Source organism: Canis lupus, chromosome X, assembly GCF_011100685.1.
Source record: "Canis lupus familiaris isolate Mischka breed German Shepherd chromosome X, alternate assembly UU_Cfam_GSD_1.0, whole genome shotgun sequence".
NCBI classification, from domain to species: Eukaryota; Metazoa; Chordata; class Mammalia; order Carnivora; family Canidae; genus Canis; species Canis lupus.
In genome coordinates this window covers 37,452,312-37,596,490 of record NC_049260.1, presented here as the reverse complement: position 1 = coordinate 37,596,490, position 144,179 = coordinate 37,452,312, and the positions used below count along the sequence as shown (strand labels likewise).

The 144,179-nt window shown below is 38.5% G+C and overlaps 1 pseudogene; it reads right to left on the bottom strand.

Moving 5' to 3' along the window:
- Positions 1-58,265: 58,265 nt before the first annotated feature.
- Positions 58,266-120,613, bottom strand: LOC111094935 (annotated as a pseudogene).
- Positions 120,614-144,179: the final 23,566 nt, after the last annotated feature.

Sequence of the window (144,179 nt, the reverse complement as noted above, 5' to 3'; positions counted from 1 at the left end):
AACAATCTTGAGAAAGAATGAAGCTAGAGGAGGGATCACACTTCCTGATTTCAATATATACTACATAGCTTGAGTAATCAAAATAATATGTCATTGGAATAGAAACAGGCACAGAGATAAATAGAGCAGAATAGTGCCATGCATATATTGTTTATTAATTTTTGACAAAGGAGCTAAGAATATACAGTGGAGAAAGTATAGTCTCTTTAACAAATGATATTAGGAAAACTGAACAGCTATATACAAAAGAACAAAACTGGGCCTCTATCTTACACTATACACAGAAATCAACTTAAAGTGAATTAAAGACCTGAATGTAAGACTCAAAACCATAAACCTTCTAGAGGAAAATGGAGGGAATAAGCTCCTTGATACTGGTCTTGTCGATGACTTTTTTCTTTGATGTTGCACTAAAAGCAAAGATAACAAGAGCAAAAAATAAATAAACGGGACTATATCAAGGTTAAAAGCTTCTGCACAGCAAAGGAAACCAACAATCAACAAAATGAAAAGGCAATGAATGGAATGGGACAAAATATATGTAAACCACATATCTGAAAAAGTGTTAATATCCAAAATACACACGGAACCCCTACAACTCAATAGCAAAAGAACCCCACAAATAACCCAATGAAAAAATAGGCAAAGGATATAAATAGATATTTTTCCAAAGAAGACATACAAATGGCCATCAGGTAAAGGAGCTCAACATCACTAATCATCAGGGAAATGCAAATCAAAATCACGGTAAGTTATCACTTCACACTTGTTAGAATGTCTATTATCAAAAAAATAAGAGATAACAAGTGTTTGCAAGGATGTGGAAAAAAGGGACCCTTGTACACTGTTGGTGGGAATATAAATTGGTGCAGCCACTCTGGAAAACAGTGTGGAGGATCCTCAAGAAATTAAAAATAGCACTACCAAAGGATCCAGCAATCCCACTTCTGGGTATATATCCCAAAGAAATAAATCATTATCATAAAGAAATACCTGTATTCATGTGTTCATAATAGCATTATTCACAATAGCCAAAGTAGTCAATATTCACAATAGGCAAAGCAGCCAAATTCACAATAGCCAATAGTAGCCTTATTCACAATAGCCATTGTGTGGAAGCAACTCAGTGATGGATGAATGGACAAAGACAATGTGCTATATACACAATGGAGTATTATTTAGCCTTAAAAAAAAAGGAAATCCTGTCATTTGCAATGACATTGTTGAACCTGGAGGGCATTATGCTAAGTGAAATAAGCCAGATAGAAAAAGATAAACATTGCATGATAACAGTTATATGTGGAATCTTAAAAAAAAAAAAAAAACAAAGTAAAATTCATAGAACAGAATAGAATGGTGTTTGTCAGGTAAAATTGCCAAGGGAGAGTGAGTAAAATATGTTGAGGTTGATAAAAAGGTATAAACTTTCAATTATAAGATGAATATAGTCTGAAGATCTGGTATATACCATGGTGGCTATAGTTAATAATATTGTACTTTATAATTGAAATTTGCCAAGGTAGTAGAACTTGAGGATTCTCACCCCAAAAAGTGGGGGAATTTATAAGGTGATAGATGTCTTAAGTAATTTGATGGTGGGGGTCCTTTCACAATGTATACACGTATCAGATCTTCGCATTATACATATTATTTTTTCAACACATTGTACATTTTAAATATTACAACTTTGTGAGTTATAGTTCAATAAATTAAAAAAAATGAAATTGCAAAAAAAATAAACTGTTTTATGTTTCTCTAAGGGATTTTAGACCCTTCACTAAACATTACAAATATTTGTGTGAGTTTAAAACACTGGTCATATGCTAACTTGCCAGATGAAGACATTTGCTATATCAATGGATCATAGATTCTTCAACTATAAAACTCATGGTTTTGTTCATTCATTCAATCAATATTTATTGAGTACCTTCTTTATGCCTATCATTCTTCTAAGCAATAGAGGCACATTATAGTTATTATAAAAGATACGTTTTCTTTTTTTAAAAAGATTTTTTTAATTTATTCATGAGATATACAGAGATAGAGGCAGAGACATAGGCAGAAGGAGAAGAAGCAGGCTCCCTGCGGGGACCCCGATGCGGGACTTGATCCCAGGACCCCAGGATCACGACCTGATCCGAAGGCAGATGCTCAGCCACTGAACCACCCATGTGCCCCAAAAGATAACCTTCCTAATATACTGTGATCTTCTTCTTATATTCATTCATGTCACCTATGTAATTAAAAGACAAGCTATCCTGTGAAAGTTTTTGTCAGAATGCATGAGCCGTCCCTAACTGTAGGAAGGACGCTTGAAGGTAAAGATTGGGAAAAGCTTCAAAACTGATTCTTGAAGTGAGTCAAGGCCATATTTGCTAGATTTAGAAGAGAGAAAAGGTGAAGGTATTTTATTCCTGATGTGTGACTATGACTCTGTGCCGCATGTGTGTTGAGGCAGGAAGGGTAAATTGTGGGTACCCAGGCACCATTTTGGTAGATTGCCACATGGTGAACTCAATCAAGAAAATGATCAGATGGAAGGCAATTGAGACAGAATGAACCAGGGAAGGCATCCAGAAGCCGAAGTCCAGCTGAGAAGGAGAAATGGTCCTCCAATAACAATTGCACCACCCAGTTCTCAAAGACTCCCGAGTTTGCCAAGATTGGGAGTTAAAGTTCTCCACAGATATCCTTCCTTCAGGTTGTCAGGACTCCGTTGCTTTTGTCCATCCTTAAAGTCGTAGATTATCTGTGAGTTGCACTGCCAGTTAATATAAAGTCAGGAAACACAAAAGACTCACTTTGCCTGAGGAGCTAAGAAATAAACAGATTTTGTTTTGTGTTTTAGAGCAAAATAAAATGGTTTAAACTCAGTCGTTTGAAGTCATTTTGTGTTTAAAGGGAATGAGAGATGAATGTGGGAGGAGAAAATGACTCTCCCGGTCCCAGAGAAATCTTATAGGAAAACAATGTTCTGTAGGCATCCAGCTGATATGGGGAATTGCTGTGAAGCCTAGTAAAACACTGGGCCTCTCCTAGCTCAAGATCAGCCCCATTTCTGCAACCATGAAGAGATGATAGTGTCCATTCAGATACTTTCAAGAGTATCTGATATTTTAAATTTAGGTTTCCAGTGTCACACTGATTATTATTTATCATCAACTTAACCTCAGTTCTCATGAGGGAAAGCTACAAAACTGCGTAGGTATGGGGTGGGGTGGGACCTGAACATTTGCATTTCTAACTTGTTCATAGGTTACTGGTCCAGCTCACCACTTGGTGAGCCTGGAGGCTCGCTCACATGGACAAAACAGGCCTCTTCTTTTAATTAAATGACCCAGTACCTATAGCTGCGACTTAGTCTGCTCAGGCTGTCGTAACAGAACACCATATACTGGGTGGTTTAAACAACAGAAGTTTTTCTTAAAGTTTTGAAGGCTGGTAGTTCAAGGTCAGGGTGCCAACACGGTCAATTTCTAGTGAAAGTGCACTTTCTGGCTGGTGGACAGGCATGATGTCTCTGTGTGTTGACCTCTTTGTCCACTCACAAGGGAGAATTTGCAAGCTCTCTGATGTCTCTTCTTCTTTTTTTTTTTTTCTGGTGTCTCTTCTTATAAGGATACTAGTTCTATTTTGAGGGCCCTGCTCTTATGGCTCCATCTAACCCAAATTACCTTCCAAAGATCCCAGCTTCAAATACCATGACTTTGGTGGGGGAGCATAGGGCTTCAACATATGAATCGAGGGGGGCACAATTCATTTCATAGTAGGATTACTTGATTCTTGTCAACTTTACCTGCAGATAAATTGACAGGGGTGTGGGACTTTGTGGCTGTTGTCTTGGTCTTTTTTTTTCTTTTAACTTGTACTTTTAAGTGATCTCTACCTCAGCATGGGGCTCAAACTCACAACCAGAAATCAAGAATTGCATGCTCCACTAACTGAGCCAGCCAGAAACCCTTGCCTTGGTCTTTATTTTAAAAAAATGGAGATTTCTAGAAGCTACTTATGCTTAGGGCTTAGTGTCAGGAACCACCTTAGTTTTCATTCTCTCACATCTGAACTCAGTTACAGTTACCAACTTGTTCCCAACCTTATTTTCAGGCTCTATTATCCTAATGAGTCAGAAGGAAAAAAGTGACCTGCTACATCCAGAACTGATTTGACATTCACAGTTAGACCTTAATATTATTTAGAAACTGGTCTGACGCTGAGCTGTTTTGTTCTTTTCTTGGACACAATCTTACAGAATACCAACCATGGACAAGATTACTCTGATAGCATGATAAGATGAAAGAAAACGAGGTCATTTTATAATTTTATCTAAACACAGAGAGAATCAGAGTTACTGTGCCTCCCACAAAACACCTAATCATAGTATTGTCCCCACTTTCTTTCAGAATCCAATTTAAAGTGAACCCTTGCTGGGGCACCTGGGTAGCTCAGTCGGTTATTCATCTGGCTCTTGATCTTGGCTCAGGTCTTGATCTCAGGGTCATGAGTTCAAGCCCCATGTTGGGCTTCACACAAGGTGTGGCACCTACTTAAAAAAAGAAAAGTGAACCTTGGTTCTTCAGTCCCTCCCTCCAATAACTCAACCCAAATTGTATAAGTTCTTTTTATCATCATCTTACTGAGATATCTTATGGTTCCCCAAGATCTGTGTTCTCTTTCACAACAAGGATCCAACTTGTTCAACTATAGATGTGTTCCTGTTGTGTGTTTGTCTGAAGGTCATTAACTTGAGGGTACACTTGACTCTTGAACAACATGGGTTTGAACTGGACAGGTCCACTTATATGCAGAATTTTTTAACGGTACTGTGCATGTATTTTCTCTTTGTTATGATTTTCTTAATAATATTTGCTTTTCTCTTGCTTACTTTATTGTAAGAATACAGTATGTAATACATATAATGTACAAAATATATTAATTAACTATGTTATTGGGAAGACTTCCTGTCAACAGTAGGCTAGTATTACTAGTATTACTAGTTAAGTTTTGGGCGTGTCAAATATTATACAGGGATTTTCTTTTTTTAAAAATATTTTTTAAGGGGTGCCTGGGTGGCTCAGTTGGTTAAGTGTCTGACTTCAGCTCAGGTCATGATCTCAGGATCCTGGGATGCAGCCCCACATAGGGCTCTCCCCCTACAGAGAGTTTGCTTCTCCCCTGCCACCTCATGTGCTCACATGCATGCTCTGTCTCTCAAATAAATAAATAATTTTTTTTAGGTTTATATATATATTTTTAGTAATCTCTACACCTAACATTGGGGCTCGAACTCATAACCCCAAGATCAAGAATCAAATGCTTTCCCGACTGAGCCAGACAGGTGCCCCCTATATAGGAATTTTCTTCTTTTTTTGTATATTTTTTTATTGGAGTTTGATTTGCCAATACATAGTATAACACCCAGTGTATATAGGGATTTTCAAGTGTATGTGGGATCATCCCTCCTAACCCATCCCATTGTTCAAGGGTCAGCTGTATTTCTGGTCTCAGAAAGCAGGATAGAAGTCTTACCTCCAGTTGACAGCAGTTTATGTACTAAGAAGTGTTATTTTTCCAATCCTCTTCTGCAGATCCTCTCTCTACTGGCTGGATCACTGCTGGTGTGTTCAGGTTCTAAGCCCTGGCTCCATCTATACATCCTAATCTCTATTTCATGCACCATGCTGGCCCTGTGCTATCTTCTGCCAACACAGTAGAGTTCCTTGCCTGATACACATGCCCCAGAGCTGGTACTCAATAGGTAGGAACCTGGTCTAGTTCCTTGAAGTCTAGGCAATGTAGGTGCCCCATTGGGCTATTCACCATAGTTAAGAGTTAAACTAAAAAAATAAAAATAAAAAAAAATAAAAAAAAAAAAGAGTTAAACTATTTTACTCACCAAAAGACTGCCTTTACCCCCATTCTATTCTCTGTGACACGTGCTGGAGTCACATCAAAAGACACAGAAATGTATTTGTTCAATTAGTCAAGCAAATTTGAATTAGGTGCCCAGGGTGGGTAGAGCACTGTGTAAGGTTTATTTAGAGCCCCAGCCGAAAAGATGAAACAATTTTTCTCTCTAAGAAGCTGTCTATTGGGAAAAATACACACAATCACATCAGGAAGCAAAATGAAATGCTATAATATAGGAAAAAGAAAAGTGCAGATAATTCCAGTATAATTTTAAGGAGAATTGGTCCAAATATTTCCTTATTTCATTGGAATTTTATACTCCCAAATAAATGTAAAATTATATTTAGTTCTGCTTGTTTCTCTGTTGCAATAAACAGAATATTATGGAAATGTGGGGTAAAATTGATTTTCATAATGTGTAAGAAGCTTCAAAATATGAGTGTGTGACTTCTCAGGATCTCCAATTTTATCTTAATAAATACTGTAACCTAGTGATTCTCTGAGACATACTGACTTCTCAATATTTTTCTTAATGTCTTAGAGTAGGACTGTAAAAGAACTTTGAATAAAAAAATTAAAACCCAAAATTAAGGTAACAACAGTTGGTTTCCAGATTTTATTTTTGCAAGCTAGGGTAGTGTGATATCATGATAAGAGAAGATTCTGGAGGTATATTATCTGGATTTGAATTCAGACTCCACTCTTTACTAGCAGTATGACCTTTAGAAATGATTTAGTTTACCTCTGCCTCATCTATAAATTAGGGATGATAATAAAACCTACTTCATAAGATTGGTGTAAAGATTAAATGAGCTAATTATATAATGTATTTAGACCACTGATTGACACCTAGAAAGCACTGTATACATTTGACTATAACTATTATTAAAACTTTTAAATAATAGTACACGGTGGTTATCACCCACATTCTGTTACAGATAAAAGGAGGTTTAACACACATAAAATGAGATCTAACAATAAAGATGGGATCATTACACTTCCCTTTTAACTTAATTTTTCAATTCTCTGGGTCCTGATGAATGCCTTATCATGGACCAGCATTCAGGCACTTGAGAGACATTGACCTGTAAAAATAATGAAGTGTAAAAATAATGGAAAAATAAAAAGTCTAAATATTATATTTCTTTTTTAAATTTTTGTATATTTTTATTGGAGTTCTATTTGCCAACATATAGCATAATACCCAGTGCTCATCCCATCAAGTGCCCCCCTCAGTGCCCGTCACCCAGTCACCCCATCTCCCCGCCTACCTCCCTTTCCACTACCCCTTGTTTGTTTCCCAGAGTTAGGAGTCTCATGTTCTGTCACCCTCACTGATATTTCCCACTCATTAAATATTATATTTCAAAGGGGAAAACACAGAGAGATTGTCAAGCTCCTTATGAGTAGTAAAACCAAAAATAGAAACCATACTTCCTAGTTACCAGGCCAGTGCTGTTGGTATTAACTCTCTGTATTACCAATGCAGTACAAGTTGTGATCATCATTAGTTCAGTTACCAAAGACTTCTAGTTGTCCTGGGCATACTGTTGAAGCAAATTTCCCTGACCCTTTCAAGTTAGGTGGAGACATAAGATTTGCTCTGACCAATGAAATGTGAGCAGAAGGAATGTGTGTCGCTTCTGTGTAGAAGCTTTAAGAGCCAGTGCATGACTATACTCTGGTTTTGCCTCAGCAAGTGTGCAGGCATAGAGCTGGAGTCTCTCTCAGCCTGGATTACTGAGAACACCGATCAGAGTCCTCTGCTGACCTACAATGAACACTCAATGTGAATAAGAGCCTTTGTTGTTTTAAGCCATTGAGATTTGAGAGCTGTTTGTTACTGGGGCATAGCATAGCTACTCCTCTTTGATATATATGTGGTTGTTTATAGCTGCATATATGCCCTCTCCCCTGTGACACACACACACACACACACACACACACACACACACACCAGAAGGAAGTTGACTTTCACCTGAAATGCTATATACTCCAAATGAAATAGCATTATCTATGTGGCACATCCTTCCTTCACGTTTCTATTCCCCTTGCATAACAACATTACAGGCAGCTCTAATTCTTCAAGCACAGAATTTACTTGCAAGTGACGATCGTCTTGGAATAATTCCCAATATATTAACTACTAACAAATGTATTCTTTGTATATGGATAGCTCCCTTGGTGCTCCCAAAGCTCAGGAGAGAGGAAAATGCAAAGATAGTGTGCTGAAGAACAGCCTCTTCTTCCACTTAGAAACTGATCTTGGAAAAGCCAGGCTCTGTATAACTTGCTAGAGTTAAACTAGAGGTAGATGTTCTGGCCTTGATGATGCTGAGATTGAAGTCATATGGTCACTGCATCCACATCACACTCATCTGCACACAGTGCTGCTCATTCACATTTACAGTGAGAGGTTATACACATATAGACAGAGGATTCTATGTTTTCTCCAGCAGAACCTCAGTTCCCCATCCCTTAATTGTATTCTGAATAATTTTATTCTATTTATTTTGAGTTGGTCAGGGAAGTGAGTGGAGATCCTTATTGCTTCTGTGAGTATCATATATTATAGTGGTTTTCAACCCTCATTGTACATTGGAATCACCTTGTAAGTTTTAAAACTATAGATGCATAGGCCCCACCCTCAGATTGTCTGGTTTAATTGGTCTGATGTGTGTGAGGGACCTGAAAATTTTGTTAAATCCCTTTAGAGATTTTATGTATAGATGGCTTCGAGAAGATTGTGTGGGTTTCCCCAGAGACAGACCAATGGAGATGTGCATGCTGACAGTTTGTTGGGGAATACTCTGGAGCTCAGCATTAGTTAGACAATTAAGAAGCAGATTTGCCAATGGCAAGATATCATTTTTTTTATGGCTGAGCAATATTCCTATAGAATTATTGAATTACTATATTATATACCTGAAACTACCATAGTACTGTATGTCAGTTATACTGGAAGTTAATTAATTAGCCAATGAATTAATTACTTACTTAAAGAATCATATTTGACAGGGGAAGAGGTTGAACCATGATACAGTCACAACAAAGGCCTCAACTGATGCCACAGGAAGCTCCAGAGCTGGGACAGCACTTTAGAGTTGTCCTGAATGGAGCAACAGGGCTGCACTTCACTTGTTTTGCAATAACTAGTCATCGGATTTGGTTATTCCTCTGAAAATGGGGCATGATGTTGGGCAATGAACAAGACAGACAAGGTCTGTGCCATCCTGGATATTACTCCATATTTGGGGAAGTCAGAAATAAGTGTATAAATATAGAACAATATAACTAATGAGAAGGACCAGTGCTATTAATGAAAAAAATTTAAAGGATGGTTGTGACTGAGAGAGGCAGCATGATGTCATGGTCAAGAACATGGACTCTGCAGACTGGTTTAAGTCCAGTCCTGGCACCACCTTTGCTTGCTAAAACCAGAGACAAAGCCTTTGTGACTCATCTTATAGTTTCCTCATCTATAAAATCATAATCACAGTAACTAATTTACGAAGTTGTTATAAAGAGTAAATTAGGTAACTTGGGTTGTTTTTTTGTTTGTTTGTTTTTGGTGATTTGAGAGTGCTTGGCACATAGTTCTAAGAAAGCGTTAGCAGTTAGGATTATTGTTATAGGGCAGAAAGCAGGGTGGTCAGGGAAGACCTTGTTGAGAAGGTGACATCAATCACCTCATTATTCAAACTGAATGATGAGATAGAGACCACTCTGACAATGTCACAGAAAGTCATGATAACAGACAAATAGAAAAGTAAGTAAGAGGCCCTGAGAGGGGAAAGATGTTTGCTTGTTACAGAAACAGAAATAAGACCAGTGTGTTCAGAGTGTGTGAGAGAGGGACGTTTGAAGGCTGAAAGGTAGGTGTGACATAATAAGATATCTGTATTTGGCTTTTGTCCTCAGTTTCTGAACAGAGTTCAACAACCTTAGAATTTCCTGAGGTGTAATTCACACATCTTTTGTTAGTCCCCAAATATCCTTTCAGCCATACTTGAGTTTACACTAATGAGGTTACCCTTGGTGGGCCTCTAGAGAGCTTCAGAATGGGCCTGGTTGCCATGTGATTAGCGTGTCTCAACTTTCAGGCACACCCCTGGACCTCTGAGGAGGGGAGAGGGACTGGGGATGGAGTTAGTTACCAAAGTGCAATGATTTAATCAATCATGCCTATGAAATGAAGGCTCCATAAAACCCCTAAGTGATAGAGTTTGGAGAGCTTCAGAGTTGGTGAACACATCCATGTGCTGGGAGGATAGTGCATCCCAACTCCATGGGAACAGATGTTCCTGTGCTCAGAACACTTCTGGATCTCACCCTATGTACTTCTTCCTCTAGATGTTGAAGCATATCCTTGATAATAATTCACTTGTGTCCTTTAAAATAAACTGGTGATGTTTTTTAAAGATTTAATGATTTGTTTTAGGAAGAGAGAGAGAGCACAGCGGGGAGGGACAGAGGGAGAGAGACTCTTAGGCAGACTCCACACTGAGTGCAGAGCCCGACACAAGGCTCAATCTCATGACCCTGAGATCACGATCTGAGCCAAAACCGAGAGTTGGATACTTAACTGACTGCAACCTCAGGCACCCCAATAAGCTGGTGATATATTTTTTTTAAGAATTTCTTTTTTTTTGTCTTTTTTATTTATTTATTTATTTATGATACAGAGAGAGAGAGAGAGAGGCAGAGACATAGGCAGAGGGAGAAGCAGCCTCCATGCACCGGGAGCCCGACGTGGGATTTGATCCTGGGTCTCCAGGATCTCGCCCTGGGCCAAAGGCAGGCACTAAACCGCTGCGCCACCCAGGGATCCCAAGCTGGTGATATTAAACAAAGCATCTTCCTGAGTCCTGTGAGTCATTCTAGCAAATGATCAAACCTGCAGGGGATTGTAGCAACCCTGTCTTTAGAGCCAAGTCAGATAGAACTGTGTTTATCCTGGGAACACAATACTGGTGACTGGCCACAAAAGTGAGGGTTGGCTTGTGGAGCTGTGCCCTTAAAACTATGGAGTGTGACACTAATTCTAGGTAGTTAGCATCAGAATTGAATTGAAGTGAAGGATACACAGTTTGTGTGTCCAATCTCCACAATTGGAGAACTGGTTGTTGATGTGGAAAACCTCCACACATTTGGTGTCAGAAGTGTGAGGAAAAACAGCTCAGTAAGCATTGACCAGATCAGACTGGGCAGCAATAAAGATTTATTATTCATTTTTGTGACTATATCACCACCAATCCCCTGTCCCTTTTGGAAAGGGCCTGTTGTGGATGCTGGGATGTACTGCCTAAATGCCCTCTTCAGGACTGAAGTACGTATTCTCCCAGCAGTTGGGAGTACAACTAGCAGAGAATTCTCAGCTGTCAGCCCTCTTCCCCAGACTTGTCATTGGTATAAGCTAGATGCCTCATCCAATATTATACCTTCCTTCTGGGGAAAGCCAGCATCCATTGGCTGGTTGGTTTCAGGGTATAAAAAGCCCAGCCTCTTGCCCCAATTGGGGACAACTTGATAGGGCCATTTCAGCTTCAAAGTTCCCCATTAATTTGTCTCAGGCCCTTCTTGTCGCTTTATCACAGCCTAACGTTGCCTGTTGTCCAATCTTGCTTCCTTCTTATCTTTTACAGGTGGTGAATCCCAAGATTAGTCTAATAAAGTTATGGATGCTTATCTTCATCTCAGAGCCACCTTTTTTGAAACCCCCACTTTCAATACCATGTCTTACACATCTTCTTACATTCAGTGCTGTGCACAAATCCCAGAGCATCAACAAATATTTGTTATGTTAATAGATGCACAATGGCAAAGGGTAGCAGTGAATATCAGGGTGGGTTGGAGGTGGGCTGAGTGATGCAAAGAAGGAGATAATGGAAAGTCACAGAAAGGAAGCCCAGGGTCTCCTGGGTGGCTCAGTCGGTTGAGTGTCTGCCTTCGGCTCAGATTGTGATCTCGAGGTCCTGGGATTGAGCCTCTCATGGGGGTTCCTGCTTAATGAGGAGACTGCTTCTCCTTCTCACTATCCCTCCGTGCTCTTTCTCTCTAAAATAAATAAATAAAATCTTTAAGAAAGATTAAAAAAATAAAAAGGAGGCACAAACCCAAAAGAGGGAACAAACCTTCAAGGCTCCTTTCTGAGAAGTTCAACACAGGATGTTAGCATTTAGTTGAGCTACCAGTGCAGCAGAGAGCTTTGATGGATGAATACTAACTTGCGTGACCACCAAAATCTCATTTACTTTTGCGGGCTCTTTCAACTGCCTTACCCTAAGCCAACAGGCAGAATGTGGTTATTTTATTGGTTATGTGATCTTTTCCTCCTCAGTCTAACAAACCCCAAATCCTGAGATATGTAAGTAAGTTGGCCACCAGAGAAGTGGTAGTGAATTTCAACAAGCTTGAGGAGCACATGGTAATGCAGAGTTCTTCCTAGTGTGTGTCAAGTGCTAGAGAGGGGACGCCAAGTGACCACAAAAGCAATATCCATTCACCAAGGTGGTCAGTCAACTTACAGGCTTATCTGGTGAGACAGATGAGTCAGACAGACATGAAAGTGCTCTGGTCCCCATGCTTTGGCTAAAAGTGGAATGTGTGGGGGGGTGCTCTCTCACAGATACTGTCACTAGTGACAGCTCAAAGGGTAGCACCAGGCTGCTCACCACACTCTTGTGCCAGCTCTGGGTGACCTAAGAAAACAACATGCTATCATTACTATCATTAACTGTGACAGTCACAGTGGACCAAGCCAGATAATACCTGGGATTATACATATTTCCTGGAGTGAGATTCCACACAACTGAAGACTAGTTGGATGGGGGTGACCCTTAGTAAAACTTAAAAAAAAAAAACTGATGACTAGTTCTCTATTCACTCACCCTGGGGGCCTTCCCAGCCCTTCCACATTTCCTGCCCCTCAGGAATTGCTTTCAAGTACTTCTACTCTCTATTGTGATTTCCTGCTCTGGAAGTGGCGTGTATATGTGTGTGTGTGTGTGTTCACATACATGTGTGTTTATGTGTATTCAAATGTAATTACATAGTGGGGAGCCTGGCTGTCACATTTGGTGGAGCATGCGACTATTGATCTCAGGGTTCTAAGTTCGAACCCCATATTGGGTGGAGAGATTACTTAAAAATAAAATCTTCAATAATATATAACTACATAAAATGCATTAATCTTAAATGTACAGCTTAATGAAATTTTACATGTGTATACACCTCCTCATATTTAGAGAACATTAACAGCTTCCCAGAGAGCTCTCTTGTGTCCTTTCCCAGCTACTATCCTGCAAAGGTGACCACCATTTTGACTTCAATTATTGTTGATTATCTTGTCTGTTTTTGAAGTTTTTGTAAGTGGAATTATATAGCATGTGCTCTTTTATGACTAACTTCTTTTGTTTAATAATTTGACTGTGAGATCTGTGTATGACTTGTGGCCGAGCTTTTCCATTGTTGTGAATAGTTATTGTATGTGTGTATATATCAATTTATTGCTCAGTTCTATTTGATTGATATTTGGGTTTTCTCATGTTTATGTTTACCTGTTACAAATAACCCTGCATTGAACATTCCTGAACATGTGTTTGGTGAACATAAGCACTCATTTCTCTTAGGTATATACTCAGTTATAGAATTGTTCACGTAAAAGTTATAGGATGTTTTTAGCTTTACTAGAAACTACCAAACAGTTTCAAACTGGTTGTATGATTTTGCACTCCCATTATGTATGAGATTTCTCGTCTCCATTCTCACAAAACTCAGTATTGCCAGTCCTTTTAAGTCTGAACATTTTAGTGGGGGCATCTGGGCAGTATTTTATGATCTAGACTTCTACCTCCCTTTGCAAGTTCAAATTTACTCATCCCATTTTTTAATTATACAGAACAAACCAATGGTTACCAGAGGGGAGGTCAGTGGGGGGGATGGGTGAAATAGATGATGGAGACTAAGGAGCATCCTTATCATGATAAGCATGGGTGTTATATGGAAGTGTTGAATTGCTATGTTGTATACCTGAAACTAATATTACACTGTATGTTAACTAACTGGAATTTAAATAAAAACTTAAACAACAACGACAAAACAAATATAATAAATTAGTAAAGAAGCAAGCAAGAAAGAAATAATAAGTGGTAATAAGTGTAATAAGTGGTGGTCAATGGATATCATTCAAACCTGATAAAATAAATAGTAGAAGCCTATGTAAAGCAAAATGGGGCTAACAGCAATATCAAAGGAAATAGTGTAATGAAAACCAGTGGAACGAAAAAAATACAAATTCATTAAATATTAAAAGAATTTTAAACATAATAAAAACAGACCACATAAAGAAACATGGTAAATATAGGATCATACCACAGGAAAAATAAAATTAGAGTTGAGATCATATCTATTAGTCATATCAATATACGTAAATGAGCTTAAACCACCTTTTATTTTTTTAAATTTATTTTTATTTAAAAACAATTTTTTTAAGATTTTATTTACTTATTCATCACACACACACACACACACACACACACACACACGGAGGCAGAGGCAGAGACACAGGCAGAGGGAGAAGCAGGCTCCATGCAAGGAGCCTGACGTGGGACTCGATCCCAGGTCTCCAGGATCACACCCTGGGCTGCAGGCGGCGCTAAACCGCTACGCCACCGGGGCTGCCCTAAAAAATTTTTTTTAATTGGAGTTCAATTTGCCAACATATAGCATAACACCCAGTGCTCATCCCGCCAAGTGCCCCCCTCAGTGCCCATCACCCGGTCTCCCCACCCCCCTGCCCACCTCCTCTTCCACTACCCCTTGTTCATTTCCCAGAATTAGGTATCTCTCTTGTTTTGTCACCCTGATATTTTCACTCATTTTCTCTCCTTTCCCTTTAACTAATTTTTTATATTCCCCAAATGAACGAGACCATATCATTTTATCCTTTTCCGATTGACTTACTTTACTCAGCATAATACCCTCCAGGTCCATCCACGTCGACGCAAATGGTAGGTATTTGTCGTTTCTAATGGCTGAGGAATATTCCATTTAAACCACCTTTTAAAAGAAAAGAATTTTCCACTTGATTTTCAAAAATTATTTTGCTTGTGCTACATACACACATGTAATAAAACAAAGTGATTCACAAAGATTGAAACAGGAACAAGTATAGCAAAAATATACAAACAAACCAGTAAAAGAGGTGTTTCAATCCTCATACCAAAGTATGCAAGGGGAAATAGAAATACAATAATAATAGATAAATTTAACATACCAATCACACCCCAAGATGAATCACAGGGGCCAAAAAAAATCGATAAAGATGTGGAAGATCCTGAAAACATCATCAAGTTAGGTCATGTGGACTTACTTCAGATTTTTCACTCAAATGTTAGAGAATATGTCTTTTTCCACCACACATGAAAATTCATAAAAATAAATATAAGTTATGTCACAAAAATCCCTCAATATGTTTCATATGGTAGAAAGAATATCACAAAATTTCCACAGTGCAATAAGAAAATCAGATAACAAATAGGCCCTTTCACTTGAGAGTTTTAAAACTCTATGAATCACCCTATTGTAAAATAAGAAATATAAATCAAACCTGTAGAATTTCTTAAATGTAATAATAATGAAAACATATATTAGAATATGTGGGAAACAAAGTAGTGATCAGTTCAAAGAATACATTGCCTTAAATCTGAGCAATAAAAATAAAAGAATGCATATAAATGAACTCAAATCTGTAATAGTAACAGCATCATAATTCAGAAGAAATCAGACTGAACGAATCAATAGAGGTAACAAGAGGTATGAATGAAACAAAAACCAGAAAAACAGCAGGAATAATAAATCCAAATGCGGCCCTGCAAAAGTCAACAAAATAGACAAACCACTAACCTAATTAAGAACAAAGGGGAAAATTCACAAATATGCAAAATAAAAATTGACAGAGGAAGTAAACATTGAGGTAGAAGGATTTTTTTTAACCATGAGGCTGCTTTCTCTGCTGCTGCCAAAGCCTAGATGCTTCACCTTGAACAGCTACTATGTATGAGACTTGACTAAAGTAGCTACTGCTCTCAGCGCCCAAGTCACTTCTCACCTGGAGCTCAACTCTCCTGCTACTGTGTCGCTTGACATCTAGGTGCTTCTGCTAGGACTCTACCCTGGGAAGTGGATTAAGCATGGAAGCTGCTCACTACCAAATCAAAGTTTAGAACTAGTATATCTAAGTTGCATGGCTGTGCTCGAGCTGAAAGAACTTGTGAAGGTGAGTTGCCTGGGTTCTGTCTTGGAGAGATAAGATTCGAATTCTCCAGACATTTCAAAGGTGTCTAAAAAGTTCTGTGCAACCATGTAAAATATTAACTTTAAATGTTGTACTTCATGCCTGCCTCATGAGGAATTACAAAATCATTTGTATTCATAAATAATTAGAAACGATCTAAATACCCATCATTGGAGAGATGTTTAATTAAATTATGAAAAATTCTTACTTTGGTATGCTATGTAAAAATAAAAAGATTGAGAAAGTTCTGTGTGTGTCGTTAAGGAATGGTATCTAGTAAGACTTTATGTTAACAAGTTCTAGATACAGAAATATATGCACCTATATGTTTGTGAACCTTAATAGCATACTTCTATTCATGTTCATAAACATATACAAATATATGCATATGATTCTATATAAACACATAGAAAAAGGACTAAACAGATATATATCCAGCTGTTAAGTTTAATTACTTTTAGGTGGGAGAGACTGTTGAGTGTTAGAGGCACAATAAATGGAATATCATTTTAATTCCCTTGACTCTCAGTGTACACATTTATTATCATAAGACTATATTTGTGTTTGGCTAGTGAATTTGTAAAACGTTCAATTCGTGGGGAGGAAAAAGATTTAGAATATAAATAAGTAGCCCATATGATTTACAAATTTGACTCCAAGGTTCCTTTTTTTTTAAAGATTTTATTCATTTATGTGAGAGAGAGAGAGAGTGAGAGAGAGCCCGTGTGAGAATACAAGCTGGGGGTCGGGGAGCAGCAGAGGGAGAGGGAGAAGCAGACTCCATGCTGAGCAGGGAGCCCAGTGTGGGGCTTGATCCCAGGACCTGGAGATCATAGCCTGAGCCATAGGTAGACACTTAACTGACTGAGCCACCCAGGTGCTCAGACTCCAAGGTTCTTTTTTTTTTTTTAATTTTTTTTTTTTTTTAATGATAGTCACAGAGAGAGAGAGAGAGAGAGAGAGAGAGGCAGAGACAGAAGCAGGCTCCATGCACCGGGAGCCCGACGTGGGATTCGATCCCGGGTCTCCAGGATCGCGCCCTGGGCCAAAGGCAGGCGCCAAACCGCTGCGCCACCCAGGGATCCCGACTCCAAGGTTCTTAATGGCCAAAGTAAAAATGGCAGTGTGCTCAGTTACAGCAGTTCCCTTGTTCACAGAGGAGGAGAAATTTCAGCTACCCTGGCACATCAACATTTTACCTGGTATGAAAGTATTGTGGTATAATATGAGATAAATATTTGGTCTTTGTCCCTCTTTCCTGGCACAGGGCTTCTAAAACCTTTGAGATCTTCTGAGTGATCAGAGTGTCTTGTTTATGCTAATGAAGTGGTTTAGGGCCCCTAGACTGCTTCAGGGGCCTGGTCACCAGAAAGACCAAGCCATGGTTAGAGGGTTAGAACTTTCAGCCTCTCTTCCCTCCTCCAGGAGATTGGGTTCAATCACCAATGGCCAATGATTTAATCAATCATGCCTACCTAATAAAACTCTCATAAAAACCCTAAATGACAGGGTCTGGGGCATTCCCAGGTTGGTGAACACATTGATGTGCCCTGAAGGTAGTTCATCCCTCCAGGGAGAGCATGGAAGCTCTGCACCCCTTCTACCACAGTATCTTGTCCTATCCTCTGGCCATTCTGTATTGTATCCTTTATAATAAGCTGGTATTGGTAAGTAAAGTACATTCCTGAGTTTTGAGTCATTCTAGCATATTACTGAATCTGAATTTGGCTATCAAATTTATAGCCAGCCAGTCAGAAGTATGGGTGACCATTTGGGACTAGACATTGGTGACCAAAGTAGGGACTGAGCCCTTTACCTATATGGGGTCTGTGCTAACTCTGGAGAGTTGCTGTCGCAACTGGGTTGAATTGTCGAATATCCAGTTAGTTTTGGAGAATCAGAGAAATGGTAGTGGAAAAGACACCACGTATTTGATGTCAAGAGGAAACAAACTTTTAATTATGGACAAGTTTTTCATACATGTTTCTAAGTAGGAGTATTGAGCAATGTACATGACAATTTTCTGCAGATCACTTCTGTCTTAGATGCAGTAGAGGAAAAGGTCCAGCTTGAGAGAGCAATGATGCAAGCATCACAGTTCCTCCACTTAGTACCTTCCTCTTGCTAAATAGCATCAGTGGCTATCCGGGAAAGGAGAAACAGAGGAAGGACAGTCACAGGCATACTGTCAACTTGGATCGAGTTCTCACCACAGGTACTGACATAAATGGAACTTCATTGGTAAGGATAAAACACTGGTCAGATCATCTCCAGCAACTTCTTACAACATTGATGCTTTATTACTAAGACCAGGGCTCATTTAGCAACCACCAGCTTCTTTATGGTCAGGTTTAATGATTAAAATCATACCTCCTCTCATTGCTTTTACAAAGCCCTCTCCAGATGGAGTTCATGCCCCTGAGACAAACTCAGCCAATGAAGGATAGGACCTGTGAAAAAAAATGCTCCATCCTCTTCCCACTCCCCAACCCCATCCTTGGGAGGTCTGTTCCCCATGGGTTTTCAGAGATTCCCAGCAAGATTAAGGTGCAGTTGCCCGAGGTGGTAACCTGCTTAAGATCACACACTTTCTTGGCTTTCCTCTCTTCTTTTGTTACTTCCTCAGTACTCAGATAAAGTATGTGTACTCACATCCTCATCTCGGAGTCTGCCTTTAGAGGGGGTCAAAGTTAGACAAAGCATATTTAGGACATAGGCTGGTTTCCGCCTTCTTATTTGAAATAAAATAAGATAAAAGAACTTATGCCAAGTTCGTAGGCAGAAACCAGGAGCCCTCTAAGAGTTGAGAGATTTCTTTAAAAAGATTTCTTTAAAAGCTTATAAATCAATATTCGGTGCTGTAAAGAATACACAAAAATCACATTCCTAGGAACCACTGTTAGAGCCTGACCATGAAAGATTAGTTTTCCCTGTTAACATTTCTCAAATCCAAGTTAAAGATTGAATCCTTTGGAGATCTTTTTATTGAATGAATAAAGAGTCTGTCTCCATCATTTCCTTCAATCAATCTTTCTTCTGGAAGATGTGATAATCTTAAAAAAGCAAAAAGCAAAGCAGAGTGATTTATTTAAACATGCCTACCAGGTGATCACTGCCTTAGTTGTCTTTTCAGACATGGTAGCAGCTCAGAGGGTTTTCTGTGCTCTAAGCCTGAAATCAGTTCTGGAGAATAAAGAGAAATTTGCTTTCCCGGGTTATGAGATCTTGAGTACTATGTGCGTACAAGGCCACTCTTCTAAATTTGAGAAACTTCTGAGAAAAATATTTTCTGTTATTATAAAATCTGTGCTTACTGAGGTAAGGGAAGTTCAGAGAAGCAAATCAAATGAAAACTAATGTCCAATATTTGCACATGTTTTGTAGTAAATGTGATAAAATTATGAAAGCTATCTGCCCCTTCTTCTGTGAATCTCCAATATACAGAGCTGATATTGGGTGGGTTTTTTTTTTTTAAGATTGATTTTATTTATTTATTTATTTATTTATTTATTTATTTATTTATTTATGAGAGAGAGAGAGAGGGAGGGAGGGAGAGGGGGAGAGAGAGAGAGAGCGCACGCACAAACTGGGAGGAGGAGCAAAGGGAGAGGGACAAACAGACTCCTTGCTGAGCATGGAGCGTGATGCAGGGCTCAATGTGGGGCTCCATGTCACAACCCTGAGATCATGACCTGAGCCCAAACCAAGAGTCAGATCCTTAACTGACTGAGCCATCCAGATGCCCCTGATACTTCTAAATGAGGAACTTATCTCCAACGGTCAGAAACACTTCATTTCACATAGGGCTATAAGGATTTAAATGATGACTGATTTGTTTTCATCTCTTAAATTGCTTTACATTTTGACAATGTCTTTCATATCGAATGCTTTCCAATATGCCCTATTCAATGCACAAGTTAGGTGTTGCTGTTTATGGACCAGAGTATCTGTTTTGAAGTAAATGCCAAGTTTGATCAAGATCTATTGCAATTGGTTTCTCATAGCCATTTTCTAGTTCTTTCTGGGAAGTTAAGATTGCATTCAGAAATCATGCAAACCATATTTCAAAGACCCTTATCATTTCCTGGTGCTGGCCCTCCCCTAAAACCAACCAGTATCCTGAAGCTACTATGATCTTGGGGTAATCAAAGCATATAAAAATGCTTTCTTCTATCAGAATCTTCAATGCGTTAAAGACTGGAAATTTGGATATTGGTATTAGATTTGGATCTGATAATGGTTCACTGTCTTATTAGAGATATAATTTCTTATTTGCTCTGTATCTCTTGTCACAGCCATAAAAGGGGGATAAAATGTATTTCCCTCTTCAGTTATATAAAGTCATCCTTATCAGCCATCAAAAGCATTTATTAAGTATTGATTTATGAATGGAGCCATGCTTGGCAGGCACAGGCAGATCATAACTTTCTCCGGAATATGGTTAATTTCCTTCAATGCACCACCATGATAGATGGAATATATTTATGACACACAGGTAATTGAATAATAAACGTGTGAATGAATAAGCATAATGTTCAGGTGTTTGCATTATGTAGAAGTAAAGAGTTACTGAATTTATATGGGAACTAGTGAGTGGAGAGTCGAGGTATATTTTATGTTGAGCACGATAATGGGAAACTTGTTTACTCAAGCAATTAATCCTTGAGGGCTTTATTGAGTATTGGGGGTTTTAAAAATAGTGATGACAGGCGGAACTGGTATGATGAGATAAAATGGCACTGCAAGTGACCGTGAACCCCCGCGACTTCCTGAGCTCAATAAAGCGTTCCTTAGGGTCCAATGTGTGGCAGGTAAACACAGAATAAGGCAAACTATTCCAGAGATTCTCTTATTTCAAGGTTGAAATGGTGAGTGAAATAAGGCAATTGGAGAAGACTGAGAAGAAAGAGAATCTTTAATTCTGATGTGGTTTTCAACAAATGTTCTGCTCTTGGTAATACTCCTAAATCCTTGACTATTCCTGCTGTGCAGATTTATTTCAAAATGAATATATAACATCAAACCTCCTATAACAAGCAAATGGCTTGGAAATAAGGAGGAAACAATGACACTAGTGTTTTAATTAAATTAACCTAAATTGTAGGTAAAAAAAAAAAAAGATCTCATTTTGTTTATGGATTCAAACTCTTTAGGAAAAAGCTGTTTTTTTTTTCAGCTGCCTTAAAATACGACTTTAAGTCACTACTTGTGACAATAAGATTTTTCTAATAGTAAAGCTTCTCTAGTTACAAACCTTCTGTGAAATTCAACGGGCATAAAATTTCATTTAAGGAAGGCAAACTGCTTATGTGAGAGGAAAACTAAGGAGCAGTGAATGGAAGTGTACAATTTTCAGATAAGAAGAAAAAGTCATGAGAAATGGGACTTGTGCTGTGTGAAAAGAGAATCATATGATTTTGTTTGCATATCTTGTGTAAAGAAAGGTACCAGAAGTTTGAAAAGGAAATGGAAACCTCATCTCTAATTTCCCTGTTCTCAAACAGTCTGGGCAGACAGAAGAGACTTGAGATCAAGACACAGTATATACCTAACAAGTCACTGAATCTTAAATCTTTTAATAACTACCTTGAGCCATCTAAAGAATTAAGATTGCTGGAGAAGTCTATGGATTATCAAAAGTTTCCTATAGATTCCTTTTTGCTCCCCACTATCCTTTTGGCATACATTGGTCATGGATTCATGTATCCACCACCCCATCAGGGTAGGGTATAGAACAGTTCTATTATCCCCCCCAAAAAATGACCTCATGTTGCCTTTTTATAGTCATACCCTTCTGTCCTTCCCAAATTCTGGCATCCACTGATTTTTTTTTTGTCTTTCCAGAATGTCTTACAATTGAAATCATGCAGTAGTAAGCTTTACAGACTTGCTTCGTTCGCTTAACATAATGCCTTTGAGATTCATTAATGTTGTTCCATTTATCAAGACTTTGTTTCTTTGCATTGGTGAATAGTATTCCATCGAATGGTGTACGCGTTTGTTTAAACCATTCACCATTCGAAGAACACATGGGCTGTTTACAGTTTGGAGCAATTACAAATAGAGCTGTCACATACATTCATATACTGGTTTTGGCATAAAGGTAAGTTTTCATTTCTCTAGGGTAAATATGAAGGAGTAAGAGAGGTGAGTTGCATAATAAGTATGTGTTTAACTTTATAAGAAACTGCTAAACCATTTTCCAGAGTGACTGTACAATTATGTATTCCTAGTAGCAACGTACGAGGGTTCTAGTTGCTCCACACCTTCGCCAGCACCGATACTATTGCCAGCAACTGATACCCGTAGTTTTTAAGCCATTGTAATAGGTATGTAATGGTATCTCCTCATGGATTTAGTTGACATTTCCCTAATGGTTAAAGATGTTAAGTATCTTTACATGCATTTGCCATCCTTATTCCTTCTTTGGTGAAGTGTATGTTCCAGTAGTTGGCAAAAATTTTTTGGAATTTTTATTGAAATAATTGTAAATTCACATGCAGTTGTAACAAATAATGTGGAAAGATACTTTTCTCCTTTTGTGTTCCTCTAAAATTTTTTATAGTTTAACATTTAAGTCCATTGTCCATTTGATGCAATGATTTACTTAAAAGGGAAAGGTTCATTTTTTGTTTGTGGAGGGCAAATTTTTTTTGTAAATTTATTTTTTATGGTGTTCAATTTGCCAACATATAGAATAACACCCAGTGCTCATCCCATCAAGTGCCCCCTAAAGTGCCCGTCACCCAGTCACCCCCACCCCCTGCCCACCTCCCCTTCCCCCACCCCTAGTTCGTTTCCCAGAGTTAGGAGTCTCTCATGTTCTGTCTCCCTTTCTGATATTTCCCACTCATTTTTTCTCCTTTCTCCTTTATTCCCTGACACTATTTTTTATATTCCCCAAATGAATGAGACCATATAATGTTTGTCCTTCTCCAATTGCCTTATTTCACTCAGCATAATATGTGGAAGGCAAATTGCTCCCATTTCATTTCATTTCTTTTTTTCCTATTTATTTATTTATTTATTTATTTATTTATGAAAGAGAGAGAGAATACACTTGTGCATAGTACAAGTGTGTGTGTGAGTGGGGAGAGGGCCTGACTAGGGGCCTGATCCCATGACCCATGAGATTATGACCTGAGCTGAAACCAAGAGTCAGATGCTTAACCAACTGAGCCAGCCAAGCACCCTTATTTACTTACTTTTAATTTTTTAAAGTAAACTCTAGGCCCAATGTGGGGCTACAACTCATGCCCCCAAATTAAGAGTTGCATACTCTTCTGACTTATCCAGCCAGGTGCCCCAGTCCCACATTTCTTGAAAAGGCTGCTCTTCCTTTGTTGAACTGCATCTGTACCTTTGTCAAAAATTTCTTGATTATACTTGTGTAGGAGCTTTTATCTGCGTTCTCTATTATGATCCATTAATGTAGGTAGCTATCTCTCCAACACCACAGACTATCTTGCTTACTGGGGCCATATAGTAAGCCTTAATATTAGCTAGAGTGAATCTTCCCAGTTTATTCTTTTTTATCAGGATTATTTCAACTATTCTAGGGAGTGTGCTTTTCCCTATGAATTTTAGAATAAACTTAGAATAAGATTGTCTCTGTCTAAAAAAAAAAAACCTTGCATGAATTTTGATAGGAATTTTCTTAACCCAGTATATCAATTAATAGAGAATTAACATTTTTACTCTTTTGAGTATTCAAATTCATGAACATGGTATATGTCTCCATGCATTAAGTCTTCTTTGATTACTTTCATTGGTATTTAAAAATTTTCAACATATACATCCTATTTTCTTTATTTATTCATGAGAGTCACAGAGAGAGAGGCAGGAACATAGGCAGAGGGAGAAGCAGGCTCCCTGCAGGGACCCTGTTTTGGGACTTGATCCCAGGACCCTGGGATCATGACCTGAGCCAAAGGCAGACACTCAACCACTGAGCCACCCAGGTGTCCTTCTTTTCATTGCTTTTTAACAATTCTAGTATTATGGTGTTTTAAAGTTTGGTTTCTGCATGTTCTTCTTAGTATATAGATATGTAATTTGTTTTTGTGTGTTCATCTTATATCCTTTGACTCTAAAGAACTCACTGATGAGTTGTAGGATTTTTAAAGATTTCTTTTTTTCTTCTTTTCTGATCTGCATGCTTTTTATTTTTTTATCTTGCCTTATTGAATTGACTAAAACTTCCATCATTATGTTGAATAATATCAGTAAGGCAGACATCCTTATTTTGTTTCTGATCACATGAGGAAAACATTCATTTTTTCATCATTAAGTATAATGTTAGCCATAGAATTTTTGCAGATGCTGTTTATCAAGTTTCCTTAAGGAAGTTGTTCTGTTTCTGTTTTACTGTGAATTTTATAATGAATAGATGTTGAAATTCATCAAATGCTTTTTTCTGCATTAGTTGATAAGTAAGATCATGTGCTTTCTCTTCTTTAGCCTGTTAATATGGTTGAGTACAATGCTGTTTTATTAAAAAATATTGAACCAAACTTGCATCAGTGGAATTATCTCCAGTTAGTCATGGTGCATCATTCTTTCTGTATATTGTTACATTTTAATTTGTAATATTTTGTTGAGGATTTTTGAATCAAAGCTCATGAGAGATATTGATCTATAGTTTTATTTTTTTGGTACATTCTTTGTCTAGCTCTGGTATCAAAGTCCTAATAGTTTCATAAAATGAATTGGAAAGTGTTCCCATCTCTTATGTTTTCTGCAAGAGATTGTGTAAAATTGGTGGTAAATCTTTTAAACATTAGGGAGAATTTTGCAGTGAAACCATATAGATGTAGATATTTTGAGAGTTTCAAAATTAAAAATTCAATTTCCTTTAATAGTTATAGGGCAATTCAATATTTTACTTATGTATTATTTATTTATTTGTTTATTTAGAGAGAGAGAGAGAGAGAACACACATGAACAGGGGTAAGAGCAGAGGGAGAGGGAGAGAATCCCAAGCAGACTCTATGCTAAGTGCTGAGCCCGACACAGAGCTTGATCTCAGGACCCTGAGATCATGACCTGAGTGAAATCAAGAATCAGATGCTTAGGGCAGCCCGGGTGGCTCAAAGGTTTAGCACCACCTTTAGCCCAGGGCCTGATCCTGGGGACCTGGGATCGAGTCCCACTTCAGGCTCCCTGCATGAAGCCTGCTTCCCCCTCTGCCTGTGTCTCTGCCTCTCTCTCTTTCTCTCTCTCTCATTAATAAATAAATAAATACATTTTTTAAAAAGAATCAGATGCTTAGCCACCTGAGGTGCCTCAAGTTATAGGACAATTCAAATTAAGTGTTTAATATTCAATGAGCTCATGTAGTTTGCATTTTTTAAAAGAATTGATTCATTTCATTTAAATTGTCAAATATATATGTGTAGAGCTATTTCAAGTATGTCATTTTTATCATTTTGATGTCTGCAGGGTCTGTAATGATAATCATTCTTTCGTTCCTAATTTGGTTATTTATGTCTTTTCTATTTTTCCTTTGCCAGGTCTTTCTAGAGGTTTGTCAATTATATTGATCTTTTCAAAGTACCAGCTCTGTGTTTCCTTAATTTTTCTTTATTATTATTCTGTTTCCAATTTCATTGATTTTTGCTTTAATCTTTCTTATTTCCTTCCATCACATTTGTGGGTTTATTTTTCTCTACATTTTTTAGGTAAGGACTTGGATTATTGATTGGAGACTTATCCTCTTTTCTAATGTACATATTTAGTGTTGTAAATTTATGTCCTATCACTGCTTTTGCTATGTCCCACAAATTTTGATATGTTGCATTTTCGTTTTTATTCAGTGCAAAGTATTTTTCAAAAAATTTCTTTGAGACTTACCTTTGAGCAAGGAGTTATTTTGGGATGTAGTTTTTAGTTTTTAAGTATTTGGAATTTTTCTGTTATCTTTTTTATTGATTTATAGTTTGATTTTGTGGTCAGAGAATATACCATATGATTTCAATATTTTTAAATTTGTTCAGTTGGTCTATCTTGTTTTATGTGCCACTGGCTCTTGAAAAGAATGTAGATTCTGCTATTGTTGGGTGGAATGTTCAGTGTTAATTAGATCTCTTAGATGATGGTGCTTTTGAGTTTTTCTATATGCTTGCTGATTTTCTAATTGTTCTAACAGTTGTTGAGAGAAGGATGTTGATAACTCCAACTTTAATTTTGCTTGTGCCTATTATTCCTTTCAGTTCCATTAAGTTTTTTCCTTATATACTTTGCTACTGTGTTGTTTGATGCGTACATATTTTATTTTATCTTCTTAGTGAATTGAATTCTTATGATTACATAATGACACTTACTGTTTCTGGTAGTTATCTTTGCTCTGAAGTTTATTTTATCTGAAATTAATGTAGCCACTCTGCTTTCTTTTGATTTATGTTCATGATATATTGATCTGTTTATATCATATTTGAAGAGTTTTTTATGGAGAGCATATATAGGTGGGCCACAGTTTTAATCTATTCTGATAATCTTTGTCTTTATTATTTTTAGATTATTTACATCTAATGCAATTATTGAGATATTAAGGTTCAAGTCAGCTGTTTTATTTTTTTCCTGCTTATTCTCTCTGTTTTAATTCTACTTTCTTTTTCTTATCTTCTTGTGGATTACTTGAACCTATTTTTGGGTTGGTTTTTTTTTAGAGATAGAGAGAAAGAGAAAGAGAAAGAGTAAGTAGGAGCTGGGGGAAGGGGCAGAGGGACAGGGAGAGATTGAGAATCTCAAGCGGGCTCCACATCCAGAATGGAGTCCAATGTGGGGTTCCATCTCATGACCCTGAGGTCATGACCTGAGCGGAAATCAAGAGTTAGACTTTTAAGCAACTGAGCCACCCAGGTGCCCCTACTTGAACTTATTTTATAATCCATTTTGATTTTTTACAGTGATTTTGAATGTATCTTTTTGCACAGCATTTGTAATTGTTGGTCTAAGTATCATTATAAACACATAACTTATCAGTCTACTGATGTTGACATTTTACTGGTTTAAGTGAAGTGTTTGAAGTGTAGAAAACTTGCCCCCCTTTAATAGGATTATCTTAAACATTTCTTATATAGATATTTAGAGCCATAACAGGCATTGTTATAATTTTACTTGAGCCTCAAGAGAACTAAAGTCAGTGCATTTACCTATATTTTCTGATCCTGTGTTCTTTCTTCTTTTTGGTGACCCAAAATTCCTTCTTTAATCATTTCTTTTCTCTTTAGCCATTTTTTTTCAGGGTAGGTCTGCTAGTGACAAATACTCTTAGTTTTCCTTTGTCTGTGAATGATGTTATTTCCCTTTTATTCCTGAAGGATATTTTCACTGGATAGAGGATTGTAGCTTTACACTTTTCTTTTAGCACTGGAGAAATGTAGTACAATGTTCTTCTGGCCTCCATGTGCTTTGATGAGACATCCTTTGTCATTTGAATCCCACTATTGGGTAGTTGTTTCTCTATCACTGATTTCAAGATTGCTTATTTGTCTTTGGTTTTCAGAAGTTTGACTTGTGCCTTTATGTGGCTTTCTTTGTGGTTCTTTCAGTGTCTTGAATCTCTAGGTTTATGCCTTTTGCCAAGTTTGGGAAGTCTTCAGCAATTATTTCATCAAGAATTTTTTTCAGCCCCACCTTATGTCTCCTCACTTTCTGAGACTTCGATGACATAAATGTCATACCTTTTTTCCCTCTGAGAGTCTTTTCCTTCTTTTAAGTCTGCTTTCTTTCTGTTGTTCAGATTGTATAACTTCTGTTGTTCTATCTTCAAATTCAGTAGTTCTTCTCTACTTGCCTTCCATTCTGCTCTTGATCCCATCCATTGAGTTTTTGTATGTATAACTCCTGAAGTTTATATCTGGTTCTTTTTTATAGCTTCCATTTCTTTGCTGTGGTTTTCAATTCCTTTGCTGAGGCTTTATATTTTTTTTATGTGTGTTCATGAATGTGTTTTGAGTGTGTTTATAATTTCTTACTCAAGCAATTTTCTGATGGCTGTTTTAAAATCTTTGATAATTCTAACACATCTATCATTTTTGCAGGGAATGGTATCAATTATATATATTTTTTCATTCAGTTTGAGGTCTTCCTAGCTCTTGGTATATGTGATTTTTTTTTTATATTGTAACCTGGACACTTTGTATATCATATGAGACTCTGTGTTGTATATAAACCTTTTGTTTTAGCGAGATTCCTCTGACACTTCAGTGTGGAAGGGAGAGTACTGTCTCATTACTGCTGGTTGCAGGCAGAAGACTAGTTTCTTTACTCAGCCTTGCTTGACACTGAAGTGGAGGGAACTCATTATTGCTGAGCAAGGGTGGGAGTTTCAACTTCCCATTAGGCCTCCTTTGATATTTCCCTGGCTGTGATTGGTAGGAGTGCCTCATGAGTACTCCTAACATGATCTCCAGTGACTCCATGGGGTAGGCCACTTTGTTACCACTGGGCAGTACTATAAATCTCAATTCTCTACTTAGGCCCTTCGGTATCATTTCAGTGATGATGAGTGGTTCTTTATTACTACCAGGTGGTGGGAGGAAGTCCAGGCTCCCCACATGGTTTCTATCGACTCCATGACTTGGGGTGTGGGTGGGGTGGCACTTGTTTTGCTTGATGTGGATAAAAGTACCAGCTTCTTTCTTGACCTTCTCTGATACCACACTTGCATGGAGTTTGGAATGCCTCAGAACCTGGTGAAGTTGGAAGTCTAGGCTCCTTACTTAGCCATTGCTGGCATGGGCAGAGATCAGGCCACAATTTTTTCCCAGTGATGTTTGACTGTATTAGAAAGGTAATTTTCTAAAAGTTTTATCTCTTGCTAGGTTGCCTCTTACCTAACTCCTAAGCTAGAGAGCATGCTTTTTTGTTTTCTCTTTTAACTGTGCCCATTGGCATTTCCTAGTTGCTGGCTTTTCTAGCACCCAGTCTGAGATATATGAGGCACAAAGAAAATCCAGGGAACTTATCACTATGTCTCTCTTTGGGTCCTAAGGTTTTTAACTGATCTGCATTTTTCTCTCCACCTTTCAGAATCTCATGTTTGTTATAGACATAATATTCAGGGACTTAGTTGTACTTTGTGGGTAGAAAAAAGCATGTGTACTCCATATTCCCACATGTAGGTCTAGCTTTGAACTCTCTGTTCTATTACATTGCTCTATGTGTCTGTATGCCAACACTACACTTTCTTAATTACTAGAACTATGTAATAAGCCTTAAAATCAGGTGATGTAATTCATCTCAGTTTCTTCTTCTTTTTCTAAATTGTCATTCTAGTTTTTTTGCCCTTCCATATGGATTTTAGGACTAGCGTCTGTATCTATAGAAATATTCTAGGATCTTGATTGAAATTGCATTGAATTAGTAGGACAATTTGGGGACAATTGGTCTTTACTATGTTGAATCTTCTAACCCATGAACATAGACTTTTATTCGTTTTTTATTTGCTTTTTTGCTTTTTAAAAATTTTTTTATTTAAATTCAATTTGCCAACATATAGTATAACACCCCGTGCTGATCCCATCAAGTGAAAGATTCATTCTTTTTATTTAGGTCTCCTTGCATTTCTTTCATTGACATTTTGTAATTTTCAGTTTAGAGATGGTGTACTTTTTAGATTTATATCTAATTATTTCATGCTTTGCAACTATTATAAATTGTACTGTTGAAAAATTTTCGTTTTCAATGGTGCATTGTCACTATATGTAAATGTGATTGATTTTTGTGTGTTAACCTTGTATCTTGCAATCTGATAAACTCAATTTACTAGTTCTAGTGGGATATTTTTATAGATTCTTAGGATTATATAGGTAGACAATAATGTTCCTTGTGAGTAAGGACAATCTTATTTCTCCCTTCCCAATTTGCGGGCTTTTGTTATCTTCTTACCTTTGTACAGTGGCTAAGAACTCAGGTATGATTTTGAATAGTAACAGTTAGAGGGCAGTCATTGCCTTGTCTTGATCTTAAGTGGAAGTACTTTCATGATTAAGTGTAGTATTAGCCAAATGTTTTTTCATATACCCTTAATCACATTGTAAAATTTCCCTGTTACTAGCTTGCTGAGGATTTTTGCCATGAATGGGGTTTATACTTTTCCTCAGTCCCCTTCTGTATCAGTTGATATGATTGTGTCTTTCAACTTTCAACCGTACATATAGTGGATTGCATTGATTTCTTTTTGAATATTGGAACTAGCCCTGCATTTTCATGATGAATTCCACTTGATCATGGTATATTATTCTTTTTATGTATTGCTTGACTCAGTTTGCTAATTTTCTGAGGGTTTTTACGTCTGCAGTCATGAGCAACATTGGATTATAGTTCTCTGTTTTATACTGTCTTTACCTGGTTTTGCTTTAGAGTAATGCACGTATCATAAAATTTACGAAATGTTTCCTCTTCTATTTTCTGGAATAGATTTTGTAGAATTCTTGTTACTTTTTTAAAAAAGATTTTATTTATTTATTCATGAGAGACACACACAGAGAAAGAAAGAGGTAGAGACATAGGCAGAGGGAAAAGCAGGCCCCACGCAGGGAGCCCGATGTGGGACCCAATTCTGGGACTCCAGGATCACGCCCTGGGTCGAAGGCAGGTGCTAAACCACTGAGCCACCCAGGGATCCCTCTTGTTACTTTTTTTTTTAAATTATATCTTTATTTGAGAGAAAGAGATCACACAGGAACAGGGGTGTGGGGAGTGGAGGGACAGAAAGAAAAGGAAAGGGAGAAGCAGATTCCATGCCATGCTGAGTAGAGAGCCCGACCTGGGGCTCAATCCCAGGATCCCAGGATCCCATGATCTCAGGATCCCAGGATTCCAGAATTCCAGGATCCCAGGATCATGATCTGAGCCGAAAGCAAATGCTTAATTGACTAAGCCACCCAGGTGCCCCATACTTTTTTATTTTAGTGTTTGGTAGAATTCAGCAATGAAACCACATAGACCTGGAATATTCATTTTTGGAAGATTTTACCTAAGGATTAAATCTCTTTAATAGTTACACAATTCCAGATATATATTTAATCTTGAGTGTGAGTTTTAGTAGTCTGTGGTTTTCAAGAAATTGATCCATTTAATCTAAATTGTCAAATTTATATGAATAGTTGATTAAAGTATCCCCTATTATCCTTTTAAGATCTCTGTTATCTTTAGCTATGTTCCCTCTTTCATTCTTAATATTGGCCATTTGTGCTTTCTGTCTTTTTTCTTTTAAGTTTTAGTAGAAGTTTATCAATTTTAAAAAATATTTTCAAGAGCTAACTCTGTGGTCCATTGTTTTGTTCTTTTTTTCTGTTTCAATTTCTTCAACTTCTTCTCTTTATTATTTCCTTCCTTCTTCTTGCTTTCCATTTATTTTGCTTTTTTCACTAGTTTCTTGAAATAAGAACTTAGATTATTGATTTCAGGTTTTACTTAATTTCTAACATAAGCACATATTGCTATAAAACTTATAAGATATGCTCTAACTGCATTCCACCAGTTTTGATATGCTGTATTTTTATGCAGTTAAAAATATTGTTTAAGACTTCCTCTTTGACCTCTGGATTACTTAGAAGTTTTTTTGTTTAATTTTTAGGTGTTTAAAGATTTTACTGTTATCTTTTTCTTATTGATTTCTACCCTAATTCCATTATACTCTTTGAAGATGTCAATTCTTTTAAGCTTGTTAAGGTTTGTTTTAGGACCCAGGATCTGGTCTATCTTGGAGAGTTATTCGTCTGTATTTTTTCCCACATGAATTATTAAAGAAAAGGAGATAGTTAAGAATATGTGAGAAAGTAACCAAGTCATTCTCTAGACATACAATAATAAAATTTATTTTAAAACATTTTCCAGTGGTAATGATATTTATTTGGCTACTTCAAAGAGCTTATGCTTAGAAACCAAATAATAGAACATTTCTAGTTAAATGATAGAGGCAAGATATGAGCCCCAGATGTGTTTTTTCTATAGAACATGCCAGCAGCCTATGCTTCCAACCAGGACCTCTGACCATAGCATATGACTATCACCTGGGTACAAATACTGTTTAAAGCCATAAAGTGGATACTGAATGTGATTGTAAACATCACTATTTTATCCTCTTCAAATATCCTTTTCTGAAAGAAACTTAATTTTACGTAATATATTTTTGTTGTACTATTAAAGAGGATACTTAAAACTTTTTTTGGGCTCCAATATGTTTCACAAAACTGTATGTTTGTCAGAGTAATTATTGTTATTATGTTATTTTTGACAATTACACCAAAAAACTATAAAACAATTTTTAGTAAACAGTAAGAAATTAGTAAATAATTGTTAGTAAACAATTTTTATCAAATTGCAGCAAAACATTGTTTAATGACCTTCATCTAAGTACAGTTAAGCAGGCTTCCTGATCATTTTAGGAGCTAACGGACTTCATTGCCATTTTGGCATTGAATGGTCACTCACAGCAACCAAGCTATCTTGGTTTCTATGTTTTGAAAACACACGTAGGTTTCTAATTATGTCACAGTTGATTCCTGTCCAGAAGGCTGTTATGTCTACCTCCCTATATATGTGTCTTGTTATTTTGACTATCAGAAATGAATTCTTTCGGGATGCCTGGGTGGCTCAGTGGCTGAGCGTCTGCCTTTGGCTTAGGTTGTGATCCTGGGGTCCTGGGATCGAGTGCTGCATTGGGTTCCCCACAGAGAGCTTTTTCTCCCTCTGCCTATGTCTCTGCCTCTCTTTCTCTCTCTCTCTCTCTCTCGAATAAATAAATAAAATCTCAAGAAAAAAGAGAAACGAATTCTTTCATGACAGAAGGCAGCATCAGCCACAGCCTCTCCTGAAGACAATTACTGTCAAGAGGAAGAGGAATACAAAGAAAAGGATACTGTAGAGGCTTTGAGAAGCAGCCTGATTTTCAATATGTGCTTCTTATAGTTTCAACTGTGTCTCCTCCAAATTCATATATTGAAGCCCTAACCCCTAGTACTTCAGAATGTGACCTCACTTGGAAATAGAATCTTTACAGAGCTAACTGAATAAAGCAATATCATTAATGTGGGCCAATCCAGTATGACTGGTGTCCTTATGAAAAGAAGAAATTTGGACAGAGACAGACCCACAGAGAAGGAAGATGATGTGAAGACACATCATAGATGTGAGGACAGCCATCTACAAGCCAAGAGAGAGGCTTAGAACAAATTCTCCCTCACAACCCCTTAGAATGAATCAACCCTGCCAACACCTTGATTTTGGACTTTTAGCTTTCAGATCTCTGAGACAATAAATTTCTGTTATATAAGCCACCAGACTTGTGGTACTTTGTTTCAGCATCCCTAGCAAACTAATACAGAGCCAGAAAGAACAAAAGCCACAGCACAAGGTTTCCAGCCAAATACCATTATGGGAACGTAGTTCAGCACATTTTGTTTTCTTGTGGTCACTTGAAGAAAAAAAAAAACAGATAGAAGCTGCTGGAAAGATTTCTCTATAATTTTTCCCTTTCAAAGTTGGATGAGACTGTAAGCTGAAATACTACTTACCCTTATGTAGTAGTATGCCCTCCAGGTTTTTCCAGTGGCAACTGAGAGTCCTTTTGATACATAGCTCCCAGATCTTTTTCTTATTCTGACTTCTTCTACCTATTCAATAAATTAGTTCAATTTCAAAGGATTTCTCAACCTGGAGACCCTCAACCCAAAGAAAGGCAGTAAGCTTAAGCAACTTTTGTGAGACGTGATATGTGTCCCTCAACAAACTTTACATCACACAGAAATACTTGTTGCCCTAAAGAATAGAAGTAGAAAGAAGAAGCCTATGTACTTAGGATCTGTATTTAGCTTATCTCTCTGTGTGAGGATAGAGTTAACTTGCACCTGGACTGAGATAGCTCTATGCTCATCTCTAGGGATGCCTGGAAGTCCAGTACTGTCCCTTGGCTGAGAGAAAGATGAAACGTGCTAAATAATGATTTATAATATGCTCTTTAAAGCTCAAAATTCCCTCAGAGGTACCCTTTACTGACATCTACATTGGCTAGGGATCTACAGGTTGGTGGTTTGCACCTGATTTCACAGTCTACACAATCTGGTTTTAGTTGTGACCAGTGGAGTATTAAAGACTTCTCAGTAAACTTGTGTCTTGGTCTCCTTGAAGCCAAGGAACCTTGAACCATATCCTAGTGGTACATAATCTGAGTGTACAGCACATCCTCAGCAACTTAAAAAGGACTCTTAGAGGGACTCCTGGACATATCAAATCTTCTGCTACTGTATTTACTTTTATTAAAGCTTTTTGTGTGAAGTGCTGTAAGTCCTTTCAGGTTCTTTTGAGCTTGTGTGATTATTATACCGACAAACCCTAGATTCAAGGCTGAGACCTTGAGCCCTAATTAAAATTCACCTTAAAACATAGAGCAAGCACTAGTTCTAGAAACCATAAATTGAAAGGAAAATGGAAAAGCAGTAGGGACCCCAATCTTTGTTGGGCTTTAAGGCAGACTGAACGCCTGGATAAGAGGCCATAAAGATGCCTGTGGCATGCTGGATCTTGGTTCTAAGTGTAAATAGAGGAAAATTGGGAAGTAGCATAGGCATAGAATAGATACTCCTGGGCCATCAGATCCCAGATTCCCTACCCCTGTCAAGAGTACAGCTCTGTTTGAAGGGTGGGGGTAATTGAGACTGCAGGTGAAATTAAAATGGGTCTTGACAGTTTTTTCTGCTGGTTCACATGACTTCTTCTAGAGACTCTCTCTAAGGCCAAAAGCATTACAGAATATAAGTGAGTAAAAGCTACAACATAATGGAAATAAGACAATGAAATCAAGGTCATCTGCCAAAGGCACTCTTTTTTTTAAATTATTTATTTATTTATTTATTTATTTATTTATTTATTTATTTATGATAGTCACATACAGAGAAAGAGAGAGAGACAGAGACATAGGCAGAGGGAGAAGCAGGCTCCATGCACCGGGAGCCCGACGTGAGATTCGATCCCGGGTCTCCAGGATCGCGCCCTGGACCAAAGGCAGGCGCCAAACCACTGAGCCACCCAGGGATCCCATGCCAAAGGCATTCTAAATATTAAATCCACTGCTTTCCATAAACTATTTGTTTTGAATGTTGTATTATATTAGTGAAAGACAGTTTTATATTGTGGGCACTATAGAGGCTCTAAATGGGTTGTCTCTTGTAAAGCCTATGTGAATAAAGGAGTTATGAAATACAAGAGAACAGCGGAGACATTTACACACAGAAAATGCCTTGTAACCTTAATCAGGATAAAGAAAAGAATAAGCAGTAAGAGAATGTCTAACATTAGAGAAATGGTTTAATTACAGCATATCAAATGATGGAATATTATGCAGGCATTAAAATGATCATTAAAATTATGTAGAAACATAAAAAATGTTTGACATAATGTTATATAAAATCAGAAAAATACAAAATGACATATAAAAATATGAGAGCATATAATTACATATGCAAGTTGAAGGAAAAATATTAAAACATTGAATTATCATAATTTGGAGTCAGTCATTTGTTTTTCATTAAAACAGTGTTATATATAGAATTTGTATGTGTATGTACATATATGTATATCTTCTATATGGATATATTTATATATAAACATAAGACATTTAGTGGTGAGAATACTAGTTTGGATTTTTTTTGAGATGCTTTATCATTTAGAGCAGCATTTTCCAATAGAACTTACTGCAATGATAAAAATGTTCTATAAATTTTTGCTGCCCAGTATAGTAGACACTAGCCATGTGTATTTATCCTGAACTTGAAATGTGGCTAGTGTGACTGAGCAATAAAAAAGGTTTCTTCAACTTTAACTAGTTAAAATTTAAATTCAACTTATATTCACTAAGTAAAATTTAAATGAGAAAAAATGTAAATTCAAGTAGCCACCTATGACTAGTGGTTACCATATTCTCTAAAGAAACTAGAAGGTAGACAAAATTTAGTAGTGGGTTCATTAGTCTGTGTTTTTTCCCATTGTCATTCATATTTTTTCCTATAATCAATTGGAACCTTTAAACATACTCTGTCATTTACTTCTCCCTTTGGAACAAGAGATCATGCAAAAGGTGCACTCTGCTGAACTGTAAAGAGTAAAAGAACTCCACTTACTCTCCACTTCAGTGGAGTTTTAGTACATCAATTTTGGTACATCAGAAAATCTTTACTGTCAGTCATCACAAATATACCAGAGACCCACACTTACCCAAATAGCTGCCCCTTTCTGGTACAAAAACATGAGGCTATAAATGTTTCCTAGCTTACCCTGGCCTGGAAGGTACATGAACAAAGTGCTCCTGCACAGTCGATAACCACGTTAATATGAATGGGGGAGAAAAGAGCATTGGTTCTCCTATTTGAGAAAGTGTGGCAGCTCCATGTAACTTTTTTTTTTTATCTTTGGAATCCTGTTCTTAGGATTCAGCAATACCCACCTGACGCAGGTAGGTCTCATCTTGATTTCTGCATTACCATACTGCCTCCTTCTTTGACATATTTACATGCACCCTCTAAATCTCATCTCTCCACTCATCCCAAACCTACAGCCTGGAATGCCATTTTCTTCTCCTAAGGAACTATTGAGTTGGATCTTGATGGATGGGAGAATTTGAATTAGAGAGGAGTAAGAAAAACTGACTTGAACCTGGTGTGATGTAATTCCAAGACTCTTTTAGAAAAGTTATGATTATTACTAATAATATGATAATATACTTGGGGACTGCTTTTTTTTTTTTTTTTTTTAGAAAACTGCCTTTATTCTATTAGTAGTTGGAAAAATTAACTGGTACAGGAAAAAAGTTTAGTCAGCTGGAGAGAAGAAATTGAGTGCCACCCAAGAGAACTGGTGGCTCCTCTGGTAGGGAACCTGGATACAGTGAGGAAAAAGAGCACTGTGAACTAGAGCCAGACCCTGCAGTCCAGGTGAGAGGTTATGCCACCTTTTGAAGTGTCTGAGTGTCTCAGGCATGAAACCAAATTCTTATTTATTTAGCCCTGCTCTGGGGAAGGGTACTGGGATATGTGGGGCTAAAAACAGGTGAAACGGCCATCTTTTATCAGAGAAACTGACAAAACGGGAATTTTTTTTTATTTATTTTTATTTTTATTTTTATTTTTTGGCTAGGGAAATTATTTACTATCGGTTATTAGCAGAGTTTTGGATCACTGAATGAACTTTTCTTATGAATGATAGCAGATGGGCAGCCCAGGTGGCTCAGCGGTTTAGTGCCGCCTTCAGTCCAGGGCCTGATCCTGGAACCCCGGGATCGAGTCCCACGTTGGGCTCCCTGCATGGAGCCTGCTTCTCCCTCTGCCTGTGTCTCTGCCCCATCTCTTTCTCTGTCTCTCATGAATAAATAAATAAAATCTTTTAAAAAAACTGAATGGTAGCAGATGACTGAGAAACAAGAGCTTTATGATAAAAAAAAAAAAGCCATTCTTCCATTACCTGTGTAGGTGGGGGACAGGACAGCTGAGTAACAGGGCCCTGAGAAGAACAGAAACCTCTTTTCCTCTTTCCTCTGAAATATCGTGTAGCAGTCTAAATATCTTTAAATATTCTTTTTCATCGTGTATCTAGTCTAACAATGATTTCCTAATCAGTTTTTTTCTGTGTCTCTACCAAGAGTAAAATCTTTTACATGGGGATGCCTGGGTGGCCCAGTGGTTGAGCGTCTGCCTTCAGCTCAGGGCGTGATCCTGGGGTCCTGGATCCCACATCGGGCTCCCTATTGGGAGCCGGCTTCTCCCTCTGCCTGTGTCTCTGCCTCTCTCTGTGTGTCTCTCATGAATGAATAAAAATCTTAAAAAATATATATTTTACATGGCAGGTTTAGAGGCCTAGTCTCTTCAATGAAACTTAAATAAAACTTTAATGTAATAAATTTGCCATATTTGTTTTTCTTAAGAATTTGGAGGTCCTACCAAGACGGCTCAACTCATGAGAACCTACGATAATGAAGAAGAAAACAGCCCTGAAACAAGGAATAGCACACTAAGAATGACATTGAAAACTTGGAGAGGGAGTTTGGAGCCAAAGTATTGGATGTCCCCATGATTTGGGCAATTACAGTGAATGGGACCATCTTCTCTCCTCCTATAAGTTCCCGGAAGTTACTTGATGTCAGAAGGACGTCAGAGGACTGAAGAAAAGGTGAGTTGAGTTTGATGTTCTACTCTTTTGGTCAGTGTATGATATTATGCTACTAAGGGATGACTGAAGCCCCTAGCAAAGACAGGGTGTGAAAGCACTCATTTATTAAGTTGGTTGCAGGAAGTTATTCTGTTTCCAGTGAAACACTGAAGTCAAGGACTTTGTGACTTATTTTCATTTTTCTTTTACCTAAAATTGTATAATTGGCCTGGCTATTTTTTGCATTATGGTATATGTCTTTAGATAGTCATTTGTAATTCTTTGTGTTTGTAAACAGAAAGATTTTAGATATAGAGCTGCCTATTTGTGTAAAATACTTTTGAAGTTATAGGTAATTGGTTGTAGGACTTGGTCATTTGTATGCACCATGAGATCATCTAGTCCAAACAGAGAGATCCATCTTGAGAAGAAGGAACAGAAATTCTTTTCAACTAATATAAAAAATATAGTAATATAAAAAGTATAGTAACATACTGTGATGTTAAAGAAAACGATAGTTTCTTGTGTGGGGCATAGTGACTTCAGGGACTAGCTGGAACTATCTTTATAGATATAAATAGTATTATCAAATGCAAACTATTTACTTACCTACTTACTGTTGCAAGTTAAGTTCTCCTGGAAGTAGATCCAGAGGTAGGGTTTAGCAGGCAGGTATGAAGAGATCAACACCTCTGAAAGGGAGGGGGATAAAACACATATGCACACATGGAGAAGTCCAAACTGTAATGCAGGCCCTATAGATGCCTTGGACAACCCTACGAGGGCACTTTGGAGTTAAAATAGTCCTTGAGAATTGTTTCCAGTTGTGTCAGGATGGCCACACATTCAGTGTCCACATGGATCATGATAGTGGTTAACTTCGTGACTGAGATATCACTGACAAATGAAGGCTTCCTGTTTACATCACCCCCAGAAGCTGGGGCATGTCTCTTAATGAGAGGGAATCCCGGTGGAGCATAAAGGGGTCCACCTCCTCAGTCATGTAGTTTTGTGAAACTAAATAGCCTAATCTAGAGGGAAATTAACAAGCTTGTTAAAGTTATCATATTTAGTGGAACACATATTTAAATAGTCTAGGGACTTAGCTTATGTATATTTAGAATAAATGGTCTCAAGTACTTATACACTAAAAAGGAAAAATAAAAAAGGGAAAATGTGCTCAAAAGGGAACAATTAAGTTTTACAGAATGGCTGACCTTTAGATTACTAAGATAAACAGGAATGGACGTTGTTATCAATGCCAATTTTAAGAAAATGTTCTAAATGAAGACTTTCAAGCAAAATTAGAATAGTTTAAATATTATGTAACAAATACATGAGATAATTATGAATGTTTATGACTTGATTATCATAAATCATATACAAGTTGAACTATTTTGTTATATTTGTTTAAAAAGATAGTTATAGCATCCTAAATTTTATAGAGAACATAAACAAAAATAACTGCAACTAACATCATACTTAATGATGAGACACTTAAATTTTTCCCACTAAGATCATGTACAAGGCAAGAATATTCCTTCTCATTACTAATCATAGAGAAGTTCTAACTAATGCAATAAGGCAAGAAAAGGAAATACAAAGTATACAGATTGGAGGAAGTAAAACTGTCTTTGTATATGATATGAATGTCTCTGTAGAAAATCCAAAGGAATTCACAAACAAAACCTCTGGAATTAATAAATGATTTTAGCAGGAGACAAAAGTCCATCACTTTCCTATATACCCACAGAAAAAAAAAGTGGAATATGAAATTAGAAACACAATATCATTTACATTGGTACCCCCAAATGAAATACTTAGGTATAAATCTAAAAATATATGCACAAGATCTATATGAGGAAGACTATAAAACTGTGGTGAATGAAATCAAAGAACTAAATAAATAGGCATTCCATATTTATGGATAGGAAGACTCAATATTTTCAAGGTCAGTTCTTCCCAATTTGACGTATAGATTCAGTTCCTAGATATAGAGCTGCCTGTTTGTGTAAAATACATTTGAAAAATTATAGGTAATTGGTCATTTGTATGCACCATGAGAACATCTCATCCAAATAGAGGGATCCATCTTGAGATGAAGAAGGAACAGAAATTCTTTTCAGCTAATATCACAAGAATACACTGCCTTTTTTTCTAAAGATTTTATTTATTTATTCATGAGAGGGAGAGAGAGAGAGAGAGAGAGAGAGAGAGAGAGAGAGAGAGAGGCAGAGACACAGGCAGAGGGAGAAGCAGGCTCCATGCAGGGAGTCTGATGTGGGACTCGATTCCGGGTCTCCAGGATCACACCCTGATCTGAAGGCGGCGCTAAACCGCTGAGCCACTGGGGCTGCCCAAGAATACACTGTCTTATTCTGTGATATTCAAGAAAAATATAACTTATTATGTTGGGCATAGTGACTTCAGGGACTGGTTGGAATAGACTAAGAGCTAGAACTGTCTCTATACATACAAATAGTATTATCAAACGCAACCTATTTACTTATGTACTTACTGTTGCAATTTGGGTTCTCCTGGAATTAAGATCAAAGTCTCAGCAAGTTATTTTGTGGTTCTTGACAAACTGATTCTACAGTTTATATAAAGAGGCAAAAGACCCAAAATAGCCAATATAATATTGAAGAACAAGATTGGAGAACTGACACTACCTCATTTCAAGACTTCCTATATGGGGCTACAGGAATCAAGACATTGTGGTATTGGTGAACAACAAACAGATCAATGGAACAGAACAGAGAGCTCATAAATAGACTTACATAAATATGGTCAACTGACCTTTGACAAAGAAGCAAAGATAATACAATAAAGATAGTTTTTCTATAATTAGTGTTATAACAACTGGAAATCCACATGCAAGAAAATGAAATTAGACACATACCTTGCACAAAATTAGCTCAAAATGGATTACAGACCCAAATGTAAAACACAAAACTATAAAGCTCATAGACGATAACATAGGAAAAATTCTAGGTGACCATGGGTATGACAGTGACTTTTTAGATACAATACCAACGCACAGTCCATGAGAGAAAGAACTGATATGCTATACTTTTATTAAGATTAAAATCTTCTGCTCTTTTAAAGACAATGTCAAGAGAATGAGAAGACAAGCCAGAGGCTGGGAGAAAATATTTGCAAAAGACACATCTGATAAAGGACTGTTAACCAAAACAACATTAATCACTGGGGAAATGCAGATCAAAACCACAATGATATATCACCTCAGATCCATTAGAATGGCTTTATTGAAAAGAAAAAAGCAAGAAATAACAAGTGTTGGCAAGGATGTGGAGAAAAGGAAACCCTTTTCACTGTTGATGGGAATGTAATTTGGTTCCACCACTATGGAAAATAGTATGAGTGTTCTTAAAAAAAAATAAAAAATAGAACTACCTTGTGATTCAGCAATTCCACTCTGGAAATTTACCTGAAGGAAATACAGACATTAATTTGAAAAGATACATGCACTCCCATGTTCATTGCAACATTATTGTATAATAGCCAAGACATGGAAATAGCCTAAGTGTTCATCAGTGGATGAATGGAGAAAGAAGATATGGGACACACACACACACACACACACACACACACACAGGAGTACTGTTCAGCCATGAAAATGAATGAGATCCTGCCATTTTCAAGAGCATGAATAGACCTTGAGAGCATTATGCTAAGTGAATTAAGTCAGACAGAGAAAGGCAAAAACTGTATGATCTGTTATATGTGGAATCTTAACAATAAAAATGACAAAACATGCTCACAGAAGAGATTGGTGGTTGCAAGAGGCAGGGGTAGAGGATAAGAGAAGGTGGTAAACTTATTTTTAAAATTTAAATAAATTGAATAAAAATTTAATTATACACACACAGAGAATTGTTAAAACTGAACAGCAAAAAAACAAACCATGTCATTGAAACATGAGCCAAGTATCTTCACAGACACCTCATCAGAGATACGTAGATGACAAATAAGTATATGAAAATATGCTCCCCATCATATGCCACCAGGGAAATGCAAGTTAAAACAACAATGAGATACCACTACACACCTATTAGAAAGGCCAAATCCAGAACCCTGAGAACACCAAATGCCAGTGAAGCAATAGGAATTCTCATTTATTGCTGATTGGGAAGGCAAAACAGTATAGACACTTTGGAAGACAGCTTGGAGATATCTTACAAAACTAAACATGCTCTAACTATAGATCCTATGGTTGTGCTCCTTGCTATTTATTCAAAGGGATCAAAAACTTATGTCTACACAAAACCTGTACATGGATGTTTATAGCAGCTTTATTCATAATTGTCAAAACTTAGAAGCAACCAAGATGCCCTTCAGTAAGTGAAGGGATAAGCTGGGATCCATCTAGGCAATGGAATTTTTCTAGACATGGAATCTTATTCGGCACTAGAAAGAAATGAGCTATCAAGCCATTTAAGACATGGAGGTTACATAAATGCATATAACTAAGTCAAAGAAGGTGATCTTCAAAGTCTACATATTGTATGACTCCAACTCTATGGCATTCTGGGATAGACAAAACTATGGACAGAATAAAAGGATCAGTGCTTGCCAGAGGTTGCTGAGGGGAAAAATAGGCAAAACACGGAGGACTTTTAGGTCAGTGGAAATACTTTTTGTGATGCCATAAAATGATGGATATATATCATATGTTTGTCCAAACCCATAGAATGTACAACACCAAGATTGAACTAATATGTAAATTATTGACCTTGTGGATTATGATGTAGCAATTTAGGTTCACTGGTTGTAATAAATGTACTACTTTGGTGAGGAGTGTTGACGATGGGGCATTCTATACATTTGTGGGGGCCGGGAAGAATCAGTATTTTCCTCTCCATGTTGCTGTGAACCTTAAAGTGCTCTACAAGGAACAAATCCTAATTTAAAAAATTAATTAGTAAAAGATATATGTGTTCTTTCTGTATAAAGTATATGCAATATGTGATTTTATTTTCATATAAAATAATCAAAGTACTTGGGACTCTCTTATACTTGTCGTATAGGTGACGAAAGTGATCATTACCGACACAAAAATTTTAGGAACAAGTAAATCTAAACATAGATGCTCAACTAAATTGAATTATAATAACTGATATCCTTCTGATTTATTTTTATTCTTGTGAATGCCAGCCAATATTTTAACATATGTAAACCTTAGTCCACTTATACTATGTAAAATTTCATTGTTATAATTTTCTGAGATGTTACTTTTTTTTCAGATTTTATCTATTTATTCACAAGAGACACACACAGAGAGAAAGGCAGAGACACAGGAAGGGGGAGAAGCAGGCCCCATGCAGGGAGCCTGACGTGGGACTCAATCTCGGGTTCCCAGGATCAGCCCTGGGCTGAAGGCAGCGCTAAAACGCTGAGCCACCCGGCTTCCCCGAGAAGTTATTTTTTTAATATCAACTGTGAATGCATTGTTCATTAATTTACAGCTTATTCAGAATCTTGCAATCATAATTTAAGATATTCTATAAACTATTGACGTGATTAATTACTAATCTTAGGTTACTTGGAAATTTTTTAAAGAAATCAAAGTAAATTAAAGCAAAGGTAATTGATCACTTATAATAGCTTTAATTTATGTATCCTCAACTATATGTAAACATCCTTGTCAATGTAGAAAAAGTACTTATTTTTATAATGGGTAAAAGCTAAATCTTAAATTTTCAAATAATATAATCTTTCATTTTTTGGTATGCTTGTATAAATTTTTATTTTGTTTACTTTTTTATTAAGAAATTTTATGTTTAAGTGAGAGGAAATACTGGTAGCTCAGAAGACAAAATAAAATGAGTATTTTTAGTCATTAGAGTATTGTCTGCTCTGGGGCACCTGGGTGGCTCATTGGTTGAGCACCTGCCTTTAGGTCAGGCCGTGATCTAGGGTCCTGGGATTGAGTCCCACGTCGGGCTCCCCACAGGCAGCCTGCTTCTCCCTCTGCTTGTGTCTCTGCCTCTCTCTCTGGGTCTCTCATGAATAAATAAATAAGCTCTTAAAAAAAAGAGTATTGTTTGCTCTGAATATGAGGCAATAAATACTTATCTGTTTTCAGTATATTCTATCTACTTTGGTGGCAGATGATTTTTGCCTCATACAATCTGACTGTGCATTCTCAAAAAAGTCTGTTAATTTTTATGCTAGTTTATGCTTTTGGGAATTCCATCACTATAGACAACTGTAAGACACTGTCATAAAAAACTGCTTTTCTAATGTTTATTATAGAATGATTCTATTATAGTTGTTATATGGTATTGCTACTCTCTGGCCCTTTTTTGTCCTCAAATAATTACATTTGCATCTGAAAACTCATATAATGGTGCTTTCCTCTGAGCTCAGGCCTCAAAAGCAGAGTAATACAAATGAAAAGGTTTTATTGGCGCCCCAACCATATTCACTGCTCCCAAGACAGCTGCTAGATAGCACCAAAGGATTTTTCCTCATCTTATAACTGATAAATTGGCACTCTTGAGCAAGAAGAAATGTTAGAAATAATTAGCTTTGCTTGGTATGCTCATTATCTTCTTAATTGGCTCAACAGAATGGTAAGGTTGTTCTTTACTAGGGTGAAAAATCTGAAGAAAACTGTCAAATCAAAGAAGAAACTCAATCTTTCCTAGGTTAATTTTGTGCAGGACACGTGCTATAATACAAAGATATTTGTAATACTGGTTACTCTTTATAATATGTGTAGATTTCCACTTATATTCCTATGCAAGGGGTGACACATGATCAATAGACTGACTTCTCAAAAACATTTATGCCCAGATATAAAAACCTCTTATCAGGTGTTAGTGACTGTGATATACATTTCATAGGAGAGATTCTAAGGTACTTTAGCTTCAGCGATTCCTCTGCTCATCAGTACTTTGTAATACTCAATTAGAGTGGTATGAAATGTTATAGGGAGGTTTACATGCTTCAGAACTATATCTCAATAAGGTACTACATTCTTCGCTCAGAGTTCCTGGAATAAAGTGATAATCTTCTCAATCAGAAACTTCTGCTCTCACTTCCCATTTACTTAATGCCAGAGCCATAAGTTACAGATTGGCAAATAGTTTGGAAGGAAATGTCAAAAATAACATAAGAGATTTGGTAAAAACAACCTTTAGCAGAGGGGTGGCTGGCTGGTTCGGTCAGTAGAGCATCCAACTCTTGATCTCAGGAATGTGAGTTCAAGCCCCACATAGGGTATGGAGCCTCTAAAACAAAACAAAACAAAACAAAACAAAACAAAAAAACAAAACAAAACAAAACCAAAACAAACAGAACCCTCCAGCCTTTAGCAAGACTCTGGGCTGCTTTAATGTAACTGGGTTTGAGGGAATGAGCTCATGGATATATGCTTATGTTACTACTGTTGTCCAACACTGGACTTGTTAGACTAGCTGGACTAGTTCAACACTAGTCCACAACCCTATAGGTGAAGTCTCCTCAACCTATAGGGAACTCAGGAAGCATAATTTCCAGATTAGTTTTTTTCTAGAAGGAGATGACTTTATGAAACCAGACTGTTGAATAATATCATTGGAACAAGATTTAATTATGTAGAATATAGTAAAACCTTTGACAAAAATCCGATAGTGATTATTTTCTTGGAACATTGTGGTATTGTTTTTAATAATCTACTTTTCTTAGGTATGTAATGAAACTATTTTCTTCCTTTTTTCCCTCTATCTCTAAATTTTAATTTCACAGGCTTTCATTGTTCAAACTGTAGGTTAGTCTGTAGTTTAATACTCATGATTAAATGCTTACTGAACCTGCCTGAAAATATTTTTAATCATATAGTGATTGACATACTGTTTAAACTGAAACCTGAAAAACCTGAAAAAAATAGGAAAATAGGAAGTTATTCTTTTAGCCAAATTGGAGTAACAGGGACCAGATTCATCCTCTTGTCAGAAATAACCAAAACATGGACGAAATATAATGAAACAATAGTTACCAGCCTATGAAAAATAATCCCAACATCACAAGTGGGATCAGAAAAGGCTAAATTGGGAGCCAGTACTCTCATTTCCACAGGGTACTAATGAGGTTCCCCAGTCCTTCCTTCCTCTACACATGACATGAGTGGAAACTGCATAGTAAACCTAGATTTCTACATCCACCTAGTGGTAACAAAGCATCCCAACCCCTTGCTCTTGGGATAATGTTAGAGGAGACCTAGTGGAGAACCAGAACTTTCACAACAATTCACTGGTAATGAGTCCACCACATGTTGTGGTGTCATTGGAGGCCATGTGAAAAGCCTGTGTCTCTATCTCCACCTGGAAGTAACTAGACATCTCCTACCCCTCCCAAGGGCATGGTGCCAGAGGAGGCCTAGTGGAGAGTCATGACTTTTACCACCACTTAGTGCTCCCGGCCCCGGGCAGGCCTTCCTGTGCCAGCTACTGTATTGGACCCGTTAGGATCTCTCGTAAAAGCTCTTGGGGGGATTCGGGACAAAGTAAAACTAAAAGTCTGGCTTTCCTGGGTAAAGTTAATTCGGGGAAGCAATCGTGCAGAAATTAGGAGCCCGAACTTTGAAGCCTACAGATTGAGCCTTTTCTTGAGCGAGCCTATTGTCCCCACCCATAAAATGCCGAACAGTGCACGCTAAGTGGGCCCGACTGGGCGCTCAACGTGGCCTGTAACGGGAGCTCCTCCTTGGGTGGTTGGCTATTGTGTAAATTTGCCCCAATGAACAACTCTAACCTCGGCTGAACAGGTGGCTTCATCTTTTACTTCTCTGGGCCTTGTAAAAAAAAAAAAAAAAAAGAGACCTAGTGGAGAACCAGAACTTTCACAACAACTCACTGGTAATGAGTCCACCACCTCTTGTGGTGTCAGTGAAGACCATGTTGTGAACGTCCCGTTAGTAGCCATAGTGATATCAGAGAAGGCAAAATGGGAAGCCTGAATTCCTACTCCTGCCTAACAGTATAAAGAGCCTCCTCCCCAGGTATGACCAGAGGTTGAGAAGAGAACCTGGCAGTAACAAGATGGCACTTTTCTCACTCTCATCAGTAGTGTAACAAGACGCATGATAAAACACAAGATTTTAGGGGCACTGGGTGGTCCAGTTGGTTAAGCAGCCAACTCTTGATTTTGCCTCAGGTAATGGTCTCAGGGTCCTGGGATTGAGCTCCCATGTCGGGCTCCATGCCTAGTGGGAAATCTCCTTGAGGATTTTCTCTTTTTCTCTCCCTCTGCCCTTTCCCCTGCTCATGCTCTCTCACTCTCTAAAATAAATAAATAAATCTTTTAAAACAATCACACAAGATTTTTAAAAAGATCCAGGATCTTATAATCTGCAAATATCCAGGCTTCAACTGAAAATCACTTGCCATACCAAGAACCAAGATACCAAACTGAGCAAGAAAGATAATCAACATATACTGACATTGAGATAACATAGATGTTAGAATTATCTGACAAGAATATTTAAGTGGCCATCATAAAAGTATTTTAATGAGCAATCACAGACTTAAATGAAAAAAATAGAAGACCTTAGCAAAAAAACCCAAGAAGTCTTCACAAAGAAATAGAAGATATAAATAGGAACCCAAGAGAAATTTTGGAACTAAACTATACAGTAACCAAAATAGAAAACTCAATGGATGCATTCACCAGCAGAATGAAGAGGACATAGGAAAGAATCAGCAAACTTCAAGATAAAACAAGAGAAATTATAGAATCTGAAGAACAGAGAGAAAGTTGAATAAAAAATATAAAGAGATCATAAGGGACAGAAAGATATAGAATATGATCTAACATCTAGATATATAGTAAATGATCTAACATTCATGTCTCTGGAATCCTAAAATGAAAGGAGAAATAGAGTGAGTTTGCAAAGGTATTCAAAGAAATAATGGCTGATGATTCCCTAATGCAAAAGATGTAAACATATGGATTCAAGAAGCTGAATGAAACCCCGAGAAATCTGCATAAAGACACATAATAGTCAAACTTATGAAAACGGAGACAAAGAAAAACATCTTGGAATCTGTAAGAGAGAAACAATACCTTCCCAATTCAAAGGAAAGCAGGGTTTTCATGATATCATGGAGGCCAGGAGGAAGTGGCATGATGCTTTTCCAGTGTTGAAAGAAAAGAATTGTTAACCCAGAATCCTGAGTCTATTGAAAATATCCTTCCAAATGAAAAGGAAATCAAGACATTCTCAGATGAAGTAAAACTAAGAAAATTTGTTGTCAGCAGACCTACCCCAAAAGAATGGATAAAGAAATTTTTCTAAACAGAAAGGAAATGATAAGAGAAAGAATCTTGGAACATTATCAAGGAAAAAAGAAGTCAGAAAGAGCAAAAATATGAGTAAATAACACACCACTTGAATACATATATTGTGATATCTACAGCAACCACTAAGTAAGGTATACAAAGAGATACACTAAAAAGTATTGTAGATAAATCAAAATGAAATTAAAAAAATAGTCAAGTAACCCACACAAAGCCCAGAAAAAGGAAAGAGAGAGAGAAAGAGAGAGAGAAGAGAGAGAGAGAACAAACAAAAATTAAAATTAAATGTCAAATTTGGGGATCCCTGGGTGGCGCAGTGGTTTGGCGCCTGCCTTTGGCCCGGGATCGAATCCCACGTCAGGCTCCCGGTGCATGGAGCTTGCTCCTCCCTCTGCCTATGTCTCTGCCTCTCTCTCTCTCTCTCTCTCTCTCTCTCTCTGACTATCATAAATAAATAAAAATTTAAAAAAAAATTAAATGTCAAATTTAAGCCTTAATATATCCATAATTACATTAAATGTTAAGGTCTAAATACACCAATTAAAAGACATTGGCAGATTGAATGACAAAATATGACTCCTCCCAGAATGAATTAAATCAAAAGATAGTTGGAAAGGGGAAAGACACCAGTTGGGGCAAATAGAAATGAAGTAACAAGATCATAGATTTAAACCTACACATCATTAATGACATTAAATGTAAATAGTTTAAATATCCTGATTAAAAGGAAGAGATTGCCAGATTGGATAAAAATACAAGACCCAAGTATATGCTGTCTATTAGTAAGTTTAAAGTAAAAGGATAGAAAGAAAATTAATGGCAATACCAATCAAAAGAAAGCCAATGAGCCTTTATTAATATCAGATAAAGCAGATTTCACAGCAAATAATATTAGCAGTAATAGAGATGTCATTTTATAATGACAAAGGAGTTGATTTTTTTTAAGATTTTATTTATTGAGAGTGACAGAGAGCACACAAGTGTGAGGGAGGGGCACAGGAAGAGAGAGAGAAGCAGACTCCTTGCTGAGCAGAGAGCCCGATGCTGGATTTGATCTCAGGACCCTGAGATCATGACCTGAGCCAAAGGCAGACACTTAACCAACTGAGCTATCCAGGCACCGCTAAAGGTCAATTCTTCATAAAGGCATAATGATCCTAAATAATTAGGCTAAATAAAAGAATTTAACGCCAAAGGCTACATGCATGATTCCATTTATGACCTTCTGGAAAAGACAAAACTATAGGAAAACAAAACAGATCAGTATTTGCCAGGGTTTGAGAGTTTTAGAGGAGGGGGTTGACCATAAAGTTACTGATTAATAATTTCCATAGAATAGCTGTTGAGGAAAGGGCTCATCATTAACAGAAAGGTAGAGAAATATTTTCAGGTAATGTCACTGTTCTCCATGGTACCATACTGGCAGATAGATCTCTGTGCATTTGCCAAAACATGTAGAAGTCCACACCACAAGGTGTGATTTTTCATGTATGCAATTAAAACACACACACACACACACACACACACACACAAGATGCCGTGGAATCCCAGTTTGAAATGCAGACCATGACAAAGGAAAATAACCGTACTTCCAAGAATGACATTATCACACTGATGGGAGTGGAGAAGAAAGGAGGTGATGTAAAAGCTTTGGAAATAACATGTTGACTGTAAGGACAAAGACTAAAAGAACTCTATACAAACCCTGCTCTAACTGATAATTTTTTTTATCTCAGAGGTATAGGTTAGCAATTCTGAAACTTTGTGAATACCACGATTGAACACATAATTGTGTTATAGAATAGGGATCAGCTTACTAGGGCCCATGGGCCAAATCTAGCTCATTTTTGAATGGCCCACAAAGTACTTCTTTTTCAGTTTGAAAGGGCTAAAAAAAAATCAAAGGAAAAATAGTACTTCATGATACATGAGGGGGCACCTGGCTGGCTCAGCCAATAGAATATGTAACTCTTTTTAAAAATATATTTTATTTATTTATTCATGAGAGACACAGAGAGAGAGGCAAAGACATAGCCAGAGGGAGAAGCAGTCTCTCCGTGGGGAGCCCAATGTGGGACTCAATCCCAGGACCCCGGGATCACGACCTGAGTCGAAGGCAGACATTCAACCACTGAGCCACCCAGGTGTCCCAGAATATGTAACTCTTAATCTTGGGTCGTGAGTTCTAGCCCCATGCTGGGCCTAGAGATTACTTTTAAAAATTATATGAAATTCAAAGCTGGGGGATCCCTGGGTGACTCAGTGGTTTAAGCACCTGCCTTAGGCCCAGGGTGTGATCCTACCTGGAGTCCTGGGATTGAGTCCCACATCGGGCTCCCTGTATGGAGACAGCTTCTCCCTCTGCCTGTGTCTCTGCCTCTCTCTCTCTGTGTCTCTCATGAATAAATAAATAAAATCTTTTTTAAAAAAAGAAATTCAAAGCTGAAGAGATATGACAGAGGAAGTGTGGCCCACAAATCCTAACATATTTACTATCTGGCCCCTTATAGTAAACATTTATTGACCCTTGTAGTAGATAATGAGGTCCAGGTTTCTCAGTGTTGGAAAAAGAAGTTATATAAATCAGTAAAGGGGGAAGACTAGAATAAACCTTGTGGTGCTAGATTAGAGTCAAGAGTCATTGCTATGAACTCTGTTTACTCTAATAAACATATAAATAGAATGGTAGATATGTGTGTATGCATGGGTTAGTACATCTACATATATTTTCCTAGCTCTCTGCCCATTGTTTTAAGTGATCCTAGCTCTCATTCCTACTATTTATACTAAATGTAAAATACATTAGACTAAGCTAAACAATTCAATTATCAAACTAAGCTCAAAAATACTTTTAGACTTTTTTTAAAAGCAGATCTTTTTTTAATGATTTGTTTATTTATTTGAGAGAGAGAGCTTGGGCATGAGCAGGAGGAGGGGCAGAAATAAAGGAAGAGGGAGAGAGAGAATCCACAGAGTGCAGAGCCCGCCGAGGCTGGACCTCACCATCCTGAGATCATGACTTGAGCTGAAATTCAAGAGCTTAACCAACTTAGCCATCCAGGTACCCCTCAAAAGCAGATCTTTAAAGATTGTTCATGGGAAAAGCAGAATCTGAAAAAGAAAAATTGAACTAAGCCTACTCTAAGAATGAATATTTTTACATAATATATTTCAAAAATCTGGAACATCATTACTACCTCTAATAAAGTGCTTGGGCAATTTTCCAATAGACCTAAATGAAATTCATACCTGCTTCAACATTCCTTACCCTTCCAAATCAGTCCATTGGTCAATATGGTAAAGATATTAACCAGAGGGAGGTTCTGTATTATTTATGTGCTTATTCTTTTGTTGTATCCTATTGATCTTTAATTCTAGAGATTACCTAGTTCCTCCTTACTCCCCTACAAATATCCTTAAGTAGAGATAAATCTTTGAATTTGTTTTCTTAGAATCTTTCAGAAAGAAACATGTGGAACTTTTATGCATGCTTATAAACTACATATTTTTCCAAACAATGGAGATATGGGAAAAAGATAGTCAAGGAAGAGAAAATATGTGCAATAGAATGAAAAACCTAATATATCAACATGACCATATATCTGTCATCTCTCCACTTCTCCCATGAACTCACTCCCAAGCAGAAATTTTTTTCTCTTCTCTAAACCTCTCTACTTTGATTTTTTTCATGTACAGAAATCCCTCCCATGCGTATGTGAGCCCCCTGGAAGACAAATTAATTCTTGGACATATCTGCAGGGAAGGAAAATGCTGTTCATTTGCTGAATGAATGCATTTTGCATAAATAGTGGAGATAGTATATATCTGTGTGGCTCATCACAGAAGGAACATTAAAACATTTCCTATGATTATGCTCTCCTTTTTAATATATGCTTTTCACGTATGTTTACCTATTCAGTGGGAGGTAGGGACCTGGAACTCTGCTTTCAGAGGCCAGATCTCCTTGCAGGAGTTCCTTGGCTAATCAGAATTTCAAAGAACACCTACAAAGTTTCTACTCTTTTCTCTGTTCTCCTGAGGTGTTTTAACTGCTTATAGTCTTCCTCTACCCATCCCCTCACCAATACTTAGATTATATCAGAAGTCAGTAGAGTTTTTTTTTACACAGATTATTTTGTTTGGGGGGGTTACTTCTACAGAAAAAGAGAAAAAGAAAAATCTTAATGGTATCCAGTAGAGGTAACAGCAAATGCACAACGGATTTCTTTACCAATTTTATTAATTTACTCATTGAATAAATATCTGTTGATTTCTACTCTGTGGTAGCTGCTATGTGGAATCAAGTAACAAAATAGACCTAGTCTCTGCCCTTGAAAGATTTATGACCTGTAGGGAGGAATAAGTTTTCCTCAAGCCTCTTAGGGTCCCTGGCTGTGTCTGAAAATTAAACTGACAAAGATTAAAAGGAGAATATCATACATGTTTACTTAATAGAACTTTTACGTGACAGGCAAACCTTCCATAAGGTAATGAAGACTCAAAGAAACAGACCTGTGTATTTTTTTGCTGGTTTGATGAAAAGTAGACAGTCATGGAGTACTGTGAGAGATTAAAGCATATGCAGTAATCATATCAAGAATTAGCAGGATATTTAGCAAGGTTGGTTTATTAGGATTTTTCTTGGCATCCCTTTGTCTTCAGTAATAAAGATGTTTCTTTCCTCTGGGTATGGGGAGGGCATCTCTCATGTGAAGATTTTCTGACCTGTTTCAGGGAAGAAATATGCTGGAGGTTCATATTGAGCTTCCTGCTTCTGCTGCTTTCTCGAACTCAGCTTAAAATATTCAGTCTGCCCAGGTGCTGTATTCTGAAGTAGCATATTGTGAACCTCATCATCCAATTCCACAATCTTAAATTGAAAAGTACATATAATACTAATATGAAATATTTCATTTCAACACATTTTATCAGCATGAATATAGTCAAGAGAATTCTCTTTCTTTGGGCCAAATGTATAAATATATTACTGTCATTAATAAACACATCATTAAGCCAAATACCTCACCACTTTTCCATCCTCCCAAATATTAGAAAGAGGTGAAAAAGCCTCAAAATTATACTTTATCTAGAAATGTTGTCAAAAGTAATCATTGTAATAAAACTCAGCATTCCCAAGCCAAACCATCCTTAGTATAAATAGGTGATCAAATAATAGAGCAGGTCAGGAATTCAGATTCACTCTGTCATTAAAAACAAAAATCTAAATAAAGTTAAAAGTCTTTAAGGAATCTTTTTTAAAGATTTTATTTATTCATGATAGAGAGAGAGAGAGGGAATGAGAGAGAGGCAGAGACACAGGCAGAGGGAGAAGCAGGCTCCATGCAGGGAGTCTGACGCGGGACTCGATCCCGGGACTCCAGGACCACGCCTTGGGCCAAAAGCAGGCGCTAAACCGGTGAGCCACCCAGAGATCCCCAAAAGTCTTTATTTTTTTTTTTTAAGATTTTATTTATTTATTTATGATAGTCACAGAGAGAGAGAGAGAGGCAGAGACACAGGCAGAGGGAGAAGCAGGCTCCATGCACCGGGAGCCCGACGTGGGACTCGATCCCGGGTCTCCAGGATCGCGCCCTGGGCCAAAGGCAGGCGCCAAACCGCTGCGCCACCCAGGGATCCCCCCAAAAGTCTTTAAAAGTAAGAAAGAACTGGCATGTAGGAAATTGTGAAGCCAAATCTAAGTGAAAAAAAAATCAGAGGGATAGGAGAGCACTGAAGTTCCTGATGCTTTGAGGTCATTATATATTTTTGTAGGGCTTGAGGAAAGAAAATCCCAGGATCTGCCCAAGTGTAAAAGCATGGTAAGAGACCTCTGTTCCTTAAATTAGTAACCTCACAAGCTATACCATCACATGTAATAAAGGCTAAATGAGAAGTATATTTGTCCCAGCCCCTTGACTTTGGAGTACTGGCACTAAGTAAAGAAGTACATAAAACATTTCTCAAAAGTTGTAAGCACAAGTCAGACCTTTGATGGTGTACAACCTACATCATCTGGTTGGTCAAAAAAGCTTCAAGCTAAGAATTTAGATAAACATGATTGAGGATGGATAATGTCATCAACTATTAAGCCAAAGTAGATGCAAATCCTTTTTTTATGAATCATATTCATGTTAGACATCAAAGAGTTCATGTAAACAATTTTTCAAAAAGTAGGCAGCTTGTAGTAAGTACAGAGATAGATAATAGCCAAGCACACAAAGAAACAAATTATAATGACTAAGTATCAGTAAAAAAAAAATAGACCACAGAAATTTATGCTTCCTGTGAAGCATGACTTCAGATATTGAAATCATCAAAAAACAAATTTAAAAAACACTATATAGAAGATGTTTAATAAAAGACAACCTTGAAATGATTTGCAAGGTATGGAAACCTATACAAAATGGACAAGTGTATTTAATGAAAATATAATAATTGAATGTTAAATCTAAGTGGATGATTCATTAACTAATTTAACACAGGTGAACATAGAATTAGTGAAATGGTAGAGAAGTCAAAGGACACATTTCAGAACGAAGTGCAAGGACAAAAGAAACAGACTAAAAGAGCTCCCTCTTTTAGTGATTAGAGATTAGTGACATTAAAGGATTAAGGATTCAAAGAGTAGAGAGATAATGAGTTAGGCAGAGTTTATATTCGAAGAGATATTACTCTTAATTTCCAGAATAATTTAAGTTCAATAATCCACAGAATAAAAAAGACCAGCAAATTCCAAATAAAATACATAAAAAGAAATACATTGTGTATCTGTAAAATACCAAAATGACTAAAAACTTGAAAAAAATACAGGTCCAGCTGCCTTTAATGGGGAGTTGTAACAAATAGTTAACAAAGCAATAATTTTCATCTTAGACAAATTCTTCCCAATCAAATGAGGGAACATACCTTAATATAACCTTGATATTGAGGGATGGTAAAATAGGCCACCCCAAAATATTCCTCTTGGCATAAGGATTACTTTGAGCTGATTATTTTGGGAAACAGCAGACTCAGGAGTTCTGAAAACAGAGTAGAATTTACTCTTTTGTAAAGGACACTTAAATGTACAAAGGAAATCTCCACATGTAAGGGTATCTTCCTCTGTACCAGGAAGAGAAAGATGACTAAATCACAAGAAGCAGATATTTCTTTTGTCCTTAAGTGAAGATGATATTTAAGTCTGAGTTCTAAGGCATCTCTGAAAGTTACTCATTTTTTCCTGGGTCTCTTCCTTGTATACGTGAGGCAGACATGTTAATAAACTTCTGTTTGTTTTTGTCTTGCTTATCTTTCATTACAAGGTTTCCAGTTGAGAAGTTAGAATGGTAGAGGGAAAATTATTTTTTCATCCCCTACAATATTCAAAGCCATTCAAAAACAGTATGAGAAAAGATAATTAAAGGTAAATCTCATTCATGATTATAGATGCAAATTTGCTAGACAAGATACTAGACCCAATGCAGCAATGTTTTAAAAGGATGATTAGCAGTATCCCAGTAGTGCAAGGATGGTAAAATATTAGAAAATCAATTTATGGGGCACCTGGGTGATTCAATTGGCTAAGCATCTGCCTTTGGCCCTAAGATCAAGCCCCACATTGGGCTTCCTGCTTAGCGGACAGCCTGCTTCTCTCTCTCTCCCTCTGTCCCTCTCGCACTGGTGTATGTTCTCTTTCTCTCTCTCTGTCTCTCTCGCTTTCACCCCTCTCTCAAATAAATAAATAAAATCTAAAAAAAAAAAAGAAAATCGGGATCCCTGGGTGGCGCAGCGGTTTAGGGCCTGTCTTTGGCCCAGGGCGCGATCCTGGAGACCCGGGATCGAATCCCACGTCGGGCTCCCGGTGCATGGAGCCTGCTTCTCCCTCTGCCTGTGTCTCTGCCTCTCTCTCTCTCTCTCTTTCTCTGTGTGTGTGACTATCATAAATAATTAAAAAAAAACATTAAAAAAAAAGAAAATCAATTTATATAATCTACCACATGAACAGATAGATTAAAAGAGTCACACTCATTTAAATATATTTACATAAATTCTGTTGTATCCAGAAAATACACTCAGAAATGAAAATGAAGGAAAAACAGCTGTATCCAACTATCATAAACATAATGTTCAGCTAAAGAAGACAGTCACAAGGGGCAGTCTGGGTGGCTCAGCGGTTTAGCGCCACCTTAAGCCCGGGGTGTGATCCTGGCGACCGGGGATCAGGTGCTGAGTCGGGCTCTCTGCATGGAGCCTGCTCCTCCCTCTGCCTGTGTCTCTGCCTCTCTCTCTGTGTCTCTCATGAATAAATAAATAAAATCTTTAAAAAAAAAAAGACAGTCACAAAAATTCTAATGACATGGGTTTATTCAGAAACACTTTCAAAACCAAGACAAAAGAAACTATATTACATCTGAATCTATACTTAAGTTAAAAAACTATAAAGAAAAATAAGGAAATCATCATCACAAATGTCAGGACTATAGTTACTGCTAGAGGAAAGGGAAAAGAATATGAAGAGGGGCCACAGTGGGTTTGGTAGGTGCTGGCATAGTTGTATTACTTTTAACAGTATAATGAGAGTGGTTGGGCAGCCCGGGTGGCTCAGCGGTTGAGAGACGTCTTCAGCCCAGAGCGTGATCCTGGAGTCACGGGATCGAGTCCCACGTTGGGCTTCCTGCATGGAGCCTGCTTCTTCCTCTGCCTGTGTCTCTGCCTCTCTCTGTGTTATGAATAAATAAATAAAATCTTTAAAAAAATGATAGAGTGGTAAAATGATAGATCTCAGGGGTCCTGTTATTTATACACAGGTGCTTAATAAATAATTTTTTAATCTCTGGATTTGTTTTTTAGGAATCATCCTTTACTTAAATTTTACTGTGTATAAATTATGCTAGATATTTTATAAACATCATCTTATAATTCTTCTGAATACTTCATTTTGCTCCTAAGAGTTTTTTCACTGTAAATGAGTTGAATGAAATCAGAATCAGAGACATTATAGGAATCCTTAAAGCTTTAATGCAATACTGTAACTAAACCCATGAACTGTGTTTTGTTTTCATGTGATAAAGAGCAAAGAAGGATCTTCACAAGGTTCCTAGAAATATTTCTACTCAGCCAAATTGTTTCAAAATATCGAGAAGCCCTATCAATGATATAATCCTGATTCAGGTTTTGTAAACTACTATAATGGGCAAAGTGAAATAACCAAGCTCCGCCTGGGAGAGCATGTGACTCTTGATCTTGGAGTCGTGAGTTCAAGCCTCACTCTGGGTGTAGAGCTTACTTGAAAAGAAGTAGGGGATGCCTGGGTGGTGCAGTCAGTTAAATGTCCCATTCTCGATTTTGGCTCAGGTTGTGAGATTGAGCCCTAAATGGGGCTCTGCACTCAGTGCGGAGTTTGCTTAAGATTTTTCCTCTCCTTCTGCCCCTCCCCACCACACATACTCTCTCTCTCTCAAATAAATAAATAAATAAATAAATAAATAAATAAATATTTGAAAAGAGGGGGAGAATGTCCAAATAAGAATCAACCATAGATGAGTTATCTGTGATGGCAAAAGATATTTCTTATGCTTTCAAGTTTTCCTTTTCCTCTCCAGAATACCAGAGGAAAACACAGATGACTCCATTACTTTTTCTTGCCTTGCCACTTGTCTTTGCCTTTTCCTTTTGAATCCTTGATATCATCTTTATCCTTCTTAGGCTTTTTGGTTTTGGGGTTTTTTTTTTCTAGATTTTATTTATTTATTCATGAGAAACACACAGAGAGAGAGGCAGAGACATGGGCAGAGGGAGAAGCTGGCTCCCTGCAGGGAGCCTGATGTGGGACTTGATCCCAGGATCCCAGGATCCCAGGATCATGACCTGAGCTAAAAGCAGATGCTCAATCCCTGAGCCAGGTGCCCCCCTTTCAGGCATTTTGAAACCATCAATTTCATCCCATACCACAGCACTTCGCTGCCAGGCCTGGAACTTTATAATGCTGTGTAACTCCAAGTTATCCCGTTTGACTTCTTTCTGGTCTTCTCATATTCTATATGATCTTTAATCGTGGTCTACTCATATTCTCCTAGCATCATTGCAAGCTCTTGAAGGTATGTTAAGTCAAAGGCCTTTGCAGCTTTGAGAGCATCTGGTTCATTCTGTTTCATATCTGTGTCCGGATCGAATTTCTCCTTCCAAAACCCTCGCTTCTCTGCCAGTTTCTGCAGCTCCTGTCTAAGGAACATTTCGGTCTCCATATGAATCCGGTTCTCGTCTCTGGTTTTCTTTTCTCTTTTTTTTAGGTTTTATTTATTTATTTGACAGCACAAGCGAGGGGGAAGGGCAGGCAGAGGAAGAGGAGGAAGCAGGCGTCCCACTGAGCAGGGAGCCTGATGTGGGGCTTGATCCCAGGACCCTGAGATCATGACCTGAGCTGAAGGCAGATGGCTTAACCGACTGAGCCACCCAGGCATCCCTTGTCATGGTTTTCAACCTTACTTTCTCAGTCTCATTCCTGCAAGAGTTCCTCTGTGTTCTTACCTTTTTTCTGGGTCTGGGAAATTTACAACTCAGTATTTCTTTTCATGTAGCACTTTTCCGTGCTGGTTTTGGCCTTTATCTCTTGCACCTGGTCCTTCAGGTGAGCAATACATTCATTCTGACTCTGTACTTCAACTTGCCTCTTTTTTTTTTAAAGATCTTATTTATTTAATCATGAGAGTCCCAGAAAGAGGCAGAGACATAGGCAGAGGGAGAAGCAGGCTCCCTGTTGGGTACCTGATGCGGGACTTGATCCCAAGATCCCAGAACCATGACTTGAGCTAAAGACAGATGTTCAACCACTGAGCCACCCAGGTGCCTGCCCTCCCCCACCCCTTTTTGACATTGAGTAGCTGTTTTTGAAGAGATTTTATCTGTTCCTTTTTCTTTTCATTTTCCTCCAATTCTAGAGGTTAGCGATTCCAAGATCAAGGCACCAGCTGATTCAGTGTCCAGTGAGGTCATCTTCCTGGTTCACTGTTTTCATTTTGCATCCTCGCATAGTGAAAGGCTAGTCTCTGTGCATGGCTTTTATATACCCTTAATTCCATCTCCCATCACTTTTCTTCCAAAGAGTTAAATTAAGTGATCACTTCTTCCTTTACTGCTTATTCCCAAGGTGGTATCTTGGGGTAATGCCTACCAATGGGCCTGCTGTTTCTCCTGCTACTGCTGTGCCCACAGAGTTTGTGCAGAGGTGGCCATGTCCAGCCCTCATTTCCAGTATCACTGAGCCCTGCTCTAATGGTGCCTTCTGAGGTCACACTGCCTTGGATTGAGATTTGGAGAAAATTTTCTGAACATGATGTATTTGACCTCCCAAGATGAATGAGATAGCTTTAGATAATCAGATTCTACATTAAAACAGAAGAAAAGAGCATCTAGGATACATGGAAGAAATGAGCCAGTAATGCCATGCCATTTGCCATTACCAGCAAAGGTACCGAAACTGACATGGCTGATGTCTTATCATACAAATGGCCTTAGACATTAACTTTTCATTCATTCATTTATTAGAGCCTCCTCCTGTTGGGGCTTAGGCATGAAGTTGTTGGATATGGACTGGAGAAATGAGTGACAACTAAAGGGACTCATTCTTTTTTTGTTTTGTTTTCCAAAATTTCTCTTCTCCCTCAGATACTGGCTACTGTCTTTGACCAAACTGCCCTTATGATTCTTCTTGCGTATGGAATGTCCTTCCCAAAGGCAAATCAACCTCTCACATAAGTAGATATCTCTAACTGCCTCCTCAGGATTTCAGAGAGACCCAAACATGTAGAAATTCTCCAAAGAAAGAAGTTGAGGACAAAGTCTGGGCTCACGTTGCCAAGTTATAGCAGTTTTACCTGGACACTGCAATGATTAGTTACAGTATTTGTAGCCCTTCTGGCTTATTCTTCCCAATATAGCAGGCCATGGGAAGATTGCTGTGGAAAAGGAATCTTATTTCTTCTTCAGATTTTGTCAGGAATGAGTCAATATATAGTGATCATGGCAGGAAGACATGTATAATTATGGTATTTTTAATTGGCTTTCCTGAATACATAGTGAAAGCTTAATAAATAGACTTAAAATTTCTCCTGATGTTTAAAATATTATATTGTCTAAAATAATGATTTCAGCAACTGCAGTTTTATAGTCTTGTGAAAGATATGGTTTTGCCTTCAATGAAGCCTATGTCACAAGCCAATCAGATTTCAAATTGAAGAAGGCAACAAGAAGTGTTGGCAAGGAGCAGAGAAAGGGGAACTCTCTTATACTGTTGGTGGGAATGTAAACTGGTGCAATCACTCTAGGAAAACAGTATGGAGGTTCCCCCAAAAGTTAAAAATAGGACTGCCCTATGATCCAGGAATCACACTATTTAGATATTTAACCAAAGGATAAAAAAATACTGATCTGAAGGGATATATGTACCCTGATGTTTATAGCAGCATTATTAACAATAGCCAAAATATGGAAAGAACCCAGATGTCCCAATGGGTCCCCATCAAAAAGAATGAAATCTTCCCATTTGCAGCAACATAAATGGACCCAGAGAATATTATGCTAAGTAAAATAAGTCAGTCAGAGAAAGATAAATACCATATGATTTCAGTCATATGTGAACTTAAGAAACAAAACAGATGAACATGGAGGAAAAAAGAGAGGCAAATGAGGAAAGAGGCTCTTAACTATAGAGAACAAACTGAGGGTGAACAAACTGGACAGGAGATGAGTAGGAAGTGGGGTTCAGTTAGATAAGTGATGGAGATCAAGGAGAGCACTTGAGATGAGCACTGGCTGTTGTTTGTAATTGACAAGCCACTAAATTCTACACTTGAAACTAATATTACTCTGTATGTTAACCAACTGGAATTTATTTTTATTTTTTAAAGGTTTTTTTATTTATTCACAAGAGACACAGAGAGAGAGGCAAAGACACAGGCAGAGGGAGAAGCAGGCTCAATGCAGGGAGTCCGATGTAGGACTCGATCCCTGGACCCCGGGATCACGCCTTGGGCCGAAGGCAGATGCTCAACCACTGAGCCACTCAGGCGTCCCAACCAACTGGAATTTATTTTTTTTTTTACTTTTTATTTTTATTTTTTAAAGATTTTATTTATTTATTCATGAGAGACACAGAGACATAGGCAGAGGGAGAAGCAGGCTCCCTGCCAGGAGCCCAATGGGGGACTCATGGAGCACCAAAGGCAGATGCTCAACCACTGAGCCACCTAGGTGTCCCCATCTTATTCTAAATTCATTAATGTCATATAGTCATTGAAAGACAGTGGCATTACTCAAACAAGTCAGGCTAGTCCATGAATGGACCCAACTGGAATTTAAATAAAAATTTGGAGAAAGGAAAAAAAAGAGAAGGCAAAAGTATGAGTCTATGTTAGATCGATATTGTGACATTAGTGGGGACTGAAGACATTGACATCCAAGCTGACATACTGTGACCCTGGAATCTAGGTTTAGCATGGAGGTTATAATACAGAAGGCCAAAGTGGGCCTTCTAATTTTGGGGAGAAGCTGAACCAAAAATTGTACTTTCTATCCTAATGAGATCATTATAAATGAGATTATCAAGTATACTAATGATCTCTTTCTTTTAACTTTTGCTTTTTTAGCTTTATTGAGGCATAACTGATATATAATACATGCACATATATTTAATGTATACATTTTGGTGAGTTTGGATATAAGCATACACCTGTGAGACCATCACCACAATCAAGATTCTAAACATACCCATCACCTTCAATTTTTTTTTTGTTGTCGTGTGTGTATGTGTGTGTTTTCCTTTTTTTTATATGTGTTTTCCTTTTGCAATTTCTAAGCACTATTCTTCAAGTCCTGTGTGTTTTACTTTCAGCAGCGCACACCTGGTGCTGTCTTTGGAGGCTTGCCTTTGGGGCTACTGGGTCTGCTCTGTCACAACATCATAAAGTTGGAATTGCCAGGGAGTTCACATGCCTTCTCCTAGCCCACAACCCATTTTTGTCTGTTTGGACTGCTGTAACAAAATACCAAAACACCACAGACTGGGTGGCTAATAAACAACAGGAATTTATTTATCACAGTTCTGGAGGCTGGAAGTCTGAGACCAGCATGATCAAATGATGGCCTTGTAGACTTCTTGTGTTTTTACACGGTAGAAGGGGCGAAGGAGCTCTGTGGGGTCGCTTTTGTTGGGGCACTAATCCCATTCATGAGGGCTCTACCTTTATAATCTAGTCACCATTCAAAGACTCCCCCCTACACACACACACAACGTCCTGAAACCACCACCTTGGAGATTAGGTTTTCGACATGTAAAAGTCTGAGGGACACAAACATTGAGACCAGAGCACTGGGTGACCATTATCCAATGACCGATGGGTGCAGAAGTAAGAACTCCCAGCTATTACACTAGAAACAGCACAACATCTGAGGTGTAACTTCCTCAGGATCGCGTAGAGGTGAAGATCTGGCCTAAGACATGTTTGCTTGCTTTCTTTTTCCTCCCCTTTGGCCAGGCTTCCCTAGAAACCCATCCATCATTAAAACACTTGTATCAGAATCTTTACTGCAGGGTGTGGTTTTGGGTAATCCATGGTGATAGCCAACAGTTAGCCAGTTTATTAGAAAATGCTCTGCATCACTTGCCTTCAGGGAAATACAAATCAAAACCACAATGAGATACCACCTCACACCAGTGAGAATGGGGAACATTAACAAGTCAGGAAACCACAAGTGTTGGAGAGGATGCGGAGAAAGGGGAACCCTCTTGCACTGTTGGTGGGAATGTGAACTGGTACAGCCACTCTGGAAAACTGTGTGGAGTTCCTCAGAGTTAAATGTAGACCTGCCCTATGACCCAGCAATTGCACTGCTGGGGATTTACCCCAAAGATACGGATGCAATGAAACGCTGGGACACCTGCACCCCGATGTTTATAGCAGCAATGTCCACAATAGCCAACCTGTGGAAGGAGCCTCGGTGTCCATCGAAAGATGAATGGATAAAGAAGATGTGGTTTATGTATTTAATGGAATATTCCTCAGCCATTAGAAAAAACAAATACCCACCATTTGCTTCAACGTGGATGGAGGGTATTATGCTGAGTGAAGTAAGTCAATCAGAGAAGGACAAACATTGTATGTTCTCATTCATTTGGGGAATATAAATAATAGTGAAAGGGAATGTAAGGGAAGGGAGAAGAAATGTGTGGGAAATATCAGAAAGGGAGACAGAACATAAAGACTCCTAACTCTGGGAAACGAACTAGGGGTGGTGGAAGGGGAGGAGGGAGGGGGTGAATGGGTGTCAGGCACTGAGGGGGGCACTTGACGGGATGAGCACTGGGTGTTATTCTGTATGTTCGTAAATTGAACACCAATAAAAAATAAATTTATTAAAAAATAGCCAGTTTATTAGAAAGCTACTACTTCCACTCAAGAAGAAACTTCAAGGAGCCAGGTTCCTTTTTTTGAAATTCCTCTGCTCTAAAAGAGAAAATAAATGTTATTCAAAAAGAAAAGTTGGATGGATGTTGAAATAAACAAATTATATTTCATTTCATCGCACATATGTTCAGAGTTACTGAAAATCACATTTCATAACTTGATTAGTAGAGGAAGTAGAAGAGAAATGGGACTCAGTGCCTGTCCATTAATAGACACATGTATACTAGTAACTGCTTGAAAACCATCAGCTTTGAATCAGATTCGAATTGGCTACTGCTGAAATGGTGGGAATGAGATTCAATGTCTGAGCCAGTGTGCAAAATGTTCTGCTTCTAGTTTGATTCATAAGGAAAAAAACAAAAACAAAAACCCTTTTCTTAACTTTATTTCTTTTCTCCTCTCTTTTAGAGTTGGCTTAAAATCCAAAGTACTATGCTGCTGCTAAATAAATTCGTAGATTTTACTGGTATCATTTCTGTTTATTATGTTTCAAGCTCTGTGAAACAACATTTGACATAAATTGACTTCATGTTTCAATGCACAGCAGGATTTGTTGTTCATTCCGAATTAATGTTATTCTGGAGCGTGCATTGTTGCCATTGAGAAGCCAAATCAAGGAATCAAAATGGCAACACTAATCAACTTGGAGGATTTTTCAAATCTCATGTTTTGGGATCCCTATAAATTTGGAACATCTTCTGAATTTGAAAAAGTAACCAAACTCCTCCATCAGTTTTTGTTGGATACTTAGGACTGTACAAAGGACAGGGAAGTTCCATCCTGAGAAAATCTCTTGCCAGTGGCTATTTTGGGAGTGTTTCTCCATCCATGGGCTCAAGAGCGCTCCCCTTTGCTATGGGAACTGTTTCCTCTTAATCACAATATTGATGTTTATACTCTGTTAGTCTACCCCCTACATAGCACTGAAGGACCTGTGTTCTCCAATCAAGATCTGTGCTTAGAATAGGAGCGTAGACAATCTGGTGTCCATCTCTGATGATCTCTTAGCCAGAAGAGATGTAAAACTTGGGAGCAGATTTACTCTTGATGAGTGTATTGGTTTCCTAGGGCTGCCATCATAAAATATCCCAAATTGAGTAGTTTAAACAACATAAATGTAGTCTTTCATATTCTGGAGCCAGAAGTCTGAAATCATGTTCTCCTTGGCAGCTCTAGGGAACAATTCTTCTTTGCCTCTTCTAGTTTCTTGCGTTCGATGAAACTTTTAGCGTTTTTTGGCTGGTAGCTACCTCAATCAAGCCATGTGGCCATCTTCTCCCTGGGTCTTCCCTCTATGCATGTCCATCTGTGTCCACATGTCCCCCTTTTCTGTGGATACTGATCACTCTAATGACCTCATCTTAACTAATTACATCTATAGTGATCTTATGTCCAATATCTTTGTGGGGAGACACCTTTTAATGCATCTAGTTGGGTTCCCCCAAAGCAGACCCTGAGATGACGATATATCTGCAAATAAATCATTAAGTAAATGTTCACAGGAAAAATCAGTCAGGGACTGATGGAAACAGGGTAGGAAAAGGGAAAAGCAAAAGTCCCACAGAGGGTGGGGGAACTCAGTCCTTTTTTTTTAAGATTTTATTTATTCATGATAGAGAGAGAGAGAGAGAGAGAGAAAGAGAGTCAGAGACACAGGCAGAGGGAGAAGCAGGCTCAATGCTGGGAGCCTGACACGGGACTCGATCCGGGGATTCTAGGATCACGCCCTGGGCCAAAGGCAGGTGCTGAACCGCTGAGCCACCCAGGGATCCCCAACTCAGTCTTATTCCATGGTAAAACCTGTGAATATAGGTTTTCCCCAAGAGGCAAGGAAACAGGCATTCAGAAGCCTTCAGACATTATCATTGTCTAGGGCCTACCCTAGAGGTAGAGGAATGTAAATTCTCAGGTACTTCCATTTCTGCCACATCCAGCAAATGACTCCAGGATCCCCCTCAGTTCTCTCCTCTAAACAGGTCGCAGATGCTAACCGTCAGAAGGGAAAGTATACCAAAGCTAAGGGATCCACAAAAAAGGATTGGTGGAGGTCTGGGGGGAATACTGACATTGGCTACAGGTGGCATGGCCACTTCCAAGCAGATGACCTGAGTAAAAGGCTGGTCTTCAGGGAGAGAATAAGGAAGCCAACCCAAGAAAGAAGACTCTGAGACAGAGCCCTTCCTGATACGTGCTGGCTCTCCTTCCCAACTATAACTCTTTCTGAGGCTTTGCTATATTCTTCCCAATTAATTCCACCATATTCTCCTGTATTACAGCAATAAATTCCTGCACCCTTCTGCTGCTTCTTCCTAAGATCGTTATAGTTGTTTTTGTGACTTGTAAGCATACAACCAAGCCACCAAATATGGTTCTCTTCTAGAAATGTTTTGAATGCAATCATGATTGGAGGATTCTTTGGGTTTAACAGGAGAACTTTTGGAATATATACCCAGTCTTATAAGATTGATCAGGGCAGCCCGGGTGGCTCAGCGGTTTAGCGTGGTCTTCAGCCCCGGGTGTGATCCTGGAGACCCAGGATCAAGTCCCACGTCGGGCTCCCCACATGGAGCCTGCTTCTCCCTCTGCCTGTGTCTCTGCCTCACTCTCTCTCTCTCTCTCTCTGTCTCTCATAAATAAATAAATAAATAAATAAATAAATAAATAAATAAATAAATAAATCTTTACAGAAAAAAAAGATGTAAGATTAGGGGTATGTGGGTAGTGCAGTCGGTTGAGCTTCTGACTCTTGGTTTGGACTCAGGTCATGATCTCAGCGTCCTGGGATCCAGTCCCATGTCGGACTCCCACTCAGCATGGAGTCTGCTTGGGATTCTCTCTCTGTCTCTGCCCTTCCCGCTCATGCTTTCTCTCTCTCTCTCTCTCTCTCTCTCAATCTCTCTCTCTCTCTCTCATAAATAATTAAATCTTTGAAAAAGATTTCTTATAAGATTAATTACCCAAATGTCTCAAACTCAGCTCATCAATTCCTCCTTGGAATTTTTTTTCCTTTCTCTGGATGACATTCATTCATTCAGTTACCCAAGCTAACAGCTATGAGTTATCTCCACTGCCCATATCCTGTCAGATCCTAAGTTCTGTGGAGTCATCTCTGCAACATTTCAGAAACCTGCATCCTCACCATTTTCACTACTGTTCCCCTGTTTCAAAACCTCTTCAAATATATATATATATATATATATATATATATATATATATATATATATAGTTGTTATTATTCCAGCGGGTTTCAAGGAGTCTTTCTGCCTCCCATCTGTCCTAATTTATTCTGCACAGTACTACTGTTTATCTTTATGCACGCACACACCTGTTCATTTCTCAACTATTTACTGAGCACCCATATTTCAAGAAGAAGCGGAAAATACAAATATGAATGTGATATTGATAACAGTGACATATATTTTTGTTCTTGGCACTGTTTTAAGTGCTTTACATGTCTTAGCTCATTAAATTCTCATTAAAAAATATGAACAAGGTACAATTTGTACCCACACTTTAGAAGTTAGAATGAAAAAAATAGGCATGGAAAAGAGAAGTGATTTATTTAGCCTGCAACTACTCTCATTAGGGGTTCAGTGTGAGAATTAAGCCCTAGAAAAAAAGATTTGAGTGAGTGTTTTCTCGTTTCTTATGAAGAGAGCAAATAGCTAGCACCATTCTAGGTCCATAGGAGAGAAATTTGTGTGTTGCATCCGGTGATTGCTTTGGGGCATTAGAGCTTAATTCTCTGGTAGGAAACCATTAAAAAGAGAAGTCCTATTGTGATAATCATGTTGCAATATACACGAATATCCATCATTATGTTGCACACCTGGAACTAATATAATGTTGTAAATCAATTATACCTCAACCAAAAAGAAAATGAGAGAGAAGTCAGGTCACAGGGTTGGCAAATGTTGGATCCAGTATTGGATCCCAGTCTGATGACTGTAGTGCCCATATTTTCAGCCACTATGGATTGCTAAGTTACCCTCTCATGGACAATTTTCCTTGTCACAGCTGTCAAGTATTAAGCCTCTTCCTATTGCTGGTATAAGAAGAGAACTAATTTTTCTTCTGTCCTTCTGAGTTCTTGGCTGAGACCCCCCCAATAATAAAAGATTAAAAGGAGAAAAACAAAAATTTACTAATATGTATGCCTCCTGTATACATGGGAGACACCCAGGAGCTGCTTAGCTCTCTAAAATGGCTCAAACCACCACCTTCTATACTATCTCCAGCTAAAGAGAAAGAGGATGTGTGTGTGTGTGTGTGTGTGTGTGTGTGTGTGTGTGTTGGGAGTCAGTTATGAAAGGTTATAAAGCAAGGCACCCTAAACAAGGGTAAGATAGTTATGCAGATTTAAATTATTGCCTTTTCCATTGATTCGAGTTTTAGGGATTTAGACTACGAGAAGAAGACACCCTCACAAAGGGAGTTCCTTTTACAAAAGGGTACCTTCTAGCCAGTTTTTAGAGCCTCTCTTGTATTTGTTGTTTCTTAAAAAAAAATAACCAGTTCAAGATAATCCTAATGCCAAAGAGGCGTATTTGGGGATGTTATATTCTGCTTCTCCTTGTGAAAGCAGAGAACGTTGGGAATCCCACATTTCACACAGAGCCCTGCCTTCCATCCGGGAACATGAAATTATTCTTTTTGTCTCTGCCCCAGGGGAGCCAGGCAGAGAACCATAACCAGATTCCATCATGAGGTTGTGCACCCACACTCAAGACTTTAAGACCAGAGAAAGTAACTCAGCAACACAGAGAAAGTTAGGGTATCCTCTCCATTACTGAGACCATAATGGCAGGTGTCTATCATCAATGGCAGCCACTGGCTTAAAACATGGATTTATGCCTAGAATTGTAAAGAGAGGTTTACCTCAACCTAGGATTTGTTAAAGAAAAAGTTATTCACAACACTTGTGAAAGAAAAGGAAGGTAGACTTTATTCAGAACCACCATGATAGGGTTTTGCAGTGAGGGACAGAGGACTCAACTCCAAATACATAAATGAAAAATGGGAATTTTTAGCCAAGGAGCAGAGTGGGAGTCAGTTGATGGAAAAATTAGTGAAAGGAAACATCAGAGGTATGAGGGATTTTGGCTACAGTGACCTAACAGAATTCTTCCTGAAGACAGGCGAGGTCGATTGGACATCACTGAGGGGATGGTGGAGGACAAAGAATGCAATTAAAGCTTGAAACTGATTAGATATCAAGGACTGGTGATTCTGGCTAAACTGGCTTAGCGGGATTCTTGCTAAGAAGCCCAAAAGTCAAGCCCTAGTTGAAAAGACAATTTAGAGGAGCTCTATTAGAGTTTGGTCAAGAACAGACTCTTTGCCAGAATCTCTTAAACATTAACAGAGTTCATGTACATAACATATAATATGACTTGAACCATTGTTTATAGTTTATCATTATTATTACACATTGACTTTCTAAAGGTAGGGCTGATTTCTGAACATGTGCCTCATGAGGTTGTTGTAAGGATTAAATTTATGTTCTATATAGATGTATATAGAAATACATTTTATTTTTTTAAAGATTTATTTATTTTAGAGAGCACAAACCGGGAGGGGGTGAACAGAGGGAGAGGGAGAGAGGGAATCTCAAGCAGACTCCTCACTGAGCCAGAAGCCCAGAGCCCATCTCAGGGCTTGATCTCAAGACTCCGAGATTACTATCTGAGCTGAAATCAAGAGTCAGATGCACAACTGACTGAGCCACCCAGGTACCCCTAGAAATACATTTTGTGGTATGATGAACCACTGTCTCTGATAGTAGGCATGGGGCTCAAACTCACTACCATGAGATCAAGAGTCACATGCTCTTCTGACTGAGCCAACCAGGATTCCCTCTTCTTGGGTTTTAAATGTTTCATTTTGTTATGTTTAAACATTTCAAGTCTTTAGAGTTTATTTGGGCTAATGGAGTAAAGGAGGGCTCCCTCCATTTCCTCCCCCAGTTTATTTTCCAGTGACCAACCTGTGCTGTGAATAATCCATCTTGAGCCCAGTGATATAAAACTATCTTCAAAATATGCTGCGGGACATGTGTTATAGACTGTTGGCTGAAGAACTGTGTGTGACACACAGCCTGCTTGGGTTCAAATCCAGAATGTCAGAATGGGTTTAAGTGGATTGTGAAGCTCAGGCTGATAAGATTGACCTGGCAGTCTTAGAGTAAAACCCCCTGTACCACAGGCTTCTTGAGAGTGACAACTTGGCATTTGGTCTTGTCCTGCTAAAGATTAGCTACAAGTTGGTTGCCTCCTGAAGGAGAGTTAAAATATACCATCCTGAAATATGCCTCTTTGGCATATTGATTTTTGAAGCTCATTATTTTTAAGAAACCGCAGACATAGGTGAAATTCTGAAAAGCGAGAAATTACCCTTTTGTAAGAAACATTTGTAATGTATAAGAGAAATCTCCCTTTGTAAGTCCATCTCTCTTGCTGTACTAGGTCTTTAGGAACTCTTACCAATGGAGAAGGCAAAGACCTAAATCTGTATGACAACCGTACTCTTATTTACTGTGCTTTGCCTGGTAATCTCTCATAAGGGATACCCCACCCCCAGCTTCTTCTTTGTCTTTTGCTGAAAATGGTATTTAGGGCCATGTCAGGGAGTTACTCCAGTTTCCTGGGTTTCTTCCATGCATACAGGAGGCATACAGGTTTCTTAAATGTCTGTTTATTTTTCTCCTATATGTCTGTCTTATGTCAATTTAATTATTAGACCAGCCAAAGAACCTTGAAGGGAAGAAGGAAAAACTTTTCCACTGCTACATTTCCTCTTCTCCCTTCGCCTTGCCTCGCTGCCACACTGACCATGTGTTTCTAAAAGATGGTTTAATTGGGGTTGCCTACGCTGCCACTTTGTGACCTACGCTGCCATTCTGTGACTGTGTCAGAGAGTAGTTTAAGGAGTCTTTCTGTTTCAGGATTTCTTTTCCTTTGGTGCCCTCAGTTCTTGGTCACACCATGTTGAAGAATGAAGAGGTAGACCAGATGAAGAGTGGTAGGCAGCAAAGCAACATTTATTGAGTGATAGTACAAAGCTCCCGAAGAAGAAGGGGACCGAAGAAGGTTGCTATTTTGGGGTTTAAATCCAGAGGTTTTTATGAGATTGTTGGCAGGCTGTTTTAATCTGATTAGCCCTCCCTGTGCGTTACCCAATCAGCTTTTCATCCACATGTTCATCTACCTATCAGGTAGTTGTTTGCATGGGGAAGGATTGGGTGGAGGGGTTCTTCTGGAGTGGTGTAGAATAAGAGGATGGGGTCTTTTTTCCATTGTTTTTTTTTAAGATTTTATTTATTTATTTGAGAGAGAGAGAGAGTGCAAGAGAGTGAGCAAGCTAGAGAGTACGAGTGGAGGAGAGGCAGAGGGAGAAGCAGACTCCCCGCTGAGCAGGAAGCCAGATGTGGCACTCAATCTCTGGACTCGGATCATGACTCAAGCCAAAGACAGACACTTAACGGATTAAGCCACCCAGGTGCCTGGTCTTTTCCCTTTTAAGTGTAGTTTTCTCTTAGGATGGGGGTGCCTTGCCCTTGCCTATCTTTCTTTTGATTATCCTTCATTATCCCCTACCTCATCCCAGCCCTGCACTAGAACTTGCTCTGTTAAGCAAGAGATTCGTGTGCTACTTATTTTTGAAAAGCTTTGTGCTCTACTCAAACTCCAGAGTTCACACTCTAATTCTGATAATTAGTAGCTGTGTGATAATTAGGGGCCAAGAGCAGGCTGCCCCAAGATGCACCACTTTGGCACAAATATTATTTAGGGTCAAAAAGCAATCACAACCCAGCAGATCCAGGAAGAGCTCTGTAGGGGCCAAGGGCAAGCTACCTCAAAATGTGCTACTTTGGCATATTGATTATTTTAAATAAAAGTCACTTAAGAGACAGCATATGTAGCAAGGGCACTCAGACCCTCCTCTGTCCCTTTGAAAGCAAGAAATAAATCTCCCATGTGAAAGGTACCTTCCTTGTATCAAAATGTAAAGAAAAATCCTTATCACCAGAGATAGGAAATGTAGAGCCCAGAAGGCTATGTGAACAACCCTTGTAACTTTACTAATTTATTACCCTAGTCTAAATTCTGTTTAGAATTCATCACTAATTGAAGCTCCCAAACTTCAGGTATTTTTGTCCTGCCAATTTTCCATAGATTGGTTATCTCTTTATCTAAAAAATATAAAAACTGCTTACCTGGGTAATTTTTTAGGTATCCATTCTATAATTGGGCATCCATGCACATGTAATAAAACTGTTCCCTCTGTTAATCTGTTTTATGTAAATTGACTTCTTAGACCAGCTGGGAGACCTTGAAGGTAGACAAGAATTTTTCTTCTCCCCTTCACCTCTTTATTTCCCCCACAACTGTGTAAAAAATTTTAGGTAGAGATGGGATACCTGGGTGGCTCAGTGGTTGAGCATCTGCCTTCTGCTCAGGGCATGATCCTGGGGTTCTAGGATCAGGCCCTGCATTGGGCTCCCTGTGGGGTGTCTGCTTATCCTTCTCTATGTCTCTGCCTCTGTCTCTGTGTCTCTCGTAAATAAATAAATAAAATATTAAAAAAAAGAATTTAAGTAGAGGATCTGCCCTGGGAAAAGAGCTATCACTATAGATCACTACTTTATGATATAAGCTATTCAGGGTGGACTGGAAGGAATCTGGCAAGGCCTGTTTGACCGAAGTTCTCTCTGTGTCCCACTCTTTGAGTGATCCAGTAAATATTTGTTTACTAAATATAGACTCTTTTTCATTTTTCTTCAGAAATGTGCTTTTTCCTTTTGAAGTCCCAGTCTCCCATCCTCTTCTTACTTCAGGATGACTTATACACTGCATTTTGCCTGTCTTTGGAGTTTCCATGTCTGTGTGGATTCCCATGTGTACACTGTTAAATTGGATTTCTTCCTGTTAATGTGTCTCATATCAATTTGATTCTTAGTCTAGCTAGAAGGACCTTGAAGGGGACAGGAATTCTTGCTTGCCAACAGTGATCTTGAGTGAGTTACTTTATCTGTGCCTCTCTATTTCATTGTTTGTAAATGGGGATAATAAAAGTACTTGACAGGGCTGGTAAGATTAAATTAATTAATGCTTCGAACACTTCTTGGAATGTAGCATGTCCTCAGTGGTTATGACCAATTACTCCCCAGCTACTGCAAAATTTTAGATTTGTCTTGGCCTTTACCTCTGTTTAGGTTCGAATTACACTGCATTTGGTAGATGGTTTTTTAGGTTATAATTTGCCATGGCTTTTCTTGATTTTGTTTGAAATGGAATTTCCTTACATTTTATGTTTTCTTTGGGTGATGGTGAGGATTGCTTTCTTTCTTTTTTTTAGATTTTTATTTTTTATTTATTCATGAGACACAGAGAGAGAAGCAGAGACACAGGCAGAGGGAGAAGCAAGCTCCCTGTGAGGAGCCTGATGTGAGACTTGATTCTAGGACCCTGGGATCATGACTCAGCCAAAGGCAGATGCTCAACCACTGAGCCACCCAGGTGCCCTGGGGGTTTCTTTCATATGGGAAGAAATACCACTTTGTGGTTTTTAAATATAAAATAAGGAGGTTATTCTATACATATGTAATGTATCCTTGATCATTTCTATAGTTAAAATATTCTTTCTCGGGTTTCAATTGTATTTGATATTCATTTAGATATTGTAAAGAACATTTATCTACCCAGAAAAAATTCCGATACATTTGTTTTGTCGTTGTTGGTTTTTTTTGTTTTTTTTTATAATAAATTTATTTTTTATTGGTGGTCAGTTTGCCAACATACAGAACAACATCCAGTGCTCATCCCGTCAAGTACCCCCCTCAGTGCCAGTCACCCATTCACCCCCACCGCCCACCCTCCTCCCCTTCCACTACCCCTAGTTCGCTTCCCAGAGTTAGGAGTCCGCCACCCCTAGTTCGCTTCCCAGAGTTAGGAGTCTTCATGTCCTGTCTCCCCTTCTGACACCTCCCACACATTTCTTCTCCTTTCTCTTATATTCCCCTTCACTATTATTTATATTCCCCAAATGAATGAGAACATATAATGTTTGTCCTTCTCCGATTGACTTACTTCACTCAGCATAATACCCTCCAGTTCCATCCACGTTGAAGCAAATGGTGGGTATTTGTCATTTCTAATGGCTGAGTAATATTCCATTGTATACATAAACCATATCTAAATGTAAGACAAGATTCCATCAAAATCCTAGAGGAGAACACAGGCAACACCCTTTTTGAACTCAGCCACAGTAACTTCTTGCAAGATACATCCACGAAGGCAAAAGAAACAAAAGCAAAAATGAACTATTGGGACTTGATCAAGATAAGAAGCTTTTGCACAGCAAAGGATACAGTCAACAAAACTCAAAGACAACCTACAGGATGGGAGAAGATATTTGCAAATGACGTATCAGAGAAAGGGCTAGTTTCCAAGATCTATAAAGAACTTATTAAACTCAACACCAAAGAAACAAACAATCCAATCATGAAATGGGCAAAAGACATGAAGAGAAATCTCACAGAGGAAGACATAGACATGGCCAACAAGCACATGAGAAAATGCTCTGCATCACTTGCCATCAGGGAAATACAAATCAAAACCCACAATGAGATACCACCTCACACCAGTGAGAATGGGGAAAATTAACAAGGCAGGAAACCACAAATGTTGGAGAGGATGTGGAGAAAGGGGAACCCTCTTGCACTGTTGGTGGGAATGTGAACTGGTGCAGCCACTCTGGAAAACTGTGTGGAGGTTCCTCAAAGAGTTAAAAATAGATCTGCCCTACGACCCAGCAATTGCACTGTTGGGGATTTACCCCAAAGGTACAGATGCAGTGAAACGCCGGGACACCTGCACCCCAATGTTTATAGCAGCAATGTCCACAATAGCCAAACTGTGGAAGGAGCCTCAGTGTCCATTGAAAGATGAATTGTTGTTGTTTACACTTGTGTTTTGTTACCTTAAAAATCCTTAACCATTTTATCTGATAGACATGCTATCCAATTTGATGGGTGGAGGATGTAATACGATTGCCTTTAAATAAATAGCTGGAAAATAACAGGTACAATTCAATTTGGGTAAATGTCAAAATCCCTTTCTCCAGCAATTACACAAAGTTACAGAAATCTATAGGCAATAGATATTTATCTTTATTTTCTTAATTTTATTTTATGTAAATAGAGCAGTAGTGCTCTCCATGAACTTCCCTTTAAATTATATTATGTTTCTCCATTGACTGTGTAAAGTAGGCCTGATTTCTCCACTGTGCCTCAGTGAGGTGTTCTGTGGACCAAATCAGATAATGTATGTAAAGCAATGAGAACCCCAAAGGTGCCTGACATGCCATAAATGCTCAGTGAATGTTTGCTATTTTTCTTAGTCCCTCTGGCACTGTAGGAGGAAATGTATCCCATTAGAATGTCTTCCTAAGCCTTGAGCTGGGGTCATTTCCATTGCACACATCTTTTCCAGATCTCCTTCCTTATTTGCAGATACCTGCAAGGAAACTCCACAAGGTTGCAAAGGCCTCCTTTTGGGGCCCTTTTACTAAATTAAATTTTGTGGCTCATCCCAGCTTCTTTTTCTTCCTTGATTTATATTTAAAAACCTGGTGAGGGGTGCCTGGGTGGCTCAGTTGGTTAAGCATCTGCCTTTGGCTTCGGTCCTGATCCTGGGATCCTGGGATTGAGCCACATGTTGGGCTCCCTGCTCAGTGGGGAGTCTGCTTTTCCGTCTCCCTCTGCCTCTGCCTCCCACTTGTGCTCTCTCACACACCCTCTCTCTCTCAAATAAATAAATAAAACCTTAAAAAAATCTCTTGGTGGAAGAACCTTCCAACTGTACTTGAAATGTAGGGTGCAGACTGCTGGTGTGGCTCCTGTGGTAACATGCTTTTGGAGGCTAAAATGCAGCAGTGCAGCTGTGTATTTGAACTTGTTGACTGTCTATGAGAAAAGCCTCCATTTCTGGTGATTTTTTTTTCCAGATCTCATGTCTAGAGTCAAGGCATACCCGGCCTAATGGTTGAGAGGCACAGCACAGAGCCTGGGCAGACCTCCTTTTGAGGTTTTTGGTAGCTAGGTGACCAAGATGAGGTACCTAAAAGCTCAATGCCTCCACTTCTTCACCTGGGAAGTGGGGACAACAATAATTTTCCCCCTCACTGGGTGAAAGTGAGGGTTACATGAGATATATTTTTAAAGATTTATTTATTTTAGAAGGATAAAGAATGAGAGAGAGTGCACACAAGTGGGGAGGAGGGGCAGAGGGAGAGGGAGGGAGAGAATCTGAAGCAGACTCCACACTGAGGGAAGAGCTTGACCTGGGAATTGATCTCATGGGCCATGAGATCATGACCTGAGCTGAAATCACAAGTCGGACACTTAACTGACTAAGCCACCCAGGTGGCCTGGTATAATTTTTTTAAGCATGTGAGACATATGTCCATTTACATCAACATCACACATCAGGGATGCCTGGGTGGCTCAGTGGTTGAGCGTCTGCCTTTTGCTCAGAGCATGATCCCCATCTGAAGATTGAGTCCTGCATCAGGCTCCCTGTGAGGAACCGCTTGTCCCTCAGCCTGTGTCTCTGCCTCTCTTTGTATCTCTCCTGAATAAATAAAATCTTTAAAAAAAAATCACAGAGCAAATGGGACTAAGAATTGAGATTACCTGTTTCAACATGACTTAGTTATTTGTTCCAGAAAAATCTCACCCAATAAAGATAAGACTATAAAACAATATATAGCTTCCCTATTTGCTTCAGGGAATTCCTATAAGTTAGTTTACCTGAGATAATGGTTTATTTTACTCTCCTGGGAAACCATTCACTTACCAAACAACAGGGTACTTGCCAAGGCTTGTTCCGAGACCATATGTCTACTAATAAATACTAAGATATTATGTTAAAAACTTTGCCCAATTAGGCCACTACGAAAGTCACACTTTTTAAAAAGATTTTACTTATTTATTCATGAGAGACACACACACAGAGAGAGAGAGAGGCAGAGACACAGGCAGAGGGAGAAGCAGTCTCCATGCAGGGAGCCCGATGTGGGACTCGATCCCGGGTCTCCAGGATCAGGCCCTGGACTGAAGGCAGCGCTAAACCTCTGAGCCACCTGGGCTGCCCACGAAAGTCACACTTTAAACTAGACCCTGGGGTGCCTGGTTGGCTTAGCTGGCTAAGCATCCAACTCTTGATTTTGGCTCACATAGTGATATTGGGGTTGTGAGATTGAGCCCCACATCAGGATCTGTGTTGAATGAGGAGTCTGCTTGAGATTCTTTCTCTCCTCTCCCTCTGCTCCTCCCTCAACTCATACTTTCTAAAAAACAAACTACACCCCAAACTCCTGAAATATCCCTCTTTTTCCCTCCTTATTCTGATCTGACCCTTGATCCCTCTCTGACCTCTTCATATATTCTATCCCACTCATCTTCACTCAGTGCCATCCACCATCAACACCCTTGCTGTTTCTCAAGGTATATTCCCACTATTGGGTTTTAAATTTGTTCTCTCCTACATACACCCATCTGACACAGTCCTTCAAGACTTTGTTCAAAAGTTCCATTATCAGAGTGATTTTCCTAACTACTTCATACAAAATTCACCTGCCCAGTGCTGGCTGGCCCTGGTTTACTTTCCTCCAGAGTGCTTTATCATAACCTAACATATTATACTTATTTGTGTGTGTGTGCATGTATGTCATTCTCCTGCTAGAAAGTAAGCATCATGAGAGAAGCAACTGTATTTTTATGTGTTCTTATATCCCTAATGCCTAAACAGTACCTGGATCATAGTGGTTCCTCAATAAATATTTTTGAAATAAAGGGATAAAATGAATGAGAAGTGAAAGTATAAGAGGACTGAGTCTCAGTTACTGATACTTTTATGAACAGCCATTTCATCTAGACTGGAATGGCTTGAGGATGTTTCTGGCACGAATCAGACAATTAGAGTCATGCTGTCCAAAACTGATCATGTCCATTTCTTGCTTATAACCCTTAAATGGTTTCCTACTCATCAGGAGTTGGCAAACTACAGCCCATGGGCCAAATCCATTGCAATGCTTGTTTTTGTAAATAAATTTTTATTGGAACAGAGCCATGCTCATTCATTTATTGTCTATGGCTGCTTTCCTGCTCCAACAGCAGAGTTGAGAAGTTAACACAGAGGCATATGGCCCACAAGGCCTAAAATATTTATAATACAATCCTCTATTAAAAAAAGTTTTATGGGGTGCCAGGGTGGCTCAGTCAGTTAAGTGGTCGACTCTTGATTTCAGTACAGGTCATGATCTCATGGGTCCTGGGATTGAGCCCTACATCAGGCTCTGTGCTCAGTGGGGAGTCTGCTTCAGGATTCTCTCCCTCCCTCTGCCCCTCTCCCAGCTCTTTCTTTAAAATAAATAAATCTTAAAAAAATAAAAACAGTTTTATGACCTTTGCTATGGGCTAAGATGAAGTCTAGTGTTCTTTAGACCTGTCTCCTACTTAGAAAAGCAGTGTGGGATTTGGCTAAGATTTTGGAATCAGGTAGGTTTACTCTGAAATGTAATGTTTACTCTGCCAGTTATTAGCTGTGGGAACTTGGGTGAGTTATTCGACCTAGCTGGGCCTCAGTTTTTTCATCTGAAAAATGGACATAGTAGTGGTGCTTACCTCAGCTGTTGTTAGAATTCAGTTGCTGTCTGTAAGTATGCTTCTTGCCACAGAGCCTCACATATGGTAGGCACATAAGCAATTTAGGCTATGATTTTTATAGCCAACTCTCTGACAACTTCATGTCTTATGCTTCATTTATTATTAACACTCAACTTCTGAGTGTTTCTGTACACTTCAAGTTGCTTTCTGCTTCTGTAATTTGCCTATGACTTTCTTTGCCTGGAACATCTCATTGGAATTTTACCTGCCTTTGTAGAACTTGACTAAGGTTCCTTCTTCTGTCAGAAGACTTCCCTAAAAGCCATGGGTAAATTCATTGGTCCACTGTGGTCTCATAGTACCCTTGCAATTAGTGCCCACTCTTAAGACTCAACACATCAAATTGAAATAATGTAAGTATCTCCCAGACTAAAAGCTCCCGGTGGTGGTAGTAGTAGTGAGTGACTGGTTGTGACTAAATCAGTTACTCAAAGGAAGAGATATTCCCTTTTGTTCTTTCCCACTGGTTCATATGTAGCTTGTAGCTATCTCTAATTGAAAGGAGAGCATTGATTCTGGCTTAAGCTTCCTGTGAAGGAGGGTGGTGAGGTGGGGAGCTGCCTCAGCTCAGAGTCTGTTTTGAAAGGTTCTGTTGTCTCAGGGCAGACTACAGGGACAGAGCAGTCAATTTCCTATGCAGTTTGCTGTGGGAGAGGGAAATAAGCAAAGGCATTATCTTTCTAATGACATTGGGTGGCTTGAGTCCCCCCTCTGCCACTTACTAATGATATGATTTTAGTTTGTCATTTCCCTCAGCCTCAGGTCCCTTGTTGTAAACCTGGGGGACATTCTTCTCTTGCAGACTTAGGACTAGGAGAGATGCAGTTAGTAAAAGCTCTTGATAAATTGGTCTATATCATTAAGCACAGTTATACATAAGCTATTTAGATGGACCCACTGTCTTGGCTCATTGAGAAATGGGACCTTCATGAGTTTGTTTATAAATTAGTTCATTCAGTAAAGACAAAGCCGATCCTATGTGGTTGACTCGTTCCATCAGATTAGCATAGGCCATTAGGACTTGTCTGACAAACATTGACACAAAACAATTATTTGACCCAACGATGCCATACTTTTGAAAATGTTCCTTCACAGAAGATATAACCGAATTATCCAAAAATGACTTTGAAGTATTTTATTGTGATGAGTGATGGTTATCTCTGTGATCTATTTTTTTATTGGAGTTTGATTTGCTAACATATAGAACACCCAGTGCTCATCCCGTCAAGTGCCCTCCTCAGTGCCTGTCACCCAGTATCCCATCCCCCCATGCCCACCTCCCTTCCCACTACCCCTTGTTCATTTCCCAGAGTTAGGAGTCTCTCATGTTTTGTCACGCTAATTTTTCCCACTCATTTTCTCTCCTTTCCCTATGATTCCTTTCACTGTTTCTTATATTCCCTATATGAGTGGAACCATATATATAAACATTATAATGTTTGTCCTTCTCCAATTGACTTAATTCACTCAGCATACTAGCCTTCAGTTCTACCCATGTTGAAGTAAATGGTGGGTATTTTTCCTTTCTAAAGGCTGAATAATATTCCATTGTATATATAGACACCTCTTTATTCATTCATCTTTCGATGGATACCAAGGCTCCTACCACAGGTTGGCTATTGTAGACATTGCTGCTATAAACATTGGGGTGCAGGTGTCCCGGCATTTCACTGCATCTGCATCTGTATCTTTGGAGTAAATACCCAGTAGTACAATTGCTGGGTCATAGGGTAGATCTATTTTTAATTCTTTGAGGAACCTCCACACAGTTTTCCAGAGTGGCTATACCAGTTCACATTTCCACCAACAGTGCAAGAGGGTTCCCCTTTCTCCACATCTCTCCAACATTTGTGGTTTCCTGTCTTGTTAATTTTTCACCATTCTCACTGGTGTGAGGTGGTATCTCATTGTGGGTTTTGATTTGTATTTTCCTGATGGCAAGTGATGCAGAGCATTTTCTCATGTGCTTGTTGGCCATGTCTATGTCTTCCTCTGTGAGATTTCTGTTCATGTCTTTTGCCCATTTCATAATTGTATTGTTTGTTTCTTGGGTGTTGAGTTTAATAAGTTCTTTATAGATCTTGGATACTAGCCCTTTATCTGATATGTCATTTGCAAATATCCTCTCGCATTCTGTAGGTTGTCTTTTAGTGTTTTTTTTTAAAGATTTTATTTATTCGAGAGAGAGAGAGAGAGAGACTGAGCAGAGACATAGGCAGAGGGAGAAGCAGGCTCCATGCAGGAAGCCCGATGTGGGACTTGATCCCAGACCCCAGGATCATGCCCTCAGCTGAAGGCAGAAGCTCAACCACTGAGCCAGCCAGGCATCCCATCCTTTAGGTTTGTTGACTGTTTCTTTTGCTGTGCAGAAGACTCCACCCCAAGATTACTAGAACTCATACAGCAATTCGACAATGTGGTCGGATATAAAATCAATGCCCAGAAGTCAGTGGCATTTCTATACACTAACAATGAAACTGAAGAAAGAGAAATTAAGGAGTCAAACCCATTTACAGTTGCACCTAAAAGCATAAGATACCTAGTAATAAACCTAACCAAAGAGGTAAAGGATCTATATCCTAAAACCTACAGAAAACTTCTGAAAGAAATTGAGGAAGACACAAAGGGATGAAAAAATACTCCATGCTCATGGATTGGAAGAATTAATATTGTGAAAATGTCAGTGCTACCCAGGGCAATATACATGTTCAATGCAATCCCTATCAAAATACCATAGACTTTCTTCAGAGAGTTGGAACAAATAATCTTAAGATTTGTGTGGAATCAGAAAAGACCCCAAATAACCAGGGGGAATATTGAAAAAGAAAACCAGAGCTGGGAGCATCACAATGCCAGATTTCAGGTTGTACTATAAAGCTGGCAACCATCAAGACAGTATGGTACTGACACAAAAACAGACACATAGATCAATGGAAAAGAATAGAGAACCCAGAAATGGGCTCTCAACTCTAAGGTCAACTAATATTCGACAAAGCAGGAGAGACTATCCACCGGAAAAAGGACAGTCTTTCAATAAATGGTGCTGGGAAAATTGGACAGCCACATGCAGAAGAGTGAAACTAGACCATTCTCTTACACCATACACAAAGATAAACTAAAAATGGATGAAAGATCTAAATGTGAGACAAGAATCCATCAAAATCCTAGAGGAGAACACAGGCAACACCCCTTTTGAACCTGGCCATAGCAACTTCTTGCAAGATACATCTATGAAGGCAAGGGAAACAAAAGCAAAAATGAACTATTGGGACTTAATCAAGATATCTCTGTGATCTAAAAGCAAGATCACAATTCCATTTTTGTGTTAATCTTCTCTGCCTTGTTAAAAAAAATTACAATGTTTCTTATACCAAAGTTTCTGTGAGTTGCAAGTCCAGGCAGAGTTTAGATGGGTCCTCTGCTTTGTGTCTCACAAAACTGCAGTGGAGGTGCTGATCAGGACTGGATTCCCATCAGAGGTTTAGCTGGGGAGGGATTTCCTTCCAAACTCCCTCAGGTTTTTGAAACAATTATTTTCCTTGAAGCTATGGGATTCAAGGCAGTGTAGGGGAGGAAAAGTTTTCTTGACTTTTAGGATCCCTGGCTGAATCTGAAAATTAAACTGACAAAAGCAGATGAACAGGAGAAAAGCATATACATTTATTTGATATAAGTTTTACATGATAAGGAGCCTTCATAACGAAATGAAGACCCAAGGAAAACAGTTAGGCCTGAGTATTTTTACTCTAGGTTTGATGAAGAGTAGGTGAGCATGGAGGAATATGATAGATCAAGGAATATGAGGTAAGTGTTGTGAGCTGGGGGAAGCTCAACAAGGCCTGTTGGTTCACATTCTTCTTAGGGTTCCCTAATCTTTGGAAATAAGGATGCTTCTTTCCTCTGAGTATAGGCAGGATGCCTCTCACACAAGGGATGTGGGACCTGCTTTAGGGGAGAAGGACAGGAGGAAGGTCAGAGTAACTTTCCTATACCTGCTGTTTTTCCAAACTCCTTCAGTTTAAACTACTCAGTATGCCAAGGTGCCATATTTTGGCATAGCTTGTCTTGAACCCCATTAACAGCTTGATTCTTCAAAACCAGTAGTAGTCAGAGAGAGGGAAAGAGAGAGGGCACAGAACTCTAACAAGACAGGTGTTATACACTTATGTAATCATATACACAACATGACCTACATTCCATCACACCTGCCACATTGGATTGGTTAAAAGTAAACCATGGATCCTGCCCATATACTCAATGGGAAAGGATTACACAAAGGGTCTGTGGCTTGCTTTTAACCAATCCAGGGTGGCAGACATGATGGGATGTAGGTCATCCTGCACACATGATCACATAAGTGTATAACACTTGTCTTGGCTGAAGTTCCTGTAGCAGGAAGACAGCTTAACAAGAGAAAAACAAACAAAAATAACTTAACATGTATATCTTTTATATACATGGAAGATACTAATGTAGGCAGGCTGGGTCTGAGGATCCAGAGGAGTCCTGCAAGACCAGCCAAGAGGGTGCTTGGTTTTGCACAGGATGGACATCAAATGCAAGTCAGCAGGAAGTGAGAGCAGAATTTATTGAAGATACAGAGAGCGCAGATACAGATGGAGTGTCTGGGAGACTCAGAATGGAAAAGTGGAATGAGTCTTATCTTTGCTTGGATTCTGGAGTTTTTATTTAGGATGGTGATCTGGTGTATATGTACTCTCAGGCATTCTGAAACTGGTCAAATGAGTGAGTGCTCAGGTGTCCTCCATAAGTCACTTATGCCCAAGGGTCTCGGCAACAAGGTGCCTGGACTCCATGGTCTTAGAAAACACACATGATGACCCTGTCTGGTCACTCCTTAGATGTTATCTATGGTGTTGGAAGGCTCCAAAGAAATCATTAAATCCTTGACCTTTACAAGGAAGACATACATTAAGACATGTGTAAGACAGAGGTACAGGTCCTAGCAAGAACAGAAGCAGGAAAAGGAATAAAGTGAAAAACTGTTTTTTTTTATGGGGTCCCTTCAAGTTTCCCTGTCTCAATAACCAGGGGAAAATGAGTAACTCTCAGAGGTGGTTTAGAATTTCAGCTTAAATACTATCTTTAGGTAAAAACAACAACAACAAAAAAAGGGGGGCGGGAAGGAGGAGTCCATTTATGAGCGGGTGACCTGGAAAAGTAAGGTCAACCAAATAAGGTTTGTTATACAGATTTAATTCAGTGCCTTCTCCATTGATAAGAATCTCTTGTGATTTATAGTCATCCTTCCCTTCCTGATAGAGTGAAGAAAACACCTTTAGAAATGGAGATTTCCAGGGGTGCCTGGGTGGCTCAGTTCGTTAAGTGTCTGACTCTTTTTTTTTTAATTTATTTTTTATTGGTGTTCAATTTACTAACATACAGAATAACCCCCAGTGCCCGTCACCCATTCACTCCCACCCCCCACCCTCCTCCCCTTCTACCACCCCTAGTTCGTTTCCCAGAGTTAGCAGTCTTTACGTTCTGTCTCCCTTTCTGATATTTCCCCCACATTTCTTCTCCCTTCCCTTATATTCCCTTTCACTATTATTTATGTTCCCCAAATGAATGAGAACATATAATGTTTGTCCTTCTCCGACTGGCTTACTTCACTCAGCATAATACCCTCCAGTTCCATCCACGTTGAAGCAAATGATGGGTATCTGACTCTTGATTTCAGCTCAGGTCATGATCTCAGGGTCATAGGATAAAGCCCCAAGTTGGGCATGGTGCTCAGCACAGAGTCCAGTTGGGTTTCCCTCTCCTTCTCCCTCTGCCCCTCCCCTCGCTCAGGCTCTCTCCCTCTCTTTCAAATAAAGAAATAAAATATTTTTAAAAAAAGAAATGGAGATTTCTTTATACATGTAACTGTCCCATACAAAAGAATACTTCTACTCTTCAGAGCTTCTCCTGTGTTTCCTGTTTCTCAAAATAATCCACTCAAAATAATCCTTATGGCAAAGAAGGCTATTTTAGGATGTCACATTCCACCATTCTCTGGTGTCAATACCAGGAGGCAGGAATCCTAGAAGGCATAGTAAAGTTTGACTACCAAATTATACAATTGGTAACTAAGGTATGTCACTCTTTAACTTAACATAGATGTGTGTGTTTGTGTGTGTGTGTGTGTGTGTGTGTGTGTGTCCAGTAGTGATAAGCTCCATAAGAAAAGAGATTTTTGTCTCTCTTGTTCACAGTTGCAGCTCTGGCACCTAGACCAATATCCCAGAAAGGAGATGCTCATTACCTATTTGTGGGAAGAATGAGTTGATGAGCAAGTGAATCCCCACTGTGTGCATGGCACTGATGATTGTTTTCAGCTGTGGTAGTGCATGACATATTTACTTTGCATCATTTCGTATTCTCAAATAGCATAAACCTTTATCCTCTTAGTGACAATAAATGCTGAATTATTGAATGTAAAGCAGTTGACAAGAATTATGGGATTATTTTGAACTCAGTGAAGACATGTAGCTATTAAATTTCTGAAGCCCAGTGATTTTTATGATGTAAATTTTACGACCAAGTCACCTTTCTAAAACTAATTGTGAGAAAATAGAACTTTCAAGTCAGAGGATTGTAACGTGATTAAAAAAGCACTTGACCCTGCCTCTTCTCCATCAAATCTCTTTTCTCTTTTGTGTGGGCACAAATTTTTATTTTAGCCTCTGAAGAGTTATGCTCTACAGTAACTTGTAATGACTGCCATCTGTTAAGAAGAAATCCTTAACATTATAGAATTATCAAATGTTATAGCTTTAGGGTTTCTTAATCCAGAACACAGAAAAATAGCACCTCATGGCTTCAGCAGATGGTTTTTCTGTTTGTTTGTTTGTTTGTTTGTTTGTTTACACTGGAATTCCAGTGTCAAAAAGCCAATCCTTGCTTCATCCTCCCCAGAAGACAATATTCCAAATTCCATAATGGAGTACGAAGGAGGGGGGGTGGCGAGAAAAAGAAAGCAGAATGTTTTAGATGCCAAACAGCACAGGAGAGTTTTGTACGCTGGGACGTCTGGGAACATCAGTGACAGGATGCCTTCTCGCAGCTGCTGGAGTCCCTCTGATGAGAAGGCTTTATGGAAAAAAATAGGCAATCAGCATTCTGCAAAGGATGACATTTTCTATTAAATTGTCCCCACTTTTTATATAACACAGCTGCAATGGCTTTATGTGGCTTTTCCTAATGATACCTCGTCTTACGAGCACACACAGTAGCAAAATAGTTTGTCAATGGCTCCTTCTAAATTCACAATATTTCAGAGTAATGACTTTGCACTTCACCTGAGAGTCCCCATCCCCGCCCCTGAAAATCCCAGATGCTTGTATTTACTGGCGTCTATAACAGTACAGAACTTTATAATGGGCCACTGCATATGAAGGGCAGGCTATGTCATAGCAGCTTCCCAGTAATATCCTCCTAATGTAGACAGTGGTGTTCTTCAAAAAAGCTGCAATGTGGGTTGATGATTGATGATTTAGTACAGTGTCTTCTATACCCACTCCATAAATACTCACTGAGTGAATGAATGGTCAATTAACTTCTCTAGGTTTCCTTTTAATTAAAAAGAAAGGTTGTTTTGTAGTTTTCATGTTTAGCAAGTTGCTGTTAAGTGCAATGGTTGCAAATTAGTATGTCTTCTAAATGCTCTCAGCTGGTGTTGATGCCCTTCTATATGAAATTGCTACTGTTGTGCAGATTGTGTAATACACTGAATTATACATACTACTGATAAATAACATGATCTCCTGAAGAAATTGTCCAGATTAATCTCGATCGAGCACTCTTGGCTGTGAGATTTGATGTCTCATATTAAAGTGCTCGTTTTGAACATTAAAGGTATACTTCAAACCTTCTAACTTTTATTGGGCTGTAATGTTCACAGGAAGTTCTGTAATTATTTAGCTATATTTCAGATAGATCCTAAAATCAATTTCATAAAGTTTAAGGCTCAGTTTTGCAATATTTAAGCTAAACACACAGATAACACATAGACGATAACAACACATCTTCTCTAGTTTTCTGGTTTCTGTATTGTTATTTGTTTCCATAGAGCCTTTTAGATAACACAGTGAAAACAAAACAAAGCAAAAATGACTAAAACATAAAATATAAAAATACTTTGAAATGTACAAATGTAAAAATATTATTATAACCTACAGTTTAGTTTTGAAAACCCTTTTCTATCTCTGTTGATATCAGGTACTCCTGGTATCTTTTCTTAGATCATTCTATATTGTCCTTTCATGGTACTGATTTGTCATATATTTGGATTATATGATTTATTGGTCAATTAAGAGAAAATTTGCATAAGAACAGGAACTGGGTGGGCGGCCTGGGTGATTCAGCGGTTTAGCGCTGCCTTCAGCCCAGGGTGTGATCCTGGAGCCCCGGGATCGAGTCCCACACCAGGCTCCCTGCATGGAGCCTGCTTCTCCCTCTGCCTGTGTCTCTGCCTCTCTCTCTGTGTCTCATGAATAAATAAAATCTTAAAAAAAAAAGAACAGGAACTAGGTATGTTTTGCTTACTAGTGATTCCTAGCACAGATTTTTGGTGCAAAATGGATTGTTAGTAAGTCTTTCTTGAATAAATGAAGAGTAGAACATGGTTAGGGCAAGTTCACCTAACTTATTTATTTTTATTACCTGAGTAGAGTTTAGCTGAATTATTAGGTAGATATGTCATAATTTGCTGACCTTATCCAGTTAGATATTTATTTTTTGCCAGTCTTTCGCCATTTTAAATAATCTAATTATTAGTCATATTTGCCGTGAAATGTGTTGTAGCATTTCAAACTAATATAAATATCAGAAAGGGAGACAGAACGTAAAGACTGCTAACTCTGGGAAACGAACTAGGGGTGGTAGAAGGGGAGGAGGGCGGGGGGTGGGAGTGAATGGGTGACGGGCACTGGGGGTTATTCTGTATGTTAGTAAATTGAACACCAATAAAAAAAATAAATTAAAAAAAAAGTTAAAAAAAAATAAAAAATAAAATAAAAATTGCCAAAAAAAAAATTTTATAATACATAATGAAATAGCCCCCCAAACATCCAGGAAAACAGCAGAAACAATGTTAACGTTTACTGGTGATTGGTCCCGTGGATATGAGACCAGGTATCTAAATTCCATAATTAACATTTTCTATTTTTTCAAATCACTTAATATTGAAGTCTCAAAATACCCTGATGTTTTCATGCCCTTAATTTGTTCACATTTTGACATAAAGTATTTGAGTCAAGCATACATTTGTAAGGGACATAATTTCCACTCGAATCATAAAAAATCCAAGCTTTTTTTTTTTTTTTTTCCTTCTCATTTGTTGAGCTCTCATCCTCCTCTGGCTGCTGGGATGTACTAATATGGCAGAGCTGCCCTGAGAAGGAGCATTGTTTTTGATTTCTTGTAGAATTGAAGATAATGCCACATTGTGCAGCCTATTTCAGAACCCAAATAGCAACGGTCTCTACTTTAAAAATGTTATATCTTATGATATATATCGTAAGCCTGTATCTGAATGACAAAATTATTTGTTACCGTGTGGGGGAGTAAATGACAGGGGAGAAAACTGACCACAAAATATATTCATGTCTTCAAAATCAAATAGTATTTCAGACACAAGTTGTGTTTGCTTTGGGTTTGTTACAGAGTAGTCGTCCCTCAAATGGCAAAGTATAATGACAGAGAAGATATTAGGTCAGTTTCACACCAGCTACAGGGTGGTATGGAAAGCAGATGTCTACTTTTTTTACACAATATGCATCACAGAAGCATGATAAAGCTTGGGCATATGTGGAAAAAAACAGACCTGTGTTATGAAGCATAAGGAAGGAGAGTACAGGTAATAAAGCAGGTAGCCAGTGTGGTCAAGCCTGGTTTGAGCCCTGGAGGTGGAAGCACTGTGGGACTTTCCAGGAGGTGGCTCAAGATATATCCCTAGTGGGACTAGTAGATAATGAATGGAAAAATGGATGGAATCCAAAGGGGGAAGCAAAGAAATAAGAAGGGGTGCTATTCTGTAAATATGTAAAACTGAGCGTTTGGAAAATTCTGGGATAATAAAAATGGAAGCCTATTTTTCTTCTCTTTTGACCCAGTCCCTGATCACATACACAAATCAGTATGGCTAGCTAATTATTGCCTTGCTCCTGCTATTTCTGCTCCACCAGAAAGTGGTGGGGAAGGCACAGTCCTTGGGCAGTGTTGTAAATTGAGTTAGGATAGTCATTTGCTGGTACCTCTCTCAGAGCCTCTCCTAGTCCTATATTAAAAGCCTTTGATTGGCTCTGTTGAGGGATAACAGAGATTGTCCTGTATGAGGAAGGGAGTAGGTTGAAGACTTGTGAACAGCTTGCAGAATAGCTTGTCCCAGGTATAAGATGAGAGGGTTGGGTTTAATCTGCAAAGGTTCTTCTAACTCATGTATTGCATGACTTCTCTTATTCCACAACTCTACTCCCCACCCAAGGTATCAGTAAAACCAGAGTCCTCCCCATTAGGCTTAAAGTTTGCTGAGCTTCTCTGCCTCTTTGCCTCTGTCGCTATGGTACCTTATGCTGGAAAAGCCCTCCCTGCTTCACCAACTCTCAGACTTATTTATATTTGAAGACTGATCTCAAACTCCTTATCTGTGATGACTTTCATTCATGAGGACATTTTTTTCCCTCTCTTTGAAGTCTGAGAGCTTTTTGTTTCCAGCTTCCATGACTCTTTATGTCTATATTTGTGTTACGTAAGCACATTTTTCTTATTGATCCTTTAAGAAACATTGAGCGTGAAACATCAACATGATAAATTTGAAAACCCTTAGTTGTTCTAACACACACAGACTCAGCTATATGCATTTGTACAGACTATAGAGAGACTAAGTAGAGGGTCAGAATTACTCGAGCCCACTTTATGTGCTGTTCACATCTCCAGTCCCTGAGATACTCCACATTCCTGTATTTAATCAGTAGATTTGAAATAAACAATGATGGTAAAGTGATTGTAAAAGCACACACACACACACACACACACATCAGAGTTTGAGTTATTTCACTTGGTTTTTTTGAATTGAAATTTCTTCTTTTTAAATTGTTTTTTGTTTTACAACTAGAGAATGAATCGAGAAAATGATTATTGATTATTCTATGACTTTCACTGAGATCAATTTGGCCATATGGAAGAAGGGAGTAAAAAGAAAAAAAAAGGATCCACTGCAGATTTCAAATATGCTAGGAAGGCCACTGATGTAAGCCTATTTCCTGATTTGAAAAATAGGAGTAGTATTGCTCTACTCACAGGGAAATTGTGGAAATGCATTGAGGTAACACATGCAAAGGCCTCATCCCAGTGTCTGGCACCAAGTGAAGTAGCAGTTCTTATTTTGATGAACATAATGATGTGTATCTCAGTGAGAGTAGAAAACAAGTGAATAATATATGTGATATATTAGACAGGGATATATGCTAGGGGAAAACATAAATTAGTGTCAAGTGGCAGGGTAGTGAGTTGGAATTTTAGAGTGCAGATGATTGTTGAGTTAACACAAGAAACTAGAGGTTAGTGGAAGAGCTGTGTGGGGAAATAACTTTTCAGGAAGGGGGAAAGAAAGGACAAAGGCCCCCAAAAAGGAGTGCACTTAGACTGTTTGAGGCGTAGCAAGGGAGGAGTGTGGCTGGAGCAGAGTAAGAGGGGGAGCCCTAGGAGATAAGGTTAGCAGGTAATAACAGAATGAAACAGGTCTTCCAAGTCTTGTGAATCATAGAAGATTCTTTACTTTTTCTCTAAGGGACATGAGAAGCATTTGAAAGGTTTGAGTGCAGTAGTGATAGGAATTGACTATATTTTAGTAGCTCAGGCCCCTGAGCTGAAAACAGAGTAAACATAAAACTGCTTCCATGGTCCAGGTGAGGTATAATGACAGGTTGAATCAGGAAAGTAACTGGTTGTAATGAGAACTGGCTTTATTCTGGGTATATGTCAAAGTTAGGGATGCATAAGTTGAAAACATTATAGCCATCTTCTCTTCTGTTATTCTTCCTTAACAAGTATTCTAATTCTTTACAATACAACTCACTCCTGAGGATTTTGGTAATCAGCTGGTCCGATTGGTAGTTTCAGAATCTAAGTGTAGCACATAACTGGTCTTTTTATCACAGAACAATAATCAATGGTGAATTGACAATTTTTTCAAGTGAGAAAATAATACCATGTGTCCTATTGTCTTGGAGATGCCATTTTCCTTCTACCTACACATTATGAACCCTTTAAATTGAATGAGACTAACCTCCATTTTTCTCTTTACAAAGGTCTTCTTCTTTTCTTGTTTTTGTGCCGAGTCTTGTCTAATCCAGGCCATTAATGGGTCTCTGATTTCTATTAACTTTTGGCTTATCTGTACGGAGGGAAAGGATCCATTTTTCCAACCTTATTATCTCTAAATCTTTTTATTCACATAGAATACTCATGTTCTGGCTGGTAAAGTCAACAATTTCTCAATATTCATTTTAATTACATTAAATTAATGTCATCAAAAAATCTGTTGAGCATGAATGCCAGACACTCTCCAAGGGATAAGTAAGACATGGTTTCTTTCCACTAGTAACTTATTATCTCAGGGGCAGGTTTAAACTGATCAAAAACTCTGTATTACAATGTGATAAGTTCTTCAGTAAAGAGGAAGCAAATAATTTTGCCTGGGTAGGGTGGAATCTTATAACAAGGAAAGGTATTTGAGAGGGGTATAGATGAGTTTCATCAGTGGAGAATGAGGGAAGGAAATAGGAAGTGGAAATAGGAAGCAGGAAAAAGACTCAGATCTGTGATGCATTCTGCCCAAGGGAAATAAAAAAAAGTAGTCCACTACATCTACATGTCATGCATGTCATGTTCTTTGTGTGGATGGATGGAGATGAGGTTGGAAAGGTAGACTAAGAAATGGTTATGAAGGCCCTGATATTAAATCATCATCTTATTTTGCCACATGGACTTGCTGATTTTGCACAGAAGCCAGAAGTGCTTATTATAATGGAGAATCTTTTGATCATCCAATACCAGCTGGGATCTGAGCCTGTTCTTCAATTTTTCTAGGGAGTGAATAACCCTGGGGCCTCAGAAACATACCAGTTATGCATATTTGTGTGAATACAGTCCATTTCATTACATCTATATAAAAATTTTTTCTTTTGAAATAATTATAGGCTCCTAGGAAATTGCAAAATAGTTATAAAAGTTCTCATGTATTCTTCAGCTGGCTTTCCCCAATATTGGCACCTTGTAGAGCTTCTAGATTATGCAATAGCAAACTCAGAAATTGACATCGGTATATTACTATTAATGAGAATACAGACCTTTTTCATTTTTCATCATTTTTAACCTAAATTTATATATATGTGTGTACATGTATATTTCCATATAATTTTATCCTACGGATAGATTGTAATAACCATCACTACAATCAAGATACAGAACTATTCAATTACCACAAAAGAACTCTCTCATATTACTTCTAAATTCATACCCACTCACTACCCTACTCTTGTCCTCTGGAAACCACTAATCTATTTGTAATTTCTATAGCTTTGTCATTTCAAGGATGCTATATAAGTGGAATCATATATTTGTAACCTTTGATACATTTTTCAAAGATTTTCTTTATTTATGTATTTATTTATAATACATGAGCAGGGACGGAGGGGCAGAGGGAGAAGGAGAGGAAAAGAATCTCCAGCAGACTTCCCACTGAGTGAGGAACCTCATGTGGGGCTTGATACTGGAACTCTTAAATCATGACCTGAGCCAAAATCAAGAGTCTGTTGCTTAACTGACTGAGCCCCCCAGGTGCTCTGAGACATTTTTTATTAAGTACACTGCCCTTGAGGTCCAACCAGGTTGTTGAATATATCATTAGTTCATTTTTATTACTGAGCAATATTGCATTGTATATATGTACCAGAGTTTTTTCAACCATTCACCTGTTGAAGGGCATTTGGGTTGTTCTGGTATTTTTCTATTGTGACCAAAGCCAGTATGAATATTCATTTACAAGTGTCTTGGTGAACATATATTTTCATTCCTCTGAGATCATGCCCCATAATGTGATTGCTGGATCATGTAAGTGCATGTTTAGTTTTGTAGGAAACTGCTAAACTGTTTTTTAGAGTGGTTGTACCATTTGACATTCCCACCAGTAGTGTATGAGAGCTGGTTTCATCATATCTTTGCCAACATTTGGCATTATCACTGATTTTTATTTTAGCTTTTTAAAAGGTATGTAGTGATATTTCATTGTGGTTTTAGTGTCCATCTCCCTAATGGCTAAATTTGTTACTTCTAGCAGCTTATTGATAGGCTCCTTGGTGTTTTCTACATAGACAGTAGTGTCATCTGAAAATAGAAGAGTTCTATTTCTTTTTTTCCAATCTGCATTCCTTTGTTTCCTTTTTTTGCCCTATTGCAATGGCTAGCCATTGCCTTTCTGCACTGGATTGAATATAAGCGATGAGAGTGGACATCTTTGCTTTGTTACCTATCTTGGGGGAAAACATTATCTTTTACCTTTAAGTATAATGTTAGCTATAGATTTCTTTTTTGATAGATTTTCTTTATCAACCTGAGGAAGTCTGCCTCTATTTTTAATTTACTAAGAGTTTTTAATTATGAATGGGTTTTGAATCAGATATTTTTCTGTGTTTTGATTGATAAGATCATGTGATTTTTTTCTTACTCTGTTGATTTGGTAGATTCTATTTATTAAGTTTCAAATAGCATTGCATTCCTGGAATAAGTCTCACTTGTCTGTGAAGTATAATTCTTTTTATATATATTGGTGGGTTCAGTTTGTTAGTATATTGTTAAGTATTTTTGCCTCTAAATTTGTTAGAAATTTGTGACTTTGTGCTTCTAAATTCATGAGAGATTTTTGTCTGTATTTTTCTACTTTCAGAATATAAAAAAAAAACTCTCAGAGATGTGTTTCCACAACCATATCTAAAAAAAAAAAAAACCTTCTGTTTTAAGAATGTAGATTCTGAAAAAGCTTACTTTGATCAACCTCTTGGCTTCTATCTCAACCTCTTTTAACACATAAATGTAGAAAGAAAATTATACAACTTAGTTTCCACTTGGAAATCTCAACCAGGGATATATATTACCATTCTAAGCTAGTTCTTTGTTTCCTGGTGGTTTGAATATTCTAAGGAAAGGAATGTCAGATATGAAAAGCCAGAGTTTTGGAACTTCTCAACTCATTACCAATACTGCATTGCTGTTTGTGGTAACAAGTTAAACTTGCATGGTTACATCTAAAAAATTAAGTATATTTGCAATTTAATCAAACAATATAATATGATAACACAATGATAAAATTATTTTCTGTATTCCTCAATTTAACTTATGTCTTCACTGACATTAATAACCTTACATCTGTCACATTGGACAATGTAAAACTCATCAATTTCTCCAGATACTAACTCAGTCTAGTCCACTGTTGCTGGTATTATAATCATCCAGGTAAAACCAAATCCCTTATTTTACATTTATTCATACAGATTTCTGGAAAGCTGTGGATATGTGCTTGTGCATGGCTGAAATAGTGCCTTCTAAAGTTTTCTTTTATATTTTTAGGGTTTTATGTTTATCTTATTTTATATTCATTATCTGTAACGCTTTTTTCTGCTTTTTAAGAGTCCAGTAATAGCCTCTTAAATTATTTTGTGACTGTGCTCAGTAGAATACAATCATAGAGCTTCAAGATTGTAAAACCAGAGATCAAATAAAATCTCTGACTCAGACTGTTTAAGTGACTTACTAAAGGTTCTATAGAGTCAGCATCAGAATCCTAACTAGATACCAGATCTCCCATCTGTCAGAACAATGTAAGACTTGTAGCCCACAGTTGTACCTTAACGAATTGCTGACTATAAACATAGCTCAATCTGAATGTTTTCTACAAATATACTGAATCTGGCCTAGTTTAATTTTAGGGAGTGTGCAACTCACAGAGGGTGTGCGGGGGCGGGAGGGACATTTCCATAAGAAGCAGATTTCAGGAGTCAATAGTGGAGTCTCAGACTTCATTTCAAAAAACCTCTGGTGAAAAAAAAAAAACAAAAAACAAAAAAAACCTCTGGTGATTCCAATGCTGGTGACCTGAGGAATCACCTGTGTATGGTGACTCTTGTCCTTCTGGTACTCCCTGGCCAACCGAGGGCAGCAGAACCCTTGCCCCTACCTGCTGCTTTATCAGTTATGTTTTTTAAAGATTTTATTTATTTATTCATGAGACACACACACACACACACACACACACACACACACACACACACACAGAGGCAGAGACACAGGCAGAAGGAGACGCAGGCTCCATGCAGGGAGCCCGATGTGGGACTCGACCCCAGTCTCCAGGATCACACCCTGGGCTGAAGGCGGCGCTAAACCACTGAGCCACTCGGGCTGCCCAACCAGTTTTTTTTTGTTGTTGTTTAAATTCCAGTTAGTTAGCATACGGTGTCATATTAGTTTCAGGTGTACAGTATAGTGATTCAGCACTTTTGTAAGCTACCTGGTGTGCTCTGCCAACTTCTAAAGTGCATCGGTCCTTTGCTGCCGTTCATTTATCAACTAGGAACCCCTCTTAAATTGGAAAGGAGAGGAAAGAGGGAATGGGAGATTCTTTCAGTTTCCGGAAGCCGCTGAAACTTAGGTAGGGCAAGTGCAGTGGCTTGTGTAGACAGTAAAGATTTCAACTCTAGTAGGAAGAAGTTAATTGAATGAACAAAATGAAATCTCTAGGAGTGTCTCTGCAAAATATAGATAGAAGAGAAAAAGTTCACTGGCAGACTATCAGAATAGCAAAGTATCTTGAAGATAGGAAACTGTTGTGAAAACGACTTTGTCTGTTTCAAAATTGTCAGTTTCAGAGCAATTTCTTATTTGTCTTTGTATCCTTGTAGCAGTTTGCACACAGCAGACACTCAATAATAGTTTCTGTTAAGACTTTATTTATTTATTTGACACAGCAGAGAGAGAGAGAATGAGCAAGCACAGTGGGGGGGGGGGGGGCAGAGGGAGAACCAACTCCCTGCTGAGCAGAGAGCCCAAAGCAGGGCTTGATCCCAGGACCCTGAGATTATTGTGACCTGAGATGAAGGCAGGCCCTTAACGGACTGAGCCACCCAGGCACCTGACACTCAATAATAGTTGTTGAAGAAGTGTTTCCTATTTATTAAGAACACATCTCCTTAACTCTCAAAAGGTCACTTTCTATATATAACGCAAGGAATTAACGTGATTCTTTTATTTTCCATCAAGTTCACTGCTTGTTATTTTGAAAATCTTTTGGGAATTGGTATGTAGATTATAGTGGTTAATAGAATGGGCTTGGGCATCTCAGCTCCATGACTTTTTAGTTGTGTGGCCTCCTGAAAGTGACTCTGTGACTCCATGTCAGAGTTTCCCAATCTTTAGAATGGAGATCACAATGATAATGACTTCACAGGGCTGTTGGGAGGATAAATGGCATAACCCATTTAAAGTATATAGTACATGGTTGGCACAGAGAAAGGATGTGCTGAGGAAATGTTTCCAAGTAAGATAAATTCTCTAAAATCAATAGTTGAGTTATTTACCAAACAGATGTTATATGCCAAATACTGTGCTTATTGGGAGTTAGAGCTGAGTTTCTGAAACTTTCTCAGTTCACAGAGCCTTTAGTGCCTTGGTCAATTTTTCACAGCAGTCCTAGGCCAAAAGAAAAAAATACCCTAACAGTTCCACTTATGAAGAGTTGGAGCCAAGCAGCTAACTGGTTATAGTTCATGCTGTGTCATTCTGCTTTCTTCACAAATTTTAATTACTCCCATGACAGCCCTTGTGACTTCCCTGCACCCCTCTGGGGCACTAGGGGATGCACTTTGGGAATTATGGAGTTAGTGGATCAAAAATAAATAAAAGATGGTTTGTTCACTAAAGGAGTTTTCAAGTTTAGCATTATAAATGCAAACAAATAACTTACTAAAGTATTATAAATGCTTTACTGAAGTATTGCCAACATCTTTGGGGGACATAAAAGGAGTTGAGGTATGGACAACATCATAAAGGAAGAATTAATTTGACTGGTTCTTCAAGATTGAGTAGCAGGTAACCAGGCAGAGAAGAAAAGGAAAGGCAGAGGGAGGGAACAGTGTCAGTAAATATCCTGATGTATAAATGTTTGTAGAAATTCAGAAGATGGTAACTTTACCTGTTGGTAATGATTGTAAAAACAGAGAATTAGGATTGGGAATAAAGATAATGAAGATGATGGCAGCCATGGAGGTGAATGCACAGATTGCCCCATAAGAGAGAATGTTCTAGAAAGAGTACCATTAGCTGACAGTCCCAAGCTGCTGTGCCTTTGGGATTGGCCGCATCATTCCTCCTAAGCCACACTCCCTTTAGGCTGTTCCTATCCAGTGACTCATAATAACAGAGCTGAGATTTGGGCCTGGTATGGATTTCTCTGGTGGGCAGTCTTTGCTCTGGGGCCACAGACCTCAGCCACAGCCTGAGATTCTTCCTGCCTGATCTTCCTTCCTTTGTCCTTTCTTTCACAGTTGTCAGACCTACACTGCAGTCTGAAGACTCTCCTTGCCTCTCCCTTCTCCTGCTACCTCCCCCATTATCTACTGCAGGCATTTTCCCCCAGTAAAGCTCTTGTGCTTCTACATCCATCTTGATGCTTGTTTTCTGGAGGATCTAATGCTGAACTAATACAATGCTGAAACTAAATTAAAGAAAATATCTATGAAGGCAAGAGAAACAAAAGCAAAAATTAATTATTGGGACTTCATCAAGATAAGAAGCTTCTGCACAGCAAAAGAAACAGTCAACAAAGCTAAAAGACAACCTACAGAATGGGAGAAGATATTTGCAAATGACGTATCAGAGAAAGGGCTAGTTTCCAAGATCTATAAAGAACTTATTAAACTCAACACCCAAGAAACAAACAATACAATTATGAAATGGGCAAAAGACATGAACAGAAATCTCACAGAGGAAGACATAGACATGGCCAACAAGCACATGAGAAAATGCTCCGCATCACTTGCCATCAGGGAAATACAAATCAAAACCACAATGAGATACCACCTCACACCAGTGAGAATGGGGAAAATTAACAAGACAGGAAATCACAAATGTTGGAGAAAATGTGGAGGAGAAAGGGGAACCCTCTTGCACTGTTGAAGGGAATGTGAACTGGTATAGCCACTCTGGAAAACTGTGTGGAGGTTCCTCAAAGAGTTAAAAATAGACCTGCCCTACGACCCAGCAATTGCACTGTTGGGGATTTACCCCAAAGATACAGATGCAGCGAAACGCCGGGACACCTGCACCCCAATGTTTATAGCAGCAATGGCCACAATAACCAAACTGTGGAAGGAGCCTCAGTGTCCATCAAAAGATGAATGGATAAAGAAGATGTGGTTTATATTTAATGGAATATTACTCAGCCGTTAGAAATGACAAATCCCCACCATTTGCTTCCACGTGGATGGACCTGGAGGGTATTATGCTGAGTGAAATAAGTCAATCGGAAAAGGACAAACAGTATATGTTCTCATTCATTTGGGGAATATAAAAATTAGTGAAAGGGAATAAAGGGAAATGAGTGAAAATATCAGAGAGGGTGACAAAACATGAGAGACAACTAACTCTGGGAAACGAACAAGGGGTAGTAGAAGGGGAGGTGGGCAGGGGTTTGGGGTGACTGGGTGATGGGCACTGAGGGGGGCACTTAGCAGGATGAACACTGGGTGTTATGTGGTATGTTGGCAAATTGAACTCTAATAAAAAAAATTTTTTTAAAGAAAATGTTATCATAGTTGAAATAAACTGAACCATAATTCCCCAGATCCACAGTTGAGATGTTGGCAATGGAGATTCAACTTTAGGCATTCTCTTAATTTAGGCTATATTCTAAAATAAAGAGACCTTAAAAGCCATATTACTATGTGGGAAATGAGTTTGAGAGGCTCTCCTGGGACATATGATGGAAAGTTCTTCTCTTAGTTAATCCAAGGTCACGATCTTAATAGAAATTGACTAAAGCTTTCCCTATCAAAAGTATCTCAGTTATTTTTTTTTTCTCTTGGGAGCCTAAATTACCTCCTGAGGTAGGTATGGAACATGGTAAGGTAGGTCTGGGCCAAAGATGGATGGGTGAAGATCTTGTGAGAAGGACGTACTAGAAGGGCATCCCACGTTGGGCTCATGAGTTTTAAACTTAATTTAGGAAATGAGGAGTCATCAAAGGTTTAGAAGCAAAGTAATTATATTTTTTCATATGTAGATGAGTCTAATAGTATTCAGGGTATTAAGTGGATAATCAGGCCATGAATTAGGGGGGAAACCTGACTGGGGTAGGGGAAAAACCAGTATGGGTTTAGAGATACTGGCTTTGAGGCCCTAGTAAAAATGCTTTCTGTTTCTAGCAGGCAGAGCTGTTTGTTGTATTCCTGAAGAATGAATAAGGAGGGTCTTTGACTTCATTGTATTGGCAAGGTGCCTGAAGAATAATGCTATGCTGTTCTCTCCTTGCTTGCTTGTCACAATGGACAGCATCGTGATTGATGCAAAGATGCAAACGGTCCCTGCTAGAGGATGTCAACTTTCTTTAATGGCAAAGGTCATAGAAATTTATGAGGATGGTTACATGAGGCAGGAAATAATGCAGCATGTCCTCAGATAAAGATATGACATCCTAGGCCTTCCATCCTGCCTGCCACTCTAGAGATGGCCTCCGGGCCAGCCAGCTCACCAGATGCAATCCACATGTACACTGCCTACATGTGAGCCCTTAGAGCTGCTGGGAAATCCCACTGTTTATTCCAGGCCTATCCATTCTCCCATTCTTTTAGAGGATTCTTTTCATGCTTTTTTCCTCTTTCTGCAAACCACCAATACCTCTTGCCCTTGCTCATTCTCAATGGGTGGTCTTGTTTCTGATTTCACTGAGAAGATTGAAGCATTAAAAAAGGAACACTAATAGCTTCCCACCAAAGTCATCTTCCATCTTCTGTATCTTTCCTTTATTGTACATCTTCCCTTGAATCTTGACAAGTGAGCTTTTGGACTACTTATAGAAGGTCAAATCCTCTCCTTGGACATGTGATCCCATTCTTGAATTCTCACTCAAGGACATCCTTCAAGGACCTGTCCACCTCTCTCCTTTATATCATTAACTTTCCCCCTCTGTACTGGATCAGTCCTCTTAGTGTGCAAACATACAATAATGTTTCTCTCTCATCATTGCACACTCCTCTCTGACAACTCTACCATTTCTCTGTTGCTATTTGAACAAAGCTCCCCAGTAGCTGTTTCTTGCTTACTATCTTCCCCTCTCTTATTTTGTCTTGAGCCCACTCTGATCAGGCTTCCATGCCCATTAGTCTACCACAGTTTCCTTGTCCAGGTCAGTGACTTCTATGTTGCCAAAACCAATGATCATTTCTCAGTTTTCATCTTATTGGATTTACTTCTGCATGCAACACAGCTGATTACCCTCTTCTTCCAAAAATACTGTACTTCACTTTATTGCTGGGACACCATTCTCTGGGTTCTTGTCCTTCTCTGATGGTGTTAGATAAACTAACACCACCACCACCACCACCCACTGTAGCTTTCTATCCCTTTAAACTACTTCACATCATGAAATATTGACATAATAATGTACATATTACATCCATATTTATGTTACTCATCTGTCTCTTCTGATTCTAAAATGTAAACTCTCTGAGAGCAGCAATTTGTGCATTATTACTGTTGTACGTAGAATAGTACCTGCCATGCATTCAAAGCCAAATAAATATTTGTTGAAAAATATTGATGAAAGTAACTCCAATATAATCCTGAAGGTTATCTTTAAGTCTGAGTAAAGCATGTGCCACTTCTTTAGGACCATCCCCTGAGGTTCAGAACCATCCCCCTAGGCTTTATTCCTCATTGAGGTTCATTCTTATACTAGATGAAAGAGAATTAAACATTATATTGATATGTTGAGGATTTAGATAGCCAAAAAATTTTGGCTTAAAATGTTCATAAAAGTCTTATTTTATGTAAGAATGAGTTTTGAAAGTCAGCCTTTAAGATAAAAATCCCCTACAGTCTAAAATATCCTTGAAAGACCCTTAAATCAACTAGAAGGTATGGTACATCTGGTTTTGAATGTACAATCTTTCATATTAATTGTTAGGCACACAAGAGTTTGCAAGCTGCTGAGCTATACTAAAGGAGCAAAATGAAAGTCAGTGTGCACATTCTGACATTCAAACCAACCTTTCTTTAAAATAAACATCAAATCGCTCACTATGAATAAGAGGTGGGTGGATATTTCTGGTACTTTCACAGTTCCTGCAGACTTTACTCCATTATACAATAATACTAAGCCTCTATCACCTTAATACAGATTAGATTTGCTCATTGTTGTGGGGATTAAACAAAATACATTTGGATAAGCATCCAATACAAGGCCTGACACATTTGTAGGTGCTCAGAAAATGTTGGCTAGGGACACCTACATGGCTCAGTCAGTTATATGTCTGATGCTTGATTTCGGCTTAGGTCATGGTGTCAGGGTGATGAGATCAAGCCCTACATCAGGCTCAGCGCTCAGCATGGAGCCTTCCTGAGATTCTCTCCCTTTCCCTCTGCCCTGCCCCCCATTCATGCACACTCTCTCTCTCTCTAAAATAAATAAATTAAACCTTTTCAAAAATGTTGGTTAGATTTGAATCTAAGTCTTGTTTGATCTGAGTTACAGAGACATGTAGAAAAGAATCTAAAATCCTTGCTAACGAATTCCTGCTTTTCCAAGTTACTCTTTCCTGATGTGGTCTCAATGCACAGACATTATCTATGATCTTGGTCGTAGGCTTCATGGAATCACCTTTTAGGTAGAGTTGAGGAAACAGAATCTCTAAATTGGCATGTAGTTAATTGCCTGAATGGAATTATCCCACTTGTCATGAATAGGAAGTAGTATTTGTAATGACTGGAAAAAAGTTTACCTGATAGAATACTGTTATTTATTAAGTTGGTTTTTCTCAATGGGCTAAAGCACTTGAGCTATTCATATTTAGACTATGCTCCACCTGCTCTCCAAAGCTCTGCTTTGATAGGTTCAAAATTAAAGAAGCAAAAAGTATGAATTAGGTAGAAATGTTGATGGTACACTGCACAAGCCCAGGCACCTAGTCAGACAACTAAGATTTTTGAGCATGTCCCAAGCTCAGTACATTGCAAATATAGTAGTCCCCCCTTATCTGTGGTTCTGCTTTCCACAGTTTCAGTTACCCAGGGTCAGCTGTGGTCTAAGAGCAGATGATCCTTAACCTTACCTATTATCAGGTCCTTAGGCGCCTACCACTATGTTAAAATGCCTACATCTTTCACTTCACTTCATCTATCATTTCACATTATCACAAGAAGGAGGGTGAATATAGTACATTAAGGTATTCTGAGAGATAGATCACATTCACATAACTTTTAGTATCTTGTTACAATTGTTCTATTTTATTATTAGGTATTGTTAATCTCTGCCTAATTTATAAATTAAACTTTATCATAGGTATATATGTATACAAAAAAACAGTAAAATAGGGTTCAGTACTATCTGCAGTTTCAGGCATTCACTGGGGGTCTTGGAAAATATCTCCCACAGATAAAGTAAGGACTACTGTATTCTCTCATTTAATCTTCACAAGACCCTGTGGCAGTGGATCTCAAAGTATGGTCCTTAGACCAGCAGCAGCAGCAGCAGCATTACCTGGGAACCTGCTAGAAATGCTAATTCTTGGAGTGCTGGAGTTGCTCAGTTGGTTCAGCATCTGATTCTTGATTTTGGCTCACATCATGATCTCAGGGTCGTACGATCAAGCCCCGTGTTGAACCTCGTGTTGGGCTCCACACTCAGTGGGGAGTCTACTTGGGATTCTCTCTCTCCCTTTTCCCTTCCTCACTGCACTCATTCTCTCTCTCTCAAATAATAAATATATCTTTTAAAAAAAGAAATGTTAATTCTCAGGTCCCACCCCAGACCTACTGACTCAGACACTTTGGAATTGGGGACCAGCCATCTGTGTTTTTTTTTAAGACTTTATTTATTTATTCACTAGAGAGAGAGAGAGAAAGAGAGAGAGAGAGAGAGGCAGAGACATAGGCAGAGGGAGAATCTGCCTATGTGGGCCTTGGTCCCAGGACCCCTGGATCATGACCTGAGCTGAAGGCAGATGCTCAACTGCTGAGCCACCTCTTATCTGTGTTTTAATAAGCCCTCTATGATTTTGTTACAGGCTAAGGTTTGAGAAGCCCTGCGCTATGTTGGCATGGGCAATACTGTCATTGCCCTTGCATAGGTGAGGAAAGAAGACATGGTTACACTGAACAGAAATTGGGCAGGTCCCCAGAGCTGGTAAGCCATAAATCCAAGTTGCAAACCTGCACAGTCTGATCCCAGAGAGCATTGTTTTAGCAGTGTTTTAAACTGACTCCATAATACCCAGTCCTTAAAATGCTCTACCCTGAGACAATGAGATTTGTGATGGCACTACTTTACTTTTGCCCCAGCTACTCAAATTAGTGTGCATCTGTTTGGTTCAATTCCTGAAAATAAACTCTAAGATGGAGATTAGCCTGTAGAGCGTTCACAGGGGAGGGTCTTTGGGATCTGTACTTGTGGGGTATGAAGGAAGTCATTGATGGGTCCAGGAGATGGGGCCTGACCCTGGGCAGGGTCGTCTTACCAGAGAGCCTTCAGCTGCCAATGCCCCCAACAGCTGGGAGAATGAGTACCTCAGCTCTGAGAGGGGGAATGTTGGTGAATTCAGATAGTGCCCCGTAATATCCACCATAGCATTGCCCCCCTCCCCAACCTTTTTATGAAGCACCTGATATAACTGCTTAATGTGATCAAAGCATTTTGAGAGGTCAGGGAGAATTGAAATTGGCCTTAACCAGCCTTTCTGCAGTATTTTCAGAAATTAGGAACCCAAGGAGCACCTGGGTGGTTCACTCAGTCAAGCATGTGACTCTCGGTTTAGGCTCTGGTCATGATCTCAGGGTCATGAGATCAAGCCCTGAGACAGGCTCCAAGCTCAGCATGGAGTCTGCTTAAGTTTCTCTCTCCGTCTCCCTCTGCTTCTCACCACTCCCCACCCCAGGCTCACACACACACACTCTTTCTCTCTCCCTTAAGACAAATAAATAAATCTTTAATGGAAAGAAGGAAAGAAGAAAAGAAAGAAAGAAAGAAAGAAAGAAAGAAAGAAAGAAAGAAAGAGAAAGAAAGAAGAAAGAAAGAAAGAAAGAAAGAAAGAAAGAAAGAAAGAAAGAAAGAAAGAAAGAAAGAAAGAAAGAAATGAGGAATCCAAGCTCAGCAGCAAGGGAAGAAAAGTGAGCAGGGGGATTTTAGAAATCAATTATGAGGGAGTGGAGAGCAGAGAACCAAAATGAGTAGGGCTCCAGAAAAGTAGGAGGGTTCTCAGAGTCAGATGCTTTGGAGAGCCCCCCAAAACAGGCTATTGCTATTAGCAGGTAGGAAGTCACCTTGGGCCCTTGGAGGGCATTGCCAGCAGGATAATGGCAGTTGCATAGAAGACATGAAATCAACAAATTAAAGATGGCTCTTCGATGTAGAGGAGAAGCCACTCTGCAGAGACTTTTGCTTTTCTGTTTTCTTACATGACAAGAATATGTATTATTTTGGCTATAAACCTCTTAGCAATAGGGTATAATAAGCCACTTTAAATACCATGTCTTGATGAATCATTTTGTCTCTCCATTTAGTTGTGTTATTGAACCATTCACCTAGTTTATTTCTCACTGTAATATGAGTGGGTTGGTTTGCTTGCCTGTTATTATAATTACTATTTTTGCTTTTTAGAGTTGAGACCCCAAAACTACGTAGGCGAAAATGAAGGACCATTATCCTTTTTCTTTAAAACTCCTGAATCTGAATCTGAGAGAACTTAGGTGACAGATTTTTATTTTTTTAATATTTATTTATTTATTTATTTGAGAGAGAGAGAGCGATAGCATGCGAGGGGACATGAGTGGCGGGGTGGGAGAAGGACAGAAGGTGAGGGACAAGTGGACTCTCCACTGAGCAGGAAGCCCATGGTGGGGCTTGATTGCAGGACCCTGGGCTCATGACCTGAGCTGAAGGCGGACACTTAACCTACTGAGCCAACCAGGCACTCCTTATTTATTTGAGAAAGAGAGAGAGAGAGAGAGAGAGAGAGAGAGAGAGAGAGAACGCATGTGCACAGGAGTGGGGAGTGGCAGAGAAAAAGGCAGAGAGAGAATCTCAAGCAGACTTCCCACTGAATGGAGGGCTCCATCCCAGGACCCTGAGATCATGACCTGAGCTGAAACCAAGAGTTAGATGCTCAGCCTACTGAGCTCTGTGACAGATTTCAGATTTATATATGTAAGTTTGGGAAAATTAAACCTTATTTGTATGAGGAATTCTGGTGATACCTGGTAAATCCAACAAATGCCATTACTGCCATTTTTTTTTCTCCAAAGCCACTAAGCTGACCACAGAGGGAACATGAGTTATTTTGTAAAAAGACTAAGACACTAAGAGAGGAAATTGAAGTTAAAAAAAAAAAAGCAAGCTGGAGAGCAAATTGGGCAAGTGGAAGCTGCTCTAACAGGCCAGAGAAAGCTGATGTCCTAGGGGAAGAAGCAGAGAGGCGGATGAGTTCACAAGAGAACCCCAGAAAGGTGCAGAAAGCAAGAATTGCCTCTGATGGAAAGATATTTGGTTGATAGGCTGTGTATAAGCAGCACTTAAATGAATTGCATCTGCTCCCTGGTGTGTGTGGAAGAGCAGAGATTTTACCCTGCAGAGAATTCAAACCGGAGAGAGTCTGACCTCAGGTACCCCAGCCATTGTGGAGGATTGGTCACAAGCTCAGAGAGAGGGCAAAGGAAAAATCTGAACCTCTGAACCATGAGAAACTCCCCTTTCATTTTCTTTTCCAACTAAACTTTGAGAACACAGGCACAGAAAAACTAATTGAGGAGAGAGGAGAGAATATACTTTGCAGGAAATATTTTTTTAAAGTTTTAAAAGAAATTAAATACAAGCATGGAGACTATGTAGCTGAATCTGGGATTATGCTGAGCTTGTAATAATAAGGCAAAACAGAATGTTGATCTTTCCAGTAAATAAGGGGAAGGGGAAAGTTTTCATTGGGAGACGCGTGTTTGAAAGATGTAGCCGAGGAGTACCTGCGAGGGCTGAACACTTCCACAGTAGGAAGCCAATAGATAATATTGAAAACAAAAGAAAAAAATCAAGAAATAGCAGTAGGGGGTTATATATTGAAATCGAAAGCACCAAAGTAGAAGTGGTTTCCTCAGAGTACCAGTCAGCTTGTGAGAAAAGGACCTGTTCTCTTCCTTATAAGCCTTATAGTAATGTTTGTCTTTTAAAACATTGTACATGTAAAACTGGATACAAATCCTTAAGATAATTTTATGTACACCCAAATACTTTGAAATGCCCACCTATGGCATTTTCTGTGAAAATAGATGGCCTCTTTTATAGTTTTTCTTTGTAATTAATGAAGTAATCTTTGCATGTACCAAGAGTTTGATACATTGCTTACCCACTGGAGTGGATTGTGCCTGCTATAAAAGTCTTTATGGAAATGAGGGCAGAAAATTATGCCTTTAAATTATAAAGACTTCAGGTGGTTATGCTTAGAGCATAAGCCCACTTATGGGGATGGTAGAAGGGAGGGCCATTTTTTTTTAAATAATCAAATGGAGATGGACAGTGTGGTGGGTGACTGTGTTTGATTAACCTTATGGATAAAAGGGCAGAATTTCTTTTTATCCCAAATAAATGACTCAGGTAAAACAGATCAATACATAACAGTGAAATGTCTCCTTGACCATTGTGTACTCCGTTAAACTGACTAGAGTTGACTCAGATTTCACCCTGAGTTTTAATATTCATTCACTGTTGGTACTGAATTGTGAGCATTTTCAATATAGAGTACATGCTTTTAATAGACTAGACCTCACAGTTTGACTGTGTTTCAGTTTATAATGTCAAAGGTTTTATAAATCTTAGAAAAACATATCTACTCCTTCATGTCACTCTTTAGCATATGCTCTGTTCCTCTCTATGAGTTAATTTTAGTGTATTTAAAATTTTAGTGTACTTAAAATTTTCATTATTAACAATATTTTATGTATGAGAAAAGTGCTTTGCCTTGACAAATTCTAAATTTGTGAATTCAGTAACTGGAAGGAAAATTATTTGAGTCATTGAGGAGACTACATTTCGAGGCACCTAATTTTCCCCCACTTTGCTATTTCCTTGAGCATCACAAATGTGAATTAACCTCATTCTTGCTCTAATGGAGCATATGGTCTAAATGGAGAGATAAACATGTATACACACACACACACACACACACACGCTTAAATATGGCAGAAATTGTTGTGTGCTCAAGAGAGGTAAACATAAAGTACCTTGAGAGTCCAATCATTTCCAAAGTGATATTTGAGTCAGATCTTGAAGAAAGTCTTCATTTCTTGATTTGTCATTCATTAATGTATGGGTCTTAGAGATTAAGGCTGCTCCTAGTTCTTTACCATGGATTCTCAGGCTTCAAAAGCTAGGGCCGGGCCAGGAAAGCTAAGGCTTTGCCTTGAGAGATGAGACGTCCCCCACGGAAAGTGGGTCAGGTGCTTATTGGTAAGTCCAGACATATATGAGAGTGGAGGCCAAGCAGTCAGGGGAGCCTGAGGTTGGATGGTAGGAGGTAGTGAAGCTGGTTGGTTGGGGCAGGGAGATGGCAATGGGATACTCAGTAGACAGGCAGTCAAGGGTGTCAGAAGATCTGTGACAGCAGATCTGGGACAAAAGGTGGCCTGAGATTCATTTTTAATGCATCTCAAAAACTTTATTTGGAGCAAAACCAGACAGAAATGTACACATATAGTATGGAATTATATCAAACTCAAAAAACAAAACAAAACAAAACAAAAAAACAGATGTGACCTATCATGACAGATGGCTGGCCAGTTGTTGCCTGGGGCTGCAAGTGAGGTGTCTTACTGGTTACAGAGGGGCGCAAGGGAGCTTTTGGGGTGATGTGAATGTTCCACTTTGATTGTGGTAGTGGTTTCATGGGCATATACATCTGCCAAAAGTCATCACATGTATACTTAATATGGATTGATGTTAGTGTATGCAAATTATACCTCAAGGTTGATTTTTTAAAAAATCAGTTCCTCAGAAAACCCTTTTCTTAAAAAAAAATAAAATAAAATAAATAAAAAATAAATAAAAAATAAAAAAAATAAAAAAAACCCTTTTCTGATCACTTTCCTCAAACTGGGTCAGGCTCCCTAGTATGCACACAGCTCATAAGCTGTATCTTCCATTGTGTTTCTCCAAGTTTGTGATTATGTTTTCATTGGTTTCCTGTTAGTTAGTTAGTTAACCACTTCTAGATGGGAAGCACCAGCAAGTCCTGATCCCATCTCTCTGGCTTACCATGTAGTGGATTGGAATAAGAGACAGCCCTCAGTCACGTGGATGGAGTCCCAAGGCAAGACCGAGATTACCAGCACAACTGAGGAAAGCAAGACCAAGCCTCATCCTTGAAGGGACAGTGGGAAGACCCCAGGCTCTGATGCAGATTGCCTTGGGGTTGAAACCTGGCCCCATCACTTGGTTAAACACACAGCACTAAGCATGTAGTAGGGCTTCCATAAACTCCAATTGGAGACATCATCTTCATTGATGTGTTTTGTTTTTGTTTTTGTTTTTTACTGACATGTTTATCAAGACAGAGACTCAGGGTCAGAGGTAAAGTAAAAGACCAGAACTGGACTCACAGTAAGTCTGATTTAAATTGTAGTTTCTAAGAACTAACTCAAATTTTCACTTTTCTACAGTAAAAATTGACCTATGTGACCACAGTTTCTTCAGCTGTAAAATGGGGTTCATCAAATCAACCACATAAGCTTATTGTGAAGATCTGATGCTGTCATGTATGTAAACATCTCCGTTGGGCAAATGTAGCCAATTTGGTCTGGCAAATTGTGCTTGACGCAGAGTAACGGCCACTATTACTGTTACTAGCTCTGCTGGAGCAGTCAACACTGAACTATCATTTATGTGAAGACCAGGCCACATTTCCCCCTCTCATTAGTTGAATATGAAGGTTGTGGACTTTGTGGCAGGTGGAGCTTCATCCTGCCTCTCTTCCTTACATTGACACAGCACACACAGGGGTAGGGCTGGAAGCCTGGGATAAGGTGAGCTTACAAGGGAGGGCGAAAGTGAATCTCTCTCCTAGGAAGGGGATACCTGTGGGAGCCAGAAAAAGACAGGTGGGTCACATGTGCACAGGCAGTGCCTTGAAAGGTTTCTGGTTTCATTTGAAAGTCGATAAATTAAAAAACAATTTTTTAAAGCAATTATTACTATTCAAAATGGAGAGCTCCAGTGGATGGTTCAATGAGCTAGCAAGCACTTAGCATCTCTGGCAAGTTGCCGCCGGCAAACTCTGCTGGGTTCTCTCATAGATGAATGACACTCTTACTCATGAAAGCTACTTTGCAAGTCTACAAATATAATTAACTTGTTGGGTATTCTTGGGAGTGCAGCCAGGAGGGTGATACGGAAGATGGCAACATGTAGAAAAAAATGCCTTCCACTTATCAAATTGCTCCAAACAATGTAGATACCCAGAAGAAAAAGTTGACCTAGAATAGGGGAATAATAGACACACCATGAAAATTATGGCACTTAAAATACAAATATATTCTAGGTCCCTTTAGTTCAAAGTAAGCACATATTGTGATTCCAGGGACTGAGAGGTTTCATTTAATTCATTTCAAACATTTGTTGACCACCTTGTATTAGGAACTGAACCAGGAGGGAAGTAGGCACCAATAAATAATAGTGGTTATCTTTAAGCAGGAGACAGACAATGGTAATACAGGTGCTGTCACACATCTATGAGACAGATATTGAAAGATGGTGAGGAAAGGCTTCCTTCCCAAATGGCGTGACACCTGGATTCTTTTTTTTTAATTTAAGTTTTATTTATTTATTCATGAGAGACACAGAGAGAGAGAGGCAGAGTTGGAATCAGGCTCCCTCTGGGGAGCCTAATGCAGGACTCGATCCCAGGACCCCAGGATCACAACTTGAGCCAAAGGCAGATGCTCAACCACTGAGCCACCCAGGCGTCCTGCAACACCTGGATTCTTAAAGTACAAATAGCATGAGCCTCTGCCCTAGAGTTCCAGCTTGCCTTTCCTGAAGGCCCACCCTATGAATTTTGGACTTGCAGGACCCCACAATTGCACAGGCCAATTCCTTGCAATCGATCAATCTATTTATCATACATATCTCATACTGTCTCCCCCCTCACCCCAGTGGAATCCTGACTGATACAATTCCAAGCCAATTTCCACTGTAGACAACTGAGCTTAACCATCTGGGGAACACTAAGGGCCAGTGCAGCACACGTGCTGAGGAGTGATGGTGCTGGGGTATTTATACACCAATTCTTGTCAATCATTGATTAGTTCTCTGGCACTTTCACCGTGTCACACATTTGAGTGTGTGGGTGCCCCCACACTCAAATGATCATGCAGCAGGATTTAGAGGCCAAGTAGAGCTTGCAGGCAAAGAGGCTCAGGTGCTGGCAGTAAGGAAATGAACTACATGTAGGGAAAATAATGGTCAATTCCAAGGAGATGTGGGTGGCCCAGTAACACTATCTGCTGCATCTCCGAAGGAAGTACAAGTTTCAAGAGAGAAAATCCCAGATAGAAAAGTAGAAAGATGGGAAAGGAAATGCATCTATTTCAAAGTGTCCATCTGCCTCTATCCATTTTCCTGGGCATTCCTGAGGTGCCCCCCACACACTCAAATGATAGCGTCTTGAAATTGTCTCAGGGGGATGGGCATTGGCATCGGCAGAGATTATCAATGTCAAGAGTAGGAAGAGACCATTGATGGGGGCTTCCCCATGCCTTCACATGCAAAGGAAGTTACAACCTCCTTAATAAGGAAGAATATAGTGATGGGGTGACTGGGTGTCAGGCACTGAGGGTGGCACTTGATGGGATGAGCACTGGGTGTTATGCTATATGTTGGCAAATTGAACTCCAATAAAAAATATACAAAAAAGAAGAATATAGTATACTATTCCATAATAAACCACAAAACACAATCCATATTCTACCTACACTGAGGTGACTTACCAAAATGACAAATTTTAGTTTTTGCTATATTTACAAATCCTCCTTGAGAGGTTGTCAGGCTTAATACTTAAAGTGATGGGATCTGGATCCAGTGTGCCTGAATTCAAAGTCCGGCTGAGCCACTTACCTGGAATTTCACCCTTGGCCAAGCCACTTAACACCTAGGTCTTAGTTTCCTCATCTGTAAAATGGTTTTCGCTGTGAAGATTAAATGAATTGATATATACAAAGTGCTTAGAAGAATGAGTGGCAATGTAACACTGTACATTTACTAACTGGAATTAAAATAAAAACTTAAATTATAAATGCCCCTGTTTTTCCTCTTTAGGCAGCCTACCATTCCCCTCCACCCCCACTTCATCAAGCACTGTTCTAGGTACAGAAGATATAGCAGTGACCTAAACAAAGCCTGTGGCTTCACAAACCTTATACTCTAGCAGGAGTGAGAACAATGGCACCAAGTAAATGACACACAACATTTTACAGTAATTGGTATGCGGCAAATGATACCAGCTGCCACACAGACAGTTTAGTGTGCGCCCAGGACTGTTCTCAGCACTTTAAATATAAGCTCATTGAAATCCTCCCCAAAGCCCTTTACAGTTATTTTCATGCCCACATTGTAGATGAGGAAGGTGCCAAGGCAAGCTCAGGTAGTGTGACCATGGGCAAAGGGGCAGGGCTGGGATCTGAATCTAGGCCATCCACTTACCCCAGTGCTGTGTGATCAAGAGACTGGAGGCAGGGGTCCCCAGTACAGAGAAAGAGCAGAAGACCCAGATGATTCTGGGCTGGGACAGAATCTAGGGTCGAGGCCTGAGTGTTGGGGAGGGTTGAGGCCACATGTTTGGAAGTCGTCTGGGGGCATTGCATTGAGGGGCCCTAAAAAAAAAAGAAAGAGTGGCTTCGAGTAGTACTATACAAATGCATTGTTGTTAATGGAATTATCATCATTATCACTATTATTATCATTATTACTGACTCATGCTTCCTTTTTATGAAAGGTGGAGCTGGCTTGAGGGGCCATGTTGGAGAGGAAATTAATGAGTAGTAAGTGAGATCATATCATTAGAGCAATTAAGAAGTCATGAATACTGCAATTCTCTAATTAAGGGTTGTTAGATGGGGCATACACCACCCTTTCCTGATACTTCAAAGCAAGAAAGTGACCTTTCATTTATTACTGGCTTTTTTCCCTTTAATGGATCATGAGTATGCAGGTATACTCTGTGTTTCAAAAGTTCGCATTGGGCCACTTTGCTTTTAGGAAGGACCTACGTTAGCACCTGTTTCCGCTAACCAAAAGAAATCCAAAGAGGATTTTGCAAAAAGCAAAAAGAGCATTCAGTGTTTGTTTTGCAGCCAGTCATTATAGAGGCAGCGGGCCCCCCAAACAGTGAGAGTGGCCCTGCCAAGCTCCTTCCCCAGAAACTACACTCAACATCTCAGCATCAAGCTGCCAGAGCTCTGAACCGTGTCTGTGAGCATCTGTGCTTTATCTTGATTTATTTTGTGCATGTGTTCACAAGATGTGTCCTAAGGTATCAGAAAAGCCGAAGAGAGGTGATTTGGGGGGTTTGGAAATACTCATTTTTTTTCACATAAATGAATAGTAATTGCTTCTTTACTTTAAGCCATTTCGACTTATGAAAGTGTTTGTAGGGGAAACCTGTATATCAAGCTCTCTGTTGGCGATGATGACTGAGGAAGAAAACATGAAGCACACATACAATGCAGGTTCAAAGGCAGGTCCCAGCCCCTAAGTTTCCCACCAACGGTAATCTGTAACTTACTATCATGTGTCCTAAATGGCCCTGTGCTGAAGTGTGTGCTCTGGAGTTAGGCTGCTTAGGTTCAAATCCCAGTTCTATTCCTTCATATCTGAGATCTTGGGCCAGTTGTGTAGACTCTTGATGCTTCAGTCTCCTTGTTACTTTGATGAGGATGCAAACAATACCATATCCATGAATTCTATAAAGCAGGGGTCAGCCAATCTAATTTGCTTGTGGGCCAAATGCGGCCTGCAACCTATTTTATTTTTATTTTTTATATTAAGCTTTATTGGAACACAGCCACATTCATTGGTTGACACTTTGGCTTTCAGAGCTAATAGTACAACAGAGATGTTATGATTATGGCTCACGACATTGAAAATAATTTACTATCAGGCTATTCACAGAAAAAGTTTCCCATCACCTGACTTAAAAGAGTCCATAAGATAATGCATATAAATGTATAACCTGGTTCCCAGCATATCATAGGTATCCAGTGAATTTTTTTAAAATTTAAATTCAATTAGCCAACATATAGTACCTCATTAGTTTCAGATGTAGTGTTCAATAATTCATCAGTTGCATATAACACCCAGTGCCCATCACATCACATGCCCTCCTTAATGCCCATCACCCAGTAACCCTGTCCCCTCACCCGCCTCATCTCCAGCAACCCTCACTTTGTTACCCAGCGAATATTAATGATTAGCTTTCTCTATTGCCAAAAATGCAAGAATCATTCACCAAGGCCTAAAATATTCAGTTAATAATCATAAACACTGTGAATCTGAATAAATTTCTGAAATGTTTAGAGAGTGAGGCTCGTATCACTGTACTCCATCGTTTTCTTTGGCTTTAGTTATCTCAGTGAGTCATCCGTTCACTGATTTATTGTGTTCCAGTTGTGTTCACATATCTGGTATATCCAAAAGGTTAGTGGGCCAGTAATCCATGGACACCTGCCTGATTAATATTCACATGGGGAAGGGACCAGAGAGCATTCGACCCCGGGGAGATTCAGAGATGTCAAAACCAGTGTCAGGGTTTGTCCTGGGGGCCTTGGATCTGTGTCTGCATCCTTTCAAGAGAAACTCTGCTTTCACATGACAGTGTGAGAGAGGGGAGCAGGCTCACTTCTGCTTTGTATCCATGCCATGGACAAAGTAGGGAATAAAATGGAGAGAAGGGCAGAGGGGCCTTGCTTCTCCATCTGTGGCACAGACCATGGCTGCAGCTTGTTTTGTGGGACTGTAGCCTTGGAGGCATGAGGAACTGGTGCCCTAGGACCTCTGGTAATGCTCTCTGTCACCCAACATGGGCCACATGTGCAGTGTGGAGGGTTAAGAAGCAAGGCTTTCTTCAGGAGACACTAACATGGTGCTTTAAGCTGGAGAAACCTAAGAACTGTTAAAAAATCCTGGAGATGCCCATCAATAGTTGAGTGAAATTTTGAGGAGGACAGAGGCTCTCACCCAGAACATGTGGGTAGAAACTCGTGGAACTGAAGTTATCACTGTTATCAAGGTCATTTTCATATGCACAAGCTGGTAAGACCCAGTGAAACTCCACTGCGTACGTAGGACAGAAATATGGCTGAGGTCCCACTCTGCTTTACCCACAGAAACCTTGGCTCAAAGTGACTTAAAGACCCCAATAAATGCTGAGAAGCCAAAAACAGCTATCGGCTCTTTGCCACACTTACAGGTCAAAGAACTGGAAGGAATCTTCAGCTCATCTTGTCTAACCTGGTTGTTCTACAGACAGGAAAATTCAGAGGAAATAACATGTTAATTAACAGGACGGCCAGGACCCCACACTAGTTACAGTCTTGTTGTGAGAGGAGAAAGAGTCAGCACTGGAGGTGGCCCACGAATTGATTAGGTAGTGTCTTCTGCGGCCCAGAGGGAGTAGTGCCAAGGCCCATTTCTACCATTTGTGGAGACCAGCTTGAGAGTACAAATGAAGGCCCACACATTATTTATTTAAAAATATGTTAGAAATCAAGCTAGCCATTTGTTATAAATCAAATAAAATATGTTTTATCCTCCTAGCTTGACAAATAGACTTCCATAAAAATATGGAAATCCTGGTTCAAATCAGAATTCTCAGACCCCTTGGCCCTATGGACTCCTCATCTTTTGGAGGAGGGTGCCATTTGAGGAGGGCCAGAATGGGACTCTAAGATTAGAGTTCCAGGTCGGGGTCTCTCCTGCCGTGTTGCGAGTAGGGCACTAGTGTCCAGTGTGGTGGCAGAAATCTATAATCAGAAGTGGAAGCCATGAAATAACATTTCCTAAACCTCACGCCAATGAGCTGCAGCCCTGTGTTCCCTAAATACACCCTAGCTACCCCCCTTTCATTTCCTGAGTCCAGCTGAGCTAAAATGGAAGCAACAACTATTACAAAACACTTCAACTAATAGAAGTTCAGTCTGGTAGGCAGGAGGTAATCTTCGGGAACATCTACTTTGCAGGGAAGCAGAGAATTTTGGAACCATATTGGGATAAATAATATGGGGTCCTGTAGACAGAAACCAATTAAATTGAACCCCAGGTTGAGACTTCTCTAGTTGTCATCTCTACATAATAATCTCTATTCCAAGGCTCTCAGGGCCACCTGAGCCTCTTTGGTCTCATTCAAACTTAGAAAAAGAAAACCTCCATTTTATTTGAACTAGAAGAGGGGAAAGTAGATTCTTTCTGTTCATTTTCATAGACCTTTGACTCTTCCACAGGCTGCTTCTTTGAAGGGTGGTTTGGTAATCTTCTTTGCTTAACATTTCATGATATTCTATATGCTTTTAGCAACAGGAGTAGTGAACCAGTTTATCTTGAAAATACCTCTTGTCCTAATTTCATCATTATTTCAACCACCCTGTCATTCTGACTTCATTTAGAGTATCCTCACTCCTTATTTCTATAGCCAGATAGAGGCAGGGTTCAGTTTTCTGACATTCTCAAAGTGCTTTTGCTTAAAATGGGAACCAATTACATTCACAGCAGAAGAAAATTATGGGCTTACATACTTTATATTTTCAACAATACATCTTTGAGAGTATTTCTATTGATCAACTGAGAATTAGGACATTCAAGAGTTTAAGGCAGGTCAAGCATCTCCTAAGGTGCCTTATCATGAAACTATTACAAAACCACTTCACAAAGCCTTCGAAGTGACCGGGGAACCAGAAAAGTTTCTCTAACTAGTTGTATTAATTACTAAGTAAAGAAAGATACACAGAGTTATTTAAGAAACGTAAACAGTGAGGGGCAGCCCAGGTGGATCAGCGGTTTAGGGCTGCCTTCAGCCCAGGGTCTGATTCTGGAGACCCAGGATCAAATCCCACGTTGGGCTTCCTGCATGGAGCCTGCTTCTCCCTCTGCCTGGGTCTCTGCCTCTCTCTCTCTCTCTCTCTCTCTCTCTCTGTGTGTGTGTCTCTCATGAATAAATAAATTAAATCTTAAAAAAAAGAAATACAAACAATGAAAGTTGCATGGACTAGTCTACCATAGTCTTATTTTCTTTTGTAATGCATCAATATCCACAAATATTTCTTGAGAACCCTTTAAGTACTTGATGCAGATCAATAGCATCTTGATTTTCAAGGGCAACAACTAATCGATAAAAAATTGGCAACCAGCATGAGAAAAAGATCAATTTCTGATGGCTAATGCGACCATATTTCTTTTTTTTTTAAAGGTTATCTATCTATCTATCTATCATCTATCTATCTATTTATTTATTTATTTGAGACATAGAGAGAGAGGCAGAGACACAGGCAGAGGGAGAAGCAGGCTCCCTGCAGGGAGCCCCACGCAGGACTCAATACGGGGCCTCCAGGATCATGCCTTGGACTGAAGGTGGCGCTAAACTGTTGACCCACCTGGGCTGCCGTGACCCTATTTCTTAGTTGTTAGTCCAAGGCATGTGTTTTTGCTTGGCTCACCCTCTTACCAATTATGAAGCATGCCTAGAATGCCATTGGTATTATTAAGGAATATCTATTGAAATTGGGTCACACTATCTTCATTACACAATTTGTCTTAAAACAAACAAACCATAAGCTACCTGACATTCCTGCCTTCAATGAGAGTTTAGTATAGATGAAAGGAAATAAAAATACATCAATAATATATAAATATATAAAAATTATATATATACCCACCCAGAGGAAGGATTCTGGGAAGATGGCAACCTGAGCACATGACTTTTGCTCCTGATTTCCCTCAATTTTCTGCTGGGGTGAATCAATGTGTAAGTTAAAGCTTCTGTATATGTGTGTCTTTGGGTAGGAGGGGTGGGGGAGGTGGTATAGAGATGACCACGTTTCACTGTAGGAACCTGGAGGGGATCGCACACATCTAGGATCTTTGGGCTTCCCAGATGACCTTGCAGAAACCAGACTGGGAGAAATTGCCCTCTCTGCAGCATGATTTCAATTACCAGGAAGGAGGAAACTATTCTTTGTGATCTAGCATGGAGTTGGGAGCTCTGATTCCAAGGCTTTCTGAGAGGGCAGACAGCAGAGTGTAGAAATTGCCTGAACCTATGGAGATCAACCCTTCCTTCCTGCTCACCACTGAATGCCTGAGACTCTGCTGATTCTATGGACATTGCCATTGCTGAGTGGGACTGCTGCTTTGAACAGTTTCCCTTCCAATGGGCCGAAAACAACAGCCACTCAAAGCTCACACACGGAGAAGACTAAAATAATGGAATCCTCAACACCAAGAGTGCCGTTATTTCACCAGTGGTTTAACATGAAAAACTTCTGACCTCATCCTTCTGCAAAGCCAGCATGGCCTAACAGGCTTCCCCAACCTTATCTGCAAAGGATTTTGGAGAGATTTCTACTCTTTCTGCAGTAAGTGGACAGATCAGTTGACGACTTAGTTCCAAGGAGAAGAGTTACAGTATTAGAGGAAAACAAAAAATCTATGATGACAATTCCTATCAAAAATAAAGGGAAATGCAAAACAGAAATTATGAGATAGCAAAAAGATTTTGGAAATTTTGAAGAGGGGAATTTGTGGGGGTGCCCGGCTGGTTCAGTTGGTGGAGCATGAAACCTTGATCTTGAAGCTGTGAGTTTGAGCCCCATGCCGGGCGTAGAAATTAAAAATAATTTTAAAATCTTAAAAAAATTAAAAATTAAAAAGTGGAATTTATGAATTTAAAGATTCCAAAGAAGTTTTACAATGGAATCAATGCTGCTGAAAACTGAATAAGTGACTTGAAAGTTCAAATACAGAAACGTTCTAAAAAAAAAACAAAACAAAACAAGAGGAAATAAAAATCATGAGTAAAAGAAGAAAACATGTAATAGAACAAGCCTCGAGATTTATGCCAAGAATAGAATTTCCAGGAAAGAAGATAAATGAAGGAAAAAAAATCATGATTGAAGAAATTTTAGAGCTTATCTGAGCTTATCCTATCTGAGCTTCAAACATAATCAAGTTTTCAGATCCAAAGTGTTCATTGGGCACCCAACAGGATTAAAGATACAGTCCTAGACACATCTGGTGAAATTCTAGGATAAAGTATCTCAGAAACTTTCAGACAGAAAAAAAGTATGAACAAAAAAGAAGATAATCAAAGGGAAACAGATTTCTTTTCTGCTATATAAAACTAGAGGATACAGTAGCTCATTTATAAAATTTTGAGAGAAAAAGATAGCAGCTGATGCCCTCATTTACTTATGAAGGCAATGTTGGCACAGCTTCACACATGCAAGGGCCCAAATGTATGTTAACTATGCATCCTTTCTAGAAAGACAGGAAATTCTCTGGGCAAATTAAAATTAAGCCAGAAAACTTTTCAAGATTAGAGAAATGAAATGTCTAAGAAACAATAGTGAGTAAAAACTTTAGGTCCCTCTGTCCAATTATCTCCAGTTCATCTCCATTTTCATTGCTATCTCACTAATCTAGGCTATTATAATCTTTCACTAGGTTGCTTCTTCAGTCACCTTCCATTCTCCATGTTTTCACTATATTCGCCTTCATTTTGGCCAGACTAAATCTTTTCCAGAGAGTACTTTGGTATTACTTAATTGTTTTTTAATGTAAACTCTATGCCTACCATGGGCTCCATGACCCCAAGATCAAGAGTCTTCATTTTCTACCAACTAAGCTGACTAAGCACTCTTTCCCCCTTTTTTTAAAAAAAATTTTTTTATTGGAGTTCAATTTGCCAACATATAGCGTAACCCCAGTGCTCATCCCGCCAAGTGCCCCCCTCAGTGCCCATCACCCAGTCACTCCAACCCCCCGCGCACTTCCCCTTCCACTACCCCTTGTTCATTTCCCAGAGTTAGGTGTCTCTCATGTTTTGTCATCCTCTCTGATATTTTCACTCATTTTCTCTCCTTTCCCTTTATTCCCTTTCACTAGTTTTTATATTCCCCAAATGAATGAGACCATATAATTTTTGTCCTTTTCCAATTGACCTATTTCACTCAGCATAATACCCTCCAGGTCCCTCCATGTCGAAGCGAATAGTGGATATTTGTCATTTCTAATGGCTGAGTAATATTCCATTTTATACATAGACCACATCTTCTTTATCCATTCATCTTTTGACAGACACCGAGGCTCCTTCCACAGTTTGGCTATTGTAGACATTGCTGCTATAAACATTGGGGTGCAGGTGTCCTGGCATTTCACTGCATCTGTATCTTTGGCGTAAATCCCCAGCACCAAGCACCCTTTCCAAAAGATACTTTGATCATGCGACCTCTCCCACACTCCTGAAACCTTTTGGCAGCTTCGCTTTGTTCTTAGGTTAAAAAGCTAAATCTTTAACATACTTTATGAAGATTTTGCATGATCTGACTCCATCTCAGCTACCCAGGCTTTTCGTGTACATCTTCTGCCTTCTTTCACATTGTGTGCTCTCCCACCATGGGGATTTGTGCACTCTGAACCTGTTCTTTGAACATTCTCCTTCCCTTTCTTCACTTGGTTGAATTCTTATGCATTCACTTTGAGGGCAGACCTTTGAAAATGATTGCTATCTGGAAGAGAAATGATCAAGACTCATCTCAGAAGGGACAGTTAATCAGCTATGGGTATAATTCTCCTTTTCTTTTCTTTTGTCTTCTGGTTGAGGCAAAGTTGTAAATTCCTGGCATGATGAGAAGATGGCCAACCAAAGGAAGAAGTAAAGATGACAAGAGATGATATTGTTAATATAATGATAGGGCTCATATTGGGGCAGGAGAGAAGTATGTCATGGAATTAGTTCTTAGAATTTTAAATACATGAATACACTCTCTTGCACTCCTTGGGACCTCCATATAAATTGAAATATGGGACAGTTGATCGTGCATAGAAGAGGGTTTTCCTGTGGAAATATCTACTATAAGATCTAGTGAGAGTGTCATGACTTGAGGAAATACTTGACTCATGCAACATTAAAAAGGAAAAGGTCTATTGGGGTATTAGTTTTCTATGCCTGTGAAACAAATAACCATAAACTCAGTGGCTTGAAACAACACACATTGATTTTCTCACATTTTCTATTGCTGAGAAGTCCAGGAATGATTTAGCTAGATTTTCTGCTCCAAAGTCTCATAAGGCTACAATAAAGATGTAATGTAGGGTTGTAGTCTCATCTGAGGCTCACCTGGGGAAGGTTCAAATTCCAAGCTCTGAGGGCTGATGGTAGCGCTCAGTTTCTTGTTAGGCTGTTGGACTAGGGGCTTGCATTTCTTGATGCTCTTGGCCATAGGGTACCCTCAATTGCTTACCATATGGCCTTCTCCCTATGCCAGCTCCTACCAAGTCAGCTGGCAGCATCAAAGTCAGCACAGGAGAGTGTCTCAGCAAATGGGAGTTACAATCTATGTAACAAAATCATGTGCACATAATCACACATTTCATCACAGTTGCTGTGTTTCTTGGTTACAAAAAGATCACAGGTCCTGGTCACACTTAAGAGAATGGGTTGACACAAAGACATGCATACAATAGGCAGGGATCATGGGGATTACTCTTGACTCTGTTTACCACAATTGGGTATACATGGTTTTATTCAGCTCTGAGAAATTGATTATATTGCTTTATGTTGCATGACCTTGACTATGACAACAAATTTCTGATGATCCTTCCAAATGTCTTGATTTCTCTATTGCCAATAAGATTTCCTGAATATATTGAACTACCTAACAGGACACCAACAAGGTTGCTGGGGGAAGTACATCATAATATAATTTATGTTGAGGAAATCAGTATGATAATCTGTCAAGGAAAAAATAAACAATAAATTCTTGAAACTGAGGCCCATAAGTTAAAAAATTTGTCAAGCCAGGAGAAGGGATTTTTTTTAACAACCTCAACAGGTATCTGGCAACTTGGAAGCTAGTCTTACAGAGAAGATAAATTATATTAATCGTTATGGTAAGGAGATCAAGATGGCTAGTGTGATAATACTGGCCCCCTGCCAACTAAGCAATCTGCTATTATAATTTGGCTTCCTGAGTATGTTTCTTATAAAGAATAGGATATCTTGACAAAGTTGGATGTGGTCTCCTTGGCTATTGTGTCATATGCAATAAATTTGCATTCTTATTTATATATCAGATTTTATTCTACTGCATATTGAGAATTGGTTTTCTTGAAATAGTTTATCAGGGCACTAACAAAAAGTTACTTTCATATATCCTCCCATGTGACCTCAGTGCTCAGCCTCACCTAATATTCCATTTCACAGATGAAGAAATGGCAACCCAACTAGGTGAAATCATTCCAGAAGGCTAAAAATGGAAGAATCAGATTTCTAATCCAGCTGTCTCTATGTACATACTGGTTCAATGGAATTTCATTTGAAAGGTTTTACTACTAAACACAATTATTGAAAACTCTCCCTGACTTCAACCCTAAGGACAGGTCCTTAAGCAAAAAGAAAAAGACATAAAGCTCTAAGTTCTAAAAGTAGGGGCGGGGAATGGCAGGGCTTGGTCACAGCGTGAGAACTTTAAATGGCATTGAGCTGAAAGCTGGACTCAAGACAAATTCTCAAGTTACTGTACTCAAACTTCTCATAATCTACCTGTTCAGGTGTGGGATTAGCCTTGAATAATTTATCAATTAACTCTGTTACCCCCAGGGAATATGGAATGGGGAGAAGTAGGATGGGCAGGGAATCGAGTCACTAGTGATTTACTCCCAAATTTTAATTTGAATTGGAGTCCCTGGGTTGGATGTTAGTGTTATATCAATGTTGAGTCCCCATATTGAGGGATTTAGACTGGTAATGTAGGAGAATGTCATTGTTTTGGGGAAATACAATTGAACACATTGAACAATGTGATGAAGCATTGCATTGGCAGGTGGTTGTCCAAGAGTTTAGAAAAGACTAATGATAATGAGAGAGAGAGAGAGAGAGAGAGAGCATGCAAGCAAATGGAGTAACACGTTAACCATTAGAAACCTAGGTAAAGGGGATACAGGAGTTCTTTGCACTGTTCTGATGACTTTTTTGTAATTTTGAATTAATTTCAAGACAAAATTTAAAAAATAATTCAGAGAGGTACCTGTGTCTTGATGGTTATTGCAGCATTATGTACAATAGCCAAATTATGGAAACAGCCCATGTCCATCAACTGATGAATGGATAAAGAAGAGTGGTATACATGCACATATATACACACAGAGTAGAATATTACTCAGCCATCAAAATAATAAAATCTTGCCATTACCAACAATGTGGATGGAACTAGAGAGTATTATGCTTAATGAAATAAGTCAGGCACAGAAAGACAAATACCATATGATTTCACTCACATGTAGAATTTAAGAAACAAAACCAGCAAAGGAGGGGAAAAAAGAGAGAGACAAACCAAGAAACAGAAACTCTTGGGACACCTGGCTGGCTCAGTCAGAAGAGCATGTAAGTCTTGATCTCAGGGCTGTGAGTTCAAACCCCACATTGGGTGTACAGATTACAGGAAGAAGAAAGAAGAAAGAAGAAAGAAGAAAGAAGAAGAAGAAGAAGGGAAAGAAAAAAAAGAAAAGAAAAAAGAAAACAAAAGAAAAGAAAAAAAGAAAAGAAAAGAAAAAAGAAAAGAAAAGGGAAGGGAAGGGAAGGGAAGGGAAGGGAAAAAAGAAACAGACTTAACTATAAATAACAAACTTATGATTATCAGAAGGCAGGTGGGCAGGGGGTTGGGTTAAATAGATGATGGGCATTAAGGAGGGCACTTGTGATGAGCACCAGGTGTTGTATGGAAGTGCTGAATCACTCTATTGTACACCTGGAACTAATATTATAGTGTATGTGAAATTTAAATAAAAATTTAAATTTTTTTTTAAGATTTTATTTATTTTATTTGAGAGAGAGCAAGAGAGCACGATTTGGGGGAGGGATAAGCAGCCTCCCCACTGAGTGGGGAGCCCGACTTGGGCCTGAATCCCAGGACCCTAGGATCATGACCTGAGCCGAAGGCAGTCACTTAACCGACTGAGCCACCCAGGCACCCCTAAAATTTTAATTAATAAAAAATAAGTATAAAGAAGAGTGGGAGATACAGGCTTCCAGTCATGGAATGAATAAATCATGGGAATGAAAGGTACAACATAAGGTATATAGTCAGTGATTATAATAGTGCTGTATGGTGCCAGATGATAACCACCCTTGTGGGGAGCACAGCATAACATAGAGACCTGTCCAATTGCTGTGTTGTACACCTGAAACGAGTGTTAACATTTTGTGTCAACTATACTGAAATCTCTAAAAATTTTTGAAAATACAACATTTTTTTAAAACCCCGAAACTAAAAATAAATTAAAAAAATAAATCTGAGGAGTGAGCTCTGTTGCCGTGCTTGTGTATCTATGAGAAAAAGAAGTCTTGGAGTAGTGTAGGCACTTGCCTCAAGTCACTCAGTAAGGGGTCAACTTCCATGACATGTTGGAGTCGATGGGGAGAATGAAGCAGAAAGTGGCCTGTTAAGGATGACAGAATTTCCACAGCCGTCGAGCCACAGTCCTGCCAGGTTCTTGTCCTTCAGATTGCATGATAATGAGCTCAACTCAAAGAAGGGGCCCACATAAATAGAAATATTTCCACACGGCAGTGCTTGGTCATGCACCTAGCCACTCTCTGCTGCCCTCCAAGTGCAGACTAGGCTGGAATACAAAACGAGGTGTGCAAAAACTGATGGCGGGCTCTGTACAGCTGGAGAAAGCAGGAGCCCGAAGAATACAAAGGAGCTGTTGAAGAAGAGGTTCGCCTTGCTACCTAGATCTCTTATGATAATTAACGAACTAATCTCTTATGACCGTGAACAAGGGTTATGTGTATGAAAGCGCTCAAATAAACGGTTGAGCTCTGGATCTATCTAATGAGGTCTTTTGATTTTTTTTCTTTTTTTGTAAGGAAATGGTACGAGCAGGAGGAAGAAAAAGAGCATAGGATGAAGTGAAGGAGATAATGGACTTTAAAAAATTGGGGCAATTTATCATTTAGAAAGTAAAAGATCAGCATTTTGAGGGGTGGGCGCTTCGCATTATCAATAACAAATCTCAGTATCTCTTTTGTTACAAATCCAAAATAAGCAGCAAAGGGAATATGAAAAACAACGATAAATCCTCTAAAAAAACCCTTAGTTTTCCTTTTAATGAACACAGTGAAATCATCGACTTTACTTTTCTCCCAAATGCCTTTCAGTTAAAAGAGGGAAAGAACATAAAAATGTTATGAAAAATCACTGGCTCATTAGGTAAATGATATATGCTGGACTTTCATGTTCTCTGACAGAAACTAATGTACTGGTAACTTTTAAGGGATCTAAGAGTCACATTAAACGTAAAAAAAAATCATAGCATTGGCTTCTGGTTTATCAAGACTGAATTGTCCTTCTGGTCATCGGTTAGTGTTCTGTCATTGCCACAAGTGTACTGGCTTTGGGTTATTAACCACATTTTCAAAAGTGAATTACCCAAATCAATCCTATGTATGGGGAGTGGCAGGAAAAAAAAAACCCACAAGTTAAATGTCAATGGAATCAACTATTTTCCAGTGGCTTTATGCTTTTAATGACTATTTCATCTGCTTTCTCTAGAATCTTATTGATGAGTAAAGCAATATGAGAGGTGGGCATTTGAATCCCAAGGACCAAATGTATAATCGCAGTTCAGGAGTAGGAGCAGTCTTCTCTGTAATGGCTAGTGTGATGTCACGGTTAGAAATTCATTTATCTGCTAGTTTGAGATTTGTCTGGTGTTCCTCGACATGATTGCACCACATGTAAATCTTCTCAGATGACACTAAATCTCTCCTTCCTCTACTGAGAAATCTATAAAAGGACTCAGTCACAGGCTGCTGTGCCAGGACTCAATATACATACTTGTTAAAGGATCACCTTTGTGAACCACTTGAGTATTTTATGGTTATGCTGATAGGTGTTTGGTTTGGTATGGTTTTTGTTTTGTTTGTTTGCAGGGAGAGGGAAGATCCTCCTTTCTATTCTTTCTCTTTTATTTATTTTTTAAAAGATTTTTATTTATTTATTCATGCGAGACACAGAGAGAGGCAGAGGGAGAAGCAGGCTCCCCACCAGGAGCCCGATGTAGGACTCAATCCCAGAACCCTGGGATCACCACCTGAGCTGAAGACAGACACTCAACCACTGAGCCACTCAAGCGTCCCTCATTCTTCCTCTTTAAAGAAAACTTTTCTTTTGCAACAGTAACAAGGCAGTAACACACACCCTTCCTTTCTCACTCACAAGATTAATACATCTGAGAGTCAAGAGGTAGTAATTTAGGTTGAGCTGAAGAAGGCTGACCTCACAAGCTAGAATTTTTTTTTCTAAATACATTTTTATTTATTTTTAATTTTAATTTTAAATGGTTTTCCTAAATACATTTAAAAATTAAATTTGGCATGATTGATGTCCATGTTTTGCCGTAAGTGACATACGTGTTTAGTATTAATTAGATTTGGGAAATACAGTCAAGATTTCAGTAGTACTGCGCTTATTTTAGTCTGAGACCTAATGTTCATCCAATTGGCATGTATAATAAAGCATTTCTTAAGGGCAAGGGTGTTTTTGTCCTATTAGAGAAGAAATAAAATACCTAAATGCTGAGATACAGCTAACTTGTTTCCTTGGTCCTTGCAAACACCTCTCAAGAGAGGATTTCTAAATGGCTTCTGCCTCTGTGGAGAAAAAGTCCAACCTGATCCTACAGGCAATTGAGTTTAATGGTATACCTCGCCTTTAGGTGTGCCCTGGATATATTATTTGTTTCTTTTTGTTTTCTTTCCTTTTACCCAGTTCTTTTTCTTTTCTGTTTTCTACTTGCTGGCAGAAAGCCAGCATTGAGAATGATAATTCTCTAAAAGAAGTCAAGCATATTAACTGAACTCTCCAAGAAGGAATTCATTAGTTCTAGTAACAATTTTCATTAAACAAGAAGGGACGATTTGCTTATTTATGGAGAAGAAAAATTTAATAAGATATTTTTTTCAATAAAGCTTTTACACTACAGCCTTTTTTTTTTTAAATACCATCTGACATGGCCAACGTATTCAAGCTGAAGCACAAAATCATAAACCCTAGGAAAATACAAAAAAAGTCACATCCTCTTTGAGAGTCAGGTTTCCCATCTTTACTATGAAGACGGGAGCTTTCTTCCAGGATTGATTTGAAACAATCTGTGTGACCAAATTACTTAATATAATTATAGTCCAATTTCCTTATTAAAAATGGGGATGGATGGATGAGTGAATAGATAGATGATAGATGATAGATAGATAATAGATAATGGATAGATAGATGATAGATAGATAGATAGATAGATAGATAGATAGATAGATAGATGATAGAGTACTCAATCTTTATAATATTTCTTACTGGGCTTGAATGGATATCCACTGAGATTTAATTTTATTCAATAGACTTATACTACATCACACAAATAAAATGTTACTGTTCTGTTAGTGAGTCAGTTAATTGACTGTCAAACTGTCTTCTGATTGGGATGACATGTGCGCTGTTATTGCGAGCTCACCTAGCCAGTAAAAAGCATCAAAATTATGAACCAAAGCTTAGATCTGGAACCTGCCAGGGGAAATTAGGAAGTAGGTGGCAGCATATAGGGACATGGAAGGAAATGAAAGAAATACATTTTAAATCTCATAGACCAATTTAGTGCATATGATTCCTTTAAAAGTTTTAAGCATGTACCTTCACTCTTAATGCTGTTCTATAATGTTATTTAATGCCTAATACACCTTTTCATCATGCTAGATGTTATGTACAGACAATCTTAGATATCATATATAAAAAAGCTCTTTTTTGCATTGTTCTATTCCTTTGCCATATTCTAATAAGCCCCATTCCACTTAGTCTCAAAGATATCTATGAAATTATATCAGCTTTATCATCTTTTAAAAATCCTTTAAAATTTCCCAGTATCTATGTAACTTGGGCTATAGTAACCACCCTGCCATCTAGGCTAAATGGGAAGCTGGAAAATCAACCTTAGGCCTCTTTCAGGCCTAAGATTAAATCCATAGTACTTTTTAGTTTTAAAAGCAAGCTCCACCCCCAAAGTGGTGCTTGAACTCACCACCCTGAGATCAAGAGTCACATACTCTACTGACTGAGCCAGCCAGGCGCCCCCAGAGTACTTCCTTTCTGCAGGCTTTGAGAGAAATGAGGTATTCCATTTTGGCCAAGTTTGGCCAATTGGATCCATACATCTCAAATTTTCCAGGAAAGTCATGACTCAAAACATTTGTTCCCATCATTCTAAGGAGTGAAATAATACTTGGCAGACCATGTGTTCTGTTTCTGGTATTTAGACTTATTCAACACATATTTTTGAGTACCTGCTCTGTGCCATATCACAGGATATATAACCTTTGTAAATCAACAAACCAGAATATTTTAAATATATTTAATTCATAAGATAATCCACTGAACACTAGGTATAGCTAGTTTCCAGTGTTCCAGTGGTGAGCAAAACAGACCCATTCCTTGCCCTAATAAAGCTTTCATTCAAGCAGGGCTGTAGACCCCATGCATCCCAGTGACGTCTATGCTTCTAAATAGTGACTGTCCATGTTTGACTTTTGTATTTCCGTGGCTCCTTCCTTTTTATACACTTAGGCTTTGTTACCTCTTTCCAGTATCTCCAGGGGTGAAAGCTGACCTCCCCACTTAGTAGATTAATTAAAGTATATCATTGGATCTACTTCTTTTGGCTTCTCTTCAATATTTGCAAGTTCTTATAAAGTGCCAATGTACTTCTCTTTTTCACTCTCCAGATTTATACCATATAAACACTATAAAAAAGATGCCTCTCCTAAAATGGAGTGGGGGAAAAAAGATAATGGCAAGTCTGGAGGGAATGAAAATGATTTTATTATTCTCAGCTTCCTTCTCATATTTTTCTTGTTAGATTTTTTTAAAAAGCTATTAAAGAGGCCTTTCTGTACATTTTCACCTTCTTTCCACTCCTGCTTCTGCCCTTGATAAAACCTGGTATATTTTTCCATTGTCTGACGCCCACACATACTTATGTGCAGAAAGAATGATATCATATTGAGAAAATCCTTCCTTGATGGACATCACAACCCAAAGCCTCATTTCATCTCCCACAATTAGCTATTCAAGGAAAGTGTAATTGCCTGCTTTGCGAATGGGTTTTTAAGGAAATGTTGCCTGTTTCTAGGAAATGAGTGGGGCTTTGTACATTTTTAAGTTCTTAAATTTGGCAGGGGGTAGTATTTCAGGTTGAGTTTCTCCGGAGCAGGTTATGAGATAAGGATTTATGCGCAAGTGATTAATTAAGGATGTGCTGCCAGAAGAACCCTGTGAGGAACTGGAGGAAGCAGGGCAGGGAGCGTGAAGAGGGCTCTTAAGGGCAGAATTTCAGATTTCAGGCAAAGTCCCATCAAGAGCAGCTGAGCAGCCATATCACAAAGGGGGACTCTGAGGAGTGTGCTACACCTCAGAGGTTGTCCCTACAGGAATAAGGGGTCTGGGCTTTCATACTTTTTCACAAGCCAGTTATTGGCCAAGGACCCACCCCTGGGGAGATGGATAGGGAAGCAAATTCCCAGGTAATAGAACAATGTGGAAATGGAGCGATTTCAGTAACCCAAGGGCAGTACTCCAAGGTGTCTCAGGTGTCAAATATTGGAAGCAAAAGGATCTCAGAGCTGAGGGAGGGCTGCCCAGAATGATCAAAAGGATTGAGGGAATGTGGGAGGAGCAACATGCCTACTGCAGGAGACATCGTAACATAAGTGAACGTTTTGCAACCCAAGGAATAAAGCTTGCCCCCCGCCCCCGCATCCCATCAGGGATTATAGCTGTCAGTTTGTGGTTGCTGAAAAACCATATGTTGTTTTTATTTTAAAGTAGCAACCAAAAATTTATTCACCGAGACAAATGAATATTGTGTGGCATCACTTTCTATCAGTTTGCATTATTTTATACACAATTTGATGGATCACTAATAAGGGTGATTCAGATTAATCCACATGTTATCCTTGTTTCCAAGTTGGCCGTTGAAACTTGCAGCAGAAGTTAGCATTTAGACCTAATTTTATGTGAGTGGTGGTTCCAGAACCATTCTTCAGGGGTGATGGCCTTTGGGCTAATTACAGTGGTCATTCCATTTCCCTCCGTCCCCAGTGGGAGATTGTACTGTACAGATAAAAGTACATCAAGATCAAGAACAACCTCGAAGGGAAGTTAGGTCACCAACAAGCATCCTAATGGGTTCATGTAGAAATGGAAAAAGTCCTCTGAAGTGTGCTTTGATTTGTAGAAAGCTCGCTGACAGGTAGGGTAACTAACTGCGTGTACAAATCTTCTATCTTATTGAATGTCACCAGGAGGAATCGTCTTCTCTCCTACTAGCTCCATTTCCTAAGTTATTGCTCAACCAACAGCAATAGGAATGGCCCCAAACTGGGATTTGGGCACATTTGCTCTGATTTGCCATATCATACATACAGCTCTCAAAAACCAATGGACAGATTTGTATTCTACCCCCTAAAGGAAGGACAATTAAAGGCTCAAAGTTACCATCAATTACTAAGGTATGTAAGTAAGCTGATGTTTATTCAGAATCTTGTTAGTTTCATTTACTGATTCTTTTAGCTCCAAAGACTTAGATGATTTTTCAAATAAGCAATCCAAGGACTATACTGAATACAGGTATATTTTTCTTCTAAGATTTTCCATAATAGTCCAATATTTATGATAGAAGGTAAAACTCAAAACCACGTAGCCACCCAGTTATTCCCAATCTTTCTTCCGCCTGGGTATCTTTAGAAAATTGCCCTGAAATGGATGGACTCAATTTTCTGATAGTTACTAAAAGTGATGCCTTTTGAGAAATACTACTGTTGCCAAATTTTAAAGATTTGCATCTCAGGGCAGTAGTCAGGAAATGATTTAATTTTAATTGTGAGTCATGCTGAGATTTGGAAGAAAATTTGGACCTCTGAGTAGGCCCCAGTAACTAAAATTCAAGAAAAGAATAACTACAGGCAAATCATCTGAGAGCAAGCTGAGCTCCCTAGTCCTCTTCCACGATACAGCACTTGTCAAACACATTGCAGGATGCAGAATAAATAATATGAAAGTACAATGCTTTCGTGGTATAAACACTAGTTGGCCATGGCATATCATTTTTTTTAATATACTGTGGTTTTACGGTCTATTTGCTAATGTTTTATTTAGAGTTTTTGCATCAATATTCATAAGTGATATTGGCCCCATAATTTTTTATGGGACCAGTGCTATACTTGCTTCATAAAAATGATTTGGAAATTTTCCTTCACTTTAAATGCCTGTCTCATTAGGACTATCTGGCCTCTGAAAGTTCAGGAAAATTGCTCTATGAAATCATCTGAGCTAGGTTGCTTTTATGAGAAGCAGTTTCCTGATAACTTTTTCTATTTCAATTATGGAAATTGGATTGTTTAAGCTCTCTGTCTCCTACTGGGTCAATTTTTGTAAACTATATTTTCCTACGAGAGTATCCATTTAATCTCTGTTTCTCAAATTTATTTGCAAAGATAAGTATGAAATAGATTCTTACACTATATTTCCTCTGCATCAATAGCTACTTCCCTCTTACTTCGTATTTATATGCTTTTCGCCCTTTTTGATTAAATTAGCTAGTGATTTATCTAATTTTTGGATTTTTTTCAAAAACACGGGATCTTGATTTAGTAATTTAACCTACTATCTTCCTATTATCCACCTCACTAATTTCTAGTTTAATCTTTAGTATTTCCTTATTCGGCTTTCTTTTGGTTTACTTTGTTTCTCTTACCTTTTTGAGTCAAGAATATAATTCGTGCATTTTTCATTTTTAAATTTTTGTTGATGCGAATGGTTAGTATTCTACATTTTCTTCTGATTATTGCTTTAAGTGTATCTCATAGATACCAATAGGTACTGCATTAATTACCATTGTTTTTCAAAGATTCTGTAGTTGTTTTGTATGTATTTACTTTTTACCAAGATTTCATAGAAATCCTATATGTTTCCAGGCAAAAGGGTCATTTTTGTTTTGCCTTGTTTGTGGCTTGTGTTTTAATTTCTAGTTTTATTATACCATGATCATACAGTGTTATTTATAATATTTTTTCTTTATGAAACAAACTGATCTTCTGAAAGGATGTCCTAATATATCATCAATTTTTTAAAAAGTGCCATGTCTGCTTAAGAAGAAATTATATTTTCTATTATTGGGGTATGATGCTCAGTATATCTAATTGCTTTTTCTGTTTATCTCCTAGATCATTCATTCATTCATGGTCTACTTTACCTGTTTTGTACTGAGAATGGTGTTTTAGTCTCCTCCTAATTATGCATTTCTATTCTTCTTGCACTTCCTATAGTTATATGAGTAATTATTATATTATTTGATACATATCTATAAGCTTGTATTTTCAGCTTACATTATGGCTTTTAGCATTATAGTGAATCTTTCTTTGTTTCATTTATTGCTTTGGCACCTGAATTCTAATTTGGTAAAAGGATTGTTAACTTTCGGTTTTCTTATTTTTTTTTTATCTCTATGGTCAATTTTTCTCCATCTTTTTATATTTAGACTTTTGGAGTTCTTGCATTTTTTGAAACAGATATCTATCTATCTATCTATCTATCTATCTATCTATCTATCCATCATCTATCATCTCTTTATTTTAGAGAGAGGACCAGCAGGGGTGGAGGGGCAGAAGGGGAGGGAGAGAGAGAATCTTAAGTAGGCTCCACACTGAGCATGGAGCCTGATATGGGGCTCCATCTCACAACTCTGAAATCATGACCTGAGCCAAAATCAAGAATCAGTTGCTTAACCAACTGAGCCAACACAGGTGCCCACAAAATTCCTGCATTTTTTATATTTATATACAAAATAGAGTTAGATTTGCTTTAATGTGTCAACTTGAAAATATTTTCTTTTAACAGGTAACTTTAGTCTGTATATTGATATGACCAACATCTTTCAACTCTATTAATATATGTTGTGACTTTTGCTTTATTTTGTTATATTTCTTATAGTCTTTTTGTTGATTTTTCTGCTTTGTATTACTTTATTATATTTAGGAAATCTGCGCTTTTCTTTCAATGTTCAAGTTTGTATTTATATCTTTCATAGTGACCCATTTTGTGATACTGGGTTGTTTTTTTTTTTTCTGTTTTATCCCCCACATCAACCTAGGCAGACATATATCTATTTCTTTAATCTTTCCAAAAATAGCTTAGTTTGATGATTCTGTTTAGTTTTTCCATTTTGCTAATTGTTATTCATAGGTTTATTATTTCATTTCTTGTGCTCTTTGCATTTATTCTATTGTTTCAATTTTCATGATCCAAAGAAAACTTATATATTTCTAAACTATATGGTTCTCTAGTCAATAATTTTAAGGTTATATAAGCAAATTTAATCTCTGACAGCCACCAGTTATTGCACATGTTTGGGTATGCCTAGACAGAGATCCTGATCACCACTACTGACAATTATTTCTAGTTACAATGACAGTTAAGACAACTGTGTCAGCATGAAAATAGGTGAAGTCAGGTTACCTTTACATAATTTTAGAATTTAAATTCTGAAATAACTAGGAATACAATTTTAAGGTGACATAAAATAAGTTGACCAATGCTCTCGGTCAAAAGAAATTCTTCCAAATGAATGATTTTATCTCCTTACTGGAGATAATTGTTTTCACACCAGTTATATTTCTTTGTGACACAAGAGTCATTGTTGAAATGAATATTCTCTTGCCGTGCCTCTACTAGAAAATCAGAGAGGAAAAAATGAAGAAATTATCTAACTAATTCAGGCAAAAGCAAAGCCATAGCTCACTGTTTTTAATGCAATGTTTGGCTGCATTTCTGTGATATATTGTTGTTGCATGCATTTCCCCCCAAATCATTTTGACAGTTGCCTCAAATCTCTACTTGGCATGGCCAGTGGACATTTCAAACCTCAAATGCAAAATGAAAGAGGCTGTGAAAAAGACAGCTGCTTCAAAATCCAGGTGCTATCATTTCCAACTGTAGGCCTGTGAATCTCTCATAACAACTAGGTAGAATGTTCCCTTCTAGATACTATGCTTTCTTTCATTTCTGAAAACAAAAATGAAGTGTTTTTGCTAAGGATTTCCACCTCAATCACTTGGCCAAAATTCCTGAGGGGGAGAATAAGAATTGTGGTATTTTTGTTCAACTTAGACACTGACACGAATATAATAGATTACCTGGCACTTAGTCAACATGGCAACATGGCCTCTCTGTAAATAGAATGTTCTCCTCATTCTTGTGGAGGAATAAAGAGAAATGCAGCATTACTAAGAATTGTGTATGAAGTCCTGGGTCTGGAATTGAGGTTTTGTGCCAAATCTTTTGGAAAATATCAGTAACCCAATTTTAAAACATTCTTGCTTATGCTTGCTTTATGCAAGTGTTTTATAGATTACTCTGTGTAACATCTCTCTAAGTTAGTCCAATATTGCTGTCCTAATACTGCTGACCAAAAATTGAGTTATAGGCTGAGTATTTAATTAGCCTATCAAAATTCCAGACAGCTCTGAAATTAAAATTCCTTGCATTTATATTGTGTGCGTCTCTTAGTCTGCTTGGGCTGCTGTAACAAAATATCATAGACAAGATGACTTAAAAAACAAACACATATTTCTCACAGTTCTGGAGGCTGAGAACTCCAAGACTAAGGTGGTGGCAGAGTCCGTATCTGGTGAAAGCCCTGTTTCTGTGTTGCAGATAGCACCTGTGTCCTCAAGTAGCAAGTAGCCTCTTCTCAGCACGCGCTGGTGGAGGGAGTGCCTCTTTTTAGAAGGGCACTAATCCCATCATTAGGCTAACACTCTCATGACCTAATTAACCTCAACTTAATTGCCTCCCAAAGTCCCTACCTGCAAATACCACCGCATTGGGGGTTAGGGCTTCAACAAGTAAAGTTTCGGGGTCTGGCAATTAGTCCCTAACAGTTGATAGAGATGCTTGTTTTGAGCAAAACATTTTCTGTGGTTCTTGAGTTTCCATGAAGGGAGGAGAGGCTCTAGAACTGTGATTATGTTTCTGAAAAATACTGAGCTGAGAAGGGAGCTCTTTATCGTGTGTGTGTGTGTGTGTGTGTGTGTGTGTGTGTGTGAAGGTATGGGGTATAAATTACACTATGACAAGAGCTGAATAGAGCAGACAGATGCCAGTATCTCTAGTCAGGAAGATTTATCCTTGCTTGCAAGCAGCAACTAAATTTCAGCTAAATATAGACATATGATCTCACCCAACTCAAGCAAATGGTCCATCTGAATGAGTAATTTTATTCTATTAATCTGAATCTACAGAAGATGACTGAATCTTGGAAAGGGCTTTAAGACAAGTTCTTCTCAATCCTATAGGAGAGGTGATTAGCAGCATGTTAAATCATTTGATTTTGTTTAGATTGTCCTCTTGATGTAAGAATTGTGATATTTTTGTTCAGACTGGATGCTGACAGGAATGTAATAGATTACCTGGCACGTAGTCAACATGGTGACAGGGACCATGAATGTATGCTTTATATGAGTTGAAACTTCAATATACAGTTCAGAAAACTGAACTGTATATTGAAAACCAAAGGTTCAGACTGTAGAAGGTAGAACTAATGCTTTCAGGCCAGATGGAGTTACAGGGACTGTATTTACTCTCTTACCTGAAACAACCCAAAAGCCAGGAAAAAAAAAACAAAAGAAGCAAGACTTTTCAAGACACCAGACAGCAGGTGGTGAAGCATAGTGATCCTTGAGAGACAGAAAACAGGCAAGGTAAGCCTTCTCAGTTTATTGGACACCTGGGTGGCTCAGCGGTTGAGCATCTGCCTTTGGCTCAGGGCGTGATCCCGGAGTCCCGAGATTGAGTCCCACATCGGGCTCCCTGCGAGGAGCCTGCTTCTCCCTCTGCCTGTGTCTCTGCCTCTCTCTTTCACTCTGTGTCTCATGAATAAATAAATAGATCTTTTAAAAAAATTCCCTCAGTTTACTGTCTTGAGAGAGTTTCCAGGCCATGGTAGAGAGAAGTGAAACTGGGATAGAGCCTGGAGAATCTCTGAGTTGCAGAGATGAACCCAACTATCTAGAGACAAACTTCAGAGATCTGGAGAGGGCCAACCTCAGTTACTCAGCAGAGTACTTAGGAGCAACTGTGTGTGAGGAAACTCCCCAAGACTGGGGAAGGACCCTCTGAAAGAATTGGAGACCAGTGCTTGATATTCACACAGTGCCAAGGATCGTACCTGTTACCATCAGTCAGCCTGGGAAACTTGTAATTCATGGAACATTAGGTAAAGTGCTCAGGAAGATCTCAACACAGTGATGGGGAATAATTAGCCTTAGACTGTTCACTGCTCTGGAGTTGCATTACACATCACAAAAACAAGACTCAAAAGATCAAATTGTTTCCAAGCAATATCCTTTTCAAGTACACATAGAACATTTATCAAGATGAACCATTTTCTGGGCCATACAACAAGTCTCAGTTAATTAAAAAGTTTTAATTCATATGAAGCATACTTTCTGATCACAAGGGAACTCAATTAGAAGTCACTATCAGAAAGATCTCTGAAATAACCCTAAATATTTGAAAACAAAATAACATACTTCTAAAGAACATTTATAGTACTATCTGCTTGTGTGAAAAGAACAGAATAGGTTCAATATGTGATTTCACTCTCCATCTTAAAATGCTAGAAAAGGGCAAAAAACTCAACATAAATAGAAGAAAAGAAACATTAATATTAGAACAGAAATCAATGAACTAGAAAGCAGATAAATAATAGAGAAAATCAATGAAACCAAAAGGTGTTTTTTGAGATCAACCAAAATTGATAAAGCCTGCTCCGGAAAAAAAAAATGAAGACACAAATTACCAATGTCAGAAATGAGAGAGGTTAGATCACTATATAACCTACGGATTTTAAAAGAGTGAGAAGAGAACATTGTGAACAACTTTATGCCTGTAATTTTGATAATTTAGATGAAATGGAAAAATTCCCTGAAAGAAACAAATTACTAAAGCTCATTCAAGAAGAAAAATATAACCTGAAGAGCTCTATATCTATTTAAGAAATTGAATTTGTGGTTCAAAACCTTACCACAAAGAAAACTTAAGGCCAGGATTGCTTCACTGCCAAATCTATCAAATATGTAATGAAGAAATAAAGTCAATCATACACAAACTCTTTCAGGATATTTCAGAGGAAAGCATGCTTCCCAACTCATTGTATGTTTCCACTGCTACTGTGATACCCAAACCAATCAGACATAGCAGGAAAAACAAAAACAAAACCAACAAAAGCAACAGATCAATAGTCTTCATAGACATAGATGTAAAACTTCTAAATAAAATTTAGTAAACAGAATTCAGTAATATATAAAAATGATAGACATTTTGACCAAGTTAGCTGTCTCCTAAAAATGCAAAGTGATTTATTATTTAACAGTTAATCAAAATAATCTGTATATTAATAAGGTGAGAAATTAAAAGGCATGTAGATAGACATAGTACGAGCATGTAACAGAATCGAATGTCCATTCCTGTTAAAATCTCAGAAAATTAGGAATAGGAAGGACATTTGACCTGATAAAAGGCATCTATGGAAAACCTAGAGCTAACATCATACTTAATGTGAAATATTGAATTATTTTCTTACCATCAGGCAAAAGACAGAGTGTTTTCTCTTGCCATTTTATTTAAAACTACATTGAAGTATCTAGGCTGTTCAGTTAAGCGGGAAACAGAAATAAAAGGCATATATATGTGTGTATATATATATATATATATAAAAGAACTGAAACTGTATTTACGGAAGACGTTATCATCTATGTAGAAAATCCAATGGAATCTACAAAAAAGCTACTAGAAGTAATAAGTGAATTTAGCAGGTTTTCAGACTGCAAAATCAATATATATGAATCCATTGTATTTCTATACTAGCAACGAATAGTCAGAATTTAGAATTTTAAAAATAATATCATTTCTAATAGCAGAAAGTATTAAATACTTAGGAGTAAACCTGCCAATGTTGCACAAGACCTATACATTCAAAACTACAAAATGTTGCTGAGAGAAATAAAATGAGACCTAAATAAATGGATAAATATAGCTTGTTTATATCTTGAAAGACTCCATAGTAATATTTCAACTCTCTCCAAAAAAATCTTTAGGTTCAGTGTGAAACCTATCAAAATCCTAGTGGGCTGTTTTTGGAGACATTTTCAAGCTAATCCTAAAATGTATATGGAAATGCAAAGGATTTAGAATAGACAACTACTCTGAAAAGGAAGAAGAAAATGAGAGAACTAACACTACTTCATTCCAAGATTTATTGTAAAGCTATGGTAGTCAAGATGGTGTGGTAGTGGTGTCAAGATACACAATTAGATCAGTGGAAGAGAATAGTGAATTCATAAATAAGACCCAAACCTGTTTGGACAACTGATTTCTGAAAAAGATACAGAGGTAATTCAGTGACAAAAAGGTACTCTTTGAACAAATGGTGCTGAAGAAATGGGATAGTCTTATAGTTATGCTAAAGAAAGTCTGTCTGTATTTTATGCCACATTCAAAAATTAATTTCAAATGGATCATAGACCTAAATGTAAAACCCAAAACTGTGAAACATCTAGAATAAACATTGGAGAAAATCTTTGTGACCTTGGTTTAGGCAAAGATTTCTTAAATAGGATATCAAAAGCATGACCTATAAAAGAAACAATTGCTACTTTGAACTCCATCCAAATTAAAATCTACTTTTAGAAAGACACTGTTAAGAGAATGAAAAGGCAGATGACAGATTGGGAGAAAATGTATTCAAGGCATATATCATTAAAGGACTTGAATCCAAAATATACTCTCAAAGCACCGTAATAAGAAAACAAAAAAAGCAATTAAAACCAAGTAAGCACAAGAGAATTTTTAGGGAGATGTAACTGTTCTATATGGTACTGTGGTAGTGGATATGACTCTGTATGTGTCAAACCCCAAAGAAATGTGCAACACGAAGAGTGAACACTACTATATGTCAGGACTAAAATATCAGCCAGGATTGTTCTGATTGGTTATTGTAAGGCTAAAACTAAAAAGAACTGTACAGAAATACTGTACTCTCATGATAAATGTGTTTCACATTGGAGTGTGATATTTTGAAGCTATGTTGGGTTAAACTAACAAGTAAATAAATTGTAGTTGATGGGAGCTAAGTTTCTCACTGTCAGAGAAGCTACAAATAGGCAAAAGTAGAAAGCGAGAATGAACCTTGCAGTTCTAGATTAGAGCTGGAGATAACAGTATGAACTCATATTTTTATACTCACATATAAATTTAAATATAGAAATAATTACATGTGGTACAATGGGCCAGCATACATACATACATACATACATACATACATACATACATTTTCTTGCTCTATCTACTGAAAAAGCCCTAGTAGCAATGATACTCCAGTAATAGAATGAGTATAACAGTGCTCCAATCTTCGTTTCTATATAACATTATCTCATTAAAAGAAACCAAGACACCTTGGATAAATTGATGATGTTAAGGTTGGGACAGGAAAAATATGAGCTAAGGTTGGAGCTAATCTTGTGTCAGAAAATAAAGGTGGGACACCTGGGTGGCTCAGCCTGTTGAGCACCTGCCTTCAGCCCAGGTGGTGATCCCAGGATTTGGGATTGAGTCCCGCATCAGGCTCTCCGGGAGAAGCCTGCTTCTCCCTCTGCCTATGTCTCTGCCCCCACCCCGTGTGTGTCTCATGAATAAATAAATAAATAAATCTTTAAAAAAAAGAAAAGAAAGGGGTACTCACAAAACAAAATATCGAAGAGACACAAGAGCCAACCTGAAAGATCCCCTAATAGCCAAATCTGGAAAAATTGGAGTGACAAAATAAATAATGTAGCATTGCATTATAACCTAAAGAGTAAATGTACATGACTTCAGTGATATAAATTAATGATAGAAAAAGTAAATAAATGGAGGAGAAGAGACAAATCTTCATTACTAAAGAATTCTGAATAATAAACATAGAAAGAATGAGGAAAACAGAAAATCACCATTAGTAAAAATTGATGCAAGAAGAGCCCCTAATGAAGGCTAAGGTTAGTGGGTAAGTCTTTGAAGAGAAATAAAATATTCAAGTAGCTTCACATATCTCCCCTCTAATATTTATTATTTATTATTATATATAAATTGCATAAAATTAATTATATTTACTGATTATCATAGTGGTTTTAACGTATGGCCACACACATTATTTTTTTTAAAAGATTTTATTTATTTATTTGAGAAAATGAGAGCACACATGCCCACACATGAGCAGGCAGAGGGATGGAGGGACAAGCAGACTCCCCGCTGAGCAGGGAGGTAGACCCAGGACTCGATCCCAGGAGCCTGAGATCATGACCTGAGCTGAAGTCAGATGCTTAACGTAGTGAGCCACCCAGGTGCCCCGTCCACACACATTCTTAGCTATGCCAATCTTCACGAGATGGAGCTCAGTCCCCCTCAGCGTGAGTGTGGGCTGGACCTAGTAACTTGATTCTAACTGACAAAGTATAAAAAAGGAAAAAAGTAGTAACTTGACAGAACAGAAAACTTGCAGACAACACCTGAGTCAAGTAGTCTAGGTTAACACCAGTGATTACTCGTATTGATGTCAGATATTCCTGACATGATGTGATGAGAAGGGTGTTCTGTATCACTAGTATTCTTTCCTCAAACCTGCAACCCTAATCTAATAATGAGAAAATATCAGACAAACTTTAATCAAGGAACATTCTACAAAATACATGACCTGTTCTCTTCAAAAGCGCCATGGTCATGAAAATCCAGGAAAGATTGAGAAACAGATACTGGTCAGAGGACACTAAGGAGGTATGCCAACTAACTGCAGTGACGTATCTTGGGTTCAATTCTGGAAAACCAAAAAGACATTAGTGGAAGAACTAGTGAAATCTAAAAGTCAACGATTTCCATTAGAGAAAGCTGAGTGAAATGGATATATGGTCTCTGTACTATCTTTACAACTCTTCTGTAAGTCGAAGATTATTTCAAAATAAAAAGTCTTATAAGAGTGAGTGTAGTTTTGAACTAACATTTCACCAAAGAAAATATGCTGGTGCCAGTAGGTAAATGAAAAGATGATCATTGTCATTACTCATTAGGGAAGCATGACTTAATATTACAGTGAGATACTGGTACAAACATGTTAGAATGGTTAAAATTTGAAAAACAAAACACAACTAACCATATTGAATATTGGTAAGAATGTAGAGCAACTGGAATTCTCGTAACTGCTGATAGGAATGTAAAACAGTACTACCATTTGACAGTTTCTTGCAAAGTTAAACATCTACCTACCATGGGTCTAGCCAAGAGAAAAGAAAGCAGACATTTATACCTAGACTTGTACACACATGTTTATACCAGTGTCACTTGTAATAGCCAAAAAATAGAGACAACCAGAATGTCCATCAACAGGTGAATAGATAAAAAACTGGGAAATAAAATACTGCTCTGCAATAAAAGGAATAAAACATGCAAGTGCATGCTGATGCAAACTAACCTATAATGACAGAAAGCAGACGAATGGTTGCTTGGGGAGAGGGAGGTGGGACATCTGTAGAAGGTGAGATCACCAAGAAACATAAGGAAAGTTTGTGAGTGATGGATAAATACACTGTCTTGATTGTGGTAGCATTTTCATGGGTATTATATGCATGTCAAAACTCTTCAAATTATGCATGTTAAATATGTTCAGTTTATCATATGCTAATTGCACTTCAATAGATCTGTTAAAATGTATTGTACCCATTCTTATTCTATATTTTAAACTTAGTTTTAATCATATATGCTAATTTTAGGTAATTAGTGTAATTCAATGTATATAATTAAATAGTGGTTAAAACTACTGGTTCTCAAACTTTAGCATGTATTGGAATCTCTTTGTGGGATTTTTTTTTAAAGATTTATTTATTTATTCATGAGAAACACACAGAGAGAAAGAGACAGAGGCAGGGGCAGAGGGAGAAGCAGGATCCTCGAAGGAAGCCCCATGTGGAACTCAATCCCAGATCCTGGGATCATGCCCTGAGCTGAAGGCAGATTCTTAATTGCTGAGCCACCCAGGCATCCCTCCTTGTGGGATTTTTAAAACAAGGGTTTCTGGGCCTCACATCCAGAGGTTCTAATTCAGTAGGTTCACAGTTGTACCTGATAAATTGCATGCATTTCTAACATGCTCCCAGATGATGTTGACTTTGAGAACACTGGTTTAAAATATAAGCGTTTTTTTAAAAAGACTTATTTATTGGGGCACCTTGGTGGCTCAGTTGGTTAAGTGTCTGCCTTTAGCTCAGTTCATAATCTCCAGGTCCTGGGATGGAGTTCCGCACTGGGCTCCCTGCTCAGCAGGGAGTCTGCTTCTCGCTCTTCCTCAACCCCTCCCCTCTTTCTCTCTAATAAATAAATAAAGTCTTTAAAATAAATAAATAAATACAAATAAAGATTTATTTATTTATTTTAGAGAGAGAGAAAGAGGGGTAAAGGGGCAGAGGGAGAGGGAAAGAGAATCTCAAGCAGACTCCAAGCTAAGCATGGAGCCCAGTGTGGGGCTCAATCCTACCACCCTGAGATCAGGACTTGAGCTGAGACCAAGAGTTAAAGGCTTAACTGTGCCACCCAGCACCCCTAAAGTATAAGTTTTGGAAAAAGTAGAAGGATCAATTGAATATCTATTTAAAGAGTATTTAAGCACCCAGTTGCTTCTATACTTCAGCTCAATGAATATCAACCATGTCTATTCTCACTCATGCAGAAATCTGGGATTTTCTTCTCTGGAAAGGTCTCTGAATTATAGGATACCTTGCAGATACAGTAGCCCTAACTCTCACCCTGACACAAACCCTAATCCTACCACTAACCCATAAAGAGAACACCTAAGTGTAACCCTTTCCCTAACCCTAACCATAAAACTACCCCTGTGGTGAGGTCTCTGTACTACAGAATACCAGGCACATACCGTCCCCCTAAACTTAACCTTTACTGTAATATTAACCCTAACACTAGATTTGAGAAAGTGGATTCCTGAACACACGGTAAGAAAAGCTAAGAAGCAGCTGAGTTATTCTGGAGAAGATCCCAAACCTTGAAGAACTGGTAATATTTTTGAAAATTGATGTGAAGGTGGAGATAAAAACAGAAGGAACAATTGAACGTCTCTTTAAAGAGTATTAGAGCTCTCAATCCCCTCCTTGCTTCAGCTTGCTGGATGGGTGCCATGTCTAGACACACCCAAGCTGAAGTCGAGGGTTTTATTCTCTAAAGAAGTCTCTGAACTGCAAGATACCAGGCTCATAACATAACCCTAATACAAACCCTAACACTACTCCTAACCCTCCCTCCCAAACCCTAACGAAAACCCTATGGAAAGGTCTCAGATCTACAGTATACAAGGCACATACCCTCACCCTGGTCCAAATCCTAACCCAAACCCTTTCCCTAGTCTTATCCCGAACCTTAACCCTAGATGTGAGGGGAAAAAACAAAAAAGGTACATGTGGTATATATACAATGGTGTATTACACAGCCTTTAAAAAGTATGAAATTTTGGCATTTGCAATGACTGGGGCTAGAGAGTATGATGCTAAGTGAGATAAGCCAGTCTAGAGAAACACAAATACCATATGATTTCACTCATATATGGAATTGAAGAAGCAATACTAATGAGCAAAGGGATAAAAAGAGAGAAACAGGCAAACTATAAAACAGACTCTTAACTATAGAGAGGGAAGGTGAGTGGGGAATGGGTGACATAGGTGATGGGGATTAAGGAGGGCACTTCTGATGAGCACCTGATGTTTTATTTAACTGTTGAATCACTATATTGCACACCTAAGACTAATATTAAACCATATGATAACTGGAATAAAAGTAAAACCTTTAAAAAGGAGAAAAACCCAAAAAGTGTAATTTTTTTTTTAGCATCAGAAACATCTCTGTTTGAATCCTGAATATTTTGTTTACTAATGGTATGGGCTCATAAAATTTTTGTTGTGTCTCTACGGAGCAGACTCCTCTAATGTAGAATGGGAGTGGTAATACTTGTCTCACAGGACAAGTTGCACAAGTTGCACAAATTAAATGATTACAGTGATTAGCATAATAATTCTTGGCATATAATAAGCAACCGTTAAATGATAGATATTATCATTATTATGATATATTAGAGACCACTCATCTTTTAATGGCCGCTTTAGTTCACCCATATTTTGCAGATTGGGGAAATTAATGAATAGGCTAAGTTTTAAGTGTTTGAAGTTTGAATTTAAATACAAACCTTTATTATTAATCATTGTGGGTCTAGCTTTTTCTTCCTTTGCTGTTGATAGCAATAAAACTATAGATGTGTTCTCATGAGCTAGCTGGCTTTTGTTTGCTCACAGTCTCTCAGCTCCAAAGAGCACTGCAAGAGATACCACATCCTTGGATGTAGGTGGTTGAAAATTGTAAGCTCACACTTACAATATTAATATATAGCTAATCCTCCTTTCTTGTGGATTCCATATTTGCAAATTTGCCCACTCACTAAAATTTATTTTTGACTCCCAAATTGATACTTGCAACACTTTCGTGGTCATTCATGGACACGTGCGTAGTGTTGTGAACAATTTGAGCCACCTGAAGCTCACATCTCAGGCGAGGTCAAACAAAATGACTTTCAGCCTTGTTTCAGCTCATGTGCTGTAAACAA